The sequence below is a fragment of the Triturus cristatus genome, chromosome 12, assembly GCF_964204655.1.
Source record: "Triturus cristatus chromosome 12, aTriCri1.1, whole genome shotgun sequence".
Taxonomy (NCBI): domain Eukaryota; kingdom Metazoa; phylum Chordata; class Amphibia; order Caudata; family Salamandridae; genus Triturus; species Triturus cristatus.
Window position 1 is genome coordinate 74,416,300 of NC_140595.1, and position 144,179 is coordinate 74,560,478.

General features: G+C 45.7%; 2 protein-coding genes across 5 annotated transcripts; both read right to left on the reverse strand.

Moving 5' to 3' along the window:
* Positions 1 to 4,061: 4,061 nt before the first annotated feature.
* On the reverse strand, positions 4,062 to 114,604 carry ELAVL1 (ELAV like RNA binding protein 1). Of its 4 annotated transcripts, none has more exons than XM_085637347.1 (8): positions 114,405 to 114,541; positions 105,684 to 105,781; positions 82,414 to 82,597; positions 68,998 to 69,045; positions 55,529 to 55,632; positions 41,809 to 41,962; positions 24,469 to 24,694; positions 4,062 to 5,538 (listed from the first exon to the last, which is right to left on the reverse strand). In XM_085637347.1, exons 3-8 carry the CDS (start codon positions 82,583 to 82,585, stop codon positions 5,217 to 5,219), a joined length of 1,026 nt encoding a protein of 341 aa, XP_085493473.1. In that variant the 5' UTR covers positions 82,586 to 82,597; positions 105,684 to 105,781; positions 114,405 to 114,541; the 3' UTR covers positions 4,062 to 5,216. The 4 variants fall into 4 exon arrangements, with proteins under 4 accessions (XP_085493473.1, XP_085493472.1, XP_085493475.1 ...); XM_085637346.1 differs by having other exon boundaries at positions 55,529 to 55,647; XM_085637349.1 differs by lacking the exon at positions 68,998 to 69,045 and having other exon boundaries at positions 114,405 to 114,604.
* LOC146772576 (uncharacterized) lies at positions 17,967 to 21,878 on the reverse strand. The gene is made up of 2 exons (XM_085637345.1): positions 18,179 to 21,878; positions 17,967 to 18,088 (listed from the first exon to the last, which is right to left on the reverse strand). The coding sequence occupies exon 1, from the start codon at positions 20,608 to 20,610 to the stop codon at positions 18,886 to 18,888; it is 1,725 nt and encodes a 574-aa protein (XP_085493471.1). The 5' UTR covers positions 20,611 to 21,878; the 3' UTR covers positions 17,967 to 18,088; positions 18,179 to 18,885.
* Positions 114,605 to 144,179: the final 29,575 nt, after the last annotated feature.

Genomic DNA, 144,179 nt, shown 5'->3' on the forward strand with positions numbered 1-144,179 from the left:
GGAAGAGTAAAGGAAATTTGGGAGCTAGAAAAATAGCTTTTAATTCCAATTGCAGGATATTAACATTTTTGTTCAGAAATTCTCAAATCTATCTTGGCGAGTCGTCTACAGCAAATACATCAAAAATAAGCTTCTGCAGAGGGGAACCACTTTACAAGTAAAAACTTTGGGCTCATCAAGCTATGGTGTTTTGAGGATGCAGTCATCTCAGATCATTGCCAAGCAGTCCACATCCAGGGAAAGCCGAATTTGAGATTGTCCTCATTGTGGCTTGTAAGAAAGGGTTATATGAATGCAGTCATCAATCCTACAGTTATATGGAAAAACTGGAACTGCGGTCTTACAACCAGCATCAAAACAGTTCTAACTATCTGGACAGGGCACCAGATGATATGTTTGGCTATGACCATACGATCATCCAAAAACAAAGGAGCCAATTTCAAAAGGACAAAAACAGGTCAGTTGTTCCCTTGTGGCAGTTAGCTGTGACCACCAAATGCACCACTGCTATCAACGTGAGAACCGCGATAAATGATTTTGACTGCCTTACAAGTAAATTAGCCTTCGGAGATCTCTGTACTAAAGCAGTAGAGAAATGGTAAGTTGTTATTGATTCAGAGTCCCAAGGCTAGTGAAACCGAAAAAGAGTCAGGTGTTGTCACCTGTGAGGGAAGTTACTTGAGTCTTTAAAACTATAAAACTGCCTGTGCAAACTAGAGACCTAGGAATTATGAGAAAACAGGTTCCCAGCATTAAAATGAATTTCCCAGAAGAATATTAAGAAGTTTGAAAAAAGGAATGTTAAAGTATAGCGGAATGAAACTAAATGATTTTCAAACTGATAATTCCACCATTCCTACTTCATTAACAATTAGTTATCATTCACATTATTTTTGTAACAGCTTAGTGAATGGTTTGGAAAACAAACTCGTCTGCTTGGATGTTAATGTGATCAAGCTAAATGTTTATAGATCAAAACAGTTGCCTTTTTTCCATCCTGTTGCATTTTATACCCAGGAAAAAATTGAGGATATATATTTAATAATGCCCTAATCCGCTTTTGATTCTGAAAAAAAAAAAATGAACACAGAAGGACACCATGGACATTCCCCTATACAAGGGGCAGTGAACAATCATAACATACGAAAGTACATTTTAATCAGAACTCAAACTGGACAGTCTATACCCTTTCCATGCAATCTCTTTTTTTTAGTACCTATTTAATTTATATTAGATGGCGGGTGTTAGCAGGAAATGTAAACGTGGAACTAAAAGAATTGCACCTTTAACATCACTGCAGAAATCCTAACAATTATTTTTTTGCAGGAGGTCAAACAATTTCAACTCCACTCTTTTCAATTGCTATTGTATAATCAACTAATGGATTAGGTTGGAAAAATGAAGTTTCTCATGTTGAAAACTATACAATTCAACATAACATGAAGCTAAGCATTTAAGAGCCGGGGAACAAAGGACTCTGGCTGTGTAGTTGACACGTTTTCTTGGGTCGCCATTTATGAACCATCAAGTGTCCGATCTTTTATTGTAACAGGTTTCTTATTCCTGACCTATATAAAAATTCACATCTAGAAACATTACAATACCAAGCAGTTATAATCAAACTCCAGGCGGCATAACCACCAACCTAAAATGGGCTAGCAAGGCGTTTAACTTGACTTCATAGAATGAAGCCAGCAAAAATGGTGCAGAATCGTATACTAATCATCCATGGACACTGGGTCAAAATCCATTGGAGCAAGAGCTTCTACTCTTTATTGATGTGACTTTAAACATGTGGGCTTAGAATGGTGAGGTGATAATGGAGATACTCCAGGTCGGTACCAGTATTTTCGCTATGGTGAGAAGTTATGGTGAAATTATTTCTTGCAAACGTACTTCAATACTTTTGTCTGAAAATAAAGGAAAATGTTACTTACTCTGTAACTATCATTCTGTAGTTTGTAGGGCTTTAGAATAAATTGCTCGGTGGACTCCGGACATACAGTGTTAGGAGTGGACGTTTGCAAGCTGTTTTTCTTTGAAGTATGACTTTAAGTTTCAAGAGAACTTTACTTCCTCCCTGAAATACATGTTTCAGAACATAGACTTAACCTCAGATTATTTTTCCGCATCATTGGGTTCAGATGCACTTCGAGCTCTGGGACCACTGAGCTACAATCAACATAATTTAACTCTAGCAGCCAGAATCACTAGAATCGCAAGTTACAGCACAGAGTCCATTTCAACAACACTATCGAATTCAAGGGGATTTGGTTTGGGGTGGGGGAGTAGGCATACATTTGGACAGTTAAGGAGAGCATATTATTCCAATTGTGCCCTAAATTCAATTTGAGTTCCCATGGTCAGACCATCACAGAGTTTGAAAGGACTTCTTGCTTTAAATGGATTGGTCTGCTAGGATTTTAATAATTAAGACCATCTGCTGTAGGAGAGAGCATCCGTGGAAGCATAATAAAATACATTGTTACAACCATGTAAAGTCAACGCTGAGCTTCAAACCTGAAGACCTCAAAGGCACTTTGATGAGGAAGGCAAATCTGACCTCCCAACTGGCCAAGAGGAACTAACTCCATATACCCTCTCCAGAGATAAAGAACAAGATTCGGGATTGAGCAGATGCGGACTGTGGTGGAATTTGTGAAGTATGTCCGAACCAGATGGCAGCATAAGAAAACAATCAGAGGTTCAGTCTCTGTCTTGGTGCATGTACGTTTCACAAATCTCATAACCGAAACTTGTGTTGACGAAAAATAACTTGCAAACATTCATGCCCAATACTAGAACGCAGGAGTGTGCAGAGCAGGATTATCTACAGGAGCACACGCTACAAACTGGTGTCTCACTTTATATCCTTTATAGGATTTAAGATTTTATGCCAAGGTTAGCATAATGCTCAGATATGAATTGGCCCACTGCATTAATCAGATTCCCTGGTCACAGCATTTTCGAAAAATTATTGGAAGCACTTGTCAAAACTCCACCGGCTTCACAATTTGTAACAAAAAATAATTCTACCTCAAAAAGATCAAATGGTAAGTCAAATACTGCATGTGGAATTCAATACATCTATCGACGCTGCAAAAGTAAGTCCGTCCCCATTCACCTAAGGATTACTGTTTTTAGGAATTAAGGTGGTGAACATTTCAACCAGCTTGTGTTACTATGCATAATGGGACGCATTTGATAGGAAATCGAAAGGAGGAACCCTGCATATGTATCAACTTGTTTCTTTGCATGCTGTCCGTTAGCTGTCAGGGACCACTTTAACATGGTTCAGAAGGGTTTGCTTTTACTGAACATAACTTCAATTGAGTGTTGTTGACCAGAGGGTATGGCAGAAGTGTGTCCATTTAAATTTACTTTCCATGTGCAACATTTTATAAACTTTAGATAAACTGCGTTATTAGGAGAAGTAAACAGGAAAGTACTAACAAGTGGTTCTGTGTGTCCATAGAGAATAAGAGTTGGAAAAGTATATTTGCTTAATGTGTGAAGTGCTTATGTAAGAAACCGTTATTCGTTAAGCAGTGGTTTCAATTAAAATTATGTTTGAAGAAACGTAAAATTAATTAGGTAAATAGGCCTTGGAACACGCCACATAATTTGTCTCAAAACATAATTCAGTAACGTGGTGCTGTATTTCCAGCTAAAATCCCAATGGCCCTGGTTATAATCAACGCAGCTGACCATTTGAACTTGCGACCAGCTTGAACCAAATCTAAATCCATGTTCACGTCAAAATATGAATTGATAATGTGGAGGAAAAAAGTGAATTTTAGGGGAAAAAGTCACCTATTGTGACACGAGTGACAGATGTTTCTAGATATTCCTGGTGTATTACATTGTTTGCTTTCCCAGCTGTTTTTAGATGCCTCTGGATAGGTAGGTCATGTCTTACATGCATATTCAAAGCTATCAAGCTAAATAAATCTTAGTTGCTATTCCAGAAAGAATGTGAATGCAACTTTTCAAAGGCAACCAAGTAGTTATTGGAGATCCTACTGAAAAATAATAATTTAAAATAAAAAACGAAAACAAAATTTGAGCAAAAAAAATCAAATTTAATGGTCTTAAATGCAAAAGTAAAACGAACAAAAACAAACACAAAAAAGCAAAAGAAAATTAACAGAAACAGAATAACTCAAAATTCAAGGCAATCTGCATAAAATTTAGGGGATTATTTTTCATATCTACAAATCAAATATTTTGGTTAATAACTTGAAAGTTCAGAATGTATCATAGGTAAAACATTATCAAAACAAAAAGCTATTAAAATAGAAAACTAGAGCTCACAAGGGATGCGAGTGACACAATGCTCAAATGTTCATGAAGTTTTTTACATTTTACAAAATGGAACTATCCTTATGAATTCAAAAAAGTTTGATCTCTGAAACCGTGAAATTTCTTGAAGTGTTGAGTATCTGGTAGAAAACCACTGTTTGCAGCCGCTGGGTAGAGATAGCTCAGTTTGATTAGGAATCAAAATATCACACTTTGTAGAGTTCAAATTGTGATATGGAAACTTAACTGAGATTTAAAGAAACTTTGGTCCTCCCCTTTCAAAAAACTGGGATATGAAAATATTTTAAAACTTGTAATATGACAGGTAGGATGTTTACGATTAGAGCAACCTACGTCATTCAATGAGTGTTTAAGAAAAACAAGCTGGCATGCTGCTTCTTACATGACCCTTCTTTTTAGAAAGCCAAAGCATCTTCTGAGACCAATACTGAGAAAGCAATTAGCCAATTGAATTCTTGGTGATGCCAAGACTTTTCAAGGTATGGAGAAGGAAGAACTAGAACGGCGTATGCCAGAGTAGCAAGTTCTTTTTAAGTAACAAAAACATTTCTAGTTTCCGAAAAATGCAATGTTCCATGGATCAACCTAAGAAGTCTTATAAGTTAAAGCATGCGTATTTTTACCACCATCAATATGGTATAATTTATGTGATCTACTCATTTAATTTTTCATACTTAAAGTAAATAACTTAAGGAAATTAAAATTGGTCTAAAGTTGTGGGATTTCGCAAACATTTGAACATGTAAGTTGCATCCCAGAGTATAAAAAACCTTTTCACTTTTCATTTAGACTAAGACAAACACGTGAAAATTGGCGCAAAATGAGTTTTACACTAACAAAAATTATCCAACTTATGTCAATCTTAATTCTTCAGTACAAAATGGACGAGCAGGTTATTTGTGAGATTTGCTGGTTTTGAAGGAAACCTGTAAAATTTTCTCTCCCAGGCGATAGCCATTCAGACTGGCTATTGCCATTGCAGCTTCATCATAGTTTGTCATGGTCACAAAACCAAAGCCTTTGCACTTGTTGGTGTTGAAATCACGAATAACCTTCACATTGGTGACGGCGCCAAATGGACCAAACATCTGCCATAAGATTCCCTCATCAGCATCTTGACCAAGGTTGTAGATGAAGATGCACCATCCAGCTGTACTTCCTGGTACATTTACGTTAGATATTCCACTCATGTGATCTACTCCCATAGGGGAAAACCTATCAAAACAAAAAAGATACATTTCACACAACTGAAGATATTTATAAAAACACCAATGAGTAGAAAATAATATTTTTAAGAAACACCAATGAGTAGAACAGAAAAGAGATCTAAATAACTATTATGAGCGAGGATGCAGAAACGGCAGTATCACAGAAGTAGTAGTATTGGCAATTAGAGGTGCAATGTCAGGTTCTTGGAGAAGTTGTAGCCCACCAAAATGCATGTGCGTTATCACAACTTGACCGCTCCTGCTTTAAAGAGCAAGGAAAAAGTTTACAGCATTAAACCTACAGACTAGTGCCTCGCTCTGCATGCACTTTAGCTTCAAAAGAATTCAATAGTTCAGAATGACTTTCAATCAAGGTAGTTTGTGGAACCTCAAATTTGTCCCACTGGCTCAACTCATAAATGAAATCAATATTAAAAAAAAGCCTCGCTCAATGCAATGGCATCACTATTTATCCAGAAAGCCACTCAGCTGAACAAACTTTCTAGCATTCTGTGCTTTGAATTCCGGTCAACCTTCAGTCCCCAGGCACACAAAGATTGGTACTGGGACTATTTTTCGATGTTGGTGATGAAGGTTAGAATTAACTCCAACTTAATTTGCTGAAGATTGAGGATCACTAAACCTTAGCTACTAAAGTCTTTTCTTCTTCCGATCACTTCTTGTCCATCTCCTTCCACCCTTTGTTTCAGTTACCCAGCTGAATAGTCATGGCATTCCAGGACACTCACTGCTGTCGCTGCACTCAATACAAGACTTAATGCAAAGAAAATCACTTATTGGTCATCAAGTAAACAGGAGTTACTTTGCAAATGAAGTGAATGTGAGGTTGGAATTGGCTTTGATCACTGCTGTTTTGTTTTAGGCCCTATTAACTAAGCACTACATTAGTGCAAAGCATTTACTTGAGGTTAAGAGTTTGAAAGAAATACTGTGAGCTGCAAGCTTTAATTGCTTTGCTCAGTGGTTCCAATATGAAAACAAGGACACATTTGCAAAATGTAACAATTTGGGACTCTTCATGATGCTCCCAAAGTGCTCCTTTACTATATTCAATTACATGGAGAATGGAAGGATTTAAAGGAAACTATGGAAGAAGGTAGTTATGCTTAACTACCATGAAACTTGAGAACGCATCAAAAAACAAAATAAAAAACTTGGAAGACCTACAAATGTATGGATAGTTGTGCTAAGGACCCTTTAAATACTAGTCGCAAAGGCATCACTGAATAAAACATGCTTGATGCATGCCAATACTTAAAATAGCAAAGACAGTGGCCAGTTTTAATAGGCAAAATGCTAAAACTATCAGGAGTCCCATATTTTTTTTTTTTAAAAGCCACAGAAATGTACCTGCATGTCTATACATATTTTCTACTTTCAGAAATACACACGTTAACAGAAATAAAACTGAACATGCTAAAGTAGCAGTTTAAAAGGCATGGCCAAAGCAAACATTTAATTTATGCATGTGTAATTACAACTGCATATTTACTCGTTTGAAAATCAATTGAGCAAGTGCGAATTTACTGAATACTTATTCCTTTCCCCCACACAGAACCTTCTTTACCTACATAATTTTACTCGTGCCTTTGTAAGGAGTACGTTTCTAACCATTTACAGACCAGGAAGGAGTTGGAGTGGACTGGTGAATACTCTTAGAACACAAGTTTGTGAGTGTACACAAACTCACAGGGCAATTCAGTTTTAAACCTACTACTTCTCCTGTTTCCAGTTCATGAGTAGATTTCAGAACACAACCATCTTATGAGTAAATGCTTTTACGAGCGCAAAACCAAATTTTGGGCATGTTAAGCAAAACTGACGCACAAAAAAAGGTTTAAAATTTTCGCCAAAAACGTTCCGACTCCAACAAAGCCTTGCAGAGCTCATCTAGTTATAAAATGTAAATTTCTAGTCCCTTAACAGCTTGGCAAACAAGAGAATAGGGGCACAGTGAAATAAAGTGATTTGCCCAAGATTTAAACAGTGTAGTTAAGTGGAGAAGGTCAGATTGCGAGTGGTGTCACTGACCCACAGCCGGCAATCTAGGCCTTGGACCACAAGTCATAAGGAAACTTACTTATCCTGTAAAAATCAGTTTGTAGCTTGTAGTGCTGGAGATTAATATGCTCTGCACAATCCTGCTGTACTGTTCCACTCTACAAGTTTTTTCTTCAAACATTTTGGGGCCAATAAATTGTACGACTCCTCCCTGAAGCCCAAAATACACCAGGACAACTTATTTACTTCAGATTGCCCCCCCCCCCCCTTTCCTCCCCTCCCCATCACTGAACGAGCAGGAATCAAGTGGAGTAACACAAAGCAGTATATTAACCGTGTACAGGTCCATTATTAATGAATTTATAATGTGAGAACGACAGGAGCATGAGCCTACAACAGGGGAAGGCTCATCTATACAATTACAATCTATTAACCAATCACAGATAAACATTTTTGGTTTGTAGTAAGTGCTGCTGTGGATCACATGCTGTGCATACACTATATAAAGCCGTGCACGGTTTTGAATGTGGTGGGTAACAAGCAATGTGGAAATTAAGCTTTAAGCTGAGTTTTCCCAAGTTGAGCCGTATGCAGAATGCATACCCACTGAATAATACCAGTAAATGTGTGCTATTGACCATATACCAGCTTCACATTTATAGGTTAATGGTTTGTAGCCTAGGAGCATTGGGACTCTTTGCCCAGGTAGAAGCTAGGGCAAAAAGAATTCCATATGTGGTTCTCATTTATTCATTTATAAATTTTTATATAGCGCCAACAAGATCCAGAAGGATATCAGAGCGCTTTACAAAAAGGATGGAAGGAGGGTAACACATACAATAAAGAGTCTTTCTTCGACTGCATGCTAACAGGTTTGAACCCCATTGGGTTAACTTATCCTTTCATCATGCCATGGTTGGTAAATGAGCACCAATTAGTTCGGAAACAATGATATCTGTTTTTACACGTCATGTAATGTTATTAGAGGCCGAATGTTCTTTTTATGGAACGGTTTCCTGCATGAAAACACTATAGAAAGCCACAAGGTGGCAGCAAAGATTAAGACAATGAGGTCTAGGCATACTTACGCACTTTAGAGTCGTACAAACTGGCCACTGACTATCATAGGAGACGTTCTCCGCTGCGTTGGGAGTCCTGCTCCCTTGTTAAAGGCCCGAGCCGAAACAATGGAGCGGGCCTTTAATGGCCAGTATAGCCCGCTACGGCGGGCTATAAGGTTATATTAAAACATTGGAATGTGGAGCACTCCATTGGATACAATGGAGTACTTTGGGCTTCTACGGGCCAGTAAAAGCCCACAGAGCAACATTCCAATGTTGCTTTTGTTCACAGCTGTTGCTCGGAGAAGCCTTTGTTTTATTTGTGAGAACATTCTGCCCTCCAGTGGTAGAATGTTCTAATAGCCTTATAGCCCTTCGTAGCTGGGCTATACGGGCCATTAAAGTCCTGCTCCCTTGTTAAAGGGCCTCGCCTTCGGCACGGGCCTTTAACGATAGAGGGGGCCTTTAATGGCCGGTATAGCCCGCTACGGCGGGCTATAAGGCTATAGTAACGTCTAGGTTACTCTCCCTGTGAGCGTTCTTTACTAAATGTCATCAGAAGTCTTCTAGGTGAGATGCTTCATCTCCCTGGAGAGCTCGCTCTACTAAATGTCATTAGAAGACTTCTAAGTGAGATGTTTCATCTCCTCAGCAGAGCTCTCTTTAATAAATTATCAGATGACTTCTAGGTGAGATGCTTCATTTCCCCAGCAGAGCTCTCTCCACTGTCATCAGAAGACTTCCAGATGAGATGCTTCTGATATCCTTCGGGATCTTGTTCGCGCTATATAAAACTTTATAAATAAATGAGAACCGCATATGGAATTCTTTTTCCCTAGCTAAAACAAATTAATGCACTTAACTAATCGCCTCTTATAGCCGGATTTGGAAGGAATATGCTACTTACCAGTATGCATCTGTTCTTGGCATGTAGAGCTGCAGAGTCACACACTGAGGATAAGATCGCCATCTGGTGTTGGGCTCGGATGATTGCAGGTTGTTGTCGTCTTCGGAAGAAGCCTTTGGTCACGAGGTTGGTGACTCCTCCCCTGGACAACAGTGCGCATGGGCATCCACTCCATCGTCAGATTGTTTTTCGCCATGATGGGAAAAGATGGAGTGTATAGAAATGAAAGAAAGGATGTCCATGTGTAATGTCTAAGTAAGACGGATGCTGGAACAGATACAGGTCCCGGGGAGGCGGGCGGGCGTGTGTGACTCTGCAGCTCTACATGCCAAGAACAGATGCATACTGGTAAGTAGCATATTCCGTTCGAGGCATATGAGCTGCAGATCACACACTGAGGATAGATTATACAGCAGTGCTTCCCCTTAGCGGTGGTCGCCTGTATCCGTTGCAGCAGCTTGAAATAAAGTTTTTAGGACAGCCTGGCCCACGGAGGCCTGTTGTTTGGCCTGCACATCAACACAATAGTGTTTAGTGAAGGTATGCGTGGTAGACCACGTGGCTGCCTTGCAAATGTCTTCTAAGGGAATGTTACCTAAGAAGGCCATAGAAGCCCCTATTTTACGCGTGGAGTGCGCCCTAGGGGGAACTGTAAGTGTACGTTTAGCCTTGAGGTAGCATATTTGGATGCATTTAACTATCCACCGGGCTATACCTGATTTGGAGATTGGGTTGCCTTTATGTGGTGGTGCGAAAGCAACAAAGTTGTTTTGTCTTTCGAAAGGGTTTTGTCCTGTCGATGTAATAAAGCAAGGCTCTTTTGACATCTAAGGTATGTAGGGCCCTTTCAGCTACGGAGTCTGGGTTTGGGAAAAAGACCGGTAGCTCTACTGATTGGTTAAGGTGGAAAGGGGAAATCACTTTTGGAAGAAATTTAGGGTTTGTCCTAAGAACCACTTTGTTACGGTGTAGTTGTAAGAAAGGTTCCTCTAGTGTAAGGGCTTGTATTTCACTTACTCTGCGTAGGGAAGTGATTGCGATAAGGAAAGCTACCTTCCATGTTAGGAATTGTAATTCACATTTGTGCATAGGTTCAAATGGGGGACCCATGAGTCTTGTTAGAACCACATTGAGATTCCACACTGGTGCAGGTGGCAATCTTGGGGGAAGGATTCTTTTGAGACCTTCCATAAACGCTTTGATGGCTGGTACCTTAAAAAGGGACAGGTGTTGCCTATTTTGCAAGTAGGCTGCCAAGGCTGCTAGGTGTAAACGTATAGAGGAATACGCTAGATTGCATCTTTGCAAGTGTAGTAGATAGCAAATGATGTTTTGGATGGAAGCGTCCAATGGATGTATGTCATTATTAGCGCAGTAGATGGCAAATCGTTTCCATTTAGCGGCATAACACGCTCTAGTAGTAGGGCGTCTGGCTTCCTTTATGATATTCATACAGTCTGGAGGGAGATTGAGGTAACCGAACTCTAAGACCTCAGGAGCCAGATCGCTAGGTTCAGTGTTTGAGGATCTGGGTGTCTGATTTCTCCATGGTTCTGGGTTAATAGATCCGGGGAGAGGCGTAGCCTTTGATGTGGAACTAAGGATAGTTCTAGAAGCGTGGTGAACCACGGTTGACGTGCCCAAGTGGGAGCCACTAGTATTAGTGTTAGTGACTGTTGTTTCAGTTTGCGTACCACAAATGGAACTAGTGGGAGAGGCGGAAAGGCGTACGCAAATCTGCCTGACCAGTTCATCCATAGGGCATTGCCCTTGGATTGTGGGTGTGGAAACCTGGCGGCGAAGGTTGGGCATTTTGTGTTTTCGGGAGTGGCGAACAGGTCTATGTCTGGTTGTCCCCACTTTTGGAAGAAGGGGAGTAGAACCTTGGGGTGTAGTTCCCATTCGTGGATCTGCTGTGTGTGGCGACTTAGGAGGTCGGCCACTTGATTGTGGATCCCTGGGAGATGTTCTGCTAACAGATAGATGTTTTGGGGAATTGCCCATCTCCAGATTTGCTGTGCCAGTTGGGACAGTTGGGGAGAGTGTGTCCCTCCCTGTTTCTGTATATAATACATTGTCGTCATGCTGTCTGTGCGTATGAGGACAGTTTTGTTCTTTAGGTGAACTTGAAAGGATTTTAGTGCTAGGAACACTGCTAAGAGATCCAGGTGGTTGATGTGGAGCAGTTTTTGTTGACTGGTCCATCTGCCCTGAGTGGTATGGTGAAGGAGGTGGGCTCCCCACCCCGTGAGAGATGCGTCGGTAGTTAGCACAACTTGTGGAAGAGGCTCTAAGAACGGTCGCCCTTTGGACAGGTTGATGGTGTTCCACCATTTCAGTGAGCGAAGTGAGCGACTGTCCACCAACACCAGATCGGTAAGTTGTCCGTGAGCTTGGTTCCACTGTTGTGCTAGACATTCCTGTAAGGGACGCATTTGAAGTCGTGCGTGTGGGACTATGGAGATGCATGACGCCATCATGCCTAGGAGCTGCATGAACACTCTTGCTGGAAGAGATGGATGAGTTTGAAATTGAGAGATGAGATTTTGTATACTGGCTATCCTGGCAGTGCTGGGATAAGCAATGGCCTTGGATGTATCTATGGTTGCTCCTAGATACTGATGTAAGTGGGAAGGTTGTAGGTGGGATTTGGGGTAGTTGATAGTGAATCCCAAATCGTGGAGAGTTTGAATCGTGCGATGAGTGTGGAGAACGCATTTTTGGTATGTATTGGCTTTTATGAGCCAATCGTCCAGATAGGGGAAGACATGGATCTGTTGTCTTCTGAGGTGCGCTGCCACGACTGCTAAGCACTTGGTGAACACTCTGGGTGCTGTTGTTACTCCGAATGGGAGAACTGTAAATTGATAGTGTTGCCCATCTACCACAAATCGTAGATATTTTCTGTGAGCGGGATGCATAGGGATGTGAAAGTATGCGTCCTTGAGGTCTAATGTGGCAAGGAAGTCTCCCTGTTGTAAAAGTGGGAGGACTTGTTGGAGAGTGGTCATATGAAAATGATCCGAATGTATATACTGGTTTAGTAGTCTGAGATCCAGTATGGGCCTTAGTGTTTTGTCCTTTTTGGGAATGAGGAAGCATAGAGAATATACCCCTTTTCCCTGATGTTGAAGGGGGACTGGTTCTATCGCATGTTTTTGTAACAGGGATTGAACTTCTTGTTTGAGGAGAGAGAGATGATGTGAGGACATTGGGCGTTGTTTGGGCGGTATGTTTGGGGGGGATTGTATGAGTTCGAGGCAGTAGCCAGACTGGATAATTTGTGTTACCCATCTGTCTGTGGTGATGGAAGTCCAGACAGGTAGGAATTGTTGGAGTCGCCCCCCGACCGGAGTGGAATGGTCTGGGGGGAGTGGTGGCAAGTCACTGTTTGGTGGCTGGGGAGGTGCGGGTGTTGTTGTTGTTGCCCCGCCCTCGGCCTTTATTGTTTCCCCTATAACCTCCCCGGAAATAACCTCTGTTAGGGGATGTTTGTCCAGAATTTTTAAAGGTGGACGTGGTCTCAGTTGATGTGTTTTTGGAGCCTCCTCTATAAAAGGAGCGACGAAAGGAACCCCGGTTTTGAGGAGACTGCAGTGCTCCCATAGACTTGGAAGTTTCATTATCCTTCTTCATTTTTTCTAATGCAGTATCCACTGCAGGGCCAAATAACTGCTCTTGGTTGAAAGGTTGAGCCAGAATTGCGGTTTGAACCTCCGGTTTAAAACCGGAAATACGGAGCCAGGCATGTCGTCTGAGTAAGACGCTAGTATTGACCGCCCTAGAAGCAGTGTCTGCCGCATCTAAGGCGCATTTAATGGAGGCATTAGATATTAATTTGCCTTCTTGAATGAGGTCAGTGGCCTGGGACTTAAAGGGTTCAGGCAGATGTTGCATAAGGTCCTCAAGTTGGTCATAATGTGCCCTGTCATACCGAGCTAACAGGGCCTGGGTATTGGCAATACGCCAGTGGTTCGCCGCCAGTGCGGCGACTCGTTTGCCTGAGGCCTCTAAAAGCTTAGACTCCTTGTCTGGGGGGGGGGGGGCGTTTCTCCAGTTGTCTGAGTTAACGCGCTTCCTGGCATTTGATACGACCAAGGAGTCTAAAGGGAGCTGGGCTTTAATGTATGCAGGGTCCTGCGGGGCTGGTCGGTACTTTTTTTCGATGCGGGGGTTGAGAACCCTCGCTCGAACAGGGTCTTTAAAGACGTCAGTGGCATGCTTTATAACCCCTTTAATCATGGGAAGTATATGAACAGTTTTTTGTGACTGCTCAAAGGTATCGAGGAGAAAATCCTCCTCAAGGGGGTCCGTGTGCATAGTGACACCATGGAACGTTGCTGCCCTATTTATTAGTTGGCCAAACCCTAGGTGGTCATCAGGAGGGGAGGGCTTGGAGGGGTAGGTAGTGGGGTCAGGCATGTCAGGCATTGGATAAGACCAGTCATCTACCGGTGCTGTGTCTGGAAAAGTAAACGGGTCGGTTGGATCAACAGGATCATTAAATAAATCAGGGTCCGCCCCTCCCCCTAAGTCATCATTATCATCCTGTGGAGGAGGTGAATGATAGGGAGGTGGTAAAGGTAAAGGTAAAGGAGAAACAGGAGGAGGAGGGGGGGACGGGTTAGGAGGTAAAACAGGAGAGGAAGGACGAAGTGGTGAAGTGGCACAGTCCTTTTTCCGTATGGGAGCTGGGGGAGGTGTAGTGTCCAGCTTCCGTTTTTTATATGGGATGGCAGTCACATGTCCAGTGTTTGGATTGATGTAGATCCGCTTTTGAGTAGGATCTGGTCGAAAAAGTTCATCTGGCTCCGAAGGTGGTGGCGGCGACGTCCGCTTCGGGTCTTTATGAGCTGTTTTCGGTGTGGACGTAGTTTTCGGTGCCGATGATGTTTTCGGTGCCGAAGGATGTTTCAGGTCCGATGGATTTTTCGGAGCCGATGGAGTTTTCGGTGCCGATGGAGTTTTCGGTGCCGATGTATGTTTCGGTGCCGATGTATGTTTCGGTGCCGAGGGACTTTTAGGCATCGATGTCGAAGAACGTTTCGGCGCCGGTGGAGACTTCGGTGCCAAGGAACGTTTCGGTGCCGATGGAGATTTCGGTCTTGAAGCCTGTTTCGGTGCCGATAGTGGTTTTTTCGGTGCTGAGGGTGTTAAAGGCACAATCAGATGAGGTTTGCTCGAGCCCGAGCCACCTACAGGCTTAGATGTCTTCGGAGCCGGGCCCGAGGGCGGGGCTTCTGAAGAGGATTTCCGGTCGCGACTGGGCCCAGCTGGAGGAGTCTTGACCAATGCTTTTTTGGATGGGGCAGGGGCAGGGGCAGGGGGGGTGGTACTCACACGCTGCCCTGGAGTGATGAGGTCATCGGAATCGTCGGCCTCGGACACGATCTCGAGATCTTCGGTGTCGTCTTCGGGAACATCTTGAGCAAAGATGTCCTCCGGTTCTGGAGCTGGTTTGGCCATAATATGGCGTCGAGCTCTTCGGTCCCGGAGGGTCTTCTTCGAACGGAAAGCGGCACAAGCTGGACAGGTGGACTCGTTGTGTTCCGGCGACAGGCAGAGGTTACAAACCTCGTGGTGGTCACTGTGGGGGAACTTCGCTCCACACTGGGGGCATTTTTTGAAGGGTGTCCTGTCCATCAGCCGCTTCCGGAACCGGTCCGAGTTGATTTCGAAGTCGATGGAATGAAGATTAAGGAGTTAAATTGATTGCTAGAAGTTTTCTGCTGGAGCGGAAAAAAGTTCATCCGAACCCAATGGCGGAAAAAAACAATCTGACGATGGAGTGGATGCCCATGCGCACTGTTGTCCAGGGGAGGAGTCACCAACCTCGTGACAAAAGGCTTCTTCCGAAGACAACAACAACCTGCAATCATCCGAGCCCAACACCAGATGGCGATCTTATCCTCAGTGTGTGATCTGCAGCTCATATGCCTCGAACATTAGGTTTTGAAAGGGAGGTTTTGTGCACATAACTAAGATGCTTTCTCTTCTTAATGGAAAGCAATAGAGCTCTCGCAACATCTAATGTTTGTAATTTTCTTTCTGCCCCGGTTCCCGGGTGTAGATCTGATTCCTATGAAAGGTGTTAACTACTACGGGTAGGAATCGCGGATTTGCCCTCAACCATCACAGTATACCTCTTCAACTGCTAATGCATGCATCTCACTTACTCTTCGCAAAGAAACGACTGCACAAGGAATACTATTTTCCAGGAAAGATTGAGATTCACAACAGTAAAATGATTCAAAATGAGGTCCATGGCCCTAGTGAGGATAATACAGAGGTTCCTTGCGGGGAACCAGTGATGTCCTTGGATGAGTTCCCAGGATATATACCTTGATGACTGGAATTTTGAACGGAGATCTATGTTGTCTGATCTGTATGCAAGTAGCTACTGCTGTAGTTGACTTGATGGGTTTGCCAATGCACTGAGGCTTTATGGGTTCTGTTTATTTATACAGTTCATGAACAAAACACTTCTCATCAGGTACTCGGAGGTACTGAAACTCAGATACTTGGAATTTCCTTGACGTTTGGATGTCTGTGTAGACCAGGGCAATATTACATAAGATGCCCTGGGGGCGCAACAGGCATTTGCGCCCGCTTTGCGTGCCCCCGGGGCTTTTTGGTATTATAGAAGGGGGACGCAGACGCTTGTGTGTCTGCATCTATAATATCAATAGAGCTGGCCCACTTAAATCGCCAGCGCTATCAACATGTGTGCCCTCATTTGCATAGGGGAGTGCCCAATGCAAATGAGGGAATTCCTTTGACTCTCCGCCAGCACCATATTACAGAGGTGGGCAAAGAGCCAAAGAAGCCCTCAGGAGGCGCACTGTCAGTGCGCTTCCTGAGAACAGCCCTCTGCAGGGGGTAAAGGGAGTCCCATGGACCCCCCAGATATCCCCTTGCAGGCAGGTGCAGTCACTGACTGCACCCGCCTGCAAGGGGATCTCTAAACCCTTTTGAAAGTGCAGGTGGGTGCCGCCTGCACTGTGAAAACAAGGAGTAGCTGCTCAGTATTTTCACATGAATGCTCTGACCTGGGGGATGCACATTCACCATAATGGGGCACATTGGCATTGTTTGCGCCCAATGCTGCTTTTCAGAGGGGCGCCGGGCGCAAACAATGCCAAATCCGCAATACGGCCCCATATGCTCTGTTGGGCAGGTTATTGTGTGGGTGGAATGACATTTCTAGAATCACCAAGTACCAGGCCTGCCTTGCCCACATTGGTGCTACTAGTGTTATATGGAAACCTGCTTGAACTTGCACAATACATAGGTGATCAGAGGCAGTGTAGGAAAGCGTAAGCAAATGTTCCTGACCAGTTTGTCTACAGTGCATTTCCCAAGTTCTGTGGGTGTGGATACCTGCGAGTAATTCTTCAGCATCTTTGTTTTCTGGGGTGGCAAATACATCATCAGTGGGAGTCTAGCATTGCTGGAAGTAATGCGAAGTACCTGTGGATTTATCTTCCACTTGTGTTCTCCACCTCAATAGATTATCCCCTAGGTTCTGTATCTGACTGAACCACTCCAAAAGCCAGATCATTTGGAATAATGCGGACAGCTGATAAAGTGAGTCCCCAGGTTTTCTGCATTCAATAAAAGTTCTTTAGAAGTAACAAAAAGTCTTGAGAACCAAGTCAGCTCCAGAATGTTGATTTGACACTATGACATTCAGGTACCTTTGAACAGCCATGTTAACGTATCCCCTCCCTCGTTATATCTTTGGTGATGATCACCTGGACCTGTGGGTCTGCAAATGGTCTCCCTGTGACAACTTTATTTTGTGCTGTGCGACTGTGCTGAACTCCAGGCTCCACCAACACAAGTTCTTCCAATTAACCCATCACTTGGTGTTGGCAAAAAGATATTGCCAGAGCTTGGAAAGACTGCAATCCTCAGATTGTTTAGTCCTGGAAGGCTGGGCCGCTATTTGAGCCTGGTAATCCATCTACAAGAACAGGGGCTGCCCTCTTAAACATAATAAAATATGGGCGGTATGGCGTCAGTATCAGTGCATCACTCTAGAAGGTTGAAAATACCCACCCTTTCCTGGATGAGGAAACATACCTAAGGTCTGAGACAGGCCAGGGGGTAACAAGAGTCAAACGAAGATGGACACATTTTGGGATGCTGATCAGGCTCGGAGGGGTGAGGTGATATCACTTAACGAATAGTTTACCTGTCGGTGTAGTATTGCAGCTTGAAGATCTTTCTGGATTCACTATGCTGTGCATTATTCCGCGATCTTGTGGTTGGGTCCGGATTCGTAGTCTTTTCTTTGTTTTTTTTTTTTTTTTTTTTGTAGCCCAGGTGGGCGTCGACGTACACCATTTGGTGCACCTCCCGTGACGTCGTCGTGCTTCCTGCGGAAGTCCCACCTTTGGGGCGCCATCTTCGGGTTCTTTTTTCCTTTCCTCTTTTTTTTTTAACCCTAGGCGATTGATTAATCCTTCTTGTCCCTTTATCTGTATGTTTGTATTTCTTTGATCTTTTCCATTTTACCCCCTCTTCCTCCAGCCTCATCTTCCTGGCGGAGGTGGGTGGGTTCGCTAGTGAATCCAGAAAGATCTTCAAGCTGCAAAACTACACCGACAGGTAAGAAACTATTCGTTTTGCAGCGTGAATCTTTCTGGATTCACTATGCTGTGCATCGATTTTGTAGCGGTTTTCCTAGTTCTGTGGCGGCTGGGTGGTAGATGAGCGTTGGTCGTTGAAAATGTGCTGAAGCACCTTCTGTCCAACCTGTGCTTCCTTGTTCATCTGAATGTCCACGCAGTAGTGTTTCGTGAACGTGTGCACAGATGCCCAAGTTGCCGCGAGGCATATGTCCTGGATGGGCGTGTTCGCCAGGAAGGCCACGGTGGCCCCTTTCTTCCTTGTGGAGTGAGCCTGAGGCCCCTCCGCTAGCTCCTGTCCAGCCTGTTTGTGGCAGAATTGAATAGTGAGGGCAATCCACCTTGCGATGGTGCCCTTAGTCACTCGTCTACCCATGAAGCTAGTAGCAAAGGACACAAACAGCTGTTTCGACTTCCTGAGTTCTTTGGTTCTCTCAATGTAGTGCATCACCGCTCTTCTGGCATCGAGGGTGTGCAGTGCCTTTTCTGCGTTTGTAGTCGGGTTTTGGAAGAAACTTGGTATCTGGATAGTCTGATTTATGTGGAACGCCGACACTACCTTGGGCATGAAGTGTGGGTCCGTTCTCAGGACTATTCTATCTTTGTGAATCTGAATGTAGGGTTCCTGCAGCGTTAGTGCTTGAAGCTCGCTCACCCTGCGTAGTGAGGTTATGGCCACCAGAAAGGCTGTTTTCATAGTCAACATCTGCAGTGTGGCCTTGTGAATGGGTTCAAACGGTGCCTTCATGAGCTCCGTCAGGACCACATTCAGATTCCATGCCGGCGGCGGCGGCAACCTTTTCGGGGGGGGCCATCCTTTTGGCTCCTTCCATGAATCTCCTCACCACCTGCGAGCTGAAGAAACTTCCACCTTTTTCACCTCTGGTGTAGGCCACGATGGCCGCTAGGTGTACCCTTAGTGAGCTCGAGCAGAGGTTACTCTTTAGAAGGTGTGTGAGGTACCTCAGTACTGTTGAGTCTCTTGTCATTCTGTTTTGCAGGCCCTTTTTCCGGCACCACACAGTGAACCTCTTCCATTTTGCGCTGTAGCATTTTCGTGTAGTTGGTTTCCTCGCCTCCCGTAGCACTCGCATCGTGCTCGGCGGCAATCTTAGGTGTGCGAACTCTAGGTCTTCAGGAGCCATGCCGCCAGGTTGAGGGTCTCTGGCTCTGGGTGCAGGACCTCTCCGTTTTGCATTGAGAGCAGGTCCTTCCTCCTCTCGAACCTGTATGGGTCGCCTTGTGCCATTTCCTGAATTTGTGAGAACCATGTCTGCCTCGCCCACTGCGGAGCCACCAGGATCAGGGTCATGTTGCTGGTTCTGCACTTGTCGAGCACTCTGTGCAACAGGGGTATCGGTGGAAAGGCGTAGGCAAATGTCCTCGACCAGCTTATCCATAGGGCATTTCCCTTGGATTGCTGATCTGGTTGCCTGGACGCGAAGCTTTGGCATTTTGCATTGTGGCGTGTTGCAAAAAGGTCTATTGTGGGAGTCCCCCATCTCCAGAAGAGTTTCTCCGTTTCCTGGCCATTGAGCTCCCACTCGTGTGATGCTGAGGTCTGCCTGCTTAGCCAGTCTGCCTCCACATTGTCCTTCCCCGGTAGGTGAATTGCCAGCAGATCTATCCTGAAAGGTATGGCCCATCTCCAAATCTCCTGAGCTAGGGATGAGAGCGGGAACGACTGTGTCCCCCCTTGTTTGTTGATGTAGAACATCGCCGTGGTGTTGTCTGTTTGGACCAACACCCTCTTGTTGAACAGGTGCCTCTGGAATGCCTTCAGGGCTAGCAGGATTGTTTTCAACTCGAGGTAGTTGATATGGCGGACCGCATCTGCTGGGGCCCATAGACCCCTCACTCTGAGGTTGTCCATGTGCGCTCCCCATCCCTTCTGCGATGCGTCCGTGGTAATGGTCACTGTTGGGATTGGTGGTGTCAGGCTTCTCCCTGCTGTTATGTTGTCTCTGTTCCACCAAGTTATCTCCTCCTGCACTGCGTGCGTAACAACCACTAGATCCTCCCAACTTCCGTTTGCTTGTGACCATTGTTGTTGTAGCCATTCCTGGAATGGTCTCATGTGCAGGCGTACATTCGGCACCAGCTGGATACAGGACGCCATCAACCCCATCATCTTGCTCACAGCCCTCACTGTCAGAGCTCGCCCCTTCTGGTAGAGCTTCGCCTCCTTCAGTAGAGCCTCTGTCCTCCTCTCGCTGGGCACTACTGTACTGTTGCGGGAGTTGATCTTTGCCCCCAGGAAAATCTTCACCTGCTCCGGTTCCATCGATGATTTTCCCCAGTGGATCGAGAATCCCAGATTTGTGAGGGTGTCTGTTACGCGTTTTGCGTGCCTCTCGCACTTTCCGCGTGAGTTTGCCTTGACCAGCCAGTCGTCCAAGTAGGGGTAGACATGTATTCCCTGCCTTCGTAGGTGCGCCGCTACCGCCGACAGGCATTTTGTAAAGACCCTTGGTGCTGATTTTAATCCGAAGGCCAGGGTCGTGAACTGGTAGTGTTCTTGTTCGATGTTGAATCTTAGAAGGCCCTTGTGCCTTCTGTTTATTGGGATGTGAAGATAGGCATCCTTGAGGTCCACGGTGACCATGAAGTCCCCTTCTCTTATCTGTGGCAGAACCTCCTGCAGTGAAGTCATTTTGAACCTTTGCGTTCTGATGAACTTGTTTAGGTAACGGAGGTCTAGTATGGGTCTGAGGTCTCCGTCTACCTTCGGAACCACGAAGTAGTTTGAGTAGACCCCTTTGTTGCGTTCTCTGAACGGCACTGTCTCTATGGCTCCCTTTTGCAGGAGTTTCCGCGTTTCTTCTCTGAGTATTGCCAGTTCTTGGGCCGATCTCAGTCTTCCCCTTGGTTTCCTGTTTGGAGGTCTTTTCTCCAAATCTACGCAGTACCCGTACTGCACAACGTTCCGTATCCACTTGTCTGTGGTTATACGCCGCCACTCCTGAAGGTAGAACCTCAGTCTTCCGCCTACTGGTGTCGTATGCTCGTAGGCTCTTGAATTTTCTCTTCCCCCTGATGACACTTTTTTGCGCCTCACCCTTGGGGTCCTGACGAGGGTAGGCGTCCTCTTGCGTGCTGAGTCACTTCGTCGAGGGCTGTTCGCCCCCTCTCCTCCTTTGGCCACGTCCGTTCCCTCTCCCGCGAAAGGACTGGCCCCGAGGTTGATATTGCCAGTTTTGCTTCTGCTGACCTTGTCCGTGACCTTCACCCTGCTGACTTTGTTGGAACGCCTGGTGCGACGTCCCCTGCTGGCTTCCTCCCCTATCGTAGGGTCTTCTCGAGGGATTTCCTCGCCTCATTCCCCTCAGCTGTAGGGCCCCCATGGACCTCGCCGTCTCGTTTTCTTTTTTCAGCTGGGTGAGCTGGTCGTCCACTGTTGCTCCGAACAGTGTCTCTCCATTGAAGGGGGTGCCAAGGATGATGTTCTGCACTTCCGGTTTGAATCCCGAGATTCTTAGCCATGCATGCCTCCTCTCTGTGACCCCTATGGCCATGAGTCTTGCTGAAGTCTCTGCCCCATCCAACGCCGTCTTTATACAGGAGTTGGCGATGTTTTTGCCTTCATCTATCAGGTGAGGCTCTCTGCCGGTATTCTTCGGGGAGGTGCTTTACTAACTCCCCCATCTCATCCCAGTGCTGGTATTGGTGTCTATTAAGGAGTGCATTTGAATTCGCCATGCGCCAGTGCATTGCGGCGTTCCTCTCGACCTTTCTTCCTGTGAGGTCAATCCTCCTGCTCTCCTTATCCGGGGGTGGGCCCGAAGTTGCTGGTACGTTGGCCCTTCTCCTGGCCGTGGAGGCTATGATGGAGTCCGCGGTCACGCTACCCTTGATGTAAGGGGGGTCCAGGGAGGAGTGCTTATATTTCTTCTCTGTCCTGGGCGTGATCGACCGGCAGGTCGCAGGTTCCTTGAAGGCTTCTCTCCCGATTCATCACGCTTTGTAGCATGGGGAGGAACTGGCTCCTTGTCTGGATGGGGAGCAGTGTCTCGACCAGAAAATCGGCTTTCGGTTTCTCCTCGTCGAGTTTGACGCCGAAGGCCCTTGCTGCGCTCCTGACCACCATATTGTAGACCCCGATGTCGTCGGGTGGCGAAGGCCTCGAAGGGTACGTGTCCACGGGCTCCTCCGGGTTTTCGGTGTCGAGATCGTGCCATTCGACGTCGTTGCTGGTAGATGCCGCCGATTCGTAGAACGACCGTTGGTCTTCTTCCTCGGCTTCTCCCTCATAATAGGGCTCTTCTTCCTCTTCGAGTTCTCTTGTCAGCCCTTCGGCGTCGAACTAGTCTTCGACCTCACCGACGTCCGCTGATGAAACCGTTGGAATCTTGAATTCCTTCATTCTGGCGTCGAACTCCTTCTTTCTTTGAAGGATGTTCTCCATTTCGGCCTCGAGCCGCCTCTTCTTTTTCTCCATCTCGGAGATGCTTTCGGCGTCGACCGCGGGTCTTTTCGATGAAACTTGCGTCGACGTCGAACGTTCTTTCTGCGTCGATCGGCCCGTTTCATGGGATGCTTTCGACGACCCTTGCCTTTCGGCGTCTTTCGGCACCAGGGAGTCCTTATCTAAGGATCCGCTCGGCCTCTTGTCCGTGGTTCCCCCTTTGGACGTCGAAGTTTTCGGCGCCGGGGCTCCCTTCGTGGACTTTGACTCAGATTTTCTCGAGTCACCCTCGTGTTGTCGAGGTACTTTCTGTTTTGCGCTCGACGATTCTCTTACCTAGTCTTCTTTTTTCTTGTCAGTCTCTACGACCGTGAAGTTTTCGGCTGTCTCGGCGTCGTTGTCCTCGTCGTCCGAGGAGAGGCCCAGAGCGTAGAGCGTCGGGGGCTTCCCCTTGCCATCCATGCTGGCGTTGGCCCTTCTCTGCCGCTCTCTCACCCTGAGTGTCTTCGGCGCGAAGGCTGAGCAGGCGTTGCAGTCGATACTCTGGTGATCGACCGGTAGGCAGAGGTTGCAGACCGGATGCTGGTCTTTCTGCGCGAACTTGTGGTGGCAGTTTGGGCAGAACTTGAATGGCGTCTTGTCCATTGCGCTCAGGGTCTCTGAGCGTGCATTCTCCAAGGCCGTCGAAGAAAAAGGGCGCTGGTCCTCCTTTCTTCGCGCTCCTGATGAAATCTTTTCCTTTCCTGATATCTTCTAGTGTTTCTATCGACGAAACTCGCTTTTCTTCCTTCGGGTGTAATTCTGGAGCTTCCCGATGACGATCCAGACCCAACGGCGGAAAAAAGAATCTGAAGATGGCGCCCCAAAGGTGGGACTTCCGCAGGAAGCACGACGACGTCACGGGAGGTGCACCAAATGGTGTACGTCGACGCCCACCTGGGCTACAAAAAAAAAAAAAAAAAAAAAAAAAAAAAAAAAGAAAAGACTACGAATCCGGACCCAACCGCAAGATCGCGGAATAATGCACAGCATAGTGAATCCAGAAAGATTCACGCTGCAAAACTGTGCATCACTTTATAAACATGACAGGTCCCTCATGGGAGGAGATGAAAAAAGTACAATTAAAATAGTAACCTAGCGAAAAATCAGGCTCAACCTCATTGAATTCAACGTCTGGAAGAGGTGCACTGACAACAGACCTTTCTCTGAGAATTGACACGTCATAATACCTAGCTTATGTCAACAAGGCCAAAAGGACACATTTTTAATCAGCAGGCTTTAAAGTAGTTCCCATAGAGTTTCAGCCCTGACAACCCAAGAAATAGTCTTACAAAAGCAACAAAGGAAGAAGATGACTTTATGGAGAAAATAAAAAAGATGCACAAAAGTAGCTGCAGCACTAGTAATCCTGGTGAAATCTTGATAGTGGCATCAAAAAATACTCCCTGGCAGATTGCAATCAAACGTCTTCCTTAAAACAATGTGCTGTGAAAATCTGAAGCCAGCTTGCTCGAGTGTGATTTAGGACGGCTCTTCAGTGGCAGGATTTCAATATATGCAAGTAGTGCATACTTAACTTACTGAGCAATTTAACTGCTTAATGTATCAAATGTGTGTTAAATTTTGACAAACATACCAGTGATTCTGAGCCTGCCACTAGATAATTTATGAAAGATGGATGTGGTTAAGTTCATGGTTTATGAACTGAACATGTCCATAATGGCGAACATCGGATCCAGCAGAAATTGAAGTTCCACCAACTCCATAGTTTCTTAAAGATGTGCACTATCTTCAATACAACAGCCAACATTTCACAAGTACAATCTGTGTACACCAATTCCAAAGCAGTAACATTTCCACCTTGAATTCTATTCTCTTGGGTCTACTGTTTCTCACAATGTAAACATACCTGAACCTTTGGGCCTGGTGATGAACCGGGCCTCCAAATCTTCTAGCTGGTGACTGGTATAGCTGAGAAAGAAGTGCCATGTTCTTATTCTGATTGGGATTGGCAGCAAACTTCACAGTAATAGGTTCTGAAGCGCCAGGTGGCTTATGACCATTGTAAGTCGAAATTGCTTCTTCTGCTTCACCCCTTTTGTCAAATCTGATAAAAGCAACCCCTCTGGATGAACCTGTTATTAGAGATAAATGCAGGTAAGAGTCCATGAGCAAAGTAATGTGCTAAAATCAAACTACATGCATACTGAAACACCAGCTCTCATATATCTAAATATATTTGTTGTAGAACATCTTGGAAACCTCAAAACACACTTTTGCATACTCGCCTCTTCGTAATAAAAAACTTACCCTCACTTCACAATACAAATACTGCCTCTTCAGAGAATAGACGTTAGACTGGAGAACCGTACAGAGGTTTGCCAAAACTCTTTTGGGAAAGACTGAGGCAAGACATTGATGAAGGGGCTTTGAAAAGTGTTGTGTACTGAACATGAAGTACTATCCGTATGAAAGAGTAGTTAACTTCCATGACAAACAAAATACCAAGAGCACACAAATAAACATACATGTTGAGTACAGCTCTAGAACACAGTTGAAAGATCGGCCCAAAAACATCAGCAGGTTTGGCATACAACAGACTATTTTCAATGAAGAATCCCAACTAAACAGAAACGAAACAGAAAATTTAAGCGTGGATACAGTGACTGGTGATCTTAAAAATAGACCAGTGGTAAACTTTAAATTTCAAGTTTACTTCCCAGGGAACAGATCATTTTTTCCAGCAGTGTGGTCGGGTTGGATGCAAACATCCAGTCTTGTATCAAGATGGCTACCTCTAACAAGATGGGTAGAAACAGGTTGATGAGACAGGTGATTACGTATTGATGCTTGTTTTCTTTGCAATTATTCTACCAGGTCTGCATGGTAGATAAAAGAAGTGCAGAAGTAAGCTTTTATCGAGGGGCCGAACCTACAAATTCTCTTCTAGCATAAGAGCAAGATACTGGAAAATTATGCCATGGAAGGCGAATCGGAGGCAAACGAGGACTAAAAAAAACACCCAAAAAGATGTGCTGTGTAGGAACCCTGCCTCATGTTATTGACATGATATACTGCAACCCCTTTTAAATCAGCGTAGTTCTATCCAATGAAGAAATGTTAGTCTCTGCAAAACATTCTACAATTGATACCTATCTGCACACAATATAAAATATAGGAGAGTTAATTCCAAGTACATTACCAAAGTCTTTGTAGAAAAGTAAAACTTTTCTTATATAATGACTAATTAAGGCATGCTTCAGTTGTCATAACTGGGCTGCACCTGGCTACATTGGCAATCATTCACAAAATGCTACAGAAACTGCCCGTTTATTTTAGGTGTTCAAAAGGAGCATTCCATGCGCAGGTGTCTCTCTCTTCAGAAAATCAACAGAAATACAGCTTCAGAATGGTCTTTGTGCTTACCAAATGTATAATAATTTGTTCTGTGGGAGGAAGGATGTGTGCCTGCTAAAAGTTCAATTTGCCAAGGTCTGTTAGTGGTTGAACCAATCTATTTTATTCCTGCTTTTCATAATGTAGGACTTCATCTCCTTAATTAAATACGTACAGCTATGACCAATAAGATGTTTTTTGAAGTAGAGGTTTCTAGTGGTGTTGTACTACCTGATTGATGTATTGGCTGTCATGAATTAAACGCTTAACCCAACCCTTATAAGTAATGCCATTCAATGAACGAGTGTGCCTTTTGTCCCTGAAACATTATAAAAGGTTTTTTGGGGAAAAGTCAATTTTGAGCTCATTTTACTACTACTTGGATATCACGGAGCAGTGATTTTCTGGGCTTTTATTTACAGGGACTTTTTGCCACACTACTAGCTAACTCACTTGATTTATTCACAAACTACTTTTTTTCTGGAACGATGCATTGTTTCATAAAATACAAGAGGATTAGATTTTTGTCATGTGCAGGTTTCAATAATACCCATGGATTAAGTCTACGAGAGTCTAAGTCCCATACATGCCTAATGACCCTTTAATGTCATAAAGTGTCAACATCCTCAATGCCAAAGAGAGGTGGGGGGAGGCACAGAAGCCATAGTAGGTAGCAAGTCCTTTACTGACAGAGATGGGGCAGGTCAAAGATCAAAGCAGTTCCAATTCATCTATTCCAGTTTCTCCTCCATTTGCTTTCTGCTCTCCCAAGATAGTGTTGTCTTGTCTTTTCCTAAGGATCTTTGAAAACCAAGAGACCAATTATGTCACTATTATAAAGTCTATACTAAAGGCCCATACATTAAAATGTGCAGTAACCCCTTTTACTGCACATTCATTATGCGCGCTGTGATAAATATCTGCTTGTTAATTGTGGTCGATGAGGATTTGGAAGAAAAAGAAAAAAAAACAGGGGAGTAGAGCCGGTATTTTTCCAGAAATATGAGGCAAATGGTAAAGTAAGCACCAAAAGCAACATGTAATTCCCCAAAAGCTAGTGCACTGCAAAAATTAAGGCACCCACAGAAAACTAAACACTTCAGTGGTGATGATTTTAATTGGACAAAATAATGGGCAAGTCATAACGAGAACCCAAGAGAAATGTGTTTATCGGGAGGGAATGGAGAGGAGCACATTTCAATAACTTGCAGTTTAATCTATTGTTGTTTGACTTTTCATGTTAGCACACTAAACTGTTGCTCTACTATGTATCGACCCCTCATACCAAACTTACTGTTAACTTGCATCAGGGTCCAAGGTATCCCCATGGAAGAAATTCCACTTTTGAGTAAAGGGAAGTAACTGGAGAATCATATACTAAGTGCTACAGCATAGCCAATCACCTCATTTTTGTTAACTTTCTTAGATGTCTGGATAAAAATAAAAAAAATGTGAAAGGTGCATATACCACGAATGAATTATACCACGAATGAAAAGGAGCTTAATCACGGAGGCCCACCTGGCTGGCTGGGACCAGGCGGGGGTGGACACGCTGAGCGATCTGTATGCGGATGGCGAATTGCTTGCATTCGCCAACCTGGCTGAAGACCCGACTCTCCCGGCGGGACAGTTCCTCCTACACGCCTCCCTCTTGCACACACTCACTGCTTCCTGGGGCGACGTGGCAGTGGAGCCTCCGGTGCATACCTTCATGCAATACCTACATGTTATGGGTCGTGGCACGCACATCGTACACTGGCTGGAAGGCAATCGCCCCCCCACACATCCGACATTGGAGGTCCTCCTTTGTCAATTGGGCGCAGGCGGAGAGTGCGGTGCTTCTTCGCGAGGAAACTGCAGGGCTCCGGAAGTTCCCCATCGCCCAACTTTGGGATAATCTCCTTGCAACGTTCCAGAGGGCTTGCCAAGACAGAGGGATAACCTGAATCCCTGGGGTTTGTCGCTCCCTTGCTGACGGGGCAGCGGCAGCCCTGGGACTGCTAGGGGGATGGCCCTTGCCCCCTCCTGCTTACCCCTGGTGCCCCACACTACCGCCCTACATGAGACCGCTGCTGGGATGTACTCGCTAAGCAACTATAGCACGCACACGGGATTCGCTGCTGCCGCGGTCTGCAGAGGCGCGCGTACTGCCCGGACGGGGGGGCTTGATCACTCTGCCCTGCCTGGCCGCTCCCTCTCCGGCACAGAGGAGCGCCCTACACACAGGACAGGCGAGTGCGAGCATGGGCGCCGGGGAACTCCGGCCTTCTTGACAACCCTCTTTCTTCCCCCCCCCCCCCCTGGCCTGCAGCTTCCCGCGCACGCTACGCAGTCCCACTGTGCCCCGCTTGGCGGATGACGGCCCTCCTGCTCTACCGCAGAATGATCTCCTCCTCCCTTCTCCCCCCTTCCCCTTGACCCCACCTGAGTTTACGACCCTAACCTTGACACCTCCTATTGCCACACATACACGGGAATCAGTTTATTTATAGGTTCAGTTCCCAGACCGGATCCTTACCTATCCACAGATAACGAGCGATAGATGCGTCGTGCGGCACCCCCGAGGCGCTGCCCTCCCTAGCGCGCCCTGCTTACCGATGACAAAGCGCCGTAGACACACACTCCCTGTCAGGGGCGGATGCGCCCGGAGAGTGTGGCAATCTCTTGCCCGGGGCGCACTGTGTGGCATGCCGGGTGCGCGCTGACACTTGGCGGCCTGGGAGGTGCGGCGCTGGAGGGACGGATGCGCGCCGTCGTACACACATAGATATGGACTGCGAAGCTGCACACTAGGCTCGCCGGATCTACGCGTTGTCATATATGTCGCAGTGAGCTATACTGCAGCATCCTTGTCGCGCTTCAGCCCACACTATGAGCATGATGCTGGCGCTCGGCTGCCCGGAGGCCTTTACACTTTGGAGTAACAGCGGTGTCCTGTAAGACTCCAGATCAGGGCCTGGGTGGCAACCGACATAGCCACGGAGTGGGCTGGACCACAGCGCCACCCTCTGTCGCCGACCACACGCACCAGGGACACCACAAAAAAATAAAAACACACAAACAGCGCCGCAAATCTACTCTTAACAATGCACGCACCTCCTTTCTGTACACATGTTAACCTGCACAACGCCGCCGGACCTCCGGGTTGTCGGCTGAATGGCTGTGTCCTACCATCTGGAAGCGTGCGTTTTGCTTAACTGCTTCGCCACCTGGACGGTGACTGTGCATTGTAAGATGATGCAACTGCAAATAATAAAGGTTTAAAAAAAAAAAAAAAAGGAAAAGGAGCTTAATGAACAAGTTACTTACCTTCGGTAACGATGTATCTGTAAGAAACATTAGTTAGCTAGATTCCTCACCTTAGAATACCCCCAGGCGTCAGACTGGATCCGGAAGATTTTTAGTCAGCAATACCCCTTGCGCGTCGCTAGGCGTGGTCTGCGGCTCCGCGTCCGTCGTCGGCGTCGTGCGCCGGAATGACGCCGGAGTACTTAAGACGCCGCCCTCGCGCGCTGACGTCAGTTCTTGTACATAGCTTTCCGCGCCAGGAACGCAGACCCATGCAAAGACCGACACTGGTGCCAAAAATAAAATCTAGGGGCCTGAAAAGGATAACCTTAACCCTAGATGTCAGTTCGCAGAACGGGGAGGATGGGTGGGTCGGTGAGGAATCTAACTAACTAATGTTTCTTACAGATACATCGTTACCGAAGGTAAGTAACTTGTTCATCTGAAAGAAACACGTTAGTTAGATTCCTCACCTTAGAATAGATACCCAAGCAATACCATCCCCGGTGGTGGGTCTGCGAACCAAGATCACACCAGAAAGTCCTGGAGGACAGAACGGCCAAAGAAGCCATCCCTCCGGACTTGGCTGTCAAGGCAATAATGCCTGGCAAACGTGTGTAGCGAAGCCCACGTCGCCGCCTGACAGATGTCCTGCAAAGGGACACCCCGTCCCAAAGCAGTAGTAGCCGCTGTGGCCCGAGTGGAGTGGGCGCGCAGCCCAACAGGAGGGTCCTTTTTTGCCAAGGAGTAACAAATTTTGATGCACAAAACGACCCACCGAGAGATGGTCCGTTTGTGCACTGCTTTCCCCTTCTTAGCACCCACGTATCCAACGAAAAGTTGGTCGTCCACCCGGAACTGCTTTGTGCGGTCCAGATAAAAGGAGAGCGCACGTTTTGGGTCCAGACGGTGGAGCCTCTCTTCCTCTTTGGAAGGATGCGGAGGCGGAAAGAAGGTGGGCAAGGTGACAGACTGCCCAAGATGAAATGGAGTCACCACTTTCGGAAGAAAGGAGGGACGAGGCCGAAGGACAACCTTGTCCGGATGAACAGACAGAAAAGGAGGCTTTGAAGATAAAGCCTGGAGCTCACTCACCCGTCTAGCCGAGGTGATGGCTACCAGAAAAGCAGTCTTAAGAGTCAGAAGACGAAGAGGACAATTGTGAAGAGGCTCGAAGGGAGCGCACATCAGGAATGTCAAGACAAGATTCAAGTCCCACTGAGGCATTACAAAAGGGACAGGAGGGAACGTGGGAGTAATGCCTTTTAGAAAGCGTGTAACTACAGGGGACTTGAAAAGAGAAGGCTGATCAGGAAGCCTTAAGAAGGCAGAGATGGCAGCAAGATAACCTTTCAAGGTGCCCAAGGCAGAGCCCTGCCGGGCCAAAGAAAGAAGAAAGAGGAGAACCTCATAAAGAGGGGCGGAAAGGGGATCCACAGCCTTTGCTGTGCACCATGCCACAAATTTGTTCCACTGGCAGGCGTATACCGTCTTTGTGGAGGGACGCCTGGCTGCCAGAATGATATCACAGACTTCAGGAGGCAAGTCAAATGGCATCAACTGCCGCCGCTCAATCTCCACGAATGGAGGTGGAGGCTGGACAGGTTCGGGTGGAGGACCGTCCCCTGCTGCTGCGACAGAAGATCCTCCCGAAGGGGCAGATGTATCGGAGGATCGGTCAACATACTGAGTAGCTCGGGATACCAGTACCTTCGTGCCCAGTCCGGAGCCACCAAGATGACTTGGGCCCGGTCGCGCTTGATCTTCTTCAGCACTCTGGGCAGAAGTGGTGTAGGCGGAAAGGCGTACAACAGACCGCAACTCCACTCGTGACGAAAAGCGTCGCCGAGCGAGTGCCGCCTTGGAAATTCCAACGCGCAGAACTGCTGACACTGCGCGTTCTCTTCGGTGGCGAATAGATCTAACCAAGGCTCTCCCCACTGCTGAAAGAGACCTTGCGCCACTTCGGAGTTCAGACGCCATTCGTGATCCATCATGCACCGGCGGCTGAGTTCGTCTGCTCTGGCGTTCAGAGAGCCCGCCAGATGTTGAACCACCAGGGTGACGCCCTGGTGTTCCAGCCATGTCCAGAGGCGCAGAGCCTCCTGAGAAAGGGTCCACGACCCCACCCCGCCCTGTTTGTTGCAATACCACATGGCGGTGGTGTTGTCCGTGAACACCTGCACGACACTTTGCCCTGACAGAGGGAAGGAAGGCTTTCAGTGCAAGTCGGATCGCTCTCAACTCCAACAGGTTGATGTGGAGACGAGACTCCGCCGGAGACCAGAGGCCTCTGATCTCCGCCTCTCCCATATGGCCACCCCATCCCAGGAGGGACGCATCCGTCACCACGACATGCTCCGGATGGGGAAGGGAGAGGCTCTTGCCCTTGACCCAATCGCGGTCCGTGAGCCACCACTGCAACTGCTGTGCAGTGCCCTCCGAGATCAAGACATGGTCGGACAGGTTGCCGTGATGCTGGGCCCACTGAAACTTCAGGTCCCACTGCAGAGCCCGCATGCGCCGCCTGGCGTGATGCACTAGTAGGATGCAGGAGGCCATCAGCACCAGAAGCCGCAACACTAGCCTGACCGAGACCCAGGATAGAGGCCGAAAGATGGGAATCAGGGCCTGTATATCCCGGACCCGCTGTTCCGGTGGATGGACCCGGAACTGCACCGAATCGAGAACCGCTCCGATGAAGAGGAGCTTTTGAGAGGGGCTCAGGTGTGACTTCGGCACGTTGATGGAAAATCCCAGCAAATGCAGGAGATCCGCCGTAGTCTGGAGGTGGGAGACGACTGTCTGGGGCGAGCCCGCCTTCAACAACCAGTCGTCGAGATAGGGGGAAGACTGGAACCCCTGATCTGCGCAGATGAGCTGCGACCACCGCCATCACATTCGTGAACACCCGAGGGGCACTGGTGAGGCCGAAGGGGAGCACGGTAAACTGAAAGTGCTCTGGGCCCACCGTGAACCGCAGGTAACGCCGGTGGGCCGGCAGGACAGGGATGTGGAAATATGCGTCCTGCAAGTCCAACGCTACCATCCAGTCTCCGGGGTCTAGGGCAGCTAGAACCTGAGCCAAAGTTAACATCTTGAACCTTTCCTTCCGGAGGAAGGTATTGACGTTCCGGAGGTCCAAGATAGGGCGTAGGCCCCCTTTGCCCTTCTTGGGAACCAGAAAGTAGTGGGAATAACAACCACGACCTACTTCTGGGCTCGGAACGCGCTCGACGGCCCCCTTGGCCAAGAGGGCCGAAACTTCCTCGTGGAGAAGATTCAAATGATCCCCCGAGATAAGGTGGTGCTGCGGTGGCATGGCTGGAGGGGTCGTCTCGGACGATTTGCAGCACCCACCTGTCCGATGTGATGGACCGCCAGTGGAGCAGGTGATGGCGAACTCAGCCGCCCACTGGCGTGGAATGGGCCTGAAAGCTCGGACTAGGAAGGCTTTGAGGCGGATGCTGCCGGGGTGGATGTGGGCTGACCGCGTCGTCCTCCAGAACCGCCTCGGCGGAAACCACGTCCGCGACCGCGCGCAGGTTGGTTCTGCGGCTGGTGGCTAGGCGCACGTGAGGAGGCACCCCTTCCTTGGCCACGAAAGGGGCGAAAGGCGGAAGTTTGCAACTGCGGGGCCGAGAGGCCCAAGGACTTGGCCGTAGCCCGGGAGTCCTTAAAGCAATTCAGCGCACTGTCCGCTTTCTCGCCAAAAAGGCGAGTGCCATCAAAGGGCATGTCCATGAGAGTTCTCTGGACATCGCCCGAAAATGACGTGGACCGCAGCCAGGCGTGACGTCTAAGCGCCACTGTGGTAGAAATGGCCCTACCCAGCGAGTCCGTGGTGTCAAGCCCACATCATATAGCATGTCGCGCGGCATCCCTCCCATCGGCCAGAGCCTGGGTAAGTCGTGTCCGGACCTCCTCCGGACACAGGGGCAGCGCGTCCTCCACCGCATCCCACAGAGAGTGGGAATAACGGTCCAAGAGACAAGCGGTGTTCAAAGACCGCAGGCCCAAACTAAGGGAGGAGAACAGCTTCTTGCCAAACTGTTCTAGTCTCTTGGAATCCCGGTCCGGCGGGGCGGTCGGGAAAGAGGATTGGGAGGTGGAGGCCTGGATAACCAGGCTCTCAGGGGTAGGGTGTTGGGACAGAAAACTGGGGTCGCCCGGAGCAGGGCGGTGGCGCCTGGCGACGTTCCTGTCCACAGGAGGAACTGTGGAGGGCTTGGACCAGGTGCCCTGCAGAACGTCAATGAGGGCCTCATTGAATTGCAGCAGAGGCTCAGTGGAGCTTTCTGCAGACTGAAGCACCTCAGTAAGGACGTTAGTCCTCACAGCCACGGCAGGCAGCTCGAGCCCAAGGGCTGCGGCCGCCTTGCGCAGCACCACAGAGAAAGCAGCGCCCTCCTCCGAAGCCACAGTCGGAGGAGAGACAAATCCAGTGTCTGGAGAGGTATCCAGGCCACTGGCCTCCCCCAGTTCATCTGCCCAGTCCTGGGACAGTTGAGCCTGAACGGCCATAGGATCCTCGGATCCCTCCCAGTTGTCCCCATCATCCGACTCCTGGTGTAGAGGAGAAAGTAACGGAGCCGGGCGGTAGACATAATGTGTCTCTAGCGGCGCCGATCGCGGCGTCCATCGACGCCGGACCGGCGCCGGGCCTGGAGTGGGACTGAACCGGGGCTCGACGTCGAACGGAGTCGACGTCGGGGGTGGTACCGGTGTCGACGCCGGCGGAGGAGGCGTGACGAGGTCGACCGGCGTCGACGGGGACTCGAGAACGGGTCCCTCGGGCGCTTGCGGCGTCGAGGCCGGAGCCGTCAACGGCGCCGGAGCCACCGGCAGGCAAGGCAGCCCAGTCGGGTCCCGAAGGCGCACCAGCGGGCGCCGACGGCGGAGCCAGATTCCTCATGGCCGAGAGGAAGGCACTGACTTCCGCCGGCGTCGCGTCAGTCCCAGGGACCGGAGGGTATGGGGACGTGCGCGGCGCCTGCGGCTCCACCGGAGCCGCGTGGGTGGAACCACCCTGACCCTCGGCCGAGTCGCGCGACCGGTGAGGGGAGTCCGAAGAGCGGTGTCGCCTCTTGGACTTCTTGGAATGCTTCGACTTACCCGAAGACTTGGATCCAGACGACCGATGGCGACGTCGGCTGCGGCTCCGCGACCGATCCTTGGACCTCCTCCTGGACCGGGATCGAGAGGCGCGCGGAGCCGAGTGGCGAATCTCGAGAAGCTTACGGGACCGCTCCAGTCTAGCCTTCGAGGTCAGGGCCTTGCAGTCCGAGCACGACTCCGCGTCGTGATAGAGGCCAAAGCAGTAAAGGCACCGGCGGTGATGGTCCGTAACCGACATCAAGCGGCTACAGTCCGTACAGGCTTTGAAACCAGGCATCCTACCGGCACCGGAGTCGAGACAGGATCAAAAAGGATCAAAAAGTTAGTCAAAAATTGACTAAAAGGGGTAGCTCTCCCAGGTCTGCGCTTACTGGCGCGGAAAAAAGAAGAACTGACGTCAGCGCGCGAGGGCGGCGTCCAAGTACTCAGACGACGTCATTCCGGCGCACGACGCCGACGACGGACGCGGAGCCGCAGACGACGCCTAGCGACGCGCAAGGGGTATTGCTGACGAAAAATCTTCCGGATCCAGTCTGACGCCTGGGGGTATTCTAAGGTGAGGAATCTAACTAACATGTTTCTTTCAGATATTGGCAACAGTGGGGTGGGTGCCGTATGCACATGAAACATTCTGTCTTTGACATGGAGGTAGCAAGCATTCCAGGCTTGCCCTTTTCAGAGTCAAGCTTTGGAAGATATGCTGTAAACTATATTCTCTCATGGTATTAACAGCAGATCTGCTCATTCCCAGAGAAAGATAAGACTTCACAAGCACAACAAAGGATGGCTAATAGGGGGTGAAGGGAGCACTCCTTAGAAATTGGCTTCCTTATTTATTCTACCTTATCTAGGTCTTCATCAGGCTAGTCTGCTTCTCTCCCCACAAGCATGCTTTATTATACTTTTAGAGATCTTGCAAGAAACGTGGTCAGTAGTGCGTTAGTGGCAATCTGGATGGTACATTTTTGGACATACCTTTAATTCTCAGAAATTAATTTGTAGTACCGTTCAAAAAAGGGGGATAAAAGAAAAGAAAATCAGTACGCTCGAGGGAACTTGACGCAATCTTTTAAATTCTCATGCAGCCCAAGATAAAGGCCAAAGGGTCTGCTCACTATTACTATAGCCCACTTTTTCGCCACTTACTTCTCCAAGACCAAATAAAAGAATTAACGTGTGAAGGGAGCAGAATACTATCAGAGAAAAGGGTGGCACAATCAGAGGAACAAGAAATACCAGAAATTTTAAAATTATACTTTATTAATTCCCAAACTACAATGATTTGAATTACAGGAGTAAAATCAGCTTACAGAATTTAAAAAGTTAAAATTCTATGTTAGATGCTAAATCATTAACTATTCTCATTTGTTTCTACTATACCGGTGTCAAACTCATCAGCAGAGTAACGCTCGCAAACAAACATTTCAAATAAAAAGCAATTGCAGCTGCAGTATTGATAGTTGATTTCTGAAATACTGTCACAGTTTGAGGTAAAACCTGCCATCAGAGCTCACCAAATAGTGCAAAAAGGTTGACTTCACATTAATTAATAAACTACCAGCACTAATGTAATGCTTATGCAAACTATTTAATCAGTAACTATTTCACATCCTTGCCTTCTGCTTACTGCATCTTAACGCAATGAAAGCACTACTGAATGATTCATTTAAGAGGATCGGCTTAAGGGGCAGCAGATGTTTCATAGCTGAAGTCACCAGGACTCAGTAAAGTTCTGAAGAGTGGTTAACAAGATGTCTAAAGGAGCTAATGTTCCTTCTAGCAAGCACTAGTATGGATGAAATGGAAATAAAAAACATTACTTTTATTATGAAATTTAACTACATAAAGCAATTTCTAGTGGTAGGTTAATATCTGAAGTAGACATAAGGCAGACATACAAAGGTGGTGGAATTTAGCTTGGGAAGAATACCTACGGCATCATTAAGAAACATGCTAACAGAGGAGTTTCATTAGACATTTATGTATAGTAATCTATTTTCAAATACAGAAACAAATGAAGCTTCATTCTAGGACAGCACAATAGCCTAACTTCAGCACTGGATCTGGTTTAATTCGCACAGCAGTAAAACCACAATGTAGGTATATTCACAGGAACACCCATCTCTGTGTCAGATACTGCTGAGAAGTCCCTGGGCCCTGGTTTCGTCAGCAAAAATGTGACAAACCATAAGACTACTTCTACGATAAAACTTTATACCGCTGAATTTCTTTAGTATCACTGGTTCATTGAGATGAAAATCAAACAATCTTTAGTATCAATCTCAGATTGTGTTCCCAATGACTTTTGTAAATATAAAATTTCATAAAAGGGTCTTTAAACAAAGACATGTATTTTGCCTCAGTACAGATGCCAACACAATGTACCGACTATCCAAGATAAACTTCAAGCCTATCCTATGAATGAAAGTGTTTAAAGAAATTTTCTTCAGACTGCTTAGAATTGTATTGAGCTCCCATTTAGTCACTAGAAGTCTAAAAGCTAGGAACATCCTAAGTAAAAAGTTACTTACCTTTGGTAATATTTTTTTGGGTGGATATAGCATCTACCAGTGGAATTCTCACCTTTTGAACATCTCAATTCGCAGCATTCAACAAACTTTTCTCAACTGCTTTCCACAACAATGCCCATGGGTGCCTTTGCGGCGAACGTATGAAATCAACACCACAAAGGCAATTACAGATTCTAAACTTAAAATTATATATACATATATATATATACATATATATACACACACACACACATTATACACACACACACACACACACAAGCAACTGGGAGGTGAGAGTTGCGCGAGGAATCCGCAGGTAGATATTGTATCCAACAGAAAAAGTGCAAGTAACTTGTTCTTCTGATGCACACATCTCCTTGCAGATTACTCACCTTTTAAATAGAATCCTCAAGCAGTCTTGCAACTGGAGGTGGGTGCTTGACTGCCTAGAACAAAATATCTTGCTGCCTTACAGATGGTCAACTACAGGGACTCCGCTAGCTAAAGGAGATGAAGAAGACTTGGCTCTAGTGGAATGAGCTTCAATACCTTCTGGAAGGTTGTGTGCCATTGTGTAGCAGATCTAATTCAAAGGATGATCCATCTTGACGTCCTTTTGTCAATTGTGCCCAAGTATCCTACAAACAGCTGATCATCCAGCATAAGAGCATGCCTTCTGTCTACCTACAAGATAACAGCCGTTTTGAGGTCCAATCTATGAAGCCTTTCCTCTTCTCTTTAGATGGATGTAGAGGAGGATAGAAAGTTGGAAGGGTGATGGACTAAAGGGAGAAAGCACCTTTAGCAGGAAAGCAGCCCTGGTTCTTAAAACCATCTTTTCAGGGTAAAAAATTGTAAAGGGAGGTTTAACACTTAGGTCCTACAACTCACTAACTCTTCTAGCAGATGCTGCGGCATCAAGAAAAATGGTCTTAAAAGTAAGCAATCTTAAAGGACAAGTTTGTAAAGGTTCAAATGGAGAGCACATGGGATAAGCAAGCACTTCATTAAGATTGCACTGAAGCATAATGAACGGAGTGGGAGGTTATGCATTTAAAAGCCCCTTGAGAAACCTTAAAACTATAGGAGACAAACAGAGAAGGCTGATCTGGTAAATAAAGAAGTCCAGAAAAATAGCCTTTAACTGTTGCAACTGTGCAGCTTTGCTGCACCAAAGAAAGAGCAAAACCTAAAATATCTGACAAATGGGCCTTTAAAGGATCTATTGAATTCTCACTACACCACTAAGACCATCTGCCAGCATAAACTAATTTGGTGGTCTTCTGGATGATAAAACAGTTATCACATAAGGGGGAAGTGAAAAAGAACGAAGGTTTCCCTGTTCAATCTCCAGGCATCTAAGTGCCGGCTCTGGAGGTAGGGAGTGTAGAAACTGCCCCTGCAAGAAATCACCCTGTGAGCGAGACGGAGCAGAGGGCACAGGTAGAAGTGAAGGTCTGTGTACCACAACCATAGCGGCCAACCCAGGGAAATTAATACGACTTGGGCCCGGGCGAGGTGAACCCGAGGAATCAAGGAATTGGAAAATGCGAAGAACCACTTCCGGATGAAGACGCAACTCATGATCGGCTGAAAAGCACCAGACTGTCCCTCTGGCCAAGTGATTTGCTACGATGCAAATCAGAGCCCAGGACCGGAGTCGTAGACCTTCTCTGCAGAGAGGATACAATCCTATCCTCCTTGTTTATGTACCACATTGCAGTAGTATTGTCTGTTAAGACCTGCACTGACTGACTGCAAATGGGAGGAAAGCCTTGAGAGCGAGACATAGCGCCAGCAACTGCAACAGATTGGTCTCTAGAGGAACGATTGTCATATCAAAGTCCTTTGATCTCCTGATGAGCTCCCAAACCTAGAGTGGAAGCATCCATTTTAATGTTGGCTGCCGGAGAAGGGAGAAACTGCTTTCCGTGCGACAGATTGCCTGACGCAACCTACCATCGAAGATCTGATGCAGTGTGTCTGGAGATCTTGAGAGACTGCTTGAGATCCCCTTTGTGCTGAAACCACCACTTACCGAGGCACCACTGGAAGGCCCTCATATGCCAGCGTACATGGGTGACCAACTGAATACAGGAGGCTATCAGACCTAGCAGACGCCAGACCTTCAGGATTGGAACCATAGCTCCCTTCTGAAACATCAGAATCATAGGCTGAATGTCCAGAACCCTCTGAGGAGGGAAGGCTCAATTTACTGTAATGTCCAGTACTGCCCTTTTAAACAGGGCGCACTGTGAGGGCTTTAGGTGGGATCTGGGCTTGTCGAAGGAAAAACCTAGGTTGAACCACCACCAGAGTTGGCAACTGCAAGTGATACAACACCAACTCCGGAAACTCTGCTTTGATCAACCAATCGTACAGGAAAGGGAATACTGGTCCTCCCCACCTTCTGAGATACGCTGCATCCACTGCTATCACCTAAATGAAGACCTGAGGTGTGGAAGTAAGACCAAATGGAAGGACTGCAAACCGATAGTGTTGAGACCCCCACCAAGAAGCGGAGATACTTCCTGTGAATGTAGAATAGGGATGTGAAAATACGTATCCTGCAAATAGATTGACAGCATTCATTCTTCTTTCATCAGCGCAAGAAGCACCTGTACCAGGGTCAGCATTTTGAACTTTTCCTGCTTGTGGAACAAATTTAAAATCCTGAGGTTTAGGATCAGACGCCAACGACCATCCTTTTTGTGAATCAGAAAATAACAGGATTAGCATCCCTGACCCAGTTGCTGCTCTGGAACCAACTCCACTGCACCCTTTTGAAGCAAGGATTAGACCTTCTGTTGGAAGAGCAGAAGATGGTATTCGAATAAGAAGCCATGTTCAGGCAGAAAGGGTGGGAATTCCTGGAAGGATAAGGCGTTCCCCCTTTTCTACAATATTTAATATCCACTGATCCGATGTTATGGATTTCCACTGTTGTAGAAATTTGGATACCCGTCCTCCCACCGGTAAAGCATGCACTAAGATGGGAAAACTAGAGCTGCTTTCCTGTGATGTACGTAGGCGAGGAGGAAGATGGTGGAAGGGAGACTCCTCCGCCGTCTACCTCCGCCATGGCCCCTATAACTTTTATAGAGGGGATTGGATGATAGCTGCTGGTACTGCTACCTTCCACAAAAGGAGAAGTCCCTGCCAAAACCACGGAATCTCCTCAACTGTATGTAATACTTGGGCAGAGACTAAAGGGCCAAAGATCTAGCTGTTGCCTTGCTATCTTTAAATCTCGTCATTCACCAAAGAGAGAGGGAGAATGAAACACCAGGTTCTCAAAACCAGAGTCTCAGGAATATTGTCTCGGTGACCCTCAACCACACATTCACAGTCTGCTGTGTATATTATCTCCACTTAATGTGGTTTGGTGGACAGTGTTATCATTGAGTCTGTCACTTGAGTGTCCTGTTTTCCAAGTGACATCATAAACTCCACCAGGAGGGAGTCTGAATGTCGACATTGGTGGGTAAATTAAAATCATCTATACTGTAGGTAAATATTGAGGGAGGAAAAGCAGGATAAGGATAAGACTAAAAACACATCAGTGTTATGTGGATGGGTCAATGATCCACGACAACTGGTGGTTGGGTCAACATGTTTTGGCCTGGAACTGCCCATGTGGATCTATGGCCTTAGTCAGGACCAGAAGCGGGAAGGCCTTACAATTTATTAGTTGTGCAGATAGGTGGGACAACTCATCAGTCTTCATCAAACAGCACACTTTGCTAAAGATAGAACATGGTTATATGGCGCCAGCTTTGGCCTATAGCTAGGAGGAAATCAGAAAAATGAATAGTAACACTTAGTTATATTTGGCTGAATGCCAACTCACCTAGTGAGACACTAATAGAAACAATAAATAATGATCACTGTTAACGGTACAGTAGAAGTGGAAAAACATGCATGAGTGGGGAAAAAAGGCTGTTTGCCCAAGGCTAAAGGACACAACGCATCTCTCCCTCTAAGCAAACTTCTAGGTTTGGGATCAGTGTATGGTAACAGCTCTTATTCTGGACTGCATACACCTTAAATATCTTATCGGTGAAGGACATTAAACAGAAAGATAGTGAGTTTTTAGGTAAAGTCTCCCCAGACCACTATAAGATTCGGGTGGAGATAGACAAGCAGCAGCTTTGTGAAGGACAGTTTAAAGCCAAGTAAGTGTACTTGACAGGACCTGTGTACGTGAAAGCTCAGTGGCTCTTATTTATATATTGCCAAGTTTAACTTTACTCTCTCCAACTTACCTGTAGGCTAACACACGTCCTTAATCCTCCATTCCAGGATTTAATTTGAATGTCTGCTTAAGGTAATTACCCTTTTTATACCAGAGGATTTCTAAGTTTTTAAAAACACAGTAGCTTCTCTCCCGCCCAAAATAAAGCCATGTGCTAGCAGACATGAAAATTCAGTGAGGTCAGAAACTGTTTAGCGAGAGGTGCAGTAGAAAATCTGTGGTTTTGTGGCATTTGGGAATGTGGTGTTCAGGGTTCTGGAAGACAGCTGGCTGATGTTTATATGTTTCTCACGGAGGATACAGGATACTAAAGTGACATGGTTTACAGGCCTCACCGGTATTTATTAAGGCATATTGCTATCTGAATGTTATTTTGTCCCATAGAGGTGACAAGCGATGAGTTAAGTGAATCTTCAAAAGAGCCAATGCAGATAACGTCCTTCAAAATACTTCTAAAGTGTAAACTTTTTTTTAAAAATGTATTTCAACTGTTGTGTACACATTTTTCAGCTTTAGACAATAATAAATTTGATGGGAATCACACCTCCTTAATTCATATGTAATATATAAATACAGTACTCTGAAAGTGAACATTTCCTAGAGTGATGTGCCAAAAAAGTCCACTTCATATTTAACAACTTCTACTTCGCCATTTTCCAAATTAACAGTTTTATGAGCTTACCTGTGGCTTGATCTACAAGAACACGAGAGTTAATTATGCGTCCAAATTGTGAAAACATGTCTTCCACATCCTTCTGTGTCATCGTCCTTGGAAGGCCACTAATGTACAAGTTGGCATCTTTGATATTTTCTGAACTTGGACGGGCAAATGACACCTTTAAAATAAAGTTTCAAATAAAAACTGCAAAACTAACTTGCAAGGATAACATTACATGCATGATTTGGATTTTATTAATACCGTCTTTTTATTTCTACACTTTGCACAATCTCTGGGACAATGTACTCCCCCTCATAGCACACAACTTCTATTTCCCACTTCATTTAGTGAAGGCTTTACAGAATGTTAAGGGGCCATTTCAGTGAGTCAAAAAACAGCAGACACCTTTAATGTAAAGCAATGCCCTGCTGTGGCACATTCTATAGATCGGGCTCACGTGTAAGATTTCTGTAACCATGTGTTGATATGTGCTTTAAAACGGGGTACATGTGTACCACAGATATCACCAATGCTTAGCCTTTTAAACCTATATATAGGTCTTTAGTTTCAATTCATCCCAGCAGTTTTCCACTGTGCTATTTTTTTCCTAAATCATTTTTCCGGTTTCATCCTAGAATTTGAGAATAGCAGCTATCGGCAGTCTACAGTGCTTTTGCCACAAACTCTTGCACCTCATAGAAAGCATTCTCTCCATTAGGGAACATGCCATTACCTGTAAATATGGTTTTGTACGTTAATCTCAGACGGACTTTCAGGCCATAATTCAGCCATTCAGTGGTTGGTTTTGAAAGAGTAGGTCTTTTTTCCTCCAAGGGCAGCAACTTGGGTGGAGTCAAATGGTTCACTAAGACTATGACATGAACAAGGCTTCCATATAAACGTTTTTGCATCTTCTCCCCCCGTCACAAAGTTGGAGAGTCGCATTCAAATCTGGAAGCTTCAAGTTACAAACCATTGTCTTAAGTAACTGGTGGTGTTTGCAGTATGAAAACTCTTCTAAATTCACAAGCTTGCAGAGATGTAATGGCGTCATCCTCCTTGGAGGAGATCGAGTGACTTGTGCTAGATAACTTTACAATGGTCTGGCCTACTATGAAGTTGTTTTTGCTAGAAGGTCGACTTAATGTTTTGAGTTTGGTAGAAGTGTAATTTGTTGAACATGCTGCAGCATTATGAATGTCTTAATGACATTGCCAATAAAGGCTAATATCACATTTTCTTCCTTGTAGCATAAGCTTATAGTTCAATTTCCATTTTGCAATCGTACCATTGGTATCTGGAGATCCGAAGTAGGGCCCAGTGGGGAGGGGGCAATGGAAAAACTGCATTTATGAAATTTCCAACAATGAAGTGCACTAGAAGGATGATGCTTCTAAGGCACAAGTTACTTACTTGTGTAACGATATATCTGTAAGAGACATTAGATGGTGATAGATTCATTACCTTAGACTATCCCCAGGCGTCAGACTGGATCTGGAAAGTTTGTCAGCAGTACCCCTGCGCGTCGGTAGGCGTTGTCGTACGGCTCCGCATACGTCGCTGGCGGCGTAGCCGACGAGATGACGTCGGAGCTACTTAGACGCGCGCGGACGTCCGTTCTGTACACAACTTTTCCGTGCCAGAAGCACAGAGCCATGACAGAGACAGACTACTGGTGCAATAGAACTAAGGCCCTGAAAGGGATGACCCAAACCCTAGAGAACAGTTCGCAGAACAGGGAGGATGGGCTGGGAAGTAAGGAATCTATCACTAACTAATGTCTCTTACAGGTATATCGTTACACAAGTAACTTGTGCATCTGAAAGACACGTTAGTGATAAGATTCCTTACCTTAGAATACATACCCAAGCAATACCAAACCGGGTGGTGGGTCTGCGAAGTGAGATTACACCAGAAAGTCATGGAGAACCGAACAGCCAAAGAAGCCGGCTCTCTGGAACAGACTGTCTAGGCAATAGTGCTTAGTGAAAGTATGCAACGAGGCCCAAGTGGCCGCCTGACAGATGCCTTGCAGGGGGACACCGCGTCCCAATGCTGTAGTAGCTGCTGTCGCCCTGGTAGAATGGGCGCGAAGCCCAACCGGAGGTTCCTTTTTCGCCAGAGAGTAACAGGCTTTAATGCACAAGACAACCCATAGGGAGATAGTCAGCTTGTGCACAACACGGCCTTTCTTGGCGCCCACGTAGCCAACAAAGAGCTGGTCATCCACCTGGAACTGTTGTGTGCGGTTGAGATAGAACGAAAGCGCACGCTTTGGGTCCAGACGGTGGAGCCTCTCCTCTTCTCTTGAAGGGTGCAGAGGCGGAAAGAAAGCAGGCTGAATGACAGTTTACCCGAGATGAAAGGCAGAGACTACTTTTGGTAGAAAGGAGGCACGTGGTCAAAGCATAAACTTGTCCGGATGAATAGCCAGGAAAGGAGGTTTACAGGAAAGAGCTTGGAGCTCACTCACCCGCCGAGCGGAGGTGATGGCCACCAGGAAGACAGTTTTCAAAGTTAATAACCGCAAAAGACAGTTATGAAGAGGCTCAAAGGGAGCACACATCAAGTATGTGAGAACCAGGTTCAAGTCCCACTGAGGCATCACAAAGGGAATAGGAGGGAAAAGGTGAGTAAGGCCATTGAGAAATCTATTGACAAATGGGGACTTGAAAAGAGGGTTGATCAGGCAGCCTAAGAAAGGCCGAAAGGGCAGAAAGGTAGCCCTTGATAGTGCCCAGAGCAGAGCCCTGCTGGGACAAAGATAGAAGGAACAATAGGACCTCAGAAAGAGGGGCAGCAAGAGGATCTACAGCTTTCGCCTTGCTGAATGCCACAAACTTTTTCCACCGACAGGCGTAATCAGTTTTAGTGGAGGGACGCCTGGCTGCCAGAATCACATTACAGACTTGAGGAGGCGAGTCAAATGGAATCAGTTGTCGCCGCTCAATCTCCACGCAAGGAGGTGGAGGCTTGACAGGTTCGGGTGAAGGACCGTCCCCTGTTGCTGGGACAGGAGATCCTCCCGAAGAGGCAGTCGGATCGGGGATCTACGCTCATACTGAGTAGCTCGGAAAACCAAACTCTTCGAGCCCAGTCCGACGCCACAAGAATGATTTGGGGCCGGTCGCGTCTGATCTTCTTCAGCACTCTGGGCAGAAGTGGTATAGGTGGAAAGCTGTACAATTGACCTCAACGCCACTCGCGACGAAAAGAGTCCAAGCGAGTGCCGCCTTGGAAACTCCAACACGCAGAACTGCTGACATTGCGCGTTCTCTTTGGGGGCGAATAGAGCTAACCAAGGTTGTCCACACTGCTGAGAGACCTTGGAACACCTCCGAGTGAAGACGCCATTCGTGATCCAAAATGCACCAGAGTTAGTCCGCCCTGGCATTCAGGTTACCTGCCAGGTGTTGAACCACCAAGGAAATGCCTCGACGTTCCAGCCACGTCCAGAGACGTAGAGCCTACTGACATAGGGTCCCGACCCCACCCCGCCCCGTTTGTTGCAGTACCACATGGCGGTGGTGTTGTCTGAACACCTGCACTACTCTCCCCTTGACAGAGGGAAGGAATGCTTTCAGTGCAAGTAGGATCGCCCTTAGCTCCAAAACATTGATAAGGAGCTTGGACTCCGCCGGAGAACAGAGACCTCTGATCTCCGCCTCTCGCATGTGGCCGCCCCATCACAGGAGGGACGCGTCCAGCACTACTGTGTGCTCCGGTTGGGGAAGAGATCTGCCGCTGACCCAACGCTGGTTTGTGAGCCACCACTGCAAGTCCTGTGCAGTACCCTCCGATATCTGGACGTAGTCAGACAGGTTCCCCAAATACTGCGTCCACTGGAACTTCAGGTCCCACTGCAGAGCCCGCATATGCCCTCTGGCATGAGCGATCAGCAGGATGCAGGAAGCCATGAGGCCCAGCAGCCTCAGGGTCTTCCTGACCGAAACCCAGGACCAGGGCCAAAAGATAGGAACCATAGCCCGAATGTCCCGGACTCGCTGTTCGGGAGGATAAACCCCAAACTATGCCGTATCCAGAACCGCTCCGATGAAGAGGAGCTTCTGAGAGGGAATCAGGTGCGACTTCGGCAAGTTGATGGAAAACCCCAGCAAATGCAAGAGGTAGGCCATAGTCTGGAGGTGTGAGACGACTGCCTGGGGCAAGCCCGCCTTCAACAGCCAGTCGTCGAGATAGGGGAATACTGGAACCCCTGATCTGCGCAGATTAGCTGCGACCACCGTCATCACTTTCGTGAACACCCGAGGGGAGCTGGTAAGGCCGAAAGGGAGCACAGTGAACTGAAAGTGCTTGTGGCCCACCATGAACCGTAGGTTGGGAATATGCAGATAAGCATCCTGCAAGTCCAACGCTACCAGCCAGTTTTACGGGCCTAGGGCAGAAAGGACCTGAGCAAGCATGAGCATCTTGAACTTCTCTCTCCGTAGGAAGCGATTGACGTTCCGGAGGTCTAAGCTAGGACGCAGGCCCATGTCCTTCTTTGGCACCACGAAGTAGTGGGGATAACAACCACGACCTACTTCTGGCATCGGAACGCGCTCTATGGCCCCCTTGGCCAAGAGGGCCGCAACTTCCTGCTGGAGAAGTGACAAGTGATCCACAGACATGCGGTGGTACTGAGGTGGCATGGCTGGAGGGGTAGAATCGAAGGGGAGGGAGTAGCCCCTTCGGACTATTTGCAGAACCCACCTGTCCAAGGTAATGGAGCGCCAGTGGGGAAGGTGATGGCGATTCCTGACACCCACTGGCGTCTGGTCGGCCTGAAACACCGGACTAGGAAGGTTTAGAGGCGGCGGCAGCAGCAGGGGAGGTGGTGGATTGACCCGCCCGCTGTCCTCTGGACCCATCACGGCGGGTCCCACGTCCGCGACTGTGCTGAGACTGTGGCTGCGCAGGCTTGCAGGTCTGAAAGGAACGCACCTGGGCGGCCCCAACCCGGACCTCGAAAGGAGCGAAAAGCAGGCCCAGAGGGAGTACATGTGGTGGCGAGACCCAAGGACTGGGCCGTAGCGAGAGTCCTTAAAGCGTTCCAGGGTGCTATCCGCCTTGTCACCAAAGAGGCGTGTGCCATCAAAGGGCATGTCCAACAAGGTATTCTGGACATCCCCAGAGAAGCCAGTAGTTCAAGCCCACAACGGATAGTACATTTTGCAACATCTCTCCCTTCAGTAATGGCTTGGGAAAGACCCACCCGTGCCACGGTGTCCAACACAGAATGGGAATAGCGACCTAGCAGGCACGCAGTATTCACCGCTCGCAACCCGGAACTGGGTGAAGTTAAATTTTTTTTCTAAACTGCTCCAGTGAGAGAAAGTGCCATCTTTCTTGCATGGTATGCCCCCACTTTTTGCTGAATTGCTGAATGTACTTTGACTGGGTGTGCCCTTGACTCCTGCCAATCAGGTGCCCAGGGCCTGTGTTCCTTCCCTAAAACCTAAAACCCCAAATTGGCAAACCCTGGCCACATGTCAGCCCCTGGTAAATGGTACCCTAGGTACCCAGGGCCTTGTGACTAGGGAAGGCCTCTAAGAGCTGCAGTACTTATTGTGCCACCAGAGTCGACATGGCATACATGCCCACAACCTACACTGCCCTGGCATACATCAGCCACCCCTCTAGCTGTGTGCCCTATGCCAGTGGTGTGGGCAAAGGAGCATGAGCCCTATGCCCCTACAGTACCCAGGTCCATTCCTGGGCACTGTAAGTGCAGTGCTGCCATTTAAGAGTATATGGTGCTGAGAGCTCGTCAAACAGGAACTCCACAGCACCATAATGGCAACACTGAAGACGGAGAAGTTTGGTATCAAACTTCTCAGCACATTAACCCGCACTGATGCCAGTGTGGAATTTCATGTACAACGCACTACAGAGGGCATCTTAGAGATGCCCTTTGAAACCTAACCCACAATCAACGTCTTGTCTGGGAGGCTGCCACACAGCAGACATGTTGCTGGACCCCTGGGTGGAGAGCCCCTGCTCTGCTGGGCCTGCAACAATGCACATCCTGGGCGAGGCGCTAGGTCTCCTCCCCAAGGATGGGCAGGGGGAAGCTTCAAAGGCATGCCGCCTTTGTGAGCTTCTCCAGGCCACTTGCTGTACCCAGAAAACTGGCCCCCACCGGTTCTGACCCCCACTCTGGCGGGAAGACTGGTCGGAAACCCCAAGTAAGGACAGGGGATGTGCCAGCCTCTGCCAACCCCACCCCTCAGGTGGGGGAGGCGAGGACAAGCACATCTCCGGGCTCTCGCCATCTTGAAGATGGGAAGCCCTGCCCAATCAGGACTAGACTACTGCCCCCTCCCGCAGGAGAGTGGCAGGATAGGGGGTGTACCCACCCAAAGGCAGGGACCCATTGGTCCCTGCCCTTTACCTACCTGTAACACCCCTAAATCTAGTATTTAGGGGCACCCTGAACCTTTCTTCCTCAGATACCAGATTCTAAGCTAGCAAAGAAGAACAAGAAGAAAGAAGATCTGCCGCGCACCTGCTAAGAATAGAGAGACAACTGCTTTGGCCCCAGCCCTACCGGCCTGTCGACCCTTGAACCTGCTCCTGCTAAATCCCAGCACCTCTTGTGGCCAGCAAACTCACAAACCCCGGAGGACCTGGCTACCTTGAGACTGAGCACCTGGGATTCCCACAAGCAGTGGCTCTGCTCAAAGCAAGTTTCTAACCCCTGGCCTCAGCCCGGAACCGCAAACCCTGCACACACTGCACCCGCCAAGCCTGGCCTGTGCCGGAGTGAACAAAGACCCCGTGGACGTCCCTCCGGCAACTGTGACCCTGAATCCGTCACCCAAGGAGCCCCCCTCCCGGACGCTCCTGACTACACCTGCAGCCTCAGAACCAGGCCCCCCCCCCCCCCCCCACCGCGATCAACAGAGGGTAAGATTTCCTGACATCAAAAGGCACCCCTGCACCCGGCAGCCCCCTGTGCCCGACTCCTGGGTACCTACCTATCCTCCAACTACCCAACTTACCTCTCGAAGGGGTGGTGGCACCTGAAGAAACTTCGTACCCGAGCTCGCAGCCTTTGTTCGTCCTTGAGCTTTTCCATTGAAATACATTGAGGTCCCGAGGGCTCTAAAGCACCCAGCCGCCTGAGTGGCCCTGGCAGTGCAACTTCTACTCCTACCTACTTCCCCCATTTGCCTTGAGCAAGTGACCAGGAGCCCAGCTCCCACAGCCGCGTGGCCTGCTAGTCAGTAGCCACCAACCAAGGCCCCCCCCTGCCTCCCATAGGATAACATTGGGCCTAACTCACTCTGCACCCGGCCACCCCAGTGCCACTGAGGGTGTAACAACTGTACTTACCTGACCCTGGGAGACCCCTGAGTCAATGCCCAGAACATTAACTCCGCCAGTTGAGTACTTACCCAAAAGCTGATAACTCATTTTTCTTCCATAGGGTAACATTGACTGGCTTCTTCCGAAAAAAGTGTGGAGTTTCTAAACTTTAAAATATTCACCTAAAATCAACCGAGTAACGAAAACGGAAATACTCACCTGCTATTAGGAGAGATCCCAGTGCTGGATCTTGGTGTCCAGCACTGACCCTGAAAAGTACTTACCACTATCTCAATTTTCTCCCATAGGAAACCATTGACTGATTTTCTATGAAAATTCTTCTGTGTCGATTTTGTAAACTTATAAATATTCTTTAAAAATCGCCTGTATAACTTAAACACAGTTTCTCAACTGCTTACAGGTGGTACACTAGTGCTGGATCCAGGATCCAACACTGACCTAGAAAAAGTACTCATAACCCCACTTACCTGCTTATCCTTCCATAGGATAACATTGGCAATTACATTGGTAATTTGAACAGAAAAAGTTTCGAAGTGTCAACTTTTAAAATAGCAAAATATTGTTTAAAAATCACAACAGTAACTTAACTGAATTTACTCACTTGTTTCCAAGAACTGTCCCAGGACTGAATATAGGATCCAGTCCTGGAGTTAGAAAAGTAATCCTGAAAGTAATCTATTGCAAATAACTTAAAACTCACATTGAGCTCAATGTATTAATGTGTTTGAAATTGTGTTGCCTATTGCAACAACCTGTAACTATTACCTAAAAAACAACTGCATATTGCAAGAGTATTTAACTAAAGCATCTCATTCTGAGAAAGTATATTTTGATACCTATTGTTGGTTCTAAAATAAAACAACCATATATTTTTTTATATAAACCATTGGCCTAGAGCTCAGTTATTGAGTGTGTGAGACCATTTGCTGACTGAGTGTGTGCAACAAATGCTTTACACTGTCCTCTGATACTGTCTTACTGCTCGACCAAGCTACCACTTTAGAGAGTAAGGTTATATCTAACTTTAACCTCTGCCAAACCTCTGGGGACTGTGGACTCTGTACACACTGTACCTAGTTTGGAACAGTATATACACAGCCACTTTCTCACATCCAGTTTGAGATTCCTTGCCCGGAGGAGCAGAAGGGAACGCACTCGGCGAGGCAGAAGCCTGGACAACCAGACTCTCAGGCGGCGGGTGTTGTGTGAGAAAGCTGGGATCGCCTGGCGATGGCAGCGTGCCACACCCACGTCTACAGGAACTCCTGTGTTAGGTTTGTTCCAGGTGCTCAACAGGATATCGGTGTGCGCTTCACTGAAGGGCACCAACGGCTCCGCAGAGGACGACTGCGGCTGCAGCACCTCAGTCAGGAGAATGGTCCTGATAGGTACAGAAGGGAGCTCGAGGTTAAGAGCCTCAGCCGCCCGATGTAACACCACTGAAAATGTTCCAACCTCCTCCGTAGCCACGGAAGAAGGGGACAGAGTACCAGGGTGTGGAGAAAAATCCAGATCTACTGGACCCTTCACATTGGCTTCCCATTCAGGCTCATCCTCGCATTGAGCTGCAAGAGGGTCCTCAGACCCCTCCCAGTACCCCCCTTCGTCCACCGGTTGTTGAGGCCGGTAAGGACAAGGTGCCCTGGGAAATGGGACAAAGCCCCCATCAAGCAATGGAATTGGGGTTAAGATACCAGTCCCGGTTCGGCGCCGTCCGCGGCGGCGCAAGGCCAGACCCAGACCCGGTGCTGACGCCGGGTATTGTGCCGGCATAGCCAAGGCCAAAGGCGGCGGCACAGTGGCAGACCCTACCGACGGATCCGTGGGGCCCGAAGGCGCTCCGGAGGGACCCAATGGGGCAAACATGGCAAAAGGCCGACACGAAGGCCTGCACCGAAGTCGCGTGCGGTCCCGGAAAGGGTGGGTAGGCTGCAGGCAACAACTGAGGCTTCAACAGAGCCGCGGGGGAGTGACCGTCCACCCCCTCCACCGCGTCCCACGACCGGTGAGGGGGCAGAGGAAGAGCTACGTCGCGTCTTCGACTTTATGGCGCCTAGACTTACCTGTCCCAGATTCCAGCGAGCGATGCGGATGGCTCCGCGACCGGTCCCTCGATCTCCCACGGGATCAGGACCTCGATCGGCGCGGAACCGATTGCCGGACCTCCAACAACTTGTGGGAACGCGCCAGCACAGCTTTCGGCACCATGGCCCGACAATCGGGCACACATCGGGGTCATGGGCGTGCCCCAAGCAAAAGAGACACGTCATGTGGGTCCGCTACCGACATGTTTCGGCGGCAGGCCCTACAGGACTTAAACCCGGGCATCCCTACTGCACCAGGAGTCAAGTATTCAACAAAACAAGTTGTCAGAAACCAAGTTAAAACTTTTAACTAGGGGTACCGCTCTCTATTGGATCTGCGCTGCTGCGCGGAAAAAGAAAGAACTGACGTCATCGCGCGTGGGTGCGTTTAAGTAGCTCAGACGTCATCTCGGTGGCTACGACGCCAGCGACGTACGCGGAGCCATACGACGCCTACCGACGCGCAGGGGTACTGCTGACAAAAACTTTCCAGATCCAGTCTGACACCTGGGAATATTTTAAGGTAAGGAATCTATCACTAACGTGTCTCTTTCTGATACAGTGATTCAGGTTACACCTTGAAACTATGGTCCTTTATTTTCAGGATGATCTTTCAGAAAACCATTCCCACAACTTAAGTACCAAGAACTTGTGCTCTGTTTAGAAGGCTTCTGGAAGAAGTCAGTCGGCACAATGTTAGGTAAGACGCATAAATGCTCTTACAATTTGATCAAGCATATTGAGATTCACAAAGTCAAAATTCTGTTCATTCTCCAAGCACTCATCATTAAATTAGTTTAAGCCAAGCACAAGTGAACGATACATTATAAAAAGGAGTGCGGCAAACCAGTCCTAGCTAAATGAAACACCTATTGGGCTATAGTTTAATCCTAGCAAGAGACTGAGGTGCCCATGATCATGGCCGCAAATACAACGCAAGCAGTCCACAATTTTGTGCACAACATACTTAAAATGCCTTGTTAAGAGGATTTCCGGAGCCTGTTTTATAAAGGCGAGTTGGATTCAGATTTAGCATGCCACTTCATATGGATAGTAGACATGCCTTGAAACAATCTGCAGAGACTTGTAACACTGCTTAACTCTAGGTCTGTTCTGCTAAAGGAGTATGACAGGCCAGCCCTCCTAAACTGCTATTACATACATGCAATCAGAGCTACTGGTGGTTAAAATGTACAATGATGTGCTGCACTATATGGATAAGAGAGCAGAACTGGCTAGGTAGGTTCTTAAATCTGAGTGAGCCTCAAGCCTCCGGAATAGAAAACGGAGGTTGCAATCAGATTCCCAAGTCAAATTCAGTATTTTGCTTTAGGAAGCATGGCACAGGGCTACATGAGTAGATGTTGATCCAATCCAGTTGAAACTTATGGTTTAGTGTGTCCGACATTCATGCAAAGTTTATTCAGAAGACCGTAAAAAGACGCCTAATGGATGGGACAGTGTTTTCAGTATTGCAGAAAACCTGGGATACTGAACCTACTTAAGAAATGTCTGGCATCAGTCTGCAAATGGGAAAATCTGAACTTATGGTGCCTATGCCCAGTCCCACAAACTGCACATTGGTCTAGAGATCAATTATTGTTTCCCAATTTGTAAATTAAAACTGTAAAACGCCTGAAGATCCTGCGAGATTGTATGGAAGGTATACAGATATGGGTATTATCCTGGTTTAAAGTGACAAGGAATCTTCTTGACTGACAAAATGATTTTTCCATTTGGATTAATTTGTTCAGATGCCTCAAAAAAAAGAGATAGTCTCATTACTTGTTGCCCCACAGTTCTGATAATGCAACACATTTATAAAGCATTTTAACAATCTAAATTGCTTCCTGCAAAAGTATTGAGACGTTATTTTCACTTCTGACCCCAGAGAAGAACCCAACTCTGATAATTGCCAAATAAGTGAGACAGGCTGGGGTCTGTTTTAAGCAGCGATGTGGTGAAGGCAATTTTTGGTCTTCCTGGAAGACCATGTAGCTTCTTTGTTCCAGAAGGGCTGCATTACAACAACATTTTTGAAGTAAGATGGTCGTATCTTCCCTAGATCCAAAGTTGTTGCAGTGGTAGTCATTATCTTTAGTATCATTTGTCAAGTGGCATTTGACATTGACATCTGCTAAGCAAAAGGCTAATTACACATAAAAGCTGGGTCTGTTTCAGTGAAGAAAGCTTTACAAATGCATGCCCAAACATTTCTTTGTGGCACTATCATGTGGCATACTTGAGTGGTATGATCATATACAATACATGCAGGGACTGATCATGCAGTCCGTGCTGGAGCAACATGAGGATTAGTCTCAACTCTAATCTTTAGGAAGAACTTCACCAATTTCTGCAGGTGTTTTGGAAGGTGAAGGTAACACCCATGTTGTGAACATTATTTCAAAAACACTTTCCCTGTACAAATCCGTTAACACTTGAATTAGAGTTTTGCACTGAGCTGGTGCAAACTTGGCAGCAGCACTTCCTTTAACATTTGTGCTTTGTGCCCAAGACATGCATGTCATAGGGGAGTAATGTGTATACTTTTACATGTTTACACATACACACTAAGTGGATTGGTGTGGCTCACTGGTTAGAGGCGGCAGACCCGTAAGCAGAAGTCAGCCCGGGACCACGGTTCGATTCCCGACACGGCAGGGTCTTGGGCCAAGGTCAGCGGACTCGATAATTCTCTCGGTGCCTTCTCTAATCATGGATCCCACTCAGCAACTCTGGGCAATAGCTTGCTTAATCTCCACTTACGGCCCCATTAGCGCCGGGGATGCTTGTCTTCACCATGGAGATTCCCAGTAGGGATCATCTCACAGGGAAAGCCAGGATGGGTTCCCCAGTTGCGCTCAGCGCCGGGACACTCTTGAGTAACTGTGCGCTTTACAAATGCAATATAACATAACATAACACTATATATACATACATTATATATACATATTTCTTTTTAAACAGGACACTGACAAGGTTGTAGAATTGTACCGCTAGTGGTTTAGGCACCCAAGACTCACTACACTTGTAAAAGATTAAGATTCAGCAGAATCAATTTCTTGTACACAGTGGTTAAGGTTAACCGTACTTTTGTCAGTCTGGTCATGGAATTTTAGCTGTTGCATCATTCGCAAAGAATTTGTCTGGCCTGCTTCTGTACAAATGTTTCAGACGCCATAGCTCTTTTTTCCCCCAGTATGCACAAGGCAAGGATTTGCACTGATACAGATAACAGTAAGGATTAATTTATTTTAAGATGTTTTTGCTTTTTTAAGTCTACATCTTCCATGGTTCTGGTATTTGTAGTTTTCAATTTCAAAAACTGCTAGAGAAATTGTGGTCACACTGACACAAATACTGGTCTGTTCAAAACTTTAGGCAAAGTAGAGAAGGTAATAAAATTACCAATAGAGAACTTCTAAAAAAAAAAAAAAAAAAAAAAAAAAAGTTCCTGACCATATTCAGGAAACAAGCAACCCTAATACTCACTCCAAATATTGGTGGCAATGCAGCATTAGCATCTATTAGTGAAAAATCTGTCCCAATATTTCCCCTTGCTGGTTAAAACTGTTGGCAGAGAGCGTATAAAAAAACAAAATTGTGTAAGCAAATACCTCTTGTTGTGATACAATGGGTGCCTTCAAGCTTTGTTACTAATGCTGGGCAGCATATACACCAAAAAAGCATACCTTGCTTCTACATGGAGCTAGATACTTTTATATAAGATGCTGGACAGCCTTATAAATGCACTTCATAATCAAAAGGTTGACAGGAAATACTGTACATAGCCCATGCACTGTGTAAAGTGCATTAGAAGAGCAAGCATAGAAAAGGGGGGTGTAGTTCTAATATCTGGGATGACTTCCTGGAAGGGTATACTGAAGAACTAAACAACACTGCTCATGAGCCAGAGGATGTGTGAGTTGGTACCAAAGACTGATGACCTCTAGAATACCTAAACAAAAGGGTGTGGAACTGGATCAAGTGGCTCAACTTTCTTTTTGTTGAGGATTAAAGACAACATATTTTAACAAGACACTTCCTGCCCTGCCTGCAGATCCAGGTATTTAACCAATGAGTAGATGGTAGAGAATAACGGAGGTCTAGTAGAAGAAGGATGGTTTAAAATACAGCCTATCAAATCAAATGTTAGAAAATAAAAAAAAAATCAGACTCGAGAATGACCACTTGCAGTTTTAAAAAAAACGAAAAGCACGATGTAGGAACACTGCATCTACATTATTCATAATTAAAAAAAAAAAAAAAAAACAGAATAGAACAAAGCATTTGCACATTTTATAAACCAAATTTGCTTCACTGGTTACCTTTATTGTCTTTGACTGAAGTCTCAAGCCATTCAAGGTGTTAATTGCTCTTTCAGCATCTTTTGCATGAAGATAGTTCACAAAGCCATATCCAAGGCTGTGCCCTGTAGGGGGAAAATCTACGAATTAATAGATTAATAGATTGGCAAAAGTTGTCCGTCTATTGCAGAATTGTAGGACTAATATGCACATCTTTGCATTTATGGCGAATGCAGTATAGAGATACTATGCATAGGTTTGTGTTATTCTATGTATCAAGTAAAGACAAAATGGTACTTAAAGCACAGAAAACGTTACTTTTCCATCTAGATATAAATATATGAAAGTTTAAAAAACCCTCTGATGCATGTATGTAGCAGACTGAAAAAATGGGCAGTTTAAGGCCCCTCAAAAACATGGATTAGGTACAGCACTCACAACAGTACATGTCCAAGCAAAACAATGCTTACCACATACACAGCAGTCTAAATCTAAAAGTAACCATAGCAAAAGAAAGAACAAGCATTTGAAAAGCAATCAGTCTCGCCTTTGGGACCTTATATGTATTTAGCTATGCAGCACATTAGCCTAGGTGCTGAAACATATACTGTTTTTTAACATGAAGGAAAAGTAAGCACCAAACTGCGTGACACGCCAGGTATGGGAACACATGGAGAGAAATATTGCCTTTCATTGGGAAATGGTATAGTCCAAAGCTCTGTTTTTAATAGAAAATCAGGGCCTTCGGTGGTCATATCGCTGAAAATACAAGCTTTGAATAAAATATTGTCTACAGGTGCTCGTGAAAGCACGATTTCTGTGGACTGGAATCTAGAGAATTCTAAAGTGATTCTGGTATTTTAATGACCACTGCTGGTCGCTTTCTATCAAGAAAGTTAAATAGAGGCAGTTGCCAGAAAAAGTAGAAAAAAAAAAAGAAAGTCCCTCAGCAGAAAGCAATTCTGGTACTTTACCGACCTCTGCTGGTCGTTTTCTATCTAATCAGTTAAATAGAGGCAGTTGAACAGAAAAAAAGTCCCTAAGCGGAAGCAGACAAGTCCTAGGGCTGATCTCAAAAGCCCACAAAGTACATATAATTCTATAATAAGTATATACTAAAGTATATACAAGAGATCTCGAAAGCTCGAGCTAAAAATGTAGTAAAGTAAAATATCAATAATGGGCAAATTAAAAGAGCTGGGGCATTGTCCAATGTAAACTGACTCCAGGACACAAGAAGATCAATATCTAGTTATGCAAGTGGTGTGTAAAGACATGAGGCACTGCTTATACAAATAGGCACCTTATGAATGAAAGAAATTAAACACTTGCCTACTTCAGGGCACTTACTAAAAAGGTAAAGCCACCTCTAAGGGCAGATGCACCACGTAAAACAAGCAGGGGCGTACAACAGCAATGCAAAGAAAAATCTAACCAAACCAAACCATTGAAAATGCCAGATATTTTATTCCAGGAAATCCTCAGGGCAAACGTGGAGAAACTGACAAACTAGCCTACATAATACCTGAATGTAGGAATTGGTGAAAAATCACAAATATATGGTGTTTCCTGACAATGAATGTTAGTCGGTAAATAATTCCCAAGATTCAGTTATTCACTGTATCATAAGTCTTTATAGTCCATTGTAAGCTAAAGTTAGTTTTTCTCATGTGCAAGAAGACAGCTCTGTCTAGCACGTGTAACCTCTTCAGTTTCTCAACCACAGCCAGCAGGATGGAATACTGACTAGACATGGAATGGGATAGTAGAAAGAAATGTCATACACAGTGTGTGTGTCTGAATAGGAGTTCAACGATGAGACATGGAAGGAAAACATTACTTCTTTGTAACTATCGGTCTGGGCTGTGCTGCAGAATCACTTAAAGTTATTTAGTTTTTTGCCAGCCCAATTACCTATACATCAACTCACATGTATCCAATCTGTACATGTAGCATTCCCTTCATGGGGGAAGGGGGGGAAGATTGCCTTCCTACACACAAGGGTATCCATAGAGCAATTAATGATGTAAAGCATTTGCTGGTAAGAACCCACAATTGTAGATCTTTTGTCAACTTTAGCAAGCATAAAATAGAACCAGGTGAATGAACAGGTTCATTTACACATGTCCTTAATCACATTCATCACTGTACTGAGTTATTCTAACATATGCTACACATTATCCGAGCAGTTCAACATGCATTCTCTCAGGCACTACACAACGATTTCTTGACTGGAGGTAATGGCCACCTCATGTTAACGTACAACTTTACACTCCGCTATTAACAGACATGCCATACCGACTTCCCATTCTACAATAGGTCCACTCGCAAAAACTCCTCCAAATACCTGCCTTTGTTTCATTCATGCAGGGTGGTTTACCATAGGAGTTGGCTTCAAGTGTCAGTAAATGTGTTGCACATCACCGTTTTGGGGTTCTGCCACCAAGTCTATTTAATTTAGTCAATGTTGCAATTTCTGAAATAGGCCATTTCGGCAAGTCCTTAATCCCCATAATCAAATTTGGGGACATTGAGGTCTTCCACAACATGACTATATGCCTTTTAATCTGTACCAAAGGTAAGTCCACAAACATGTTTACAGGCTTGTCTTTTTTGATTTAGCCATGAATACTAGCCAACACCAATGAGTCACCCACCATTATTTTCACTTTTACGTCCACTATACCTCTAAAGCATTGCCATAGCATATGATAAAAATTTTAAGAATTAAATCTCAGGAAGTTCATACATGCACCTTCATACATGTGACCTATACGCTTTGGAGTAAGATGGGTCTGGTATATATAATTAAACAGAGTACATTTAAGTCTTGGTTTATCTACAACTCCTATATATACACGGTTTGGCAGATGCCAAATGCCTGTCAGTAATTTCTCAACCAACCTTGTGAGATCTCTAGTCCAAATGCCTATTTTGTTGATATGCTGCTAATGCAGCGTACAATGTCACTGCCTTTTTACCACTGCGATAAATAAGAGGAGCAGTGCGTGGGCTCTTGGCCTAAAGTTTTATGTAGTATAGCTGTCCTAGCATTATACATGAAAATGGCTGGTGCTGAACCCTTAAAACAACTTTTTGGGGAATTTGTGTTGTATTCTGTGTTCATACAAGTTTCCCACTGTTGTCACGCCTACCTCCTCCCAGATTCTCTTGCCTTGAATGGCAACCAGTGTTCTAATGTCTACTAAGGACCAAAACGGCATTGTTGAAGTCAAAGGGCATGGGCGCAATTTTGGCAGAATGTACCACGTTCAACAATACTTGACAATGTCAGCTAACTTATTCAACATGTAGGATTCAGACTATCCCCCCCTCCATCACTTGCCAATGGTGTTGTGCAGCCGCATAGTACAACTCATAACTTGGGGCAGTTTTATAGGGGCATGAACCTTTCCCAGAACTACCCCCTTCCGCCCAGAGTCTGATATAAGTTTGGATAAGGCAATGTAGTTTCTTAAAAAAAGCCTGTAGAAAATTTCACAGATGGTGAAATAATTGAAGTGTATGATAATCGCAGTTTCTAGATGCAACAAGGAACAAAAATCTTGTAAAATGGCTTGGAGGGTTTGCTCCCTGAAACTAGAGCACGTGTGTACAAATAGTTTCCAATTATCCTAATAACATCATAAGCCTGTGGCTTAAAGGCTCTTAATAATTTGCATGTACTGTTTCAGGAGCTGAGGATCTCCAGACTCAGAATTCAGGTGCCAATTTGCAAGATTCACTGTCCTGAAGAGAAGGGCGTTACAATGGACCGTGATATTCTGTGAGGAAGTTTGAGTGTAGAGGCGGACGTTAGATGAGAAAGTACAGACTTATTCAGTAGCTGTGAGTACAATATTGCCTCGTCCCAGAATGTGTAGTTCGAGAGTGAGTCTCATGGATGCTCATCTTATTTTATTCTCTACATAGGGTGGAGGAAAAACAACTGTCAGACAAGATAATTCAAAGGGCATAACTTGCGGATATTGCACAATAACAGTCTGTGCCCAACTATGGTCTTGAGAAAGCAAAATACACAAAAGATGGACAGAATGAGGAACGCATCAAACATTCATCCCCAGTCAAGAGTTCTGGATTAAATCCATTGTTCTTTTGCTCACCATGCCACCCCAGTTTAGACCCAGCCCAATGCAAATCAGTCTTGACCCTGCTCCTCATGGGAACAGTCTAGCCCTTACTGCCTAGCCAGGTCCCCCCTGGACTAGAAACAAGCATTCCGGGACCTGTTTCGGGGTATCACCCCTCATCGGCCAGGCTAGCTTGAATCCAGTGGCACAGTGAACCTGGAACCCACATTTGGGCATATCCGGTGCACTTGGGGCGTGATCAGTCCCAAGTGCCCCGGGACACAGGCGCTACTATATCCAACTCAGGGGAGGTATCCAATCCACTTGCCTCCTGCAGAGGTAGTCTTCCTGCGGGTCTGTAATGGACTTTTACCCACCACATTCCCTACAGGGCTTGAAACATGACTTCCTTGCAGGAGGCCTCACCAGCTACAAAGGTGCAGCAAGAGAATGAAGAAATCTCCCAAAAATAGAGAGCCTGGAAAAGGCGTTAGGAGTTGAAGGTGCGGAAAAAGGGAACAGACGTTAACACACCGACGAGGTGCTCTTATGGCTCCGATGACGTCACGCAGTCACGTGTGGAACGGATACATTGCGACGTCCTCGACGTGGGAGAGCTATGGAGAAAAGTTTTCGTGGAATGCTACGCATTGGGAAAATTCAAAAGGTGTGGAATCCGCAGGCAGATGTATCCATCAGAATCAGGAGAGATAATAGCCGGTAGGAGCAGACATACAGTGGGTCCCGGCCTGGCTTGGGCAAAACCACAATCAAGGCTTCTCGCAATATTTCCGGGAGTGTCCTATCGTCCTAGCCTCGTTGAACATCTCCAATAAATGTTGAGCAATATGGGCGTAGTTGGTGGCATACTACTCAATTGGCAGCCCGCCTGTGCCCGGCGTCTTGTTCCGGGCAATATGGGCCTTTGCAACCCATATTTCTTCCAATTGAGGAGGTTCATCTAGGTCAGCCTTTTGCAGGGGGGGACAATTTGGTACGTCTCAGAGAAACCCATGTGTGCATTGGAGGTGGAGTGTCCACCATCCTGTACATCGATTGGTCATAATCCCGGAACTCTGCATTGACGGTCGTCTGCATTGTGATCAGCGATCCCTCGTCTGTCCTAATTACACAGATCGATGACAAGTCGTCGTTCTTCCTTCACAGGCCATACTCGTACCCTCCTCCAGCAGTCTCCCTCCATGTGTAACGTGGTTATGCGCAGCTTATAAATCGTGCTTTCCCAGTCGCGCCTCTGCTTCATTGCTTTGTTTACACATCTGCTGAAACTGCTCGCCGTTGCAGTTCGGTTTGCCACCTGTTTCCAAAGGCCACAATTCCTGTTCAAGAGCCTTCAATTCTCCCTATAGGGGTCGTCACCCAGTTGCCTCGCATGACTTTTTTACATCCCACTCCAGTGCTCAGTAGAGTGCAGAGCCATTGTTCAAGTCAAACTACTGGGTAATGCACTTTACCAGGTCTTTGCTAAATGCGGGGGGTCTGACAGCGCTTCTGTCTGCACCTTCCAAGTGTGTATCCTAGGCTGCAGCCTAACCCACTCCAGGGTAACCTGTAGGGGGCAGTGATCCAAGAAGGTGCGTGCCAAGTACTTCAATCGTAGTATTAGCGCACCCAATTGCTCAGTGCACAGCAAGAGGTTTAGCAGTGTGAATATCATGGACCGGAGAGTAAAACAAGAATTCTCAATCTAGCGGATGCCCGAGTCGCCACACACAACGAAGGAGTTGCTGATCGAGCCATCTGTTGAAGTGTTTAGTTGTGCAGGCGCATGGTGCATTATGTGGGGCAGTGTTGACAGAGCGATCGCTGGGTATATCCAGACGCAGTTGAAGCGACCCCCCCCTGCAACCCCCTTCCAAAGCTCTGGGGAGACAGGATCTTGGAAAAGTATAGGTGTGAGCGTGTCTAGAAAGCCAGATTGGTTAACACCATCACCAGTGTGAGAAGAGTCATCAAGGTGTCCTTCCGTTATAACAAAACACCAACCGATGTTCTCCCGGTGGTGGTCTACCACATATGGGACCTTCGTGGCAATTCAAATGAGCACTCCATGGGCATACATGGATGCATTTGCCATACACGTGACCCCTTCATTTCATGCAGAGCTTTTGCAGTTCTGCTAGTGTGAAGTGTCTCTTGCAGCATGCAAAATGTGTGGGGGCGTTTAAGATGGGCATGAATGCGGTAGCCCTTGACGGGGGTGCCATGCCTCGCACATTCCACGTTAGTACATTATATTGTGGGGTGTGATCATCTATGTTGGTCCCATTGTTACATGGTGATAGTGTGTAATGTATGTGAGGTACCCATGTGTCGGTGCTGCATACATATCCCTGCATCAGGTGAGCCCTCCCCTCGCAGTCAATTCCTCGCTCTGATGATGCCTCGGCACTCAATGGCTCCAGAAAGGCATTTCATGGAAGCAAGAAGAACGCTAACATCAAAAGGTCTAAGCAGCCATTCCCCTGCCGGGTCAGGAGACTCATACTCCGCTGTCCAAAAATCTCAAAACTGTATACTTTAACTGTGAAAACACAATGGCAAATAAAACGAGTACTCTTTGGAACAGTGTCCAGCCTGCCGAAGTCACTAGGTAGCAGACTTTGAGCTGTTCTCCCCACTTACTAAAGTTCAGTGGCAATCGTAGGAGGGCATTTACACCAAGTCATCCCCTGCTCGTGGTGTTAAGCTTCGGTCTATGACCAGTGCTTACAGTTCAGATTCCAGAGTTGAACTTCTCTGATCCCAGAGTTAGAGGCCGTCTTGACCGCAGGAGGGTGGAGGGATGTGGGCTGTGTTTTGAGGACGTTGCTGCTGCTCAAGCCGGTTCTGCTGCTGGGTGGGTCGTGCTCTAGCGTGCCCAAGTTTCCTACACCTAGGTCGAGGTATTACCCAGTCTTCTTCCCGAGGCTCTTTAGTGGTGGGGGCCAAACCTCTTGTGTGGAGGTCTCACCATTCACCAGTTTGAGCTTTCTTGGGAACAGGAGTGCATACTTGAGTTGAAGCTCCCAGAGGTGTTTCTTGACTTTTGTGTAGGATCCATGTATCTGCTGTACATTTGGCAGTAAAGTCAGGATAAGCTGCAATCACTACATTTTCGTATTGTTGCAGGATTAGATCTTGGTCCCTGTAACGGAGTTGTCACAGAGGCGCTTCCGGTGGTGGTGGTCTGCCAGGGATACGGGGCACTCACTCCATGGAGAACATTTTTGGGACTTTATTTTCCAGGACCGTGGTCATCAGCCAAGTTTCAATGAACAGCTGGACAACTCGGTCCTTCTGAGTGCTCCGGGAAGCCCAGGAAACCGATATTGTTGCGCCTCGAGCGCCCTTGAGCATCCTCTGCCCTAAGATGTAAGAAGGCCACCTCTTCTTTCATGGTACACAATTGTATTTGTAGTTCTCAGACCGTAGGGTGCATGGATGTCAGAGTGAATTCCGCATCACCTATACGGTTCACCAGCTTACAATGGTCCGCCCTCAGGAGGTTCACAGAGGAGACCGCATCTACTTTCGCGACGTCTTAGTGTCCATGATAGAGTAGAGAACCTTCTCAAATTGTGCGGCGTGAGCATTGAGGGGGACTCCTATTTGCTGTAGGGTGCCCACTGCAGTGTCTGTGGAACCAGAGGGCGGCGTAGGTTCACCGTGACCGGTGGTCAATCTTTGTGGACCTGGGCTTCCCCATCATGATAACATTAGATGGAGGAGTGACAGCTAGACCCCAGGAGGACTGTCCAATTTTCCAGTCTATTTTTCTGGCGTCACAGGAGAGACCAGGGGAGTCAGAGGAGGGTATGCCGCCCCTGGAGCATTCCCGCAGGGTTGTCAGTGAGAGATCACCCGTCAACTAGTCGCCCCAGAGTCAGATGCGTAGCTCGTACATCAGCAGTCTTGTAGGGCATTGCCTCCGCCTTTGTCCTGCAGTCCTTCGAGCCACAACTGTGGTGGTGGGGGAGGGGGGAGGTGGTATTAACACAACAGGGGCCTACTCTGGATCAGCCCTAGACATTCAAAAGGTCACTCCACCTGTGGATACACAGCTCACCTCAAGGTCGCCAGTGCCTTCTCAGGAATGTGGGTTCCGCCAGCTGGGCTTTGTTGGTGCAGGCAAATAGCAAGTTCTGGAAAATCGTCCTCCTAGGGCCCTCACACAGGCAGCAGCCCGAAAGAGGCCATTTCACTGCCAATACCAGAACAGGTTGGAGCGTACATCTGTCCAGTTCAAAATGTTCTCCCAGGTGCAGGAGTGCGCAGCTGAGGTCTGATCCCGGTGATGCAATGGCTAGGGCTTCCCACAAGTGCAGTGCCACCAGCCTCAAGGCGTCTGGCTCTCATGAAGTGCTACCCCTCAACACGCATTTTCTAGACACCCACAGGAGTCCCCAGCCACCAGGCTACTCATACTCTGCTAGCGGGGGCGATGCCAGTCCACTGTGAGTCTTCCTGCAGGTGTGAGGCCTGTCCGGGGCTCCTAAACGCTCACCGCTTTAAGGATGAAGCCGTGTCCCCTTGTCTCTTCAAGTGTTTCTCTCAGCCACCAGCCTCTGCAAGCACACCTGGGCAGACAAACAGTTGGAGGAGGGGGGCACCCTCGCTCTACCGTGACTCCTCCCTCCCCCAACGCTATGTATTCTTAACTCCATGTTTGGCATAGATATACTTCTCTATGAATTGTTAATATTGGGTCACGCTTCTAATTATAAGATTATTTTGTGTTTACAAGTCGGCGCCTAGTGATTTGCTTATGGGCATTTTTCACTACCCAGTGTTACAATGTGGATATTTACTTTCTGAACTCTGGTGTTTTGTAACTGTTCAATCATGCAAATAATAATACATTCGATCCTATCATAGACGAAAGGATTATACGACAGATTCGAAATTCCTTTTGTTTTTCAATAAAGACATTCAAATTCAAACTCGCTCTTTGTGCAAACTACAAATCCCAGCTTGATTGCGTGCTGTGTAGTCCGATAGCCTGTTTGCTCGGGGTCGCAACGGAAAGGTAAGTTGACTGCGTCCTACTTAGCTATATGCAAGCGTGAGGAGCCTTTCTACACCATCATTAGTGTTGGCAATAAGAGTCTCTCTCCACAAGGGACTGTCTGCGAGTTTTTGTTACAATTGCGCTTTAGCTCGCAGTCAGTTACCGTTTTAATTACTAAAGCCAGTCATTGCACTCACGGAGTGTCTCTCTGTTTATTATTTGGCTGAAAAGGCACTAATATTTAGATCGGCCAACTTTATAAATAAGGTTCAGAGCGCTAGCAATAAGGGTTCTCTCTACAAGGGACTGTTTACAAGCTTTTATTACATTTGTGCTATAGCTCGTAGTCGGTTACAGCTTTAAACCCCAAAACCAGTCAGTGCACCGAGTGTTCCTCTGATTTTTGTTCGGCTAAAAATGCACCAACATTTTTGATCGATCTTTTTCTCTTTTTTGCCAATTAACTATGGCTAAAGAGTTACAAGAACATACAATAGTAGAACTAAATAAATGCATGATGTTAGATATCTGCTTAAGGAGACTTGATAGTCCATATTCCAAGGCCCTTGATATTTCATAGCAGGGCTTTGGCTAGGTCGCTCTTAAGTATACATCTATATTGTCATTTTCTGAGCAGACAGTCCAGGACAATGACCTTATACTTACCTGACTCTCATATTTAATCTAGCCCATACAATGTGGTTCTATATACATGGATGAGACATTTATGAGGTGACAGTTGACATGAAAATGTTTAGATAAACAGTTTTATGGAATGGGTCTATAATTACATTTTTTCCTTTTTAAACAGAGCGGTGCCTCACGCCCTGTTCTGTTGCAGGCGAGGCGTCCACTCAAACTTACGGGTAATGATCTAATTTATGAATTTTTGTAAATTACATGCACGCAAGTAGAAAAAGGATAATTGTTCCACAGTTCAAGCACTCAAAACAGTACAAGCTTTCTTCTCTTTTTAAGGTTTTGTTTTTGTCTCCAAAATGAACCTTTGTGTCACTATGTTCTATGTCACAGGTAATAACGATAGCCCTGTGGATTCTACATAGACAAGAACCCAGGTTATGTAAGTTGTATCTTTTTAATCATTATTTCAAAAATGTGTTCACATAGATATTGCAGTAGCAGTTACCATCTAGGTCCTGAGGAAGGGCACGATCAGAATTTGTTCATGATGGCTGAAACATGTAGACCTCTTGTTTAGATCAGCACAGTCAAAAAAAGAAATCAGACCGCGCTTGCACTGTTTTTAATTTTGACACCAGGAGTTACTTAATAATCATTCTTTGAAGTTGGTAATAAATGCTTATCATGATAAACCAAAAATCTGCGGGTCTCATGAGCTCGCTACAGGGCTCTAAAGCACAGACAGTACAAGCTCATAACTCCCAATTGAACATGGAGAAAGTCCTTTTAAAAGGACGGAATCCCATCACCCACCGAGGTAGCATGCTTCATCATCTGGAATCTCCTCTTGGTTACAAACCCTAGTGCAATCAAGGGCTACAACCCCCTCACTGCGAGAGAAGAGCACAGGGATGTTTTATTGATCAATCGATCGGATCTCCTAAAATCTGTATGGTGTGAAGCATAAGAATGTAAAGGATGATGGTTGCAGTGCAAAGTGTTGTGTTAGTGATAAGTGATGTAAAATTGACTACCAAGGGGAAAAAAGTTTACAACTCATAGGAGGAAAGGATCCAGCATTATTTCAACATAGCAGGTTCAAAATAACACAACCTAAAATCTTCCCATGTAACTGGAAAATGGAGCGCAAAAGTTGCAGAAAACATAAGGAATGTTTAGAATGTAAATATCTTTGAGGTCAAGATAATCACAAAGTATGGTATATTAGGCCTAAATAAATTAGCATTGGTAAAGCAAATGGGTCTTGCCAATGTTTGCTTATCATTTAAAAAAAACAAAAATTAAAAATACAGGATGAAAAGCAAACACATTTTGAGGTATCCTGCAACTCTCCACTAAATTAAATACTTACCAAAAGGAACAAAACTGAACTTAAAAAGAATAAGTGTCAGAATTTAAAGGAAAACCCTATTCAAGATGTATTTGATTTACTTTCTTCAGAACTGAAACAAATGCTAGCACTGTTTGGCCCTCAGCAGCCGCCAAGTGAACAGGTGTACAGGCCTCCAGAAGACATCTTTGCAGTCATGTTAAGTATAAAACTTTAGCATCAAAAGCCAGTTATTTGAGAGCAGCTGCTCATTTCCCCCCCCCAGTACCATAAATGCTGCCTTTGTGGTCCAATGAATAAACTTTAATGCAAAAGGATGCAACAGGATACAGGGGATAAAATAAAACTATATAAAGTGTGCTCTTTTGTCAAACCCTGGTTAAAATAACCATTTTGGTGCTTTCACAGATGAGTTGGGAGGAATGGGGAACAACCGTGCCTAAGTGGTGGCGATGTGATGGGTTAGGTAGCACATGCAGAAGAAAACACTTGCCCTTCCATTAAGTCCTCTAAGAAAAAGAAAAAAGTAGTTCCCTGATGTGAGCCATAGAAGCACAGCAGACATCTAATCAAAGGATGACTCAAATGCTACGCTCCAGGGAAGGGACCAACAAGGGGAAGGAAATCCACTGAATAAGAAGCACACAAATTAGATTGACAAGGCAACTAGTTTTAAGCTATGGCCTGACCTAACGCGCCAGTGCAAACATTGGTATTGTCCGCAACAGGTCTTTTCAAGCAGATGTAGCTAACAACCGTCTATAGCAGATACCTAAAAAGCAGAATATACATGGAGTCACAGTAAGTCTTGGTTCCTAGGTCCCACACCCTCCCCCATTGAAAAGAAACTGTCCTTCAAGCTGTTATTTCCCTTATTCCTAGATGATTTTTGAAGCAATAGATTTTGTTGAACTTTCAGCGCAAAAACCACATCGTTCTTTAAACACGATGCAAGAGAACTACTGGTGCCGCCGTTGCCTTAATGCAAATATATTAGTCTGTAAAAAAAAAAACAACAACAAAAAAAAAAACACGTGCTGACTATGCCGTTAAAAGCTTTGAATAATCAACTTTTTGCTCACGAAATGTTTGTTTTTTGTAACTTTCAGGTTTGGCTTAGTTTCCACCTTCTGGTTGTTTATGGTAGAAATTTTGGTGCATGATTGTGTCTTTAAGAATACAGTGCCAATGTATGTCACAACACATTTAAAAACCAATATTCACACCCCAGTTTTCTTGAGAGAAAAGTATTTTGTGTTGTGATGGTCGGTTCTACAGTAGTGGACAGGGTGCTCAGAATAAACCCACTGGTACAACCTGACTTGGATATAGCGGTCACTGTCAAATCGGCAAAAACAGTTTATTTCAAGCATTGAAAAGCAAAACAAGAGCAATTGGTTATTAAGCTTGATCATAGCTGTCCAGGTTCATGACAGTGTCTCACAAAATACAATCTACATGGGGACAGTGTGAGCGTATTTTTACACACATTTGGTGGACTGCGCACTCTGGGAAGAGTTTTTTACCCATCATAGAAATCAAGGTATTTGACACTGTACTGAAAAGTACATTTCTTGTGACATTTCCGGTCACAGTCCACCAGTCATATTCGAAACAGCGCTAGTTCATCCAGAGTGCAATGTCATGCACCGTGCAGTCATCTTGATGTGAAAACTGACTTTTCTATACCTCCAGTGTACATCGCTAAAGTAAATCGAAGGGCACTGAAGAAAGAAAGGAAAATAAAGTTTCCTCCGATGTGATGGAACCAAAACAACAAGGTTAGCCAAATCACAGGAGTTATAAATTGTAATTCCATACAACTTTATCAGTTTAACGGACTCAACTGTAGCAAGGTGAAATTTCTGCAAGTTTATGTAATTTGGTGTTTGGGCTTCATGAGTTTATCACCAAGTTGAGAACTCTCCCTTGTTATTTTGTGTCTATATACTTGCTGGAACTACTTTTCAGAGAGTTTGTGTAGATACACAAGAACATAGCTAACCCAGTGGCACAATTAGGTCATAGCGCAGTAACATTTATGAGGGACCTCTTCCTTTAATTTTGATTGAATCACTTTATCAGAAAAACTTTTCTAGTGGATAGTTTTAGTAACAATACTGGATATCAGATTATGCTATTTCCGGTTTGTCTTGTTTGATAGCATTATCTGCTGAGATTAAAACTGGCAGAAGTTCAAAATGGAAAACTATTACTGCACCACTGCCTGTTTTTAACATCTGGAGAGTCCCCACTCAAATTGAGGAAATGAGAGAATGTTTTTGGTCATCCTACCTAGTTGTGGGGAAGAAGGTGAAAGCCAGAGAAAAAAAACAATTTTGAGGAAGTTCTGATAGGGAGCAGACAGGTAACTTTTTTTTTTTTTACAACTTACCCGATCTTTCAACAGATGAAGGTGCAGATGTGAACGTACAATCTTCGACTGCAGTCATTTGAGAATGAGGAGACAAAAGGAGGGTGAAACTATGAAGGTGTATCCTACAGTTCTCAGGAAATTATGTGCACTTTTGGGTCATCAACCGAGGAACGAATCAGCGATCAATTTATGTTAAAGTAGACTTTGGATAATGTCCATGAACTACAGCTAAAAGATGACCCATCAACAAAGTTTTAACCACTGTATAGGGGAATAATTTGCCCATGTGCTTATAATCACAAATCATAGAGTAACAGACAACAAGGTAAACATAAAATCTGTTTAAATTAAAAACAAGGATCTAGAAAAGTAGAGATATTCAAAATCACACAAATCCCCATGCTTTCGTTGTGTGTTAGTTGGACAATGGGAAAATAGCAAAGAATGGGCACTTCTGGGCTAAATTTGTAATGCTTGCAGCAAAAAGTGAAAGGAGGTTTGTGAAAAGAACATATTGCACGTGGACAATGGTAACAAGCATTGGCATAGCCAATAGGTCTCGCCTTTGGGACCGTATAAGTGTTTAGCTATGCAACAGTTGCATAACTAAATACTTATAAAGGTCCCAAAAGCGAGACCTATTGGCTATGCAAAGCGCCCTGCGGCCCCGAAAGTGATCGCGACTCTCAAACATCAAAGCAGGCCGTGAAAGTAATCGCGGTAAAGCACGGTGCGCACGCCCGCGCACATGCACTGTTGCTCTATGCTGGCCTGGTAGCACTTTTTGGAGCCCTCTCAATAAGTCTCGCCAGACCAGCACATGCGCTGGGTCAGGCGAGACTTAAAAATGGGAATCATCCTAACAATTTCATTACAATTGAAATTAGGGAAGTAGAATTATGGATTAGAGTCTTGGTGAATTTTGTATGCAAGTTAGTTCCATGGCATTTTCAGCAAGACTCTTTGGTGTTTGCATGGGTATGCCCATAGAATAAATTGAAGCCTCCATTATTATGCAACAGAGGTGTACTCTATTCTTGTTGAGGGGGAGCCATGCCTGTAGAGCTGAAAAGCTTCTCCGATGCTGGCTTTATCGAGGCATGTGAAGGTACAGACCTTTGTCCCAGCGATGCAGATTGGTAACTCATCAGGAAAGATGTTTGTGTTTACCTACGTTCGCTCAACAAGTGTGTCATTGTTAACTGCTTCCCGCTCCTGAACATTTCTTAAATAATCTCTCTGTTGGCAGGTGCAAAGTTCTATCAAGCCTGTATTTAGCATCGACCTGCCATGAGTTTAATCAAAGGGTCTCATGGGATTTATAGCCACCTTTGGGGTAATGATTATATCCTTTTGACTCCCATTAGAAGTGTTGGTGTTTTAAATGGGTAATGGAAGGTTTTTAATTGATATGAGGTATTAAATATTACCAAGATGGGATTCAGGATTTATGGAATTACTGAATAACAGCATAATGAGAGATTCCCTGAAGGGAAAGAATAGACACTGAAAACATTAAAGTGAAAATTTGGCACCAAAGATATGGATTATTAAGGCCACTGAAGTACGACAAATGACATTAGACCAACAGAATAGCTGGTGACTTCTATTCGGGCAATGCCAACACAAAACAAAGTGGAGGTATTGCTATTCCTAGGAATTTTTCTTTTTTTATTAATGTATAGATCTGGCTAGTTTCCCCTCAATGGGGGCCACTGTATGCCAAATTCTTTGAAGTTGGATCTTAAGGTGGCAACAGGTTTTCAGAATGTTAAATAATCACTGCAACACTATCATTACATGGAACAAGTGAGGTTATGTAGTTTTACATCAGAAGAGGAATGGTGGTGACAAGACCATAATCTTGTGAATTTAGGAGACCTGGAAGAAGTTGGAAGTATTCCTCTCATCCAACATGAAGCTCAGATTGTATTTTTGGTGGTTTAAAAACTCCCTTTGTGGGGTGGAATTTTTAAAATGCACAGGTCAAAAATCTTAGCCATCATGAAATAAGGTTTATATGACAATTCTTCAAGAATAAGTAGATGGATCGTCGTCTAACAAATATAAATTTCGAAAAACAGTTTGTTCCAGGAATATATAATCAAACTAACGATGTTCGTCTTGGTTGGTGACAAAAGGTGTTCGATTATGACGGAGGTCTTCTACAAGTCATGCTGAATCTCTGATGGAGACCTATTTAGAGAAACATGGGAGAAAGAGCTAAAGAAGGACACCTTGCTGCAAAAGGTAAGTGATCAAACAGTATAGGTTGGGGATAAGAAGTGTACCCTTTAAATGGTAGGATACTGGATGGTCAATGAAAAATTGTCCGAGGCCGTTATTTATAGGAGAATGCACTTAATTCCTGGTATTTCTTTTGCGAGAGAAGGCTATTTAACGGACTATCAAAGGACACTATAGGTTGAGGTAAAAAGGATTTTAGAATGCTATTGGTAGCCTGTATTAGATTTCAAATCTCCTAAGAACCAGCGTTTCTTAGCAAAAAAAAAAATCTTTACCTGCAATGTCACTGAATGGGTGAGATAGTTGAATTTTTTTTAGCCATGTTGTAGAGCAGCACTGCTTTTAAAGAATTAAAAAAAATAAAAAGCAATAGAGCTCCAGCGTTGACCCAGTCCGTGTTTTTTTTTTTTTTAGGTCTTGGCTAGACAGCGCGACATTCTTTACATAGTGTCCTTCCACTGCTCCCATTTTAAAGCCACTCATTTGTGTTCTAGCACTCAATATGCTTGTGTTTATCAATGGCTTAAAAAATATTTAGAAAAATATGGACTAATGTCACATCTGCTGGATGGAGGTCATCTATTGTGACTATTAGGCTTAGTTCAGCGTGCTTCACAAAACTACACAAAAAACGTTAAGATATTGTATGCTGGACTGTCTGTACCATAAAGTAATCACTTGCTTCTCATCTACTGATGTGGTCAAATGCTAACATGGGAGAGTTTGTCAGCTGCCCCTTCAGGGGACGGGCCTTCATGTACAGGCTCAGCTTGGTGACTTCCTCCACCACTGTTTTGATCCAGCTTCGTGTTTTAGCCTCATAGAAAGATCGCAGGGTCAAGCTTGGATATTGCCCTTCTGTGGTGGCATTGTGTGAGGGCAGGTTGCACAGCACCTCTGCGCCTCACCTCAAACTTCAGTTGTGTGATAATCTGCCCCTGCGTGCCCTCGGGTGGTTCTGCACAACGTAGTTGTCGGTTATGACATTGCAGTCACTTATATAGACGACACCGAGGCACGCGGACGGCAGTTATTTTTCACTTGTCCTTGCCAGAAGCGCAGAGCAATGAAGTGAACTGACTTGTGTGGGTCACAACTAGGTCCCTGAAAAGGAAGGAACCCTAGCCCTATCAAATGAATCCACAGAGCGGGGAGGCAAGTGTGAGTCTGTAAGGAATCAGCAGCTAGATATTGTCTCTACTAGATAATGCGCTACCGAAGTTAAGTAACGTGTTCACATGATAGATTTCTAGCTGCAGATTCCTTACCTTTGAATAGATACCCAAGCCATACCATCCTGGTTGGTGGTGGTCTGTGGGCAGATTTTCTAAAGAAGAAGCGAACAGGAAAAATGCCAGTCCCTGTGGACACTACTGTCCAGGCACTAGTTCTTGGCATGTGTGTGCAGAGACGCCTACGTTGCTGCCCAGCAGATGTCCAGGACTCAGACAACACAAGCCAATGCGGTGGTCGCACCTTTTCCCCTGTTAGAATGGGCCAGTAAGTCCTGAGGAGACTGCTTCCTAGCCAGAACGTAGCAGATTTTAATGCAGATAACGACCCAGTGTGAAACTGATAGTTTCTGCACAGTCCTACTTTTTAGGTTGAGCATTCAAGACCTCTTGTATATACTTTAGTATATACATACATACACACACACACAAATACAAACTCACAAACACCTATACACACATGCATATGCATACACACGCACACACACACACACACATCTATACATACACACATATACACACACCTACATGCACACACACCTACATGCACCCATACATACACCTACACATACACACCTACATACATATAACACACATTACTACAAACACATATACACACACACATACACACACACATATACACACACACATACACACACACATATACATATATATATATATACACACACACACGTGTATGTACTCTGTGGGCTCTGGATATCAGCCCTAGGACTGGTCTGCTTCCGCTTAGGGACTTTTTCTGTTCAACTGCCCCTTTTTAACTTTCTTGATAGTAAACGACCAGCAGGGGTCAGTAAAATACCAGAATCACTTTAGCATTCTCTAGATTTCAGTCCATAGAAATGGTCTTCCACGAGCACCCGTAGACAATATTTTTTTCAAATCTTGTATTTTCAGTGATATGACCACTGATGGTCCTGATTTTATATCAAAAACAGCTTTGGACTATACCATTTCCTGCTGAAAGGCAATATTTCTCTCCATGTGTTCCAATATCTGGCGTGTCACAGTTGGTGCTTACTTTCCACCATGTTACAAAACAGTAGATGTTTCAGCACCCAGGCTAATGTGCTACATAGCTAAATACATATAAAGGTCCCAAAGGAGAGACCGATTGCATTGCCAATGCTCATTTTTTAAGCTCCCACGTAACCCACAAAGAGCTGATCATCCACCCAGAACACTACAGTGCGGTTAACATAGAACTAAAACTTTCTTTTTGGTTCCAGATGGCGGAGGCGCTCCTCTTCCTTACGAGGGATGCAGGAAAGCAAAAAAGGTGGGCAGCGTGATTGATTGACCCAGATGGAATTGAGTCACTTTTGGTAAGAAGCGAAGTACTACCTTATTTACAAAAGTCATCAAGTAGGGAGACCTGCATGATACAGCCTATAATTCACTCATCCTTCGGACTGATGTCACCACCAGAAAGGCTGCCTTGATGGTGAGCAGCAGGAGGGAACAATTATATAAAAGGTCTGAAAGAAGCACCCATAAGAAATGCGAGGATCAAATTAAGGTCCCACTGCAGCATGACAAAGGGCGTAGGTGGAAACATATGTACAAGCCTCTGGGCAGAAGTGGTATGGGCGGAAAGACGTACAGGGGGGCTGAGCTGCACTTGCGACAAAAAGTGTCGCCTAGGGATAGTCGCTTGGGAAACTCCAGCGAGCAAAACTGCTGACATTGCGTGATCTCTTCAATGACTAACCGATCTAACCAAGGCTCATCCCACTAATGAAAGAAACCTTGCGCTACCTCCGTCTGGAGCCGCCATTCGTGATCCTCTAGACATCGATGGCTGAGTTAGTCCGCCCTGGCCTTCAGAGAACCTGCCATGTGTTGAACCGCCAGAGTTATACCCTGGTGTTCCAGCCACGTCCAGAGATGCAGGGCCTCTTGGAAAAGGGTCCACGACACCACTCTGCCCCGCTTGTAGCAGTACCACGTGGTGGTGTTGTCCGTGACCACCTGTACTAACTTCCTCTCAACAGAGGGAAGAAATGCTTTTAATGCTAGTCGGATCGCCGGAAGCTCCAACAAATTGATGTGGCACAGGACTCCGCCAAGGACCAGTGCCCCCAGATTTCTACCTCTCCCAGATGGCCACCCCTTCCCAGAAATGATGCATCTGTCACTACTGTGAGATCTGGTTGGAAGAGGGGTCTGCCTCTGATCCAATCGTGGTTCGTCAACCACCACTGCAGATCTTTTGCACTTCCCACTGAGATCTGGACTACATCAGAGAGATTCTCCTGATGCTGAGCCCACTGGAACTTCAGGTCAAGCTGCAGAGTCTGCCATCTGGTGTGATTTACCAACAGGATGCAGAAAGCCAGGAGTCCCAGCAGCCTCAAAGTCACTCACCGAAATCCAGTATAGAGGCTGAAATACATTTGTTATAGCCTGAATATCCTGGACTCGCTGTTCGGGAGGATAAGCCCACTATGTCCAGAACAGCTCTGATGAAAGGGAGTGTCTGAAAAGGAGTCAGGTGTGACTTTGGCACGTTTAGAGAGAACCCCAGTGAATGTAAGAGGTTCACCATAGTTTGGAGGCAGGAGACAGCCTGGGGTGAAGGCACCTTCAACAGCTAGTCGTCGAGATAGGGGGAAGACTGACATCCCTAACCAGCGCAGATGAGCTGCAACTGCCACCATCACATTTGTGAACAGCAGAGGGGCACTGGTAATGCCAAAGGGGAGCACAGTGAATTGTAAATGCTTAGAGCCTACCTTACACCGCAGGTAACGCCTGTGGGCAGGCAGTATGGGGATATGGAAATATGTATCCTACAAGTCTAACACTACAGGGATGTATAATTTCTATAGCCCGACGCCCAGAATATATTGTTTAGGGTCGAGGGCAACAGGTTTTCATGTGTATTTTGTCCTTGGGACAAGTAGGCCCAACCCCCTGCAGCACAAACCCTTTGGCTGCCAGTTTGCAGTACCACATTATGGATAACGTAAGGCACTGTCTGTAGTTAAATTAACATTTTGCCCATGTTTTAATGCTGTTCAAACTTGTATTTATGCTTTATTAATTGAAACCCTTTATTATTAGGGTGAGCGCTCTAAGTAAATGTAACCTCCGACCACTACAGACAGTGGTTCTGGTATAATTGTGTACACACGTTTTCAAAGTTTAGCAATATGAGTCTTTGTATAATGCTCCCAGAATACTTGATTTGATGCAAATATTTGCAGAAGCTTGAAAGCAAGATTGATGATTCTTTGCTTTCAAAATAAAATGTTCATAAAAAATGAAAGCAGGAAAAAAATACATTTTGCTAAACTGCTGTAAAACTTCAGGTACCATTTCTTTGAAGCATCATTTAGTAACACTTTTGATGCATGCCAGCATTTCCCCCATGCCAGTATTTCCCCCAAAATATTCATAATGGAAAATCGGTGTAACCAGTTCCAATAAGGTTACGGGAAACAAACAGGCATTGGCAAAGCCAGCAGGTCTGAAATTGGTGGTCAGCTTTTTAGTTTTGTCAATGTGTGACTTGTTTTGGCACGTTTTTGTAAAACCATATTGGTGTGGGAGCTGCTGGGCCCTTGCCATTGTAACAAACATTGGCCAAAGCAAAAATAGTTAGTCTCAAAAAGCACACACTGCCACAGTAGTTATTGGCACTGAATAAAACTACTTGTGTGCCGATATCCTTGTGAAAGAGCAGAAGGCTGTCACTCAGTGAAGCCAGCCGATATATATGAGACAGGGAGAATTTTAATAAACACAAAAGGCTACGGTCAACACCAGACCAAATTAGGGGCCCAAATAAAGAAAGTCTCAAAAGTGCACCCATGGTATATGTCCTTGCATTAAGTGCAACTATACGTCTTTTGTGAATTCCCGAAAATTTACAAAAGTAGGACATTAAATAGTACTTTTAGAAAATATTTGTGAACTGCATTTTAGCATGAGCAAATCTGCATGTATAGATTTGCTCATGCAAAAATTTGAGTGTTTGCACATTCACTTTCCCTGAAAACCCTTAAAACATGCAAGTGAGTAGGTTTGCACAGACTCAAAAGAGCATTCTAACCCTGGAACTATTGCTTACCACTACCTTCAGCCCCAGTATGTAGATCTGCGAAAACAAGGCAACATAAGGGGATTGCAAGTATTCAAACACTACTATGGTATGAACAATGACATAATCAAATAATCTGTATCAGAGCTCTTATATAAGGAGATTGCTGCCATAATTTGTTGCCGCACTATATGGCACCAAAGGGGCAAGTGGATTTTGTTACAGGACAAGTAGATTTATGAAGCAACCTGCCCTATGGACAAGTAGATATTTTATTAAATTCCACACCCCTGCGCTACCAGCCAGACTCCTTGGTCTAGGGCAGACAAGACATGAACCAACGTGAGCATCTTGAATTTCTCCTTTTTGAGGAAGATAGAACTGTTCTGAGGTCTAGAAGAGGCCAAAGACCTTTGTTCTTTTAGGGTATTAGAAAGTAGCTGGATCAACCACTGCCTACTTCTGAAATCAGAACCTTTTCTACAGCTCCCTTAGCCGGGAGAGCTGCAACTTCCTCTTGGAGTAATGCTACATGATCCTACGCCAGCTATTCTTGAGTAGGCTGTAAAGGGGGAAGAAAAGAAAAAAAGGAAGAGAATAGCCTTCCTAAATGATCTGCAAGATCCATTTGTCCAATGCTATGGACCTTCAGCAGAGGAGATGGTATCGAATTCTCCATCCGACTGGAGTAACATGGCCGTGCAGAACCAAACTAGGATTGCTTGGAGGCGGCAGCTGTGTGCGTGGCAGACTACATCTGGCTACCATCCCAAGGTCGGAATGAACTGCGTCCACGTCCTTGCACAACTTAGGGAGTCTGTGCAGGACAGTGGCTGGGATATGGCTGACGGTTGAAAAACCCTTCGATTTCCACAAAAGGGGCGAAAGCTAGACTGACTATGAGGTGTAACCAAAAGGCCCCAGGACTCTTTGAAACTCCCCAAAGCAGAGTCCGATTTCTCACCAAAAAGACTAATCCAGTCAAAGGGCATGTCCATGAGGTTAGCCTGGACATCACCCAAGAAGCCAGATGTTCTCAGCCAGGCTTGGCACAGTAACACCAGCGTTGACAAAACCGCTCTGTCCAGAGAGTCAGTCCTGTCTAAGCCACACCTAATGGCAAATTTTCACCAACAGTAATTCCAGGCTGGTAGAAGAAAATATCTTCCCAAGTGCATCCAGCCTCTTGGATTCCCTATCTGGAGGAGCGGAAGGGAATGCTCCATGGGACGTGGAAGCCTGAACCACTAAGCTCACGAGTGGGGTTGTAGGTTGAGGATCCTTGGATCGCACGGTGCTGGGCGATGGCGGCGTGCAACTGTCCTGTTCACAGGAGCCCCTGTGCTAGACTTGGACCACGTGCCTAGAAAGACATCGGTTAGTGGTTCATTAAAAAGCCATATGGGTTAGGACATGGAAGCCACGGGCTGAAACGTCTCGGTCAGAAGATTAATCCTGACCTGCACAGATGGTAGCTCCAGGCCAAAGACCTCTGCTGCCCTCCTCACAACCAAGGAGTGTCCCCCTCCTCCGTAGCCACACTGGGTGAAGAGAGCATACCAGTATCTGGAGATTTCTCAAGTCCACTAGCTTCCCCAAGATCCTCATACCAGTCCAACTGTTCGATAGGAACATCTAGTTGTCGTTCTAAAGGGTCCATAGACCCCTCCCAATTCTCACTCATGCCTGAAACATCCAAAAAAAGCAGGCAACGATGTAGAACCTCTGAGCTCAGCCAGCACCGGAATTACTGTCGAGCGACGTCAATCTGAGTCATCGGGTATTAGGATGGGGCTGGCGCCGGAGGCATCGACCTCCGGTCCAACAACGGGGAAGGTTACGTTGGCACGACCAGCGTTGACCCGGCTACGGAATCTGATCCACGAGACCCCAACGGTGCAGTGGCCGGAGCAGATTGCTAGTGGCGACTCCTCCGAGCCGGCATGACCCATTGGCACACCAGAGGGGTTAGCATGCTCAAATACACGGCACATGGCCTCATGAATTTCCTTAACTTGAGCAGGGGTTGAACCAGCTTCTGGTAACAGAGAGGCGTGGAGTAGAACCTGCCACCCCAGAATCATGCCTAGAGCATCTACGCTCCTTATCTGTCTCATTGACGGACGAGATACAATGAAAAGTTTGAGTCCATTTGGGCTTCTTTTTTTGTGCTTCTTCCCAGAGTGTCCCAAGGACCTCCAGTAAGAAAAGGACTTGGGGCTCCTGGAGCGGTCCCACAACCTTCTCTTCCTTGAACTGGATCGCCGAGTCGCCGCTTTAAACAGTGCTGACTGTCGGGCCACAAGTCACTCCCACAAAGCCTTTGGAGCCATGGCCCGGCAGACCGAGCACAACATCGTGTTGTGGTGTCACTCGAAGCACCACAAGCAGACGAGGTGGGGGTCGGTTACTGACAGGGCATGGTGAAATCTGCCACATGGTTAGAACCCTGTACGTCTAGATGAAATCCTTCACACAAGAAAAAAAAAAAAAAACGACAGAATGTCGAAAAACTGACCGGGGTAGCTCATCTTCAGAGGTACAAAAGGGGGTGGTGATGGACGGAGCATCAGAACCAATCAAACACTCACACCCAGTCAACAGATCTGGGTTTGATCCATCACCGTTCTTCAGATCAACGCTTAACTGGCGTGGAAAGAACGGACGGCCGCATGCCTCTGTGGTACCTGTGTAGGTGACCGCAACGTTATAAAAGACAAACGCCGCCATCATGCAGAGCCGAAATGAGCCACTCGACGGGTCTGTATCCTGGCCAGCAGATAAAGTCAATGGCAGACAAAATCTAAAAAGGATTCAGAAAAATGTATGTGTCAACGTGAAGGTCACTTTTTTTTTTGTTTTAGAATCTTAAAAACTATTGAGCATCCAATCATCTAGGAAAAAAACAAATATGAAAATGATCCCTGGTTAAAAAAAAAAAAAAAAAAAAAACACAAAACACAAGAGGCACGTGCTAAACCACAAAAGGTGGTGTGCAATTATGGATTGTTTGAAAAGGAGTGTTGAGTCTTCCAGCACAACACCGTGTGTGCACAGCTAGAAAGAAGAATCACGCATCCTTTGCAGAGAGAAAGCCATTGTGGATAAACCACAAAAACAGGTGCCATAGGTAGAACAAACTATAAATGCTATAGTACATGCATGGAATTAACTTAAATGTAAGCAAAGTTGATCCATTGGTGTAGCGAGGCAGAGCAATGAAAGAAGTGTGGTTGGCCAGAATTCCCATCTAATAGGAGTAATATGTCCATATCCTACTGGCTAAGTAATGCAAATAAGCATGTAGGGCCTCATATTGGTGCTGCTCAGACTGCACACCGACAGGCGATCAATCCCAGAGGTCGGAGACAACAGTCCGGTGGAGGTGGGAGTGCTGGGGCGGCAGTCAATCATGTTCCTGAATTGCACCACCATCGGGATTACGATATGCCTTTGACAGCATTTTAATGTCGGGAAGAACACCATGAAAGGATGTCAGAGAATTTTGGTCCCCTAACAGGGGCCCCCGTCCACCTTAGGCCACTGTAAAGTAGCCCTGGGAGTACATGTAGTGCCTCCACTCACCTCCATGCACTGTTTGCCATGCATGACATGGTGCATGGCACACAGTGCATGGAGGTGCTCTATACCACTGCGGCCCTTTTCCTTGGCCGTAGCACAAGACGCCGTGGTATTGAGCACTTTCCGACTGCTAGCACAGCGGTCATATCATAATGCGGCGGTCTGCCGATGCATGCTTACCAGGCGGTCTCCTGACTGCGGCAACAGCGAGCGGCGGTCCGACCACCACCATTGTAATCGGCCCCTTAGTTACCAATTGCCTTAACTTCCAACCGCACTGAAATACTAAGCATAGTGGCAGTGTCCCCGCTTCGTGCTTATCCTTCGACAAGGGCATCTAGGTTTAACTGGCCAGAGCTTTAATAAATCAGCTCCTAATTATTATAACTGGAGATTAAGTAGCAACAATTACCAAAGAGGGTTCTCATGACACCTAAGGAGGGATTTGGTGTTTCCTCAATCTCACATTAGATGGCACAGGTATCTTGCACAAAGAAAAACAAAAAAAAGCACCCTCAATTAACAGAATACAAATTACATCATAACAAAATAAACAATTGCATATGCAAAACTAAAGTCAAACACAATGCAAATATAAGAGGGGACTTCATTGGAAACTCAACTGACACTGCTCTGCAAAGGACGTAGGTCATATACAGCATAGGGACTCTGAACCAAGAACTTTAAATCTGCTGAAGATCCTTTCATAAACCTACTCAAAAAGGTAAGGATCTAGGAGTAATTCCCAATACCTCTGCAATATATCATAGGCCAACATTTAGATAGTCCTTAAATGTGTGACCGGTTGAAGGGCTTCAAATCTGAAAATCCCAAAAGGTGGTGAAAACTACAGATGCTAGCACTAAGTCATACAAAAATTACTATAAAATTACTAGGCTATGGAATGGAATTATAAGGGTTGCCGGCACACTCTCCTCAATGGGTCACTGTAGTACAGCAGATACCAGTATGTGGGACTTGAGACAGTGAACAGCCTCTAAAGTACAGTGCCCATAAAATGTGAACAGCACAGAGGCACTACATATCGACATCACATTTCTCATTCCCACTTTAGGGATGAATGACACTCTGCTGCAATTTCAGTGTTAATCTATCAAATTTAAGGCCCTAGACACATTTCTAGATGATTTAACAGAGGTCAATACTATGTTTTTTGTGAGAGAGCATTTTGTTTCCCCAAAGGGCTTGCATTCTACAGAGGGCTATCAAATTTTAATGAGAATATTCTTTATACTTTGTTCTTTACTATTCTGTTCCAAGTATGGAGCGCACAGGCGTTTTAAGGCAATTACCATTGTGCCTATAAGAACTCACTAAATTCAGCATGATCAAATTGCTATAATTCAGAATTTGCACTATTTATTGAAGCCTGAGGATGCAGAACCGTATCCAATAAAAAACTGTAATGGAGCAGTACAAAAATAATTTTTTGACCCAGGATACCAGAAGCAATATGCTTTTGAAAATGGATAAATGATCTGTTAGAGGCACATTCATATTTAAGAGATTACGCATTTGCCAATGCCAGTACTGAAATCACTCCTAGGACATGGTTATCTGACTCTTGTACCTCAAAATTAGATTGCAACCTCAAATGAAAGAGGTTAATCCATTCATTAGCTAAATAAAATAAAGGGAACCATCAGCTGTTAATACATCAGATACAAGCTGATCAACTAGTTAGCTATCATAGGTTTTATGATCAGTGGAAGTTAAAGGGAGAGATCCTTTCTGGAAAAAAGATCCATTGAAGCTTTGCCAATCAGCCCAGATAAAACATGAATATCGAATACCACATTAGGGATTTCTGGCACATGTGAAAATAATAAGGGAAATATCAATGTTTATTTTCTCACAAATTGGCAAATTAGCAGAATGGGCCATGCACACGAGATAAGTGCCAGGTCATGCCCACATGCACAACTCCCAGTTGTTTAAACAGTTTTCATTATGGTGATGAGAATAAGAGACTTATAAGTAAACTTTCAATGTGTTAAGTCTCAAAGGAGAGAACCTATTCAAATACCATGACAAAACTCAATTGATGGCCGTCTCATGGTAGACTTACACATGCTAGCTATTCCTTTGGCTAATTTTTCTTTATACTATTTGAGAAGCGGCAGCTGCTAACAGTTTGGAAAGCATGTCCCTGTCTACTACCTTATACTCAGGCTTTCTAGTTCGAGTTATGTAAACTAAACTGGTATTGGGAGAGCGGCCTGTAGTACCCCACGAGCCTAACACGCTATATAAATCCGATAAATAAAATAAATAAAATAAAAATACCTGCAACTTTGTCCCGTATAAGCTTTGCAGATTCAACTTCACCAATACTGCTAAAGAGACTACGCAATTCATCCTGAGTCATATTCTGAGGGAGGTAGTTAACAATCAGATTTGTTCTACTCATATCATCCATGCAATCTTCAGCCATGTGATCCTCATAACCGTTAGACATTTTATAATGTACCTGAAAAGATAAAGGTCTCCATTAAGGTTCATTTAATAATGTATGCCAAGAATAAACACTGTTTCCCAAGTCATATGAAGATACAGCCTCGTAATCCAACCGCAATCAGTAATAACAATGCCTTCGGTAACCGGTTACATTTTTCAATTTTTGCAAAAGACAGTTTTACATATTTTATTGCTACTATCGCTCATTTTGTTAATAGACAGGTATTTTAGAAAAATAAGCATCTCAGTGCTCTTAATACTGCACTATGGGGTGTGTAGGAAAAAAAAAAATTGGAAATGAGGGACTAAATCTTCTGCACTCAATTCGAAGGTGACTGATACTTCTTACTAGAAGTCGCACTGATTTCCAAGCAACTATCATACAATCCAAATAACTTGAGAATGGCAAAATCAAATTTCATAGAATTGATTGCTACAGATAAACCCGTAATGCATGTAATTTTAATGCAGAAACAATACCTAAACAGTTTAGAACTAGCTTCTGAGATGTACCGTTGACATATTTTATAATGTGCTTTTCCAATTCATTATAGTACAAAAGAAAACTGATTAAATCAGCTTAAGAATGGGATTTTTAACTGAAAAACACTAGTGCTTTTATGCAGAAAGGTAAGGCATATGAATATCACAATTTAACCAAAATCTCAGACCGCTTTTATAGCGGACACAAGGATGGTGATGATACTGAGAAACCAAAAAGTGAATGTAGGGGTTCTACACGACACTGGAGTACTCAACACATTTTCTACTAATAACATTTGCGGCAAACTTCATTCAGGACAGAGTAAAGTATAATAAAAAGCCAAACACTAAAATGGAACGTTTGACCAAACTTGGGAACTGGCAATCAGAACACCAAGCACTTAAAGGAGGATGCAAGCTATGAACTTAACAGCAATTCTTCAGAAAGTGTCAGTCCATTTTGACATATTAGACCACGGCATTTGATAAGCCATTAAAAAGGTGACCGTGTCCAGTCTTATTACGGTGAGTCCGAGATGGTGCAGATTTCTCTGTAGATCTGCATAAACGCAGTCTCTCAATACTCCCCCATCCCTATAATTGTTCAAAGTGTAGTTGAATAATTTGTTGATGACCGGTGAATCAATAGAGTTACTGTTTTTTGTCAAGTGGGTGGATTGGGGTGGGCTGGAAGTAGAGTTTCGAAGACAGTTTTTGCTAGACTCGAAGGTCCTGTTTTTTATTTCTAAGATAATACATCAAGGCAGGTTCAGCCTGAATACCTGCAACAAAAGAGTTTATGCTGGTAGGCCTGCATCCCTTATTTAACCTTTTGTCGCACAACCAATCGAATTACGATGGTTTCAAGATTAGTATTTCCATGGCAGTGAGTGATCATCAATGCTCAATGATGCTGGAGGTCCAGGCTCAACTGACTAGATATATTGTCATGCCTTCCAGATTGCAAGTTTAAGAATCAACCGCTTCACTACAGCTTGGTTATTTTTAGGTTCACATTTGAATTGTTGCGTTTCTATCTTTGTAGGGGATTCTAAGAAGATCATCAGCTACCCAATTGAAATTCAGAGTTATACAGCTAGAGTGGTGGAAAAATTCAGACAGAGACCAAAGCAGTTAGATTATACTGGAAATCCACTGATGATTGTACATTGGCCACCAGGTGTTAGCACCATCTCAGGAAAATACCACCTCAGGTCAAAGGCAAGCTACATCTTCGGAATATGAGGGACTCCACTGTAGGGTATGAACATGTTCATGTGGCAGCAGTTGGGTGATGTCGCTAATTTCAGTGATGTATCCACGTTTTAGGTTATTAAAAGTACGTTATCACACCTCATTTAGTTCCTTGCCTCAGTCATTTCAGATTGCAGTTCCTGATCAATACCATCCCATGTTCACCACTGTATAAAATTAGTCAACCTGAAGTACTTTGAAAAAATTTGCAGTGTCGTACTGCATTGAAATTCATCAGCTCAATGAAGAGATTACAATAATCACCACTGTAACACGCTGGATATTAAAATACAGTTGACATAACAATTTAGCCACTAACTTGCCACCCTAAGAATCTGCTCTATAAATGTACACTTATGAAACATCACTAAGAAAAGTGCCTGGTCAAACATCAGGGTGTAGAGTCAAACTTCAACCTTAAGATGATATAGTTCAATAACCACATGGTATATTCACTACCTCACACAAATAAAAAATATCATAGGCAATGAAAATAAGGAATTCTATCCAAAATGAATCTAAGACCCTTCTAGCACCACTAGTATGTAATTAAGTGAAAGGCAGCATTTCCACACTAATTACAAAAAGCCATTAAGGTCGAAGGGTTAAGAAAAGACATCTTGGGAACATTCTAAAAAGCTTCTAAGTGAAGGCATTCCGCCCATTGCTTACCATTGGCTATGTGGGATGTAACTAAGGCTCCCCGTTTTCAGTTTTTACGGACTTTTACTGATAAATACTGACAGAAAACAGTGTTTTCTGTCTGCATTTATTTTTAAAAGTGTATAAATACAGAAAATTGGCCTTCTTTTAAGTCTGTGCCGTCTTTCATAAATTATAGGCCAAATGCTGAGGAGATGGACAGCATGGGAAATAAAAAAAAAACAAGATGCAATTTCATTAAACAATGCCATTTGTCAACATACATTTGTGGTATAATGCTGATATTTACCAGTGGATGTTTTGTTGTATGATATTTGGCAGCTGAAATAGCTAAAGCAGACAGACATCAAAAGTATGAGTGTGCGTCTATCAGTTAAATAAATATGGAAATGTACAGTTTTACAACTTCATTTATCCGCAAAACAATAAATATGGATAAATACAGATGGAAATGCTAAAAAACATACCATAAAACGGGAGCCCTAGTTGTAACTCACATTTGCTAGATTTCTATTTGCTGGCCAGCCTGTCTTTGTACCTCCATGCAGCTTAGCTTTTATCTTTGCTCATTGTATTCTTTCCCGACTTGTCATTTCTGTAAACAGGCCTCTAAAATTTTTTCCTATCTTGTCACATTTGCTGTGTATTCAAAGACAAGCAAAAACTGGCTGTCTTTCTAGGAAGCTTGGCGTTTACTTTTCTTTCGCCGACTAAAAAGTGAGAGGACTTGTGACAATCATGCTGGATACTGGAGGAGGGAAAGGGAAGTTTTTTTTGTAGCACAGAAAAACATTTAAATGTCTAAATTTACTGTGCAAATATTTAAGAATAGATCAGAATGAAAGCACTTTTTTTTGTAATTCTGCAAGTCTGTGGAAACATTTTAATACAATCAGAATAAATCAATACACTAGGTGATGCCACTTTCACATATTTGTGTGCCGAATAGTTTCACCAGTAAAACTGCACATGCAAATGTAGTCGTAATTCCAACAGAAAATATGTCTAACGGCAGTGCACTAGCATACAGTGCATCATTCACTTTATGCCACTCCACGACACTACTTCACTCAATACCGCTCCTCTCCACCCCCCCCCAACCTCCCGACACTAACTGAGCTAGGATGAACAGCAGCTGTGCTAGTTTACAACATGGCTAAAACACATTTGCACAGCCAGTAGCTCTTTCATGGAGGAGACCTACTGCCTTTGACAAAGCTTGTTTTAAGAAGTCAATTATGCATTGTCAGCCAACAATCATTTCATATATAGAAGAGCATACATACCATCATTTATAATGGAAGATTCAATAACAAACAAAATGCTATCACAACGTACCACTATCGGCTTTATCAATGTATCACAATATTGAGATAGCTATATTCAGTAATGTTACGCAACACTGTATCAAACTGGTTTTCCAGCTCATCAAGAGTACACACTGGTTCTGGTGATGTATTCTAATCACAGATTCCTCATGTTTAGAATCTCTCTAGGTCAGTGGTTCCCAAACTAGGGTCTGTGACACATTCCTAGGGGGTCCCCAGGCAGCAGTTTTAAAAGCACTGCAAAGTTCCTTGAATAATCAGCAGTTTTTGGGTAGCAATAAAAGTGTCAAGATAACTCCGGTGATTAATGTACCTGCTGTAGAGAGATGGAGGTTTTGTCCAGTGGCAGCTTTGACTAATCTTAGGAAGCGCTGGTGGTTAATATGCCTGATACAAAGAATGTCTACCATGCATTAAAAAAAAAAAAAAAAAAAAGTATTTTGTTTTGTGCATAGCTCAGTGGGTTCCTGCCTTTGCCACAGAGATTCTTTTGTTATTGTGCCGTTCACAAGTTTCAATCGTAGTCTAGCACAGTGAGCTATGAACTGCCATCAAAGAGCTGCATGCAAACTGCACAGTACAATTTAGTAAGTTATGCTTTTTCCCAGCCTTTCATTATCCCGATGCTGCTAAAAAGGTTTGTTTGGGTAGAAATAAATCCTTATTAAAGTCAATGCTAATCTCTATGTTATATTCTGAATCCTGAGTTTCTGCTTCTACAGACCAAGTACTCTTACCTACCAGTATGGATGACATGTGAATCCTACACCTTGTAGTCCTCTTTGCCTTATGTAACATTTTCTATTCACTGATTTATACACATATGATTCATGGTCTCTCTTTGTGTGTGATGTAAAGTGCTATTACACCCTACAGTGGTATGACAGGTGCTGTAAAATAAAATATATGTGACAGTGGGGCTATGGAGAGATGAGAGGTACTGTTGGAGGGTAGTAGTGAGGGAATCATTGAAGATTGTAAATCATTGAAGTGACAAAAGATTGTTGTATCCTGGTGCATAGTAAGGTCATTGTTTACTATGCTTTAAAAGCCAATACAATTTAATATACAATGACAAATGTGTTGTAAAACGCACCATTTCCAACCAAATTTTTTTGGGGGACAGCTCCCCAAAGCCCCCTTTGTAGTGGTCAGGCTCACTCGCTGCACTTGTGCACTGTACAGGGACTGGTCTGACAACATTTGCCAGCGCAGCTTTAGGTTTCTAGCCCAGCCTAGGCAGTAGCAGGAGCCTCGGGCGGCGAAATAAAACCAAACAATGAAAAGTTAGTCGCAAGATACAGCACCAACCTTCCCATTAGGATTTTTCAATTTTTGCAAATATTTCTAATATAAAAATCTAAAATCTTTAGTAATTCAAGACAGTCTTTGTTTGATGTGCACACGTGTGTGGTTTTTTTCTTCGAATTACAGTTTTAATGTTTGAGATTTAAATCATACAAATTGGTTGGGGGTCCCCGGATTCCAGTAGGTACTCAATGGGGGTCCTCAGGAGTGAAAAGTTTGGGAACCACTGCTCTAGGTGTCAGACTGGATCAGGAGAACCTTTCGAGCAGTGTTGCCACATGGTACCTCATCACACATCAAAATGAAGCACATAACACGTAGTGTACTCTCTCAAGTTTGAGAATGCATTTCTATCTGTTCTGAAGGTAGATTGGCATTTTTAGCATTTACTCACTTTAAGTGAAGCTAACCGTAGCTGGTTTTACACTTTTTTTTACGCAATGTGATGATAGAAAATTAAACTGTGAATCTATTGGTGCATAAAGATCCTTTTACTTCTATTTATGTTGACTGAAAAACTGAAATAATTTAAGATACCGATGAGATGCACAATGGTTCCGAAGAAAAACAGTCCTACTGGACCAGTGTTGTACAGCATACAGGGTAGGTGTTGGTCTTCGAATATAAAAAAGTCTAAAAAAATAAGGGTCCTTTAGCTATTGTGTTGTCTTTTCACACATGAATACCCAGATCATGAATCGGAGTAAAAGTTTGATTTGTTCACCATTTCGTCCATCATTTGTTTGTGAGGCACTATTCACACAAAGCCACATTGTGATCAAAATATTTTCGCCACCTTCTTCTAGGGTTAATGATACAAACTAAATAATGTCATTAAGGAATTAATGAATCAATGGATTTGAAAGATGGTAACAAGACAGTGCATATATGCTTGTTTAAATAATTTGCTTTTCTGCCAATCATAACCTTCTTTCAAAAAAAAGGCATGGAAGAAAAGAGAAAGGATTTGAGCACCAGAAACAGAAATAAAAAAAGTACAAACAGTTCTGGAATCCATATGGCTACGATGAAGGTTTGGTCCTAATCGGAGATCAACGAGAAATGTTAAGTGTGGGAAATGTAAAACTTTTTTGTATTAAGTTCTTCTCTTAGGTCAACCGACGCAAGAACTTAAATGGGGATTAGAATTGACTGTATCCCGGGACACACACACCATTCCTCTCTCAATTTAAAGCATACTTTATGCTATCTCAATGTGCAAGAGACATTAAATCATATCGCTTCCATTCTAAGAATGCTATAGTGAGTGCCCGTCAGGCCCACATTCCCTTCTCCACCAGCCGTATCACATGAAAAGCAGTAAGGAACAGGGCCATTCATCCCACTGTTTCTGGCACCCCCTACCCCCCAAAAACAAAATACGGAATTTCTGACAGTCAATATTCAACAGAAATCGAAATACTGCCAGGCAGAAAATGAAAAGAATGTTCTAGTTCGTGAGAGAATGTGGAGAAAGTCATTAAGTAGACATCAAGAATCTTTAATGCCAGAGTCCATTTATCAATATATCTATCCACTCTGACTACAACACAAGAAAGGGCCCAAGACCTATTTCTAAGTAACACCCGTTACTAAATTCTAAACAAGTTACTGATCAGGAGCTTCCCAACTTCCACCACCCAATTTGATACGAAACAAGGTTCCCACCTGTCCCCTCATTGGCACACACAAACATTAATCATTTAGACTACAGCCTAGTGGACAGTACTTCCATGTTTGTAAGCTTAGATAGACACATACAAGCATAGAAAGATAAGCCAATACTGTATGGATAAATTATTAAGTACTGGTTGCCTGCTGCCAATTTTCCCAATTGTGTTATATTCACATACGTTTATACTGGCTAAGATTTAGACTTATGACACCAACCTGACCACACCTTTGGCTGTGACAGGACAGTAGAACCCTGAAAATAACATGATTAATGAAAAAAAAAATTGATTGTAGCAGGACTTATGGGATGTAATAGATTTACATACTTCTCAGATCTGTAGAGAATCCAATGGTTATACCATACCACCTTATTTGCAATTTGTTCTAATATATCTTTAACCAAGATGAATGACCATAAAATAGCAAGCATGTCACAGTGACTGCTGCCACGCCTTTGGGGGGTTGGGGGGGATGGGCGGTGACAGCACTCATTTTCCCTGCCAGTGTCCGCAATGTGATAAATGACTGGCGGCGGGAAAATGCCCCAAAAAAATGCACCCCCACAATCTGGGTGAAAAAGTTCCCTAGACGTTCGGCGATTTTATTTTATTTGCAGCTAAGAGACCTTTACACAGCTGGCAGGGATCTAAATAAAGCGGATGCTACTGGCTACACCAATCTGATGGACCGCCTGACAGGGCCTAAATGACTCAGTCCAAATATCAAAATGATGCATATTCTTTCGACCAATCATCAAAAGGTGATGAAAGGAATGCTTGCAAACTGTCTAAGCAATCTCGCAATTGCTTTGGTTAGCATTTGAACCCATCGTTTTTCAAATGTATTATTCCAGACTACTGCCTGCGTTCATGAGTAGTTCAGAATAATATAGACCAACAGTCCATCTCAAATTGGCACCTGAGACGACCTTCCAAAGAGGAGCACTATCAACCTCAGACCAGTTTCCGATTTATTAGCCGATGTCAGCAAGTTACAGCGCCACAGTAAGCAAGACACCCACACGCCTGGGAATTACCACACGTCTTTGTGTCGCAAGCACGTATGTGCACAGTGCTCTCTGGTTACACTTACATTCAGTGTAAACCGTGCTGATACTATTGTTTTTCTCTACTTGTTCTAATATACACAATGACTCACATTCTTCAACTTTGGAGTCTCCCTTGTCCCCTTCTATTTGCAACTATATGTTCATATCTATATAATAGCCTAATTTGAATATTACCCGTTGAGACATTGATCATGTTACATACAGTTGTAAATGGGGTCACTGATCGTTGAGTAAGGTGCAGAAAAGGAGCTACATTACTGATGACAGTCACTGAGTGAAGTTTGTTTTCAATTTTTTATGAATTTTTTTTACAGATACCATCTAATCATTTGGAGAAAGTACATAGTGGCGCTACCATTGGGATAGACACATCAGAAACCTAGCACAGTACGAGTTAGCATTTTATACCTGCAACTCTCCATAGTTTACTACTATAGCATATTGTAGACACTAATGAAAATCCTATATAAGCGCATGTTTATGGACCATTTAATGGTTTTAAATGCTATTCAGGAAGACTATTTGGAAAAGTGACAAAAGTGTGGATATTTCCCTATGAAATGACTTGTGTTGGGTAACAAAAAGTTATTTTTAGGGACTTTTATGTAGCACAAACGTATCCTGAGGGTATCAAAGCTGTGCAATTTAAAAAAGTGTTCATTTGTACACAAGTATTTACAGAAACTGTTTGGTGTTTCAGTAATACTTTTATATACATTTGTAAAGTTCACTGTCCATTATCCTTTACTAGTTCGATTGCGGATTGGGTTTATGAATTTTGAACGATATGATGGGTAGTTAGTTTGTTGAACTATGTGCTAGGGTCGGGCTCAGGTGGAGAGATGGCTGTGGTTGCCACTGTCCATCGCTGGCAAAGCAATACTGACCCTTCCGTATGGGAGGGGATGGTATGGGGTGCCGGACCTACATTTGTACCATCTAGAGGCCCAATGCAGCTATGCCTGCTTGGTTCCACCCCGACGCCAGGATCCCATTTCTCCGCCTAGAGGCGGATTTCGTTCTTCCTGAGAGGTTATCCACAGTATTACCCAAGGGTGTACCCAGAGACCCTAGTGATACAGTCTCCACTACCAGTAGGGCCTGGGCGAAACGGATCACCGGCACAGACCAACATGCATTTATCGGCTCTACCTGACCCCACGCTAATTACTGGTAAAAGACTGGTGCAGCGCACCTTGGCCAAATTTGATATCACTATATTTGGAGATTTGTACCCTGGAGGGCATGTCTTCTCGGTGACGGATGACGTCTACTTCCACAACACCACCTTCATGGATAGCTTCTTTCTGGGTCAGATTCGCTTGGCTCTACGTGCCACTCTGCCTGGTTTTCCCATTGAACCGGACTAGTTCATTCTACTCTCCATGGTCATTAAGAGCGAGTAGGGTCCACCTCATATCTAAACTGTACAAGGCATGGTCTGGGATTATTCCGGTCAATGACGACAGGGTTCGCAAAGACTGGGACGCCGACTTAGGCCGCCCCATCACAGACGACCAGTGGGCTAAATGCTGCGCAGTGACGAAAGAAGTCTCCCTAAACAGCAGATATACATTACTCCATTTTAAATTCCTATGTAGAATATACATCACCCCTGCCAGAGCCCACAGACTTGATCTGTCCAGACCTCATACTTGTCATGAATGTGCCGCCCCACACGCCAATTTCGCCCATCTTACATGGTCCTGTCCAAAACTACAATCATACTGGGAGATGGTGCACAGAACACTAGGTGACATGACCAAACTGAACCTCGTCCCTACACTTCTAGGTTATGTGGTAAACTTCCCCAAAACAAGTTAGGAAATTTGTCTCCCTCAGTTTACTGCTGGCCAAAAGAGAATATCGCTATTCACTGGGGCCGCAAGACAGTTCCCACATTGCAAAGTTGGTTGAATAGTCTGGCATTCTGTAACACTAACAGCGAAGTATACTCCAGTTCACTACCTTGCTCCTCCCATCCCAAAGATATTTGGGGGCCATTCAGGACTTGTGGAATCTGTGAGACGAGCCTCTGACTCACAAGTGGACCAAGGCATAATCCCTGCAGGGGTAGGGTAACCAGCCGGTAATTACAATTGTATGTTTAACCAATGCTCATTAGGCGATACAGTGGTTGTGACTTAGGTCGAGCTTATTGCAGCACACATTCGCTGTATAGGAAATCGCCCTTTTGGAATCACTTCAGCAGAAGCTCGTGGGTGTGGTGCTTACACGCTATTGGCCTTTGCGTCTGGCTTCAGCACGCAATTGGCCAAAAGCGTGTGGATGTCCCAGCTTTTCCTGAAATGTTCACTCCCAGAGCGTTTTGCTCTCTGGAGCCAGCAGCGGCCACGCAGGGGCCATCTGGTTTGGGTCGGGTTTTGATGGCAGCTGCATCAGCTGCATTCCTTACAGCGCGCACGCACCACTCCCGCTCGTCTTGTTTTTTGTGTGTTTTTTTTATCTAATCGTATAGTGAACCCCTCCCACTCTCCCCTCCACCGCTTCCCTCGAGCCCCCTTCATTATATCCAAGTCTCTGGCCGTCGTACAATTAAGCGAGGTCGCGGAGCAGCGAGCTTTCTGGTTTCCCAAGGCTTTGTGTTTCCGAACAATTATGCCTAGGCTGCAACGTCTATGGCATTGCCGTTCACTTCAAGGCCCTTGCGCCAAGTTGGCAGCGTCCGTGGTGGTACAGTGCAGGCCACAGTGTCATTGGCGCTGCAGTGCAGATGGTAGTGTCTATGGCGGTGCACTGTATTTCATGGATAGCTGTGGCTTACACGTGTGTCTGGGTGGCAGTGTCTTTGGGTGTGCACTGCATTTCAAGTTTCACACAAGTGCTGATCTCCGCTGGCTGCAGTGCTCTCAACAGCGGGACAGGCTCTTTTCTCATTCCATACACTGAACGCGTGGACGAGTCTCTCTCAGCGCTGCGGTAAAGAGGCCACCGGGCCAGTAACGCCCACTGCTGCCAGAGGCCTCTGGTCTCGACATGTGCACGTGTGCAACTGGTATGCTGCAAGTTCAGCACCATGCACTGCTGTGCATGTCGTGTTGACTCACTGCCTCTATAGAAAGGCAAGTTTGGGGTATAGCCAGGTAGGTGAGGTGCTCTGGTTTCGAAAGAAGCGCCCCTCAGCAGTGGCCCAATGCAAAATGATTCCCCTCCCCCGCATAATGTCAAGAGGGAACCTCCAGCCTCCCATAACTCTCATATATTCATTTACTTTGGGCTTAAGTGGGTCCACAAGAAGGGTTGGGGTCCTGAAGACTTGGGGGGGCCCCTGCGCCACAGGGGCTGCCGGAGTTTGCGTTACGCCCCTGTACCTCAGGGGACAACACGCAACTTAAAGCACTGACTGCTGCTGGGCACCACTTCTCACGCGTGCCCAGGGGTAACTAACACACACGAGCTGCTGTTTTACCCAGACCACCTCGCGGGATGTTACGGGAGCGACTTCCCATTCTCTCTACCCTCTTCCGTCCAGTCACCCGTTGGAGTCCCGAGTGGCTGATGAAGTGAAGGCCGGGCTGTGGGTGAGGGGCAAGTGCATTTGTGGGCTGGGGAAGCAGTGCTGGAGGGATCTTATCTTGTGAGGTATCTGAGGGATGGTCCGTGGTGTTCCCGTGTGCACCCATGACCCATCCATTGTTTCACCCTCCTTTATTCAAGGAATGCCGTGTGCAGGAGATGTCAGTCATGCTCATGGCAAGTCCTTTGTGCTGCCTCTGTATGAGATCGGCGAGAGCGCCATAAACTAGCGCTAAGAAGCAAACAGCGCGCTCTCTGGCATGATCTGCGAGCACCTTCTCTCGCCTTCATGATCCCATACCAGTAACCATACCTGCACAACAGGGGTGGCTTATCCAGTTTACAGAGCAGTCGTTACATAGCCTTCCTCAGAAAGAAAGCAAACGGGAGCAAGGTTTTTTCATGTATCATTATTGTCTATTAATAACCTGTTTTATATATAGCGTGTCGTCCCACGCTTCTGCAGTTTCTACGTGCTGTAAGTAACAACCATTACTCTTAACCAGTTGATTTATGAACATCAGAAGGATGGTAGACTGAGATAGTCTTACTGGGATTCTAACTCATGATGTGCAGATAACAGCGGCGAGCGTTTAAATCACTGACGCCTTGCTGTCTTTCTTGTGCCTGTGATGCCCTTCTGCTCTTATAGAGCTCTTTGCAACCTAGAGGGTGGGGAGGGATACAAAGGAGTAGCAGAAGCTGAGGAAATACTTCCTGATGGAGAGTTTCGTACATACATTCACTCTTACTTGTTTGAAATATTCATATGGTCTGGGAAATGCTTCACATTCAAAGTAAGGTGCAGGGTGCATCTCTTCCTCGAACTCTCAAATAGTTTTGCAAATGAACCACCACTGCTTTACTTGTAGGTAGCTGTCAATGCACCGTCCAGATACCCCTACTGCTGCTTAATTGATTGAATGAATATTATGTGCAATATGACAAGAAATGATACCGTGATGCTAGGACGAACACTATGACTGCTGCCACGTCCACCATTGTCTTGCTGGCCATCCCTATGGTAAGGATGGCATGTATACCAACATTAGGCCAATGGTAAACAGTAGGTCAGGGGTGTGCAGCATCATGCCATGGATGCCTCCGGTGCCTCTTTCCCCTCTCCCTATAACCCCAGCCAGATAGCCCTCACATCCAAACATGAATAATTTAATCACTGTGCAGAGTGCATCTTTTCGCACTCCCACGTCAAAAACTTTTCATTCCTCTTTATTTTTTGCATTTTTATATAGTAAATGTTGTAGACTTGTAAAGCGCACAGCTGCCCCAGCAACGGGGCGTCCCGGCGCTGTAAACCGCTGGGGAACCCATCCTAGCTTTCCCTGTGAGATGGTCCCTACTGGGCATCTCCAAGGCGAAGACAAGCATCCCCGACGCGGATGGGGCCGTAAGTGGAGATTACGCAAGCTGTTGCCCAGAGTTGCTGAGTGGGATCCATGGTTAGAGTAGGCACCGAGGCGAAAATTGTCGAGTCCGCTGACCTTGGCCCAAGACCCTGCCGCGTCGGCAATCGAACCCTAGTCCCGGGCCGACTTCTGCTCCCGGGTCTGCTGCCTCTAACCAGTGAGCCACACATATAGTGCAAATTATGGTATCAAAGCGCTTTATATAAGCACTAGTTCCATTACAGAAATTTGCCCAGAGGGAAATTATGTACTGCGTGACTAAACACTTATAAGGTCCCAAAAGGCGAGACCTATTGGCTATGCCAATGCTTGTTGATTAAGTTGCTACACCTGCAAATGTTTCTTTACGGGAGGGCTAGACGACGGGCTGCTGGACGGCACACGTATACACTTTGGGGATCTGGCCGGGCCTTCGGGACTGCATTCTCAAATTGTTGGGTTTCTTCTTTCACTAGTTTGACATGTCGACTCTTACATGGATGTATTTCATCCCTTTTTACATTCTTCAATTGTAATGACGATGACAGTGAACACCTATGTTTGTATTGCTATAACGTGCTAAAGCGGTAAATAAAGTTTTTTTTTTTTTAAAACACTGTGTTAGGGTCCATTCAACAGGTGATCCGTATGTGCCGAGGTACAAGCATGTTCGGTGGCTTGTATTGACTATATTCTCTTGCCCTCCGGAGTTGAAATGGTCATTCCAGTTGTAAGGACTTTACAATTATATTTAAGTACTTGCTTGATCAGTTTGTATGAATTTCCGGTGGACTAAAGCTCCACACCCGGTAATCTTTCTTTGTTGAATTTTGGTAGTTCCAAAAGAAGCGAATCTGCGCTCCTGGGTGGGTGACGTCCTCAGGATAACAAGTTTTTTTCTAGGTATTTTAGAGTATCTCAATGATGAGCGCTGTGTTATGCAGGCTGTTATGAGAAAAGAGTTTCTATTGTTAGCCATTTCAGTCTTGAAAGTCAATGTGATGTGGTCATGACTTTACTGTCCTGAGATTATTCTGGCTGCTCTGTTGAGAGTGGCGGTCACAGGGGCTTATTGTCTTTTGGGTGTACCAGTCAAGGATGGATTCTCGTGGTCCAGTCTGTATTAACACAATGGCCAAAAACACTTTTTTTTAAAAAATCTTCCTCTACAATTAAAGGTTTGATCTTCTGGAGGAGTTTTAGATTATACATGGCATTTCTTGCTGTGGTGGTTGAGTTTGGGGTGATTTCTGGATAGCCAGTGTTATACATAAGTTTCTCGTTCAGGGGAGGATGTCATTTGGCCATGAGATTATAAGGCAAAGTGTGTAGCATCTGCAGAGAGGTGGTACTTGAGGAGGGATTCTTTCAGGACTGAAGTCAGCTGTTGCTTAAAGAGGTTGAATTAAGTGGAGGACAGGATTAAGCCTTGTGGTACGTGTTGGTTGACTGGGACACTGTTGGAGTGAGTCCTTCCGTTGAACAGTTGTGAGCGCCTGTTGAGGTACGAGATGAGCCACTTCAAAACATTATTTGATTCCCATGCGTGATTCTAGGTTTCTTAAGTAGTGTTGCGGGGTCCACTGTGTCGAAGGAAGATAGGTCTAGAGCAGGAGTCTTCAATCTGTGGGGCGCGACCCCCAGGGGGGGCGTGAAGACATACAAAGGGGGTCACGCATTCCCGGTCGCACTCCTGCATGGAACTGCCTGGATCCGGAATCCAAAACATTTGCTCTTTGTTTTGGATTCAGAATAGGGCATCTCAATGGGCTCTCTGATTGGAGGACATCGTAAAAGAATGCAACGTCATCCATGACTGTCCTCCAATCAGAGAGACTGCAGGATGAACATCAGGAAATGCCGGGCCGGGAACTGAGGCCAGAAATATGCAACTGTGGAATGCGTTGAAGTGCTTCGATATTATTTTGTCCCCGCATCCTTGCACTCTGTCCTGTTGCCTATCCTGGTCTTCCTTGTTGCTGCTGCTGTGTTTTTTCAGCTGGTGTCCTTTTCGTGCTTCTTCCTTTTATTGGCCTTTGCAATGCTCTCTAAGCTGTTTCCATGTTGCCAAGGCAACCGAAGCTTCGTAGAACTTGTAGCTGCCTCATCCACCATGCCCTGGCTTTTCACCCCGCAGACATACAAACATCCACGCACACTCATTCTTAGCTATAAGAATTTTCCTGCCTGAAACTGTTTCCCACCATACTTTCTTCCTACTTGACGATTCTCTCATTGATGTTTTTTTGATTAGGTAGATTACGTAGGCAAGGCAAAAAGGGCTGTTTTAATAAGGCATGTGTATATTAGCCTCAGGCCTGTTTGGGTTGCTAAATTTCAAGGCCTCTCATATTATTTTGTATATTGTTTCGGAGCGCATTTAAGGCTCCGAAGAGTGTCAAAGCGCTGCACGAGGAGACCCACAGAGTCAATCATGGAGCCAGACTTTGTAATTTCGATTCTGCTTTTTTGCTTATATTGTATCCTATGAACCATAACAAAAAAGCTTGAGGACAATCTGGAATAAAGGGTTACTTTACCCCAAACTTGCGAATGCTCCTCAAACTTTGCATAAGGAGGTAGTGAAAAATAAGGGCAAATACTTGGAAGATGAAGTAGAACGATGAAATAGGAATAAACAGACAGCTAAAATAGAAAAACAAACATACTGTGCCTATACATACAGAAGAAATATTGGTTAACAATACGTACCATAATACCATAATGTGTTATGAATGCGGATGGGAGATGGGTCTATGCGAGGCCGACTGGAAGGCAAGGAGAGAGGTGCAGAGCGAGAGGCAGGATGCGGGTATGAAAGGGGACTGGAGAGAAGGGGTGGATGATGTGAGTGAAGTGAGCAGACGCAGGGTGAGAGACGTGAGAGGAGACAGCTGAGAGTTTGGCATGGGAGGGACAGAATTCTATTTAAAAGGTCAGGGATAAGGAGAATTGTGATGTGGCAAAGGAAGTGCGGAATGACAAGAGGAGAGGTGAGGGCAGAGAGGAGGGCTACTGTTGAAGGGTGAAAGAAGATAGATGAGAGGTGATCTAGGAGCTAAAAAAGAACATTTGGTGCAACATAGGTGAGGGAGAGCAGCGATAGGGGAAGAGAGGGAATACTGTGGTGGGTGCTGGTTCAAGAAGGTGTGGGAGAACAAAGGGGAGATATGAAAGATGAAGTGGTAGACTGGAGAGGTGCAAGATACAAATAGATAGAAATTTGAAGGGAGAGATTTAAGATGAATGAGAAGTGCTGAGGGGGTGAAAGAGGTGACGGGGCCAGGAGATAAATGCGAGAAACTGTTAGAGAAGAGTGAAAAGACAGAATGCAAGAGGTGATTAAAGGAGAAGTGAGAGGAATGGGGAGAGTTCAGAAGATGTAAAAAAAGGGGTGAAAGAAAATGGCCTGCAAAGGGATCCGGAGTTGGGAGAGGTGAGAGGGATGGGAGGAAAGAGGCATGAGTGAACTGCTTAACTCATCACATGACCGCTAGGGTTTTAAGGGGGACCCCTGCTGCTCCCAAACCAGGACCAGGCGAGTTTCGGATATTTATTCTCAAAAGTGTAAATCTGCAGCACCTCTGGGTCACCGGGTGACCCAGTCTCAGGATTTCTTTTTTGGCGTGGACATTGATGCCAGCGGAAAGAAGAGGTGCTTGGTGCGTCTCGCCCCTTCCCATGGTTGAGTGTGCGTTTGTGCTCTGTCTTAGTTCAGCGTGCCTCTCTCTTAATCAGTGGACTCTTTCGTACCACTCTCTCGTGACTGTCGTCAATCTTTATCTCACACGCTCTCTTTTTAAATATTTTGCCCGAATACTTGTCCTTATCCTTCTCTTAAGAAAGTCTGGACCAGAAACCAGTTTCACATAACATTCATTAAAAAAACACAGCATTGTTAAAAAGATGTGTCCTGACACCAAAGCAGACTTTTACTCGGTATGTGGATGTTGCTGCAGGCAGAAAAAACAAACACCGCCACAACGAAAACAAGCATTTTCAATTATAGTTGTTTTGATATATTTTGAAAAGTTGTTCGCAGCATTGAGTAATTGGGGCTTTATTTAAAGGAGTGGAGAGGATTGCAGGGTCCAAAGGATGGAGAGCAGTGCAGTGTCCAGAGGGCAGAGTGCCATGCAGGCTTGGTAGGTAACAGTGAATGGGCCTGGTTGAGCATTGGCGGTTAGGCTCAGACTGCCCTGGTTATAGGCAGGGAGGGACACTAGAATTATGCTGCTGCTGTGTATTCTGCATAGCTATAGATTTGGGGATGCACGTTCCACACAGCTTGTTCCACACAGCTATAGATTAGCCTCAATTTGTGAATGTTTGTCAAAATTGCAGTCTAGGCTCTTCTGCCTCTTAGCCATCATATTTATGTGAGATTGGGTTCTCAGCAAAGGCAGTATTAAAGACGAAGTACAGTTCAAGACTTGAGGTGGAGCACAGAATACATCCACAAATTGACCGTTTCTCTGGAGAAAAACAGGCACACCCACACATTAGTTCAGAAATGTGTTATTATCCAAATAAGCTGTGCCAAATTATGTTGTGTTTGGGAAAAATAATGTACCGTTGTGCGTTTTTGGGTAACTCTTTTTGGAAACTTTTTCTTTGAACTGTGTAGTAAGCCTCTGAACCAAAGTCACCCACAAACCTTTGATTTGCTAAACCCATTTAATATTTTCCCACAGTAAAAATTATTTGCCATGAGAACCGGGGGTCTTTATGGTTGTCGATGATGAAGAGTACCAAGGCTGAAATATTTGTCAGGAGGGGGTCCTTACACCTGAAAAGTTTGACAGGGGGGGTCTCGGCATCCAAAAGTTTGAAGACCTCTAGTCTAGAAGAATTGGCAAGCATGAGTTCCCTGTATAAGTCAATGTTATTTGGGATAGCCGTTTCTGTGCTGCAGCCTGCTCTGAATCCTGCCAGAAGTATGTCGAGAAGGCTGTGGTGTTTTTTTCCCCCCATGCATTGAGTGAGCTGGGCTTTCGCAAGAAAAGGTAGGTTACCTACCGGACAGAAGTTGTTTAGGTCTTTAGGATCACCCCTGCTTTCTTGAGAAGCAGAGTTCTTTATCCTAGTTTTAGGCGGATTGTCATTGTAAGTTGAGTAGCTGATGAAGTTGGTCCAAATAGCTAAGATATGTTTGAGTTTTGAGAAGTAGTGGAGGGAGGGGAGCTGCAACGGGGTTCCCTCGGATAGGATTTTGACAAGTCCATTTCCTTTTAGTGTTTTCAATACCTGCCATGCTGCATTGTTCTTCATGGGTACTAGTGGTGGGTGTGGTGCAGTTCCTTCGTTCTCGGTAATTTTTAGCCTTTTCTTTGCTGCTCTCAAGCTCCGTCGCCTCAGAGCGGGAATGCATTTATATACACATTACAGTACACATGCGCAGTCTTTGAACACCGAGACAGGCGAACTCGGCCTGATCAGTATATCTTTACATTTCTAGTACAACCAACGATGGGTTGCACATTTAAGACTGACAGGATCAGTAAAGTACAATCTACAAATGTTATTATACTAGAACAGCCTTGTCGTTCTCAAATGTGAGCTTGTGTGGGAGCAGAAGTATTCCAGTGGTCCGTTAGCTCGGTGAAAGCATGGTGCTAATAACACCGAGGTCGCTGGTTTGATCTCCATACAGGCCAAGTATATATTTTTTTATTGTTGACTATTCAAATTTTCATGAGTATTTCCTTTAATTCTAATTGTTTTTGATAGATGTATTGTTCTATTTGGAACTAAACCATAGCGTACCAAGCATTTTCAAAGCTATCAGGTCTGACTTGTTAATCACTAAAAGTCCTTGGTAAATGATTGGTGTATTATGGTTAAGGCTCCCTGTTTTCCGTTTTTACGGATTTTTACAGATAAATACAGACACAAAACAATGTGTTTTCTGTCTGCATTTATTTTTAAAGGGGGATAAGTCCAGAAAATTGTGCTTCTTTGACTGAACCTCCAAGCTGTCTTTCATGCATTATAGCCCAACAGCTGATCAGATGGACAACATGGAAAATGAAAGAACAGGATGAAATTCTTTTACCAGTGGATGTATTAGTATGTAATATTTGGTAGCTTAAATAGTGAAAAAATGACAGACATCAAAGTATGAGTGCGCGTCAAACACTTAAATAAATATGGAAATGTACAGTTTTACAACTTCATTTTTAAGCAAAACAAAATAAATATGGATAAATACAGATAAAATGGCCAAAAAATGCATATATGGATAAATAGAGATGGAAATGTTAAAAAATAAATACCTTAAAACTGAGAGCCCCAAGTATGGTGTATGTGCATGGATGGATCTAAGCCAAGTCATATAGGCATTGGTTGGATGGATGGGTGAATGTGAGCTGGTGAATGATTGGATGAGTGAATTCACACCAGTCAATTCACCTTTTTGGCCCGACAGGATCACCTCAATTTTAATGATATTCACCCTCCATAAAAAGCAACATACCTCCATATAGTAACATTAAAATCACCCTCTTTGAAAACCTGCATTACCTGCCAAAAAACAGTTCTCTAATTACGTCACCATCACAAGTTTAGGGCTAAATTCTGATCCTTCTACAGAGGTGTTCAAAAGGGTTGGAATTAAGAGTTATGGGATAGTTGTCAGAACCTTGCAGTTTTAACCTAAAGGATTCTGACATATCGAGCCTGACCATGCGTTTTTTGCTTATACAAGCACAAGTCAGGAAAAAAGGAATCATGCTTTCCTTCCAAGAATTATTACTTAGCGTTCAGCTGCTCCCCTGCCTTCCCAGTCTTATTCCGAAATATTTTTTAAACGGTTGTTTTTTTTAGGTCTCGCCTGGCGTTCGCGTAAGCGATCGCTCAGCGTGACTTATGTAGGGGCTTCCGAAAATGCTCCCAAAGGCTTCCCAGGCGATCGGGTGGCGGTTACGCGCACAACCATGCGCATTCCATTTGCCACCAGCTACTTCCTGCACGCCACACACTGCTGCACGAAACACTGCTGCACGCCGCACACTGCTTTTATGCGAGTTTATGCTACTGACATTGTCATTTACAATGCCTTTTATTTGTTTTAAAACCAAAACATAAATAAAAGGGATTGTAATTTTACAATGCCAATAGCTCAAACTCTTATAAATGCGAGACCTATTGCATTGCAAATGCTTGTTTAAATGAGCTTTCGGCATCTGCAAGGTGCTGCTGGGTTCTTCCTTTCTTGATAATACACTGCTGTGTGCCTTTCTGTTTATTACACAGCTCCAAGACAAGTGTCCACCACTTGTGAACAGTACCCTTCTGGTGTGGGAGACGTGTTTTTCATAAACAAAGAATAGTTTGTGGAGTGTCAATGTCACTTTTTATAAACATCTCTGTTTTTCTTTTGTTTCTATACCTCTGCGAGTTTGCTTTTACCAGCCAGTTGTCTAGGTACGGGTATATTCCTAGTCTTTAGGTGTGCAGTAACTGCTGATAAGCACTTTATAAGCACTCTGGGTGTTTGCTTGATTCCGATTAGTAGGTCTCTGAATTGATAGTGTTTTCTGTCTACAACGAAGCACAAGATTTTGTTGTGCTTATGGTTCATTGGGCTGTGTAGACATCTGTTAGATGTATGGTTGCTATATAGTCTCCCTGCCGCAGCTGCAGAACAACATCTTGCAGCACTGTCATTTTGAATTTGTCTTTGTTTAAGAAAGGATGTCTAGTACAGGACTTAAGATCGGTCTTGATTTGGTATCAGAAATATGATGACTAGTTTCCCTGGTTGAGCTCCTTCCTGGGCACACACTATTGACTTTCTGTACTAATTCTTTCAGTTCTAGTCATAGCCAGGTCTTTTCTTGTGTGGGTGTTTTTTTTGGTCCTCGCACTGATGGATGTTTGGCCAAATGCTATGATGTGCTGGATGATGTTGAGGATCCACTTGTCTGAAGTGACCATCTCCCATTCCTGAAAGAAGGCTTCTTCATTCCCCACAACAGGTGTTGCATGTGGGGGCAGGGTGTTTATTGTCCGAGTTACCATGCTGTTTAGTGCAGCTTCCTCCCTCTTTGGCTGCTATCTGCCTATCGCCCGTCCGCAAAAGGCTTGACATAGTAGTGTTTGAGCCTGCCACTGATGTGTTGGAGTGTGAGCCTAGATTGCAGTTTGAAAGCTCTGGTGTGTGGAAATACTTTGAAATGTCCGTCTACCCACCCGTCTCCCGGCATGCATGCTTCCTCGTCTTTGGAGCTTTTGGTGTTCTAGAGTGTTGTGAGACTTGCCAGTACCCTGTTTTTTCGCAGTCAATAGTGGACGTTTATCTTTAGGACTTCGGTGTTCTTTCTACGTCGGCTGTTTCCTTTTAGACTTGAGTCTGATCCTTCGACCATGTTGCCTTCCTCCTCGCTCGACAACCCTAGGTGTTTCAGCTGCAGTCTCCTTCTGACCCTGCATAGCACAGTGTGCATGCCTTTGTAACTCTCTTGCTTTGAAGGTCTTCGGTTTAAATTCTGCACAGGCCTCACAATTGTCGGTACTGTGGTCTCTTGGTAGACAAAGGTTGCAAACCTAATGGTTGTCCTTCTGGGCAAACGTCAGATGACACTTCAGGCAGAATCAAAAAGGTGAATTTTTCTTATTACATGAAACAGGGGGCCCCTGCCAGTGCATTCTCCAGTCTTTTGTCGACAAAGTCTCTTACTACCGTTATTTCTTGCACCGTGGAAAACTTCAAATTGGGGTGGCAACAGTTTTTCTCTATCACTTCAGTGTTTTCCTCGACAAACTTTTGAGACAATCTTTCAGCGACTGGAAAGCCTTCTGCAATGCTTCCCAACACAACAGCAGGAAAATAAACCTGAAGATGGCGACCACGCGTAATGGCTTCCAGGGACGGGAGTATGACATCATGAGAGGTTGGAAAAGCTACCAATGGTGGGGACAGTCGACGTTCCAACAAAAGAACAAAGAGAAGGACTAATACACAAGAGGAGAGTTCTGGACCCAACCACTAGATGTCGGAATAAAGCACAGTATGAGAATGGAGAAGAGATGCACGCTGCAAAACACAATTACACCATGGCAGTGAAAACTGATATAATGTAATGAAAGATCCAGGTCCTCACGTGTGCGGAAGATCCTAAAATACTTAACATGCTGAGCCTCAACAGTGTCCCATATGTTGTTTTCGTTTCAGGGGCTAGGAAAGGAAATGCCTACAGTTACTTTCCTTTACAACGTTTACTTTGCCACTGTTCACATGCTTTATACCTGCAGCATCTTCCTTTGCACAGGTCTACTTCAATGGACAATTGTCTACAGAATACTACTAGCAACTACAGGTAACTTTAAAGATTAAGGACCTTGAGTGGGCCGACAGCTGCCACACCTCCAAGATAAAACCCACAGACAATACAAATCAAAGTATGCTCTCTACATCTTTAGAGGTACAGCCTCTTGTTGGGACAAAATGGACAGGTACTCTGGACTGTTACCACAAGTATAGGAAAGGGATTCATATTCAGCAATCTCCAAGGCAGTCTGTAGTCAGACCTGAAGACAACAGGCCAGTGATTCTAGAGTCATTTTGCCTCACCAAAGGCACTATCTTCCAATATGGTGACCCCATAATTGTAAAAGAAGCACGATAATGCAGTTTGTATCATAATGCATGTTAGAACACTATTTTCAGATTTCCTTAACCCCAATAAAGATATGCAGATTTTTGTTGTGTCTGAAAAATCATGTTCAATAACTATGTTGCCGCATCCGTGTTACTGTACAATAAAGGAGTCTTTCGGACTTCAAAAATGCATACCCTACATTTTCAGATAGTATCTTCAATGGATGTGGCATTTCCATTCATTTAGAATAAGCCCACTCATTACGCTGTTATGGAGAGTCATGAGCAACAGCAAGAATTCCAACTAATTTATTCATCAAAGCCCGCTTTGCTAGAAAGTGCATTCAAAACAGCTACCAAGTTTAGGCACTCAAACTTCCCTTAGTGTCAAACTTGAAATAAACAAACTGTAGTTTATGTAACTACAAGTTACTGAAAGCATGCAATTCGTTTTTTTGTAAGCAAAATTAATTAGCCCTACATCCTAATTAGTAATCCACCCACCGTAATGCACAAGGGAACTCCTATCAAGAAACTATCATTCAAGACAACCACTGCTCAGAATGATGACCGAACTATAGAGGGCATTCTGATAATAGCAGGTTTGTGTTGAATAAAGATTCAGCTAAGTGAAATCAAGTCCCTAGTGTAATTTTTTTTTAATATTTCCTTTCGGTTGAAACTATCTGAAGAATGTTCCACTGGGAGATGCCCAATTCTTCCACATAACTTTTCAAAGGAATTAATCGGATTAAGAGTTCAAAGTCCCTGCTTACCGTGTAAATTGTGACAGGTCTCTTGAAAGGTAGACTGTCTGTCTAACAGGGCCACTGTGTTCTTAGGTTGGAGGAAGCCGTATAGCGTCTGAGGGAGTCTGTTAAAAATAAAAAAATAACAATTATTCACACACTTGTCACAAGACTAATACATCCGCCTACTGAAGGTAGGTAGACGCAGGACCTCACAAAAATATTGATCTAACATGCAAAATAAGTCAAAAACTAAAGGGTAAAAAAAAAAAAAAACAATCGTCACTGTCAAAGAAGAGTCAGCAAGGCGTCCGTCATCAAATTAACCTTGACTTTCAACATCTAAGGAGCGGTTTGGTAAAATTACAAGATGTGCTTGGTAACGTAAAAGGTAGATTAAAAAAATAAACAGCATACACAATCCAAACCCCTCTTAATTATTCATTCGTTGCTCCCATGGACGTCACCTGTCCTTAGCCACAACCAAATTATTTTTTTTACTCTCCACAAAAGCATCAGTACTTTTGTTTCTCCCAGTAATACGAATGTGGTTGCTACTGTTGTACCCGATAAATGATTTGTGGTTGTTTTGCCAGTTGTGGTTCCTGTCATTGCTGTGTTGACAGCAGTCTTGCTAGCCACTGTGGCCGCTCAGGTCAGTTATCAACGGTTTCTGCTGGTTTTGTAAATGTTGTGGTAGATCTGGTTGCTGCTATGGTTCCAGGCTGAGGTTACAGCTGGGGGTGCAACTAAGGTCTATGCTAGTAGGATACCCTATCACCACTGTGGTCTCATGTAGAAGCTGTTGCTTCTAAGGTTACAGCAGTTGGACCTGCCTTTGTGGTAGCTGTTCAGTTTGTGTTGGCAGCTACGGTCCTTGCTGTGCATGCAAATATTGATGCTGACTGATCACAGATGTGGCTATGGTCCCTGCCATAACAGAAACCATCACTAGTGCTCGCAGCTGGGTTTTTTTCTGGTCCCTGCCACTGTAGCACATACAGTGCGTGTTTAGTATGCAAGTGTTATTGCAGCGGGTACTCCGGTGGTGGTTATTTTAACAGCTCTTAATCATACTGTCATGACATCTCATGCCCCTCTCATGGTTAATATAGCAGTTACTGTCCGTGACTTTGTAGAAGTAGTTGCTACTGTGCTTCCAACTGTTGCTCCTGCGGTCACTGCTATCACTGTTGCTATGGGTCCATGCTGAGCTTGCAGTTAATCATGCCACAGTGGTGTGGTGGCAGTTGTCCCTGTTGTGCTTATAATTATGTTGGTAGTCCTTGCTGTTCTGGAAGCAGCTGACAGTATTACAGGGATTGCTGTAATTGATGGTGAAACAGTGGCTATGTTTGAGCCACAGTGACATCTGCTGCTGCTTTTGTGGTCCCTCCTGTGGTAGTAGAAGAAGCTGCTACCCCCCCCCCCCCCCCCAAATTATCACATGGCCTTTCAAAGGAAGTAGTATATCATCAACTTCTGTTAGAGATGGGGTACTCACAAACTTTCTCTCGGGGGCCAAATTTACAGTGTGGTTTGTGGCTGAGGGCCGCACCGGTGGGGGCGGGGGCAGTGGGGGAGGAGGCGGGGCGAGAGCAAAAAAAACCCTATGACCATGAGGTTGAACACAGGCCCCTGCAGCGGACGCCTTCGTCCACTGAGCCACCAGACCCGGCATTCACACATCTTTATCTATCTATCTATCTATCTATCTATCTCTCCCTCCGTCTCCCTCCCTCTCTCTCTCTCCCTCTGTCTCCCTCACTGTGTCTCCCTCTCTCTGTCTCCCTCCCTCTCTCTCCGTCTCCCTCCCTGTCACCCTCCCTCTCTCTGTCTCCCTCCCTCTCTCCCTCTCTCTCTGCCTCCCTCCCTCTCTCTCCCCCTCTCTCTCTCTCTCTCTCTCTCCCCCTCTCTCTCTCTCTCTCTCTCTCTCCCTCCCTCTCTCTCCCCCTCTCTCTCTCTCTCTCTCTCTCTCTCTCTCTCTGTCTCCCTCTGTCTCCCTATGTCTCCCTCCCTATGTGTCCCTGTCTCCTTCTCTATCTCTCTCACCGTCTGTCTCCCTCCCTGTCTCCCTCTGTCTCACTCCCTCCCTCTCTCTCTCCGTCTCCCTCCATCTGTCTCACTGTCTCCCTCACTCTGTTTGTCTCCCTTTCTCTGTCTCCTTCTCTGTCTCCCTGTCTCCTTCTCTCTCTCTCTCTGTCTGTCTGTCTCCCTCCCTCTCGCCATCTTTCTCCCTCCGTCTGTCTCCCTCCCTCTGTCTCCCTCCCTCTCCGTCTCCCTCCCTCTCCGTCTCCCTCCCTCTCCGTCTCCCTCCCTCTCTCTGTCTCCCTCCCTCTCTCTGTCTCCCTCCCTCTGTCTCCCTCTCTCTCTCCGTCTCCCTCTCTCTCTCTCTCTGAATCACTGTTTGTCTCCCTTTCGCTCTCCCTCCCTCCCCTCTGTCTCCCTCCCTCTCCCTCTGTCTCCCTGTCTGTCTCCCTATCTGTCTCCCTCTGTCTTCCCCCTCTCCCTCTGTCTTCCTCCCTCTGCGCACTCTGTCTTCCTCCCCCTGTCACCTCACCTGCTGCTCTCACTCCCTGCTGCCCTCCGTCACCTCACCCTGCTGTCCTCCTCACGCTTTGACACCTCACCCGCGCTGAGACAGCTTCTGAGAACACACACAGCCGCCGCCGCACCCAAGTACTTAACAGGTGTTTTAAAAACCATTCACTTGTTAATGAGGCTTTATTGTATTTCACCTCTTCTTAGCGCCCCTGCATCAGGGGCGCTAAGAAGAGGTGAAATTCAACAAAGCCTCATTTACAAGTTAATGGTCTTTAAAAGAAATCGCCCGGGCCCCAGAAGCTCCAGGCTGCTGCAACCGGCGATGTAAAAAACACACAGGTATGATGTCTGTAAGGTCCGCGGGCCGCCACGGAAGGCTTGCCGGGCCGCCGCCGGCCCGCGGGCCGTACTATGAGTACCCGTGTGTTAGAGGGTAGATATAATCCTCTATCTGGCCATAAAAACGAATGAAGTAATAGAGCATGCGGCTCACCAATATCCATCAAGACTTTACATCAGGTACAACCCGAGTTACCTCTCCCGGCAAATTACGATCAAGCTGGCAACCCCTCTAACTGCCGCATTGGCTGATGCATGGAAAACATGTGAAATTTAATTAGGGATCTGGTCCGGCCTTGCCTCGAGCTTTCAAGTGAATCTCCTGAAGAAACATTATTTAAGCTTTGGGGGAATTTAACCATGCTAAATTGATTATTAATACCATGAATGTTTCATGTGAAATTGCATGCAGCTACGGCTCATACTAGGGGAATTAATTTCTTCAAGCTACTCCTTTGGCCAACCAGCTGAACAAGAGTAGTTTGCTCTGGTGGCATTCCCTTTATCCAGCGATCTTTTAAAAACTTGCTCTCATTTGCCTGCCTGACCTTTAACCTTCAAAGTATATCCAGGGCTCGAAAAATTGTACTAGTCCTGCAGGTCTAGTACCTTGAAAAATCTCAACCTAACAGTAACCTACTTGACCTCCGTCTCTGAAAGCGGAGCAAATGTGACAAGATAACAAGATTTAAAGGCCTTTTTATTGCTCACAAAGCAAATTAGCAATAAAGATGCCTTTAAATCTTGTTATCTTGTCACATTTGCTCCGTTTTCAAAGACAGAGGACAAAAGTTAGTATGTTTTCCTACTCGCCAGAAAGGGCAAGTAGGACCTAAAAATAGCTCGACCTCATTAAATTTCTCGCAAATGCGAGCGGATTTGTCGAGCCCTGATAATATCCCTACCCCCCCCCCCTTTCTGTTCCCTCGACCCAATAGCCTCTCCCGAATACCACATATGTAGTGTAGATAGATACTCACATAATTGGTCCTGATGAATACCACATATATGACGTTGACCACACGAGACTGAGCGCAACATCCTGAAACATCACTTCAGGTAGTCTCAACTCTTAATTTTTAAACCATGTTGAAAGCCAGGGTCATTAAAATTGTTCTGCCTGACCTTCCAATTCCTGTTTTAATTTGCACGGTCTCTTGACCTTCACTATTAACACATCTACACTTTTAGGTCCCTCACACCCACGGCACCAAACGGCAAGGAATAAAAGATCTCCCCCAAAGAGCCCCTCATAGGGCGTCGGTCAGGTATTGCGGCACCGACCTGACGAGGAGCATGCCCTATGATGAAGCATGACACCCAGCTGGCTGGGTGTATGAGGGTCCTAATTCCGAAAGGAGTGATTCCCCTTTCCCTCCTTTCATAGAGGACAACCTACTGTCTTACTGGGACTTAACTCCAATTCTCCACTGTTAGGAACTGCATACCCTTGTTGCTTTGTACTCTAGAGACTGTCTTATCAGTGGCTTGGGCATAACAGTCAATAGTGTGCAAATACAGTGAAAGAATATGATTCTAAAAAAAAGACATTACAGCATTACTTCACTGTCCCGTAAACCTTGGAATAGCATCCGAGTCCCTCCTTTACCCCTTTTGCAAGGATGCTAGATAACCTTTGGTTGCTCAACAGAATGAAAAATATGCGATTGTCCCTTGAGCAACACTTAAGTTTGGACTGCTGTATGATACCTGCGGGGGCCCCACACTTCCAAAAGCAATCGAAGACAAACTGAGTCGTCGTGCTGCCATCACTGACATGTCAGAGTATATTTTAAAAGGAGCAATTGTCTGCCGTGAGGTAGGTCCGCTCTCGATTGGAGTTAGCTAAAATATGCTCTTTTACACTAAAGTTTTCAAAGTTGTCAAGTATAGTTCGAGGGTATTTGGGATTGGAATTTGAGATGGGCATTGCGGGGACCCGGTGTGCACGACTAATTGGGAGATCCAAATTGCCTGCTGCTATGTCTGGAGCCACATACTTGTGGATAAATTCAGTAATCAACCCACCCACGGGCTTGCCGTTTTCCTGGCATTCCAGTATCCCAGTGAATCGAAGATTGCATCTCTGTGATCTATTCTCTGCATCATCCAGTTTCATTTGTAGCTCCACAAGTTCTAAGTGAAGCTTATGCCCCCCTGCCCATGCTTAGCATCTTCCAAATCGGATACTCTTTGCTCCACTTCAGCAACTCTGGTCAGCTACAGGTCCAAGTAGGTATTAATCATACTTAGTTGTGCATTGGTCTCCTTGTGAGCTAGTCCATGAGATTTGTATTGCTTTTAATTCCTCGAGTATTTGTAGTAGCACTGGTGCGATAAGATTGCGTCTGGGTTGTCCTGGGTTCTGTACTGCAAGATTCCACTTCCTGCGTGCATTGTACATCAGTTCCAGACCACCTTTGCATTCAATGTGGCATTCCAGGCTCCTCCGGAGGTGTAGAGGACCCTGTTCTGTTTTACAGTCTCTTGGTGCTACTTAAGCCATTAAAACTGTGCTTATGTTGCAATTGCCTATGCAATAAATTAAGGATCTCTTTCTGGAGTGTCTTAGCAGCTGTGTCTGAAAGCAGGAGCTAGAAAGCCTGATCCCTAAATGCTTCCCCTGCATCTGCCACATTCGAGGTGGCAGAAGATTCAATGCACACTCTAGCGTGGGTGTCCGGAGCGTAGTTTAGACGACTGTCCAGCATTGGGGACCCCCCCCCCCCGGGGCATTTATATCACAGTAAGTTTTGCAAAGTTTATTATGTTTGCCATTGTTGATGCTGTAGAGTGCGACCCTATAAGATGTTTGCACTTGTGCCTGTAAGATGATCTCCTCTTGAGGCTGGCCTAATATTTGCTTCTGTGAGGGGGTCTGCAGCACTACTTCTAAAACCTTTGTGGCATTTGCAAAGTTAGTAGGAGGATTATTATATTCCGACCCTTTTGATGACTTCCCAGGTCCGGCTCTTTGGAGGAGATTTCCCGTGTGATGTGCTTCTTCAATGGCAGGCAAGTACCAGTTTATAAGGGTGAAACGTAATGCATGCTCGTTAAAGTGTAACAGCAGCAGGATGTGTATCGGGGAAGGGGGGAGACTACAAATGCATTCGCCGCTACGTGGACTATCTCCATTAGTTCCCGGGCTTGCTCCACCTGCAAGGAGTGCCTAATGAACCCTTTACAGATCTGTTCCTCCCCCCTCCCCCCCCCCAAATTATTATTTCCCTACCTATAAATTAGACATTTTTTAGACTGCAATACGGTTGGGATGGATTCTTATGCGGACCAAATTAGTAAAGCTTATAAACTGGGTTAAAGGAGTAGGGAACTGCTATAGTTTACTCCAGCAACAATTAAGTCACAAGCTGGTACCTACAGTATTAGCTAAAATTAAGACCGACCGGCTAGGAGATTTGTGCAGGCAGGCTACTGTGGCCATCATAACACCATGGCTCATAAGGCGATTCGGGTGCTAACTTAAAAAGAATTCATTTTTACTGCAAATGGCTGCTTCATTACACTCCCAGCCGTCTCCAGAAAATGTTCCCAGCTAGATTTGTGAAATGTTTTAATTGCAGCCAAGAACAGGGAGGTTGGGTGCATGTGTGTTTTCTTTGCCTTCTGATGAATTAAAAAAAAAAAAAGGCATGGGGTGCAAATAACAAGCGGTATGTATGCAAACAACGAGAGGAAGGGGTGTGGATGTAAACGACAGGAAGGGGTGTGGATCAAGCAACAAGAGGAGGGAGTGTGCAAATGACAACATAGGGTGGGGCAAACAACAACAAAAGGAGAGGGGGGGGGGGGGGTGCAAACAGTGATGGGAACTAGCCTGGTGCCAGCAACGAAGAAGAGGAAAGCAAGGGGGGGAAAAAAGTACCTGTATTCGAGCAGCGGAGAACACTAACCATGCAGTTAGTCAGTACTTGGTCCATGCTCCATCGAAGTGGCAGACAAACAAAGAAACTGGCACGTGCTAACGAACGACGATAAAGGAACGATGAAGGCACCCAATAGTAAGCAATTGAAGGCTCTAAGATTCGCTTAAGTTAACGAAATATATATTTTAAGAGTGCTGATCGAATTTTGCTGTGCATGAGTTCGAGAGCTAGATCGAAGTAGGCAGATGGAATTAAGTTTACTTATTTCAGTAGTGCCTTCACAAGTAGCTGGGGAGATGTTGGTAAGGCTTGTATGGGTAAATGCCGACTGTCACATCCCTGCATCATATAATTAAATGCAACCAGCTCTTTGCTGGACAGCGCTAATCAAAAAATAAATGCCACTAAGAAACAGGAGGTAAACCGTCTTCCCTCTGTATGGGAAGAGATGATTAAAATCCACATTAATGCATATTCTCAAGCAATGTAACCACTTAAGCTGGTCCTCGTTTTAAAATGCCAGTATTTTGATACGTTTTATGGAACCACAACATTGAGCAAAGTTGTACTACTATACGAAAGGCTTGAGTAGAGCTGCTTTATTGCTCTTAATTATGGAGAAGAGTGTACAGCGAATATTTAAATTCTGTCAAGAAACTTACTTCTCTCTACATGTACCAAGACTAAAAGGTATTGCCATTGTATAGAATACGAACTCAGCGTTCAGGCCTCCAAGACAACCTATGGTCCTCTCCGCCATACTTCACATTCACAAAACATTCCGAAATATGAGCTCCTTTGCAAAGATCGCGCTCTGACGGACAGCATCCCTAGCAACAATCTCCTTCTGAACTTTCAAACTTCGAAAAGAGCACTCTCGCTATCTTACTATAGACAAATCCCTTGACCTCAACAGCTGCCTTAAACAGCTAGAGGCCAAAAGAGGCTGAAGCGCCCGGTATCTTGCGCAGAATACATTCCTAGTAACCTTGGCACCTCCAAAATATGCTACGACTGCTCCTTCTGTTCGAAATCCTACGGACTTAATTAGTACTAAGCACTACCTAAAGCCTTGAACGAAATAAAGCAGTGATATGTATCAAACTCGTTTTGTTCCAAACACCACGACCTTCTAGTTTTTACACAACTCGCTCTACTCCGCTCGCAGCCGTAATTTTCCAAAGCCCGGCGCTACAAGCTTTCTCACTTTCAACTCTGCTCTTGCCCAACTCAGGGCCGTGAAATTACCGTCTGTTTCTATAAATGTACAGCCGAGATCCTTTAAGTTGTAGATCACCCAGTGCCATCTTTATTTCCTCCTCGCGTCTTATCTGAACCTCCCTCAGTTCCGGTCCCAACCATGTTTCCGGACGACTTCTCATCTCAACAGTGCATTGGAATACACGACCCTTCCCACCTGTGGTTTTGCATAGACAATCTCTAGACCTGTCCGTATCCTTTTCTAAGATGACACACACACACACACACTGCCATCATAAACGAACACTATCAATAATGTGTAATTGTTGCGACCACCATCGCTATGCCCACACCCATAACTTGTAAATAAGGCAGGTGATATCACGAGATGGTCTCCGGGGTCGAGGGCGGCAGGGCTCCTGGTGCACCGGTAGCGATCCAATGTTTCACTTCGGGTGTGAAAGGTATGCGTGTGCTCTAAGGCCCGACGGTCCAGCTCCGCGAAGGCCCGCACACAGGCTCTGATTTTTAAAACCGCCACACCCCCTACGGCGTCTGCCTTGGTTGCACTCAAGTAGAAGAACCCGTTTTCCCGTATACACTGTACACGCTATACCCTTCGTTCGTCCGACCTAGGCCGCAACCCAAGCCCCGGTCTCGCTTGAATACCGTCGGCTCTGTCCAGTACCTCGGGTCAAGAAACCTCGTGCACGAGCGCCCGGCTTGGGACGCGGCCTCCTCGGCGGATTGTATTAACCGCTCCCCTTTGTCTCCTTACCGCAACCCCGCTCCTCCAGGCTACCGCAGCCGCAGTTTAGATCTTGTTTTCGGTTCGGAGTGGACGTTCCAGCGCAGCAACGGCTTCACCGACCAAAAAACACCAGGCGCGGACCCAAAAGGCAGATCACGCCCATTGTCGCTGCCATTGGTCCAGCCGAGACAGCGCTGAATACCCATTGGAAAAGGCTAATGCCCGTCAAAGAGTTCGGCTACTCAGACCGTCCCACCGAACGTCACACAAACTGAGTCTGTCCCTTATTGGTTCCAGTGAATCCATGACTACCTTGTATTGGTTATTACCGCTGCCGCTCTATTTTCAGTGCACTGTAGTTACTTATCAAAACATACAATTGGCTCGTCGTGATGCACTCTCCCGTTTCATTGGACGGAGGTGCTGGCTTTCAATACCCAATAATGAAGAAACTAGTTCTTCGGAACTTCCTCTAGGCGGTCATGGAAATGAAGGAAGGACGAAAACGGCAGTACTTCCAGAACTGAGAGCCATCTTAGAGTGGTAGAATTCGAGTCACGCATTTGTTGTTACAAAATGGAAACATAAACACCACAACTATGGACGTCAGTATTCTTAATGAGAAGGTAGTGTCCAGAACCGAGTACACGCACTTCTTTAATGTGAAAAAGAGGGCAATACGTTTAATGGGAGAGTACCAGCAATTCTCAGGAATAAAAAAGCATTGGCATAGCCAATAGGTCTCGCTTTTGGGACATTATAAGTATTTAGTTATGCAGCACAATATCGCGTTCCCGGGACGTGAACCGTACGGACTGTACCTTCGTTGGTACGCGTCGTACACGTCCGGTACGCCTCTTGCCAAAGCTCACGCTTCCCGCGTGAGCGCCGTCAATGTATTTCAAGCTGGACGAGCCGTACCTTCGGTGAGACGGTGCGAACAGCTGATTTCGAACCGTACAAAAGCTCATAATTCACGCGTTCGTCGCGTAGCGGGTCTACAGCGCTAGTACGGCCCGAACCAAGCAGCGGGCGGGTCGTACTTCAGTGCGCTCGCACACAGTACCTTATTCCTTGCACAGGGGGTGATCACAGCAGCTTCAGGAGTCTTTCAGGAGCGTCCCACGTCGCGTTGTCGTCCCTTCTTGGCAGTGGGCGGCGGTGCTTCGTGGGGTGCTCCAGGACAGTCTCGGCCACACGATCACGGGCAGAAGCAGGAGGGGCAGCTCGGGGGCAATCTCTTCAGCGCGTCGCGCTGTCAGCTTTCCAGGGGATCACCAGTGTGTCGTAGGTCCTCGCAGTGATCTCGGCGGCGCAGGGTCGCAGAGGCTCGGTGTTTAGACGTTCAGGTTCTTTTCTTCGCGTTGCGAGCTACGGCTCGGAGGGGCAGTTACTTGCAGTGCTGGGACCAGGTGGACAGGTCCTTGCGGTGCTCGTGGTAGCCCCGGTGGTAGATGTCGCGGTGCTTGGAAAGAGGAAGGGGGCACACAGGTTCTCTGGGGGTCAGCGTCACAGGATCGCTCCCAGCAGCTTCTCCTCTTCTGGGGGAACGGTAGTGCCCACTGTTCCTGGGGCGCAGTTCAGGGGGCAAGTTCACAAGCAAGCCCTTGGAGATTGTTTGAAAGCACAAGTTGATGCAAAGTCTTTTCCTTTAGTCTTTTCCTCTCCTTCCAGCAGACAGGCACCCACTGCAGGCCAGTCTCTCCAGCATAGGGACAGTATTCCTCCTTCAGCTTCTCCAGGTCCTTCTCCTTCAGGCAGAGGTTCGTCTTGGCGCAAACAGGATCTGATTTCTTAGGAGCAGGGCTCCTTCTTTTATAGCACAATTCTTTTCTTCTTTGTCGCCACGGGGCCTGGGCCTGGCTCAGTCCGGTTTTGGAGCACTCTGTTGTGGTGACTCTGCCCTTTCCTTTCAGCAGCAGGGCAGAGACATCAGCCGCTCTACAGGGGGCGGAGCCGGCATTGTGGTGGCAGAGCACAGGTCTATTTAGAGTCAAGGTGTACGACTCCCACCCATCCTGGTGTAATTTCGCTACCCACCACCTGGCAGCCAGCCTGTCTCCTGGAATTCCCCAGCCCTGCTCCCCACTGAAACTATTTTCAACATACATTTTGCCTCTGACACCATTAATTACAGCAATTATTTTATCAACTAGCCTGTTTAATGACTGTGATCTACAAAACCTTTTTTTTGCTTATTGGTTTTTTGATTCGATGAACACTACTAGTTTGACAAACACTTATTGTATACAAAATATGGTGACATATATATTTACATTTGTACAGTGACTTCGAAATGTGACAAAAAATGAAAAAATATATACAACATACAGTCTATCAAATAGAATTGTTTTTCAAAGCTGGAGTCAAATGTCCGAAACTATTTGATTTGTGGAACGTGAGCAGTTAGCTCCTATAGTTCTCGCTATTATTGCGGTCCTAAGCAGAGTCGGGTACTTGTGTCTATATATGATTTCAATGAGCAATGCAAGTTGCGGTCTGTCTTTGCATTTGCATTTGCTTGTGTAGAGGAGCTGGTTCTAGCTTGATCTTCTACAAATTCCTCTGCGATCTCTGCTTTTGCGCCAACGCGTTTCGACCTGTGTGGTTGGGGACCTGTGTGATGTTTGTGAGGTCGTCTTCAGGGCGGGTGTTAAGGTGGAATCGGACTTCTGTTCGTTCACTCCGGGTTGAGGAGCTTGTCTTCTATATGATGCCTTATTCTGTGTACTGCCGACTGGAGTAGAATGACTTTCTTTGTCTTAATCTCGTTGTTTTCTTTCTTTTTGGATTACGAGTGATTGGATCCACTTCTTCGGCGCTCCGGTGTCTCCTGTCTCCTCTCTCCTTTGCGGCTGCTGGCAGACTTCTGGCGTTTCCTCGAAGTTGGAAACAAAAAGGTTTTGTAGATCACAGTCATTAAACAGGCTAGTTGATAAAATAATTGCTGTAATTAATGGTGTCAGAGGCAAAATGTATGTTGAAAACAGTTAGTCCAGATTCCAGCCTCTGCTACACCATATTGAATCTCCCCCCATTTTCTTATCCCCCACTGAAACTAGGCAGCACACACACACACACAGCAGAGGCGGACTGAAATGGCCAGGTCAGTAAATACTAACTTTCTAAAAGTAGTATTTACAAACACAGGATATTAAAATAAACTTTACTAAAAGAAGTATTTTATTATTCTGAGTTCAGGCATACTAAACTTGACTTTCTACCATGCTCTATGAGTCCACGGGGATTACAGCGTGTAGTAATTCCAGCAGCCCATTCTGGCCTATGGAGAGCAGGTAGCCTTCAATAGGGAAAAACGAAAATGGCTGTAATTCATTATTAAGACATGCCACACACATCAGGGCATGTCCTACCTTATGCTTACAATGCACCCTGCCCTTGGGCCTACCAGAGGGGTGACTAATATGTAGTTAAGGGAAAGTTTAGGGACTGGCAAGTGGGTGCACTTGCGCAGTCAGCATGACAGTACCAGACTGCACGCAGGTTCTGCAGTGGCAGACCTTAGACACATTTTACTAGGCCGCTTCTGTGGGTGGCACAACCAGTGCTGCAAGCCCACCAGCAGCATTTGTATTTACAAGCCCTGGCACTCCTGGTGCACTTTACTAGGGGCTGATAGTAAACCAAATAAGCCAAACATGGACACCAATCAATGTATACATTTTACCATAGGGAGAGCATATGCACCTTAGCACTGATCAGCAGTGGTAAGGTGCCCAGAGTCATAAAACAATGGTCCTGAACCTATATTTCAATTGAATCAATCAAGGATTTTGATTTAACATATTATTGAGTAAAACAATCAACATAAAAAAAAAAGTGCAACAAACGACCATAATCTGGATCACCATATATTTATTTAAAGCAATTAGGTGAAAACCAGACAGTACATAATACAAATAGCGATTTGAGAAAGGTTGCTCCAGAGAGAGACGTGCAGTGAAACAGAGTGCTCAAGAGTGACGTGATGAAGAGAGATACTTCAACAGAAATATATAAAAGGTTCAATATGTCAAGGCAAAAAACAGGGGGGGACCGGTTGTAAATCACCGTCCTTAGGTAACCTGGCCCAATTATATTCACACAAGATTGTTATATCAGTTCTCACTAGAAATAAATTCTAGGGTAGCACGTGAAAAAACCAGAGGGTCCAGGTTAGGGTAATTGGGCGTCGACGTTTCGATCCGACTTGTGGCCAAAAGGGCGTTTGGTTCTTCGGCCTGGCGGATCTTCATCAGGACTAAACTGGGCAACCCATCAATTACAAGTGAGAACAGGAGTCCATGGTTCCCTTTATGGATCCAATATGGGGGTATTCGTCTCCAACGTAATCTTCACACTTGGTTTCAATAAACGCACCCCGGTGAACCAAGGGAGATGATTGCGATTCCCAGTCACTATCAAGCGTCGTGTAATCAAATTACTCCGGGGATTAAGCAGACGCGTCTTCACTTCGCGGCCATCTCCAGGCTTGCAACAATGCCTAATCAGGCTTGATAGTGACTGGGAATCGCAATCATCTCCCTTGGTTCACCGGGGTGCATTTATTGAAACCAAGTGTGAAGATTACGTTGGAGACGAATACCCCCATATTGGATCCATAAAGGGAACCATGGACTCCTGTTCTCACTTGTAATTGATGGGTTGCCCAGTTTAGTCCTGATGAAGATCTGCCAGGCCGAGGAACCAAACGCCCTTTTGGCCACAAGTCGGATCGAAACGTCGACGCCCAATTAACCTAACCTGGACCCTCTGGTTTTTTCACGTGCTACCCTAGAATTGATTTCTAGTGAGAACTGATATAACAATCTTGTGTGAATATAATTGGGCCAGGTTACCTAAGGACGGTGATTTACAACCGGTCCCCCCTGTTTTTTGCCTTGACATATTGAACCTTTTATATATTTCTGTTGAAGTATCTCTCTTCATCACGTCACTCTTGAGCACTCTGTTTCACTGCACGTCTCCCTCTGGAGCAACCTTTCTCAAATTGCTATTTGTATTATGTACTGTCTGGTTTTCACCTAATTGCTTTAAATAAATATATGGTGATCCAGATTATGGTCGTTTGTTGCACTTTTTTTAATTTTTTTTTTATGTTGATTGTTTTACTCAATAATATGTTAAATCAAAATCCTTGATTGATTCAATTGAAATATAGGTTCAGGACCATTGTTTTTTGTACCACATAATACCCAGGTCCTTGATTACTTTGGGTTACCCCGTTCTTTATAATGGTCAGAGTCATAAAACAGCCAACAACAGGTCAGAAAAAATATAGGAGGAAGGCAAAAAGTTTAGGGATGACCCTGCAAAAAGGGCCAGGTCCAACACAACCCCTTTCCAGCCAAAACGCAGGGTAGACCAATCACCACCGTGATGGTCTTCCCTGCTTGGGGCGATAGAACAAGGACCTGGCCCGCAACTGCAGGGGCAGACTCCAGTTCTACGCCAATCTGAACCTATTGGACTCCCTCTGTCCATACTCTCAGGGCCCACCAAGCCAATCCATGGGGAACCCTTCTCCTCACCTGTGGACACCACTTGTGCAGCACCTAACCTTAACTGGCCCACAGGTGTGTCCCAACAGACAGACAGCAAAATGCTACAGTGGCCACTGACAGTAGTCAGGGATGAGACCCAGGCCGTATGCCTCTCAGGGCTCTCCATCCTCTGTGGCGCCAGGGAGCGGGGGGCAGTAGCCCCAGGTGCTTGGAACCCTTTGTCCATTCTCCCTCCTGTCAGGACAGGTATGATATCCTGGCACTGACCCACCAGCCCCAGGCCTGTACCCGACGGCTGGACCAAAGACTGGGGTGGCCTCTCCCACACCCGGTCCTCCTCATTGGGGCTCTGTACCCTCCCATCTGGAGTGGTACCCCCTTCCAGAATTGCCAGGGCACCTGGTGCAGGTGTCCTGCGCAATTCGCCCACCAGTTCAGGGGTTCTAACCTGCAACTGGGCGTCCAGGTCAGGGGGGACACCCTGAACCTGGCCTTCCAACCTAGGGTCTAAACCCTTCAGTTGAGCCGGGTCAGAGGCGAGGACTCCCTCCCTCTGCACCCCCTTCCAGAGTACTGCCCACTCCCAACTGGCGTGGTACCCCTAGAAGCAACATGGGTCAGGACACTGATTACAGTTGTCCCACCCTCCAGGTCAGACAACACCTGAACCTGGCTTCCCAACCCTGGGACCAACCCATGCGGTTGAACGCTCGCCTGGCACACCAGGACTTCCCGGGGAGCACGCATGCCCCCCCGAGGGTGACACATAACTCATGTGTCATGTGACAGTCTGCCTGGCGCAGATCTTCCGACCCCTGTCCCTCTGACAGTGCATGAAGATCCCCCAGGACAGAAGTGGTGTCACCATGGTCATTCACTGGTGACGCAGCCCTTCTGGCCAGCCCCTGACCCACTGTTTTTTCCACTGGGGACTCTTTCCCCCTCTCACCCCTCAATCTGGACTTCTGCACCCTCCCAACTGGCGCAGTACTGCCAGACACCAGAACTGAGGGAGGCCTGCTTACAGACACTCCCCGTTCACCAGACACTAGGGGATCTCGCCCAACGGGCAGCCCATCAGGACAGCCTAGACTCCCCGCCTGGTGTTCCCTTAAAGAACCATCCAGGCTCTGAGACTGGGTTTCGGGCACCTGGGGGCACGCAGCCCCACACTCACTCCTTCTCCACTGAGACAGGACGTGAGCCCCTGCACCCCTCCCACTACCATGGGACCTAGCTGGGCTACTCTGCACCACTTCCACCACTCTGGGTTGGAAGATACCTGAGCCACTCCCCACGGGGTCACTCCCCAATGCCTTTCCAGACCCTCTGGACTCCACCAAAAGGTCTGCCTCCAATGTGAGCTCTCTGCGGTCAGAGAACTCACCCTCACACAGGTGTTGGCATAGCTCTGGAAAACAGGGACTTACAATATGCTCTCCCACAATTGGATCACACAGCCCCCTAGCAGGGTTAACCAAACTATCCTTCACCTGACCATCCAGTGCCTCACACACATACTCCACACCACTCTCCTGAGACTGGCAAGACAGTATCGGACTGTCTCTGCCACACAACCCACACTCTTCTGGGCGGTCTTCACACTCACATACCAGGACTTCACTTTTGGGGGAACCCCTCTCCCTGCACCTCTCATCTAGAGTCAGTAGAGTATCCCTCCTACCTCTAGGACCATGAACCCCTGCGCCAGTTACCCTATTCCCTTCAGGGATACTGCGCACTACTGGAGCTACCTCATGCCCTTGAACCTCCTGGTGTATGTTAACCCCCTACTTCAAGTCAGGCGCCACATCTCTGGGTGTGCGTACTACTCTATCAGCACTAGAAAATTCAATATGGCTGCCACCATCTGAGCTGGATTCCTCCTCCCACTCAGAAAATCTCAATCTCTGAGCTACGCACCTTTCTTGCTGCTGGGTTGAGACACTCCGGGCCTCAAGCCTCTCGAGCTCCATATCAAGTTTCCTCATTATCAAGTCGTGCTCCATCTGAATCTTTCTTTCTTCAAGAGCCATTTTCTTTTCTTCCAGAGCCAGCTTTTTGCTTTCTAGCTCCAATTGGCTTTCTAATTCCAGCTTTGCCAATGTTATCTCATGATCCCTGGTGGCCTGTCTGTCTGCCAGCTCCTCTGGCGACAGGCCTCTGCCAACACTGCGAACGCGTCCCGCTGGTTTCAATGGTGTAACTTCCTCAGTTGCACCCCTTGATTCAATCCAGGCTTTCAGCGCCTTGTAGAGATCTGATCTGCTCTTGCATCCTGCATGTGGAACCTTGAGCTTCCTGCAGAAGTACTTGAGTTCAGTTCTCTTGTAGCTTTCCAGTTTTGACTCATCCCATTCCATTCCTGCGATTTCAGGGATTGATTTCTCAATGCTGTTTGGGCCAGGCATGACTACAAACACAAGGGATCTTGTTTTTCTTGGCAAGCAAAATTAAAATTAAAAGTTCTGTGGCTCAAGCTACTGGACTGTCCTCACTGTGCAATGGTTAGTAATCACTGCGCAGACACCAAGAACGCAAATCCGTAAATCCACACCGCTGCCACCAATGTTAGATTCCGGGGTCTCTGGTTGGCGCAGGTATGCACTTGCGACAAGCAGGGACCCTTTTCATCTAAGTCAGGGCGTAGGATTACCTCTTTAAAAATAACCCCTGCTCACCCTCTAGGTAACGTGTCGCGAGCAGTCAGGCTAGATTTCTAGAGGGCATTAGGTTAAGCGTTCAAGATATCTCACACAATAATCACCTCCCCACCACACAAAGACACAAGGCTGTATTTATATCAAAATAAAGTTCTTTATATAAAAGATTTCTTTAGGCAGGTTGTCAAAAATACAGTCTTTAACTTAAATAAGGTTCCAGTTACTCTTGAAGGCTTTCAGGCAGTCCACAGTTCTTAAAATGGCAAAATTGTATTTAAAATAGCTTCTTTAAGGTGTCTGTGCGCTTCGTAGCACACAGTACCTTATTCCTTGCACAGGGGGTGATCACAGCAGCTTCAGGGGTCCTTGCAGGAGCGTCCCACGTCGTGTTGTCGTCCCTTCTTGGCAGTGGGCGGCGGTGCTTCGTGGGGTGCTCCAGGACAGTCTCGGCCACACGATCACGGGCAGAATCAGGAGGGGCAGCTCGGGGGCAATCTCTTCAGCGCGTCACGCTGTCAGCTTTCCAGGGGATCACCAGTGCGTCGTAGGTCCTCGCAGTGATCTCGGCGGCGCAGGGTCGCAGAGGCTCGGTGTTTAGACGTTCAGGTTCTTTTCTTCGCGTTGCGAGCTACGGCTCAGAGGGGCAGTTACTTGCAGTGCTGGGACCAGGTGGACAGGTCCTTGCGGTGCTCGTGGTAGCCCCGGTGGCAGATGTCGCGGTGCTTGGAAAGAGGAAGGGGGCACACAGGTTCTCTGGGGGTCAGCGTCACAGGATCGCTCCCAGCAGCTTCTCCTCTTCTGGGGGAACGGTAGCGCCCACTGTTCCTGGGGCGCAGTTCAGGGGGTAAGTTCACAAGCAAGCCCTTGGAGATTGTTTGAAAGCACAAGTTGATGCAAAGTCTTTTCCTTTAGTCTTTTCCTCTCCTTCCAGCAGACGGGCACCCACTGCAGGCCAGTCTCTCCAGCAGAGGGACAGTATTCCTCCTTCAGCTTCTCCAGGTCCTTCTCCTTCAGGCAGAGGTTCGTCTTGGCGCAAACAGGATCTGATTTCTTAGGAGCAGGGCTCCTTCTTTTATAGCACAATTCTTTTGTTCTTTGTCGCCACGGGGCCTGGGCCTGGCTCAGTCCGGTTTTGGAGCACTCTGTTGTGGTGACTCTGCCCTTTCCTTTCAGCAGCAGGGCAGAGACATCAGCCGCTCCACAGGGGGCGGAGCCGGCATTGTGGTGGCAGAGCACAGGTCTATTAAGAGTCAAGGTGTACTTCTCCCACTCATCCTGGTGTAATCTCTCTACCCACCACCTGGCAGCCAGCCTGTCTCCTGGAATTCCCCAGCCCTGCTCCCCACTGAAACTAGGCAGCACACACACACACAGCAGAGGCGGACTGAAATGGCCAGGTCAGTAAATACTAACTTTCTAAAAGTAGTATTTACAAACACAGGATATTAAAATAAACTTTACTAAAAGAAGTATTTTATTATTCTGAGCTCAGGCATACTAAACTTGACTTTCTACCATGCTCTATGAGTCCACGGGTATTACAGCGTGTAGTCATTCCAGCAGCCCATTCTGGCCTATGGAGAGCAGGTTGCCTTCAATAGTGAAAAACGAAAATGGCTGTAATTCACTATTAAGACATGCCACACACATCAGGGCATGTCCTACCTTATGCTTACAATGCACCCTGCCCTTGGGCCTACCAGAGGGGTGACTAATATGTAGTTAAGGGAAGGTTTAGGGACTGGCAAGTGGGTGCACTTGCGCAGTCAGCATGACAGTACCAGACTGCACGCAGGTTCTGCAGTGGCAGACCTTAGACACATTTTACTAGGCTGCTTCTGTGGGTGGCACAACCAGTGCTGCAAGCCCACCAGCAGCATTTGTATTTACAAGCCCTGGCACTCCTGGTGCACTTTACTAGGGGCTGATAGTAAACCAAATAAGCCACACATGGACACCAATCAATGTATACATTTTACCATAGGGAGAACATATGCACCTTAGCACTGATCACCAGTGGTAAGGTGCCCAGAGTCATAAAACAGCCAACAACAGGTCAGAAAAAATATAGGAGGAAGGCAAAAAGTTTAGGGATGACCCTGCAAAAAGGGCCAGGTCCAACAGTAACGTGCTAATTCTTCCAGCAATAGTCAGAGTGGCGATGCAGGGTCTCTCTAGAAGGGGTGACAAACCAACAAAGCCCCGTTAACAAGCGAATGGTCTTTTAAAGACCTGTGACGTACTGAGGTGCGGCTGTGTGTGTGTCCGGGAAGCTGTTTCAGCCCGGGCTGCCACACACAAAGGGGGGGGGGGAGGTTGTATGCACTGCCAGCAACCTGCCAGGCCAATGCACAACACTTGCATCACCCTCTCTCTGCCTGCCATTGCGCTCCATGCTTCTGAAAGGTAAGATAAAAATGTGCATTTGCGTGTCAAATGTCCAAACCTCCAGCAGCACAATTCCAAAGCCCCTACATGTCAGTAGCCCGATTGTTTTTTTTAATCTCCCACTTTGCTCTTCTGAAATGTTGGCATGTATGAGAGAGAGATAGAGAGAGAGGTGTGTAGAGAGAGACAGGTATGTAGAGAGAGGTCTGTAGAGAGAGGGGTAGAGAGGTGTGTAGAGAGAGGTGGTTAGAGAGAGGGGTTGAGAGAGAGAGAGAGATAGAGAAAGAGCGGTGTAGAGAGAGAGAGAGAGGTAAAGATGTAGAGAGAGTTAGAGAGAGAGGTAGAGAGAGAGAGAGGTAGAGAGAGAGAGGGAGGGAGAGGTAGAGAGAGAGAGAGGTAGAGAGATAGAGAGAGAGAGAGAGAGAGAGAGAGAGAGGTAGAGGTAGCGAGAGAGAGGTAGAGTGAGGTAGAGAGAGAGAGGTAGAGAGAGAGGGAGAGAGAGGTAGAGAGAGAGAGGGTGGAGGAAGAGAGGTAGAGAGAGAGAGAGGTAGAGGTAGAGAGAAAGAGGGTGGAGGAAACTGCAGCCTGCTTGCTACATAGTCGCAGTTGTTTCTCAGCCAAAGAAATGCAAACAGCAGATTATTGCAGCCTAAATTGTAGCCTGGCCGTCTGCAGGATTTGCAATAATGAAATGCTGAGAGGCGATCTGGCTGATGTGTTATTTCAGAGAGGGTTTAACTTTAATACAATTCAATTTCTGGAAGGCGTGTAACGCAAACCAACCCGCCATTTGCAAACAGCCAATGCCTAGGATGTTTTCCGCAGTTAATTAAGCATGTATTTAAACAAGCATTCGTATTTAAGCGAACATGAACTGTAATCTAGATCAATACTTAAACAATAAATAGGAAAACAGGTGCACAAGTTTGCCATGATTAGTCCCTACACAGCTCCAAAATGACGCTAACTGGCCACGCCCCTCCTGAAAGGATGCTCATTATTCATATGCAGGAACAAAGGGAAAATCTTGCCCGAAAAAAAGATGGCGGTAAGCTCGCGCTCTGAGGTGCAGTAGTAACGTCACCTGCGGAGAAGATAGCAAACGGAAGAGGGGCGGGAGCTGGAAAGGGCTGTTTGTTTTCTATCAAGATGGCAGCTGGGATGTATCTGGAGCATTATCTGTACAGTAAGACAATGAAACAAATTATAAGGAGTACCGATTTCAATGAGGGTGAATGGGGAGGGGGCAGTGACGAGAAAGGGTGCATGAGAGAGGCGGGACGGTGTGGATTGGAAGGGGAGGTGCCAATTGAGGCAGAAATGGGTGGGGGAGAGTAAAATGCGAGCATTTGGTGGGAAATATGGTGATGTGCGTGGATGGAGCGGGCAGTGAAAAGGAGTAATAAGATGAGAGCGTATGCACAGTGAAGGGTGCCGTGCACTTTCCCTATGTCATTAGAGCTTTATTCAAGTCTTTCTTGCAAAAGATGTGGCCGAGACCGGTCTGGGGAGGAGAGGGAAAGGAAGGGAATCAGGAGCGGAAATGAGATCGCGCGCGTGCCTCATGTAAAAAAAAAAAAAACACGCTAGTGGTGCACGCGCAGCAGAAGTGAAAGTGATCGCGCTCCAGATGGCGCCTCGGGCGCTGAAAGCTGGCGGCTGCACGCGTAACCGCAAGCGCTAGGCCAGCAAAAGCATGTGGTAGCACTTTGAAAACCCCACTTACTAAATGTCTCGCAGAGTAGCGCATGCGCTGGCTCAGGCGAGACCTAACAAGCACTGTTAAGAGTGAGCTAGTACCTGCACTTCTATATTCCCATTTTAGGCACTGGTGGACATGCTTGAAATATTGCCAAGAAATTATAAAGGAACGTTTCAATTCGATTAATGGCATAGAGGTGAGGCTTGAACTTTCATTTCTAGCATTGAATTTATTAACTGTGCAATTAATTATAATCATTACAGTACAGAATATTAAACAGTGATTGTAAAAAATGATTTTTTTTAAATTGAAAAATCGGCACAAGATATATTAAAAGACTATAAACACTACAGTTTGTAATTAATGAGGGTACCTCCCCTTCCCGGTGGCCTGCTTGATCAACCGGCACCCAAGTTTGTGGTCATGGTCCAGTACACCTGCTCACGTTTGTGGAGCCCCCATAGCCCTGAAGATGGACTGCTTTATAAGTCAAGATTCAATACGTCGTTATAAGATAATTCCAATCATAAAAGACACAGTACAATCATAAAAGTGTCATTAAAAAAACATAATATTACCCTAAAAACATACAATTCTGAAGAAAAAGAAATGATTCCATATAAAACCATTCAAGAAACCTACAATGGGAATACCCGCATGCCAGTAGTACACTCAAATAGTAATTCCTGAAGCAGGGAGATTTTTTCTTCGCAGTGCCCAAGACCAGCTAAGAAATTTCGTCACGGCAATAACAATACCTGCTCGTGTGTTTGTTGACAAAATACGCAGAGCTGTCATACCCGATCTAGTGCCTAGATTTGAGCACAACGGCTTCAGCCATCTTCGACGTGGGCCCTTGTAGGCCGGGCACACAAACAATACGTGGGTTATCGACTCCTCCTGAGATGAACACGAGGGGCAGTTAGTTTCTGACACCTTATTCTATTTGCAGTGAAAGATCTTAACGGGAGAGTGCCCACTCTGAATTGGTGATATAATTTCCTATCACCAGATTTCGTAATCAGATTCCAGTAGGCCTCAACTTCCGCTGCAAACTTGTGTTCCAGAAAGATGCCTGTGAGCGAATTACTGCCCACCACCGACAGAGTCTTCTTAGTGTTCATATCCCAATAGAGTGCTTTATACTCATCTTTATTGGGGAAAGAGTTCCCTATCGGGTCTTCCCACAGGTGTCTAAGGCCCATGTCAAACAAATTGCACTTAAGCTTCTGCAGCCATTTGATTTTTGAAGACAAATCAGAATTTCTAATATACATAAAAAAATTAGCATAGCCCATAGCCTCCTCCAGTATGCTAGGGGTCTAAATCCCGCCACCTCGTCAATAGAAGTACAACCCAGGTCTAGTAACAAGGGCTTAATTGGAGTTGATTGTGGGAGGGCGGTCAATGTTCTCAGAAACGTATTTTGTGCCTGAACTAGGGGTAGTAGATTTTCAAAACCCCAAAGTTCAGCACCATATATTATGGAAGCTCTTATTTTCCCATTATAAATCTTTATAGCAGGCCCTACCGGTTTAGTGATGGAAAGTCGATGTTCTTTTAGTAGGGCTCCTGCTAGGTGATAATGTCTAAGAACTAGGACATCTAACTGTGGTGTCCAGTTCATCCTCCTGCCCATAGTCACGCCTAAATATGTAAACGTATCATTTTGTTCCAAGAGAGCTTTATTCATTTCTACTCTGCCTTTTATTGATTTACGTTTATGCAGCACCATGAACTTAGTTTTATCAGTATTTACTATAAGTTCGTGGTAGTTGCAAAAATCTGTGAATCTGTCCAGGGCTCGTTGCAGACCCGATTGAGTTTTGGATAAAATTAAAGTATCGTCTGCAAACATTAAAAGGGGAACCCTTGAACTGGCAAGAGATGGTTGGAAAATCAGTGTAATAAGTGATTACCATGTTTATAAACAGGGAGAATAGGGTAGGGGCAAGCACACAACCGTGGCGCACTCCCTTATTGACTGGGAACCTATCAGTCAATTCGCCCTGCTGTCCCCACCTTACCTGGGCATAGTTCGCCTCATGCAATTTGATAACAAAGCCTAGAATTTCCAGGGGCATCCCAGCCTCCTTTAAAGAATCCCAAAGCTTATGACGTGGCTCTAAATCAAACGCTGAATTTTAGATCAACAAAAGCTGCATAAAGGGTACCCCCTGCAAGGATTACCGTATTCCAATAAATCATCCTGAACCTAAACACTTGATCAATGGTGCTGACGTGGGGTCTGAAGCCCGCTTGGTAGGTAGATAGGACATTCTGGTCTATTGCCCATTTGTTAACCCTACCTAGCACAAGTCTTGCCACTATTTTCTGTAGGGTATCCATTGTGCTTATCGGCCTATAGTTACTAGGACTGGCACGATCACCCTTTTTAGGTCTCGCTGGCGTTGCAGCGCGAAGCGCTGCCGCCAACGAGAACTATTGTCGCTGCGATGCCTCTCAAGGAAGACAGACCGGGGCACGCGCAGCGATCGGGGTCTGTGGACGCTGCTGAGAAGCGCAGAGGCACACGCCCCCAAGCGCGCGCGCGCCACGCTCCGCCGACCGCCGGGCTTGTTTACATGCGTCATCGAGACGGACTAGACTTCGGCCAACCACTGCTGAGCTGAGCTGTGCTTGTCGTGCTGAACCTTTAATCGTATCCTCATCAGCACAAGACCCGGATCCTGCACCGTCCACAGAAGCGGCCAGCAGGTTGATGTGAGTTGTTGGTTTTTCAGGGGTTGTTTGGTGTTGTCCCATCCCGAAGTATATTCTGACTGAGCGGTTTGTAGAGATCGCACCACGACCACGTATAAGTGTTTCCTCACTTAACCAGAGATTCCCCCAGTCACTGCTCCGGTCCATTAATAAGGGTTAACAGGTTCGTAAGGCGATGCTTTCTCCCCGATCGCTGACCTTTGTCGTCACAACGTTTCCTCCAGGTATCGCAGTTCTGATCCAAACTCATTGAAGCATCTTTCTCTGTTGCCAATGTTATTTAAAATGTCGTGATGTCACAGAACACGATGACAGAAGGGGCTGTCAGTCGCGTAATGACTCCACTAGGAAACATGGGAAGTAGCCAAGAGAAGGCCACTGCTTCTATGCGCCCCGTGCCCTATTCAGCTAGACTGTTTTAATCTCAATTGGCCATGGATTTTCAAACTACAACATGGAAAATACTACTACTTGTAGTTCCCATTTCTCAAGAGTTGGACTATGGGCCACAGAACGCTGTTTCTGTTGAGTAAACAGGACTGGCTGAAAGTATTTCAGTGAGGTGAAAAGACTTTCCAACTGTGTTGCTCCCTTCCTAAGAGGATATTGTTGTAATCAAACTTCAAAGGCCGTAGTGTAGAAAAGATGTAGGTTTATGTAAGTTCTGATCAGGTTATAAGTAAATAAGGTAAAACAGGTAAAGCCCCGCCAGGAGCAAATGCTGCTCAGCCCATATCTCCAACTTACAATCCCACAAATACTCTCTACATCCTATTTGACCTCACACACTGGCTGAGCAGCAGGGACCTGAAGGCTGGGGAGAATGTGTTAAGCTGCAACACATATGTGCTACGGCTGGCTTTGTCAAAACAATCGCATATCCTGCTCAAAGATAGAGACCTTCCGCAGACTACATTATGATTAGTGCTGCCGGTTTTATGGTATTTTTTTTTTTCCATTTCTGTCTGTATTTATCCATATTTATTTTTTGCTAATTGTATCTGTATTTATCCATATTTATTTTGGGTTGTGTGGAGAAATTAAGCTGAAAAAAGTATATTTCCATATTTATTTTAACCAATAAATATGCGCTCATGCTTGAATGTCTGCCAGGTTTCAGTGTTGTGAACACCAGCAGAAGAAAAATCAGTGCACTTATATGAAAATATGCAAATTTCTGTATCACCCTTGTGCATATCTACTGCTGTTTAAAGCCTCTTTACTAAAGTTCCTTTCTTTTTTAACCCTCTTTTCTATCAAACCAAACATCTATTGGCCTGGCAGTCATGACAGACAGTATTTAGAATTACCCAAAAAGCAACCCAATTTCTGTTCTTATCCACGTTAACAAAAAAATCTAGACAAGAAAATGTATGTATTCTGTCTGTATTTATCTGTAAAAACAGAAAACAGGCAGCCTCAATTATGATCCACGCTAGCAGCAAAAATTGATAAAGCCACCCAGTGAATAATGAGAAACCACCATGCGTCGATTATTACAATACTTTGTGTGTATTGTTCGGTAAGGCAGGATGACAGACAACTGACATTTGCGCTACCTGAGGACCAGTTTATGCTGTAGGGATGGCTAAATTATGCAACAAGAAAAGTCAGAATAATCAGCTTAATGATGCACATTTTGTGATAGTATTAATTATTTTGTTGTTTTTACACATGTTGACGCTGGGCAAAGATTTCACCTAATTGGTGCCAATTTAACACCCAAATATAGCAATCAGCAGTTGAAGGATGTTCAGTCAACCTTTACAAAGGGCCTTGCGCCATGCGGGAACACATTTCACTGTATTTCAAGTAACTTTCGATCCATTAGTGCTAGAACATTTTTGTTGTTGTTAAAATGTGCAATTATACAGCATTTAATGTTTATGGCAAATCCATAATTAGGCAGAAACACTGTGACTACAGAAATGCACAATTCCAGTGGCCCTGGTTATAAGCCTCTGTTCTCCCTAACCTGCAGATTGCTGATTCAGATCGCAGTGGAGCTGAGTTACTTGTTTCCTCTAGCAGATGTAAGGGAAGAGGGTAAAGTTCGTAGCCTAGGGTACATTGACATTTTCTGGCCTAGGTGGTATTCCTTCTTTAGTCTCTTTCACACGTTAGCACTTCTTGTGCCAGCTCTTGCTATGCACGGGCAAGAAGGACTCTTACCATTGCTGTTACTCTCAAGGTTCCTTGTGGACGTGCCTTGTCCGGATCTTAGCATGGGTGGGCTACTCTAATGACTCTTTCTCTTCTATGCCACTGCATGGACTGTTTTTAATCTGCTTCTGCCATGCACAAAGCTGTTGTTGCTTTTCACTTTTGGTAAATGTTTTTGTACTTTGTTGCAAACATTTCCATGACACCTCCGATACCAACCCCAGCATTTAGCTACTTAACTGGTTGTTCTTCAGATGTTGCCTTTTTCCCCTTTTAGGGGCTTATGGTTGTTTTTTATCTTGCGTTTCTTCTCGAAAATATGTTCCTTGACCCCCCTCTCTTGGGATTGATTCTTAAGGAGATTTGGTGATCCTTTCGGATTCTTGTCCGGAGAGTTTCTTTCATTTCTCGCATGCGCGGTGAAGGTTCCAACCTCCTGGGGGATCGTTATCCCTTGAACTAATGAATATGAAAAATGACGATCTTGGGTGATGCCAGGACCCTTACTCATGATGTCACAGGAACTGTTGACTGGGCACAGGTTGTCCCGTGGAAAATAGATATTTCTTTTTGCTTGTGGATCTCTCGCTCTATCTCTATCTCTGTCTCTCTCTCTCTCTCTCTCTCTCTCTCTCTCTCACCCTTCTCTCGCTCTCCCCCCCTTTTTTCTCACTTCTCTTCCTAAAGTTTCTTGCTGTGTTTAGATTATTCTTTCCAACCATTTTATGGGTTCTGTCTCCTATAAAGACAGTTCTTATATGGCCTCCACACTTGCTATGCTTTATGCACTGCCACTCAATCTGTTATTTCAGTTCTTTATAAAGATCCTTTGGTTTTGGTCTTCCACTTGTGGCGTTTGGTCTTCTACAACTACTTACTCTGTCTTTTATCCGCTGCTTCAGCCAGGTCGCTTTTTATGTCTGATAGTCTTTCTATAAGATAGAGACTAGTTGTCTGAATAGGCCTCCCCTGTGTTGGGTTTTGTTAAACTTGATCTTTTTACAGTCCCACTTTCTCTATTCTAGCGGGGTTGTTTTTCACCTGCTGTTTTCTTTTTCAGTTATCTCTCAGTCGCCTGATTGTAACCATTCAGTCGGTAGTGTTGTTTTGTGTCTGATTGCTTTTATTTTTCTGGGGTGTGGCATATCTTCCACTCCTTCTATTCTTTTATATGGTACCATATGGCTGTTTGCCAGCTCGCCGTTGTCACATCTTCGGTCCATGACCGATGTTATAAATGTTTATACATACCTTACTTGGTAATATTTTATTATACAGTCAGTGTGTAGGTGTGTGTGTATATATATATATATATCAATGAAAAAACCAAAGGTTTCACACATGTTATAGTTAGCTGGACATTTCACTCGTAAAAAACCAATGAAATTCCCCCGTTATAGTTAGTTCAGCTAACTATAACTCGCGCGCCCGCAATGCACTACTGATGACGTCACATATTACATCACTCATGACATCACTGATGACATCTCAAATGACATCACTGATGACATTATCCTTGTAACAGAGTGGTAGACCTCCTCTCACCCTAATATAACCTTTGATACAAACATTCAAAAATAGAGACTGAAATTTTCAAAAAAATGGACATACCAATAACAGTTACAACAACCTATTCAGTAATTCTAAGATCCACATACACATCCACTCATCCACCAACAATCCTATACAGTCACTCATACATGTACTCACACATCATATGTACTCATACACCTAAACATCCTGTAACACAATGCCACTCATCCATAGAGTTACTCACACATAGTCACTCATGCTAATAAAGAATCAAACATCCATTTACTTGCATATACAGTTATACACACACCACCACACTTACGTTTACAGAAATTTACACATACTTAGTCTTTTAAACAATCACTTATAGAAACACATACTTATTCATACAGGAAGTCTACCAATCTCTCACTCTCACATATACTCCCTTATAAACACCAATAGTCACATATACTAGTTTAAAACATATGTAGTTACTTCTGAAGACACTATTGAGACAGTCATTCACTCACTAACACACCCATGCACACACTCATCCACCCATACAGTCCTGCACACATGCTGTCTTCAACACATACAAACAGTGAGTCACTCATTCATGCACCTATGCACTACGTAATACCCCCCACCGCACCATGAAGACACTCAGACACTCATACTGATACTCAAAAAACCAACTAATAACCTATATAGACACTCATGTAGCTACTCACCAACCCATGCAGCCACTTATATACAAAGTGAGAGACTGATACAGGTATTTACACATTTAAACATTACTCACTTAGCCATGTATTCAAAAAGATACACTTAATCAGTCAGTAATACAATCAATTTTTCAAAAACAAATCATCAATTTAGACACTTATATACTCATTTATTCTTCCATCGACCTTGAGATATACATATATAAAACATATTTAATTTTCAGAAAAACACACATTCACTGGATGATGTCATCAGTGATGTCATCAGTGATGTCATTTGAGATGTTATCAGTGATGTCATGAGTGATGTCACTGACCATGTCATGAGTGATGTAATATGTGACGTCATCAGTAGTTGTCAAGAATTCCTGTCATACAAGGGAAACACGCCCTTATGTAAACAGGAGAGCTGTTACATAACTCAAGGAAAACACGCCCTATAAAGGGAGGAACCGGGAGGTACAACGCTGTCGGATATTGTGTTCACACCGACGTACCTGCTTCGTGAAGAGCAGTGTTCCGGAGTGGTGCTCCAGTAAGGCAAGAACGGAGGTAGGTCGAGTCGTTACTCCCTGGGCCGTGTCTTGCCCCATCGTCACCTGTGAAGGACCCGGAAGCTCTACCGGTCAACCATTGAGCTTCGCTTTTTGACTCGGCTGAGTCCAAGCGCAGTGGCGCTTTTGCTGGTTGGAGTCGTAACTCCCAGCCCGACCAGAGACACAGGGACTGCCAGCTGTAACGCACACCAGGAGGTGTTTGCCGCGTTACAGACTCGGAAGTCCACAGGATCGATCGAGCGGCTGCTCTCGGTTCAGTCTTCTTGCTTGTGATTGGGGTATCGGTGACGCATCACCAGGAGGTGACTCCGCGTCCCGGTGCAGTCTGAGGAAGAGGTTGAGCGGCTGCTCCCTCCAGGTAGAGACCCCGGCTGGGTGTTTCCCTGACTCCTCGATTCTCCCCAACACTCTTCGTGCCCCTCACAGCCTACCGATTGGCATTGTCGGCCATTTCATTTCTGCCCTCTGTTGGCATACGCCGGGACCGGCGTATATGCAGAGGACGGTTAGGACCATCCGTGCTGTGGGCTGGTAACGTACTTAGCCTGGAGGATTCCAGTGACTATAACTTGTTTATTCTTTGTATTATATTTGCCTTCATTAAAACAACTAACCCTTCACTAGTGGTTGCGTCCTCATTGTCGTGTCTGTTAAACGATCCTGAGACGTTCAGGGCGTTACAAAATATCCGACCTTAATAACACTAACTGTCTCCCGGTCGATAACAGACATGGCAACACTTGATGATGTGCTGGCTGCTTTAGCGGCCATGCAAGTTGAAGTGGCTGCCTCTAGGCAAGAAACAGCCGATGTAAAAGCCAGACTGGATGCTATCCAATTGGACCCGCTCACGCCCAGCACCTCCCTCACGAATCAGACCCCTGCGGTAGTAGTGGAAATGCCGGTAGCCATCCCCTTGGCGACACCAGAGAGGTACAGTGGGGATCCTAACACAGTGCAGGTATTCCTCACACAAGTGGCGCTACATTTATCGTGCAAACCAAAGGCGTTCCCCACGAGTCAGGCTCGTGTGGCTTTCCTTATATCCTATTTGGCTGGAAACGCGGCACAATGGGCCGTACCTCTGGTGAGCAGGGACGACCCCCTCTTATGTGATTGGGGTGCTTTTCGCGAGGAATTCCTGAAGGTATTCGACAGAAGGGCTGACTCGTACACGGCGGACCGTGAAATGCTTGAGTTGAGACAGGGATCCAACGAACTGGTGCAGTATCTCAACGCGTTCCGAAGGCTGGTTGTGGAAACCAAGTGGCCTGTTGCTAAACAGACGGCGCTCTTCCATCAAGGGCTGTGCGATGAGCTCAAGGACGCCGTGGCTCATATTGACCCTCAACCCAAGACATGTGAGGGCCTTATCAACCTGGTATTACGGCTGGAACATAGGCTAAGTGAAAGAAAGGGGGATCATGGGAGAAAAGGAAAATCCCTTCCATCCTATGTGACGGTGGGAAGTCCTGAAACTTCCACCGCATCCAAGGGAGAACCCATGGACATCGGCGCAATACGAGCGAGCCTCACAGCCACGGAGAAAGAGTCACGCCGTAAACAAGGATTGTGCCTATATTGTGGCAAAAAAGGCCACTACGTACGTGAATGCCCTGCCAAACCGAAGACGTCACGTTATCGGGCCAACCGGTCGGTAACAGCCGTGGTGGACATACCGGTGGAAAACTAGAGGACTCCAAGACCAGAGAAGGGGCATCTCGGAGTCACTCATCCATCCCTTCACTTTCCAACTCGGTCACTAAGGGACAACGACACCTGTTTATCACGGTGCACGTGGGAGTGCATGACCAGTGGATACCCGTTGTGGCCATGGTGGATTCAGGGGCCACTGGCATGTTTATGGACCACAACGAGGCATGCAGGCTAGGGCTAGTGCTTCTTCCCAAAGCTGTACCCGAAGACGTCTATGCTGTAGACGGAAGGCGATTGGTGACGGGGCCCATCGGGCAGCACACGGGGGTCCTTCCGATGAGATATGGGTGGAACCATTTGGAACAAATCGATTTTAACATCATCCGAGCGCCCCAATATGGCGTCATATTGGGATTGCCGTGGCTACAGAAACACAACCCCTTTGTGGATTGGCCAACACATCGCATCGAAATGACGTCACCGTATTGCATCCTGCATTGTGGAATAAGAACGGAATCCCTTGACGCAGATGAGAGCGGGAGTCAGACGGTGGCTACAGCGGCAGAAAAAGATGTGGCTCTCCCCCAGGCTTATCACAGTTTTGAGGATGTATTTGATGAGGTGAAGGCGGAAGTGCTACCACCACATAGACAGTTTGACTGCCAGATCGACCTGGTGCCAGGGGCCAGCGTTCCCAGCGGCAGGCTGTATGCCCTGACGGAGCCTGAAAACGTGCATCTCCGGGGGTACCTGGATAAACTCCTCAAGCTAGGATTCATCCGCCCGTCCAAGTCTCCGGCCGCCTCGCCTCTCTTCTTCATCCCGAAGGCTAATGGGGAGCTGAGAGCCTGTGTGGACTTTAGGGCATTGAATGCGATAACCATAAAAAATCGGTACCCCTTGCCTCTCATCAGTGTACTTCTGGAACAGGTCAAGAAAGCTCGTATCTACACCAAGTTGGATTTGAAAGGGGCATACCATCTGGTGCGCATGAGGGACGGAGACGAGTGGAAGACCGCCTTTAAGACCAGGTTCGGCCTTTTTGAGTACCTCGTCATGCCGTTCGGTCTGTGCAACGCCCCGGCAGCCTTTCAGTACTTTTTGAATGAGGTATTCAGAGAGGAGTTGGATATCTACGTGGTCGTATATATCGACGACATCCTCATCTATTCGTCCAGTGTGGAGGAGCACGTACACCACGTCAAAGCTGTGCTCCAAAAGCTGAGGGAAAACATGCTGTTTTGTAAACTCAGCAAGTGTGACTTCCACGTCACATCCGTGGAATTCCTCGGAGTGATGCTGAGTCCAGAGGGACAGGAGATGGCAGAACGAAAGATCAAGGCGGTGAAAGAATGGCCGGTGCCCCAAAGCGTGAAGGACGTCCAAAGTTTCATTGGCTTCGCCAACTTTTACAGGCGGTTCATAGATGGATTTTCAGGAGTGGTGGCCCCAATCACACAGCTACTGAGGAAGTCCAAGGAGTTTGTCTGGTCCCCTGAAGCGAACAAAGCCTTTGAGGCCCTGAAAAGCGCCTTTGGTAAGGCGCCGGTGTTGGCTCACCCCGATCCGGATCTCCCCTACGTGGTGGAAGCGGACGCGTCGGATGTGGCGCTGGGGGCTATCTTGTCCCAATGCAACCATGACACAGGGGTGCTTCATCCCGTTGCGTACATGTCCCGCAAACTCAACGACGCCGAACGCAACTACCATATTGCGGAGAAGGAGCTTCTCGCAATCAAGGACGCCTTCACCGAATGGAGGCATTGGTTGATGGGGGCAAGACATGTGGTATCGGTGTACACGGACCATCGGAACCTACAGTTCATGACTGCCACTAGACACCTTTCTCCCAGGCAGCTGCGGTGGATGATCTTCTTTGCGGGGTTCAACTTCCGCATCACATATCGGCCGGGGACGGAAAACCAAAAGGCGGACGCCCTGTCCCGTCAATCTGCAGTTAAGGAACCATTGCCTGCGACCGAGCGTTCCATCATTTCCCCGAGGATGGTATTGGGGGTTATCCAACCGGATACTTTCCTGAGGGGAATAAAGAGAGGGATCAGGTCATTCGCATGGCGGAGGTGGCTCCTCAGTCACAGAGAATGGCAGCTGAAGGACGGGATACCCCTGAAGGGCAGGTGCCTATTGATACCCACGCCTAGGCTAAGGAAACAAGCATTCATCTGGTGCCATGACTCTCCATGCGCAGGTCATTTGGGCTTTGAAAAAACGGTGGCTAGCATGGGACGGCATTTCTGGTGGCCAACCATGAGAGTGGATGTCAGGAGGTGGGGACAGGAGTGTCCTACGTGTGCTACCATGAAGGCCGACCATGGCCGAACCCAAGGGCTCTTACATCCACTTCCAACCCCGGATAGACCATGGGATAGCATATCACTGGACTTCGTGGTGGGCCTACCGGTAGACCAGGGGATGACGGCAATACTGGTGGTGGTGGATTACTTGACGAAAATGGGGCACTTCATCCCCTGCAAGAGAGTCCCTACGGCCGGGGAATTGGCGTCGCTACTCCTAAAGAATGTGGTACGACTGCATGGATTACCTGGGGTGATCGTGTCGGACCGGGGATCGCAGTTTACTGCACAATTCTGGAAGACTTGGTGCACTGCGCTGCATGTTAAGACCGCCCTGTCCACCAGCTACCACCCTCAAACGGACGGCCAAACCGAGCGCCTGAACCAAACGCTCAAACAGTATCTGCGATGTTTTGTGGACCAGGGCAGGGAAGAATGGGTCGACTTGCTATGGGTTGCAGAGATAGCCTATAACAACGCCACTCACAGCTCCACACAGTCATCTCCGTTCTATAGCAACTATGGCCAACATCCCAGGTTCTTGCCATTTCTACATCCGTTCAGAGAGGACAGGATTCCCGCCACAGCGGACAGGGTGGCACACATAAAAGACACATTGATGCGCTCAAGGGCTGTCCTAATAGAGGCCAAGAGAAGATACAAGGCTGCGGCAGATAGGAAGAGAAGGCCCGGGCCACTGTACCGCACTGGAGACTACGTCTGGATATCCACAAGAAACATGAGGTTTCGAAAGAACAGTGTGTTCCATCCCAAGTACATGGGCCCCTATCGAATTACCAAGTGTATGGGTCCCGTGAACGTGAAGGTGTGCTTGCCCCAGTCATTGCGGATACACCCTGTCTTTCATGTATCATTGCTCAAACCAGCACCCTCCAAGCCGTCTGGGACACCTCGGCCGGTATGCGTGGAGTCGGAGGTGGAGTATGAAGTGTCGGGCGTACGGGCGTCCAAATGGCGCAGGGGGAAGCTGTGGTACCTGGTTGCGTGGAAAGGCTATGGCCCGGAGGAGCATTCATGGGAACCGGCTGAAGGGGTTCATGCTCCGCGCTTGGTCTCCTTGTTCCATCGGCATTTTCCTGCCAGCGCTGGACCCGTGGGGAGCCGCTGAGAGGGAGGATGTACTGTCAAGAATTCCTGTCATACAAGGGAAACACGCCCTTATGTAAACAGGAGAGCTGTTACATAACTCAAGGAAAACACGCCCTATAAAGGGAGGAACCGGGAGGTACAACGCTGTCGGATATTGTGTTCACACCGACGTACCTGCTTCGTGAAGAGCAGTGTTCCGGAGTGGTGCTCCAGTAAGGCAAGAACGGAGGTAGGTCGAGTCGTTACTCCCTGGGCCGTGTCTTGCCCCATCGTCACCTGTGAAGGACCCGGAAGCTCTACCGGTCAACCATTGAGCTTCGCTTTTTGACTCGGCTGAGTCCAAGCGCAGTGGCGCTTTTGCTGGTTGGAGTCGTAACTCCCAGCCCGACCAGAGACACAGGGACTGCCAGCTGTAACGCACACCAGGAGGTGTTTGCCGCGTTACAGACTCGGAAGTCCACAGGATCGATCGAGCGGCTGCTCTCGGTTCAGTCTTCTTGCTTGTGATTGGGGTATCGGTGACGCATCACCAGGAGGTGACTCCGCGTCCCGGTGCAGTCTGAGGAAGAGGTTGAGCGGCTGCTCCCTCCAGGTAGAGACCCCGGCTGGGTGTTTCCCTGACTCCTCGATTCTCCCCAACACTCTTCGTGCCCCTCACAGCCTACCGATTGGCATTGTCGGCCATTTCATTTCTGCCCTCTGTTGGCATACGCCGGGACCGGCGTATATGCAGAGGACGGTTAGGACCATCCGTGCTGTGGGCTGGTAACGTACTTAGCCTGGAGGATTCCAGTGACTATAACTTGTTTATTCTTTGTATTATATTTGCCTTCATTAAAACAACTAACCCTTCACTAGTGGTTGCGTCCTCATTGTCGTGTCTGTTAAACGATCCTGAGACGTTCAGGGCGTTACAGTAGTGCATTGCGGGCGCGCGAGTTATAGTTAGCTGAACTAACTATAACGGGGGAATTTCATTGTTTTTTTACGAGTGAAATGTCCAGCTAACTATACCATGTGTGAAACCTTTGGTTTTTTCATTGAATTTCTAAGGTTTTTTAAATGCTAATTCCTAACTATAACGTGTGTGAAACCCATGGTTTTTTCAGTGAATTTCAAAGGTTTTTTAAATGCTAATTCCTAACTATAACGTGTGTGAAACCCATGGTTTTTTCAGTGAATTTGCAAGGTTTTTTAAATGCTAATTTTTTTTTTTCTTCTTTTTTTTTTTACATATTTTTATTTTAATTTTCTATCCTTTTTTAAAGACTATGGTTACATTTTTAAAATTCTACAATATGTTTTTATTTTACATTTTTTATAAAATAAACAGGTAAAATTTATTAGCAATACATTTTTTCCTTTTTTTTTTATATTTTTTTAGTGCGCGTACGGTAAGCTTACGGTAAGCGTACGGTTTACGCAATGTCCGTAATTTATCTACGCTGTTTGCGTATAGTTACGCAATTTGCGTAGCCGCGCGTACTCCGCGTGGGGCGCGTACGCGTGTACGCTACACGCGCACGTTACGCGGAAGTGTTGGGGAGTGACTGTTATGCGCATGCGCGCAAGCGTGTGTCTTTTTTACGCGCATGCGTACTTTTGCCGTAAGCGCACCGTAAGCGTACGGTGGGTCATGTGATCATGAAACACAACTTTTGATTGGTTGAAACTACTTTCAGTTCTAGAACTCTCCTACACCACACCCATTCCCCTCATTTCTGCTTGTGATCCCTTAGGAGAAGGAGCTGGGTTGTCTTTGTGATACGATGGCAGAACAGCAGAGCTCTTCTGAGAGTGAGGCTAGCAGCACTACCTTGAGGCAGAGAGCGAGGAAACAAAAGACCTCTTACGTATGGGAGTATTTTACTTTTCCAGAAGGCCAGCAAAAGGTAAATGCACCCTTAGTGACTTGTAAGCTGTGTAAGCGTGTACTTTCAAGAGGGAATCCTGACAGGAAGTATTCCTTTGGGAATCACACCATGATGAGACACCTTAAGGATGTACACAGAAGGACACATGCTCGACTTACTGAAGGTAACCCTTCAGTAAATCAACCAAGCACATCCACAGCAGCTCAGCCTGGACCATCATCTGCAGGGCCGAGTCCTTCTTCTGCAGGTCAGGTGAGCCCTTCATCTGTGGTGGGAGCATCTCCTTTTTCTGGTCCTCTGGAAACTAACCCTCGGTTTCTGAGGGTTGATATACGGTGCGCCACTTGTCATGATTTAATTTGTCATAGGGAGACCAGTATTTCCCTAGTGAACAATAAAATAGATCAGCACATTTGTCGTAGAGACTAATATTCCCACTCTTTCTTTCCTCTGTCCCTGCATGAACACAACGGCTCTTTTAAGAGCCAACCTTACCTTTCATCTATTTTTTATATATGATTTTAAAACTTTTTTTTGTATTTTTTTTTACCGTACGCGTACGGTACGCGTAATTATTATTTTTTTTTTTAAAAAAACACTAAAAATCAATTATCACATTACAAGGTCCTTGAGAGACTACAAAGAAAAACTGAAAATGTGATTGTAGAGAAGTGGAAAAAAGGGACCATGATAATATTGACTTACCATACCCACTCAAAAAAAGATTTACAGACTGACACATTATGAATCCACTTTTCAGATTTTTTAAAAAGCACATGTCCAAACTGCTTTTTCAGACCAGCACCATTTGTAACCTGGGTGACTGCCTACACTCCAGCAAGGGCAACCAGCCTTAGTGATGCTGAATGTGTTTGCATTACTGACTGAAACCTCAAACCCCACTCGCTTGTGAATACTGTCCATGATTCCACATGGTAAGCAGCTGGGTGTGTACTAAGAGTCTGCTTCTGCACCAAAAAATGGCTCCCCCTTTCCATCTAATGCAACTGTGAAATCACCAGAGCAATACGCAATAAATCTCTACCTGTAATTCCTATTTGCACACAGAGTCATGTTTTCACATTAGTCACAAAACGAAATTTCTTTGCCAATTTGAAAGCACACTTACTGCTCTTTTTTTTGGCAAGTGATAATCACTTTTACAGACTGACACATTTTGAATCCACTTTTGAGATTTTTTAAAAAGCACATGTCCAAACTGCTTTTTCAGACCAGCACCATTTGTAACCTGGGTGACTGCCTACACTCCAGCAAGGGCAACCAGCCTTAGTGATGCTGAATGTATTTGCATTACTGACTGAAACCTCAAACCCCACTCGCTTGTGAATACTGTGCATGATTCCACATGGTAAGCAGCTGGCTGTGTGCTAAGAGTCTGCTTCTGCACCAAAAAATGGCTCCCCCTTTCCATCTAATGCAACTGTGAAATCACCAGAGCAATACGCAATAAATCTCTGCCTGTAATTCCTATTTGCACACAGAGTCATGTTTTCACATTAGGCCCTTAAACGAAATTTCTTTGCCAATTTGAAAGCACACTTACTGCTCTTTTTTTTGGCAAGTGATAAACACTTTTACAGACTGACACATTATGAATCCACTTTTCAGATTTTTTAAAAAGCACATGTCCAAACTGCTTTTTCAGACCAGCACCATTTGTAACCTGGGTGACTGCCTACACTCCAGCAAGGGCAAACAGCCTTAGTGATGCTGAATGTGTTTGCATTACTGACTGAAACCTCAAACCCCACTCGCTTGTGAATACTGTGCATGATTCCACATGGTAAGCAGCTAGGTGTGTGGTAAGAGTCTGCTTCTGCACCAACAAATGGCTCCCCCTTTCCATCTAATGCAACTGTGAAATCACCAGAGCAATACACAATAAATCTCTGCCTGTAATTCCTATTTGCACCCAGAGTCATGTTTTCACATTAGTCACAAAACGAAATTTCTTTGCCAATTTGAAAGCACACTTACTGTTCTTTTTTTTGGCAAGTGATAAACACTTTTACAGACTGACACATTATGAATCCACTTTTCAGATTTTTTAAAAAGCACATGTCCAAACTGCTTTTTCAGACCAGCACCATTTGTAACCTGGATGACTGCCTACACTCCAGCAAGGGCAACCAGCCTTAGTGATGCTGAATGTATTTGCATTACTGACTGAAACCTCAAACCCCACTCGCTTGTGAATACTGTGCATGATTCCACATGGTAAGTAGCTGGCTGTGTGCTAAGAGTCTGCTTCTGCACCAAAAAATGGCTCCCCCTTTCCATCTAATGCAACTGTGAAATCACCAGAGCAATACGCAATAAATCTCTGCCTGTAATTCCTATTTGCACACAGAGTCATGTTTTCACATTAGTCACAAAACGAAATTTCTTTGCCAATTTGAAAGCACACTTACTGCTCTTTTTTTTGGCAAGTGATAAACACTTTTACAGACTGACACATTATGAATCCACTTTTCAGATTTTTTAAAAAGCACATGTCCAAACTGCTTTTTCAGACCAGCACCATTTGTAACCTGGGTGACTGCCTACACTCCAGCAAGGGCAACCAGCCTTAGTGATGCTGAATGTATTTGCATTACTGACTGAAACCTCAAACCCCACTCGCTTGTGAATACTGTGCATGATTCCACATGGTAAGCAGCTGGGTGTGTGCTAAGAGTCTGCTTCTGCACCAAAAAATGGCTCCCCCTTTCCATCTAATGCAACTGTGAAATCACCAGAGCAATACGCAATAAATCTCTGCCTGTAATTCCTATTTGCACACAGAGTCATGTTTTCACATTAGTCACAAAACGAAATTTCTTTGCCAATTTGAAAGCACACTTACTGCTCTTTTTTTTGGCAAG

Bases quoted from the DNA above. Each gene is read 5' to 3' on its own strand.
- ELAVL1 (XM_085637346.1), bottom strand. From the start codon at position 82,585: ATGTCTAACGGTTATGAGGATCACATGGCTGAAGATTGCATGGATGAT. The intron at 55,648-68,997 runs GTAAGTTGTAAA...ATTAATTCGTAG, and splicing joins TTCATCTGTTGAAAGATCGG to ATTTTCCCCCTACAGGGCAC. The intron at 41,963-55,528 runs GTAACCAGTGAA...TTTATTTTAAAG, and splicing joins TTCAGTCAAAGACAATAAAG to GTGTCATTTGCCCGTCCAAG.
- LOC146772576 (XM_085637345.1), bottom strand. From the start codon at position 20,610: ATGCCTGTCGGCGGTAGCGGCGCACCTACGAAGGCAGGGAATACATGT.